General features: G+C 42.5%; 1 protein-coding gene and 1 pseudogene across 1 annotated transcript; one reads left to right on the top strand and one right to left on the bottom strand.

The window, feature by feature from the left end:
* Positions 1-61427: 61427 nt before the first annotated feature.
* Positions 61428-128072, top strand: LOC101036215 (uncharacterized). The gene is made up of 6 exons (XM_074405317.1): positions 61428-62284; positions 84711-84789; positions 118479-118596; positions 120013-120129; positions 121154-121295; positions 123679-128072. The coding sequence occupies exon 1, from the start codon at positions 61428-61430 to the stop codon at positions 62244-62246; it is 819 nt and encodes a 272-aa protein (XP_074261418.1). The 3' UTR covers positions 62247-62284; positions 84711-84789; positions 118479-118596; positions 120013-120129; positions 121154-121295; positions 123679-128072.
* Positions 114156-138033, bottom strand: LOC101035895 (calcium-binding tyrosine phosphorylation-regulated protein-like; annotated as a pseudogene).
* Between the last annotated feature and the right edge of the window lie 6146 nt (positions 138034-144179).

The raw sequence follows: 144179 nt of genomic DNA, 5'->3' as shown, positions 1-144179 counted from the left end.
CTTGGACTACATTGCTCCCTGTCTGGATTGATTGAACCCTGGCTATTTCCTTTTATTTGTTTCAAACTTTGACTAACTGGAGACTAAACGTGGAGCGAAATGGTGACACACCCCAGTTCTTTGGGGAAACCCTGGGTCTGATGACAGCAGCCGTCTGTTGGGCCGTGTGTTTCTCACAGTGGCTTCATATGGCCCTGAAGGCAGAGCGTGAGGGACTGGCATTGTCCAGGTCCCACTGGCACTGCCCCTGCGTGGTCCTTGATGCTGTGCTGACCCACGCAGGTGAGGGTTTGGCATCACCCGTTTCAGGAGCCGTGGAGTCTCACGTGCACTCAGCTCCGATAAGTCCTGCTGTTCCGCCCACCCTAACGAGATGGCTGTCTGTCTCCTTCTAGTCCACGCTCTCCAAATCCTCACAAACTTCCCTGTTCAGGAAGACAAGCAGTTCCTCAGAAAGATACCCCCCATAAAAAAAAAAAACCCTTGGAATTAGTGTGTGCAGCTCACCAGCTGTTGTGGGGTGCTTGAGTTGTGGGGTGTCCTGGCTGGGACCCACATGGGAGGCTGGCCCTGCGGTGCAGAGGGCCTCACCCCTAGGACTTCCCCTGCCCCAGGCCCCCCCAGTCTGTGCAGGGTGGTTGGGACAGGCGGGCAAGGCGCTCACCTGTGCTGCGGTCTTCTCTCCAGCGGTGCCCATAGGCTCTGGAGACTATCAGTTCAACCTCGTGGAGATCCTGTCACAGAACTACAGTGTTGAGGGGGAGTGCGAGGAGCCTTCGAGGTGCTCAGACAAGCCCAAGGAGGAGCTGAAGAAGGACTTCATCTCCCAGGTACTTGGCCGAGGCGATCCTGCCCCTGTGTTGGGTGGAGCCCTCTGGGGTCAGCCTCACAGTTTCTGTGCCGTCAGATTCATGTTGGCAAGTGCTAAATTGTGCGTCTCTCTACAAAGTGCCAGGCACCATCCTAGGAGCTGAATTCAGTGGTGACCGGGTCTTTCATGGGGCTCTCTGGGCAGCACAGTGGCCCGGCATTAAGCTGGCTGCTCTCAAACCCTCTGGTCTCAGAACCCAATTTGTACTCTTAAAAATTATTGAGCGTTCCGAGGCAGTGTAGACTGGGGCAATAAAATTATTGAGAGTTTTGGCCAGGTGTGGTGGCTCACACCTGTGATCTCAGCACTTTGGGAGGCCAAGGTGGGCAGATCACCTGAGGTCAGGAGTTCGAGACCAGCCTTGCCAACATGGTAAAACCCCACCGCTACTAAAAATGCAAAAATTAGCTGGGCATGTGGCACACGCCCATAGTCCCAGCTATTCGGGGGGCTGAGGCTGGAGAATCACTTGAACCTTGGAGGCGGAGGTTGCAGTGAGCTGAGATGGCGCCATTGCACTCCAGCCTGGGTTGACAGAGTGAGACCCTGTCTCAAAAAAAAAAAAAAGTTATTGAGAGTTTTAAGGAGCTTTGTTAATGTGTTTTATCTATTGCTTTTTTACTACGTTAAAAGTTAAAATCGACATGTAGGAATATTTATTTGCCAACTCATTTTAAAATGACATGAATAGGCTGGGTGTGGTGGCTCATGCCTGTAATTCCAGCACTTTGGGAGGCCAAGGCGGGAGAATGACGAGGTCAGAAATTCAAGACCAGCGTGACCAACATTGCAAAACCCTGTCTCTACTAAAAATGAAAAAAAAAAAAAAAAATTTGCGAGGCATGGTGGCGCATGCCTGTAATCCCAGCTACTTGGGAGGCTGAGGCAGGAGAATTGTTTGAACCTGGGAGGCGGAGGTTGCAGTGAACTGAGATTGCACCATTGCACTCCAGCCTGGGTAACAGAGTCAGACTCCATCTCAAAAATTAAAAATAAGGCCAGGCACAGTGGCTCAAGCCTGTAATCCCAGCGCTTTGGGAGGCCGAGGCGGGTGGATCACGAGGTCGAGATCAAGACTATCCTGGCCAATATGGTGAAACCCACTCTCTACTAAAAATACAAAAATTAGCTAAGCATGGTGGCATACGCCTGTAGTCCCAGCTACTTGGGAGGCTGAGGCAGGAGAATTGCTTGAACCCAGGAGGCAGAGGTTGCAGTGAGCCGAGATTGTGCCACTCACTCCAGCTTGGCACCTGCTGACAGAGTGAGACAGTCTCAAAAAAAAAAAAAATATATATATATATATATATAAAATAGCTTGAACAAGTCAGTTACATGTGAATATAAATTTTTTTTGAAAATGAAAGAAAACCTCTGTGTTCCAAAAGAAAAACAATTAGTGAAAAGAATGAATTTTTAGTTTTCGAGATCTCTTTGAATGTAGAAGCATATATGAAAGTCCAGCTTCTTTTTTTTTTTTGACAGAGTCTTGCTCTGTCACCCAGACTGGTGTGCACTGGTGTGATCTCGTCTCACTGCAACCTCCACCTCCTGGATCCAAGCTATTCTCCTGCCTCAGCGTCCTAAATAGCTGGGATTACAAGTGCATGCCACCACTCCTGGCTAATATTTTTTTGTATTTTTAGTAGAGACAGGGTTTCACACCATGTTGGCCAGGATGGTCTCGATCTCCTGACCTCATGATCCACCTGCCTTAGCCTCCCAAAGTGCTGGGATTACAGTCTTGAGCCATTGGGCCTGGCCTAACCTTTTTATTTATTTATTTATTTATTGGTAGAGGTCTTGCTATTTTGCTAGATCTGGTCTTAAACTCTTGACCTCAAGCAATTTTTCTGCCTGGGCCTCCCGAAGTTCTGGGAGTGTAGGTGTGAGGCACCGTACATGACTCAAGTTCTTTCTTTCTTTTTTGTTTTGGGACAGAGTGGGGCCCTTTTGCCCAGGCTGGAGTGCAGTGGCGCATTTTCGGCTCACTGCAACCTCCACCTCCTGGGTTCAAGTGATTGCCCTGCCTCAGCCTTCAGAGTAGCTGGGACTATAGGCTCCCACAACTGTGCCCAGCTAATTTTTGTGTTTTTAGTAGAGATGGAATTTCACCATGTTGGCCAGACTGGTCTTAAACGCCTGACCTCAAAGTGATCCTCCCACCTTGGCCTCTTATGCTTCTGTCTTTTAAGGGAGATGTTAGTCTGTTGTGATAAGGTATTAAGGTTGAAGTACAAATACAGCCTCATACAGATCTGTTGTTGGAAAAGGAAGGCGTATTTAACAGTTTTTCAGATAATGGTGGGTGTTCTTCTTTGATGCCATAGCAAAACTCAGCAAATGGTAGTTTTGTGGAGTGGAGTCTGAGACCGTAACCAGTGAACCTCACGGTTGCAGAGGCAGAGAGGTCCGTGAATGGGTCCCGCAGAGTGGCTTCTGGTGCTGGCTCTCTTCCTGGCTCCCATGTCCTCACGTGGTGGACAGAGAACCCGAGGGTGCTCTCTGGTGTTTTTCTTCAAAGGTTACTAATCCTGCTGAATCAGGGCCCCACCCTCATGGCCTCACTGGACCTTAGTCGCTTCTGGAAATGCCTCATCTCCAGATACAGTCGTGTTGGGGGTTAGGGTTGGCTGTAACAGTTAATGTCACTGCCGGCCTCACCACAGGTTTTGTAAATGTTGGAAATTTGGCAAGTTCATGTTGAGTTCTACGGTTGCAGCAGTTACGGTTGGCTGTTTCTGCTGAAGTAGCAGCCCCCCTTGCCTGCCTGCGAGGCTCCTGTCTGAGCGGCTGTAGTCAGCTAGCACTCTTGAGGTGAAAGAACGGGAAGGCCCCCCCTTGCCTCACCAGCCATTCCACTCGTGCTTCCCTGAAGGAGCCACCTTGGGAAGGGCCCCCTTGCCTCACCACCCATTCCACGTGCGCTTCCTTGAAAGAGTCCCTCAGCCTGGTAGGCAGCAGCCGCTCTGCTTCCCATGCCCTCATACAGAACATGGAGGTGTCTGCTCCGGATGCCACTTCACAGAATGTGCCCACCATCTTCTGAAGTGAAGCTGGGGAGTTTGCTTTTGGTCTGTGAGGGATGAGTGGTGGTGCCCTGGCTGCGGCTTCCACAGGCACTGGGCTGTTGCCGGCTGCCAGTGTGGCACCATCAGTGTGAGTGTCAGTGAGGTCCAGCACAGAAACCACGGCTTAATGCTCTTCAGACAGGGCTTCACCTGGGGCACCCAGGGGCCTTGGGACCACCGTGTCAGCCCTCCCACCCGCATACTCCTGGAGGTCATGGGCATACAGAATCTGTTCTGTCCGTCGGGTCCTGTGAGAACTAAAGGGGGACTCGGTATGGACGTTCCACCTGGGGAAGGGCTGGGAATGGGCTGGGAGGTTCTTTGTGGACTTGAAGCCCCAGGAGGAGTCTGGGCAGGAGCTGGGGTGGAGGGGAGGCCAGTGCTGACATCCTGAGAGAATGATAGGGAGGGTTCAGGAAGGTGGATGCTGAGAGTGACCCCTGGGGCTGGGTGGAGTCTGAGCAGGCAACTGTATCTCAGTGGTGTAGAGGCTCCCATGAGAGGGGCATGGGGATTTGAAAGCAGTGCTGAAGAGGGTGACATCTCTTCCTTCCTGGGAGTTACGTGCCCTATTTCCACTTCCTGGCAGGCTGCACGGGCTCAGCATCAAGCTGTGTGTTCTTCACGGCACTCTTGTTCCTGTTTGTGATGGTGATTTCTCTGGTTACTCATTTTTGACCCAGTGTGAATCGACAGCTTCTCCATTATGTTTATAAGGCCTCCATCTGTGTACTTTCCTTCTTCTTTGTTAATGTTTTGAGACAGAGTCTCGCTGTGTCTCCCAGGCTGGAGTGCAGTGGTGCAGTCTCGGCTCACTGCAACCTCTGCCTCCTGGGTTCAAGTGATTCTCCTGCCTCATCCTCCTGAGTAGCTGGGACAATAGGAGGCACGCAGCTTATTTTTAGTGGAGATGGCGTTTTGCCATGTTGCCCAGGCTGGTCTTGAACTCCTGGCCTCAAGTGATCTGCCCTCCTTGGCCTTCCAAAATGCTGGGATTACAGGTGTGAACCCCTGTGTCTGGCCGGTTTATGTAGTTTCCTGAGGATTTTTTTTTCCAATCAGGAATAAATGTCAGATTTTACCAAATAGTTTTCAAGTTACTTTTTTTCCCTTTGATAAACTGATGTTGAGTTAAAAGACTAGATTGCCAGGTGTCACACCATCCTTGTATTCCTGTCATTCACCCTGTGTGAAGAGAACTGTGGGCAGGGTGGTGCCCTCTTCCCCAGCCAGTGACCCTTGTGTTCCAGTGCCTCTCTGAGGGATTGTGAAGGAGCTCTCTAATGAGGGGCTGGGCCTGGGGTCTGGCTGGGGAGTGCTGCGTGTGGGGAGCTGCTGTGGGTGTGTCAGAGTAGCCCTGGTTGTGGCCAGCAAGGCTCAGGTAAGGGAGAGGGGACAGGAGCCCCTTGAGAGTCCCTCCTGATGGGGTCCTGTTCCCCTCCCTAACTCAGAGCAGCGACATGCCCTTCGATGAGCTCCTTGCACTCTATGGCTATGAGGCCTCAGACCTCATCTCAGAGTAGGAGAGTGAGGGTGGCGACGTGGTTCCCAACCTCCCAGACATGACCCTGGACAAGGTGAGTGAGTGCCCTTCCTGGAACTGGCCCCCAGCAGAGGTGCGGGGACCGGGGCTGCCTCTCAGCAGGGGGTGTTCAGTGAGAGGAGCACAAAGGCCTCCAGAACAAGTCGAATGTGGCCACCTGTACCACTCTGCCAGGGTTGGAATGGCTGTGGGCATGAGGCTGGACCCTGGCCTTAACCGCAGGCCAAGTGTCCTTCTGGTGTGGGCAGGTGGAGGGGCAGTGGGGGCCTATCCTGGAGAAGTACACCTGGGAAGGCAGAGGAACCATGGCCTGGCCACCACCCCAGGACTGGGCTTTCTGACATTAGGTACCCAGAGGTCACCGCTCGAGGGCTGGGCATTTGGAGCAGCGGAAGGCTGCATTGCAGAAGGTTAACACCACATGGACAGCTGAGAAAGAGCCACATGCTCTGGGTGGTGCCCAGTGGCAGCTCTGACTGTTCCCAGCTCTGGTGGCTGGGTATGAGCTCCCCTGCGCTGTGCACCCTTGGGTACCTCCAGCTCCTTATCTGTGTAATGGGAATAGCACCCCACGGGTCCAGTTCCATCCCTGCTCCCCACCGCAACACTGTGCACCCTCGGCCACCTCCATTCCCTTTTCTGCAGAATGGGCATAGGCCCCACGTGAGCCTCAGGGAGCCCCCAGCGTCTTCACTGTTGTTGTTGTTAGTGTTATCCCAAGAGTGCTCAACTGTAAAACATTCTTTACATTTTTGTTAAAAGGAACAAATAGCGAAGGATTTGCTTTCAGGGGAAGAAGAGGAAGAGACGCAGCCATCTGCTGATGACCTCACCCTGTCCGTGACCTCCCACGAGGCCTCTGACCTCTTCCCAAACGGGAGTGGATGTAGGTGACCCTGTTCCATTCCTCTCCGGTGCCTAGGCCCCAGGCCAGGTGGGGGTGATGCTGATGAAGGGCCCTGGGGCTGATGCGGGCCAAGAACTCATCACAGATGAGGGGGTCTGCCTGGTGGGAAGCATTGGTAGCTTCCAATGCCTTGTTCTCCCCGACCCTGGCCAGTGAGCAGGGACTCTCGGAGTGATTCAGTTTAAACAAGGGGGGAATGTGCTGGTTCCGTAGCAGATCTAGAGACCATCCCCATAGCCATCCTCCCCCGCAAGCCTGCGTGCTGGCTTTCCTGGGAGCTGAGAGCTGGGGCCCAGCGGTGCAGCAGCCACTTGGAAGGGAAGGGAAGGGAAGGCCTCTTTCTTCAAAGTGCACCCCAGGTCCTGGGTTCTGTGCCCATCCACGTCCCAGTGTCTGGCCAGGGACGGGGTCACAGCCTGGGGATCAAGTGGATGAAGAGTGGGAGTGGAGGGTCTTTGCCCGGAGAAGGGGCCGTGCAGGCTGCTGGCAGTGGAGACCCTGGGGGACCTGCCTCCATTCTCCCAAAGCTCGTTTCCTGGTTGATGAAGTCAAAGAGCCTGGCTCTTCTGCCTCCTCCGACCCTGAGGAGGACTCCCTTCCTGCCAACAAATGTAAGAAGGTACGTGGCTCTGCTTCTCCCAACCTCGTATTGACCACAGTCACCGCAGCGGTCTGAGCCCTCTCCCTGGCCATGTGCCCCTTCTCAGAGGAGGGACGTGCTGCTCAACCCCAGGGTGGGCCGGGACCAGAGTCCCGGCTCCTGCTGCTGACCCAGAGTGTCTCTCTGACATCCTGTCTGGGCCTGCCAGGCCAGTGTCAGGGCACAGCCTCCCCTCACATACCCAGGCCTCTGCCTCCTGTCCTCAGACCCCAGAACTGGCATCAGCAGGTCTATTGCACACACAGGTCTGGGGTCTGAATGGCGGCCCCTCCGCCCAAGCCGGCCACAGCCAGCCTCCCTCCTGTGCCAGATGCTTCCTCAGAGTCCTGATTCCCAGGCTCTTGTTTACAGGAGATCATGGTGGGACCTCAGTTCCAAGCTGACCTCAGCAGCCTGCACTTGAACCGCCCCTGTGAGAAGAGTGAGTGGGGCCCGGGGCGGGGAACTCACTTCTGCAGGGGAGGGGCCTGGTTGGACTGCAGATCATTGGTCAGTCTGAGGGGCCCAGCCTGGTCAGGTGCCCGCCCTTTGTGGCTTGCTGGGCAGCCGAGCCTGTGGCAGCAGAAAGTGGAGGCTCTCTTAACTGGTGGGCCTGTCGATGCCTGGCCCTGCCCACTCTGCCCAGCTCTGTCCATCTCTTGGGGTCTTCTCCTGTCAACCCATGCAGCCAGACCCTCGGCAGTCCATCCTGCCCTGCCCTTGACTCCAGCCACCTCCCCCCAGCCAGGGCACTGCCTTCTCTGGCTCTCTGCCCTGAGGCACCTCCTCAGGTGCCCCAGGTCAGATGGGTTCTCCGGAGAGACCTGCTGGGTGTCATTCGGCTTCCCCTGCCTGGCTCCCCACCTCTGCAGGGCACTCCCTGTCCTGGACCTGATCTTCATCTCTTTCCCACTAGAGTTCAGAGCCAAGCCACTCTGGCCCCTTCCAGGCATGGACTCACGTGCCAACTGACTTGGGTCTTCTCTTTCCCCGGAGACCTTGGAGGCCCTGGGCCAGTGCTCCTAGCTCAGGAGCCTTCTCCAAGGTGATTCCTGGGTTGGGATGGGCCCGTGTGAGAGGGGGACAGAGGCAGACAGGTGCAGCCAAGCTGGGACATCCAGAAGGCGGGGTCAGAGGGGACATGGGACCCGCACCCAGAAAAGGCACCTGCAGTCACACTCTGGGTGGAGCCCTGGCCTCGGAGCCTGTCGTCAGGGGCCTTTCTAACCCTAACTCACCCCATGAGGGTGCCCTGTCCTCGGCAGCCAGCACCACTTCAGCCACGGGACACCGTTGGCCGCTCCCACTCCGTATGACGTCTGTGCTGTTGGAGTTGTCTGTGTGCTTGTGTCTCGCGTATTGCGCTGTGGTGCTTGGTTTGGGTGCCACGTTTACCCACCCCTCCTGTTGTGGACTGGTGTCACAGTTGGGTCCGTTTGTGGGCCGTGAATGCCCTTGTGCCTGGTTTGTGGATAGAGTGCTCAGTTCTCGATGGACAGCAGGGAGTTGCACGGTAGGCATGTGCTGGGGTCACGCGTGCTGCCCACGTTTCTCACTCATGGTTTGTGGGAGTTGCTCACATTCTTGACGTTTGACCCCGAGGGTGAACTTGCCTGAGTTGGGATGGACTCTTGTCGCGTCGTGTCTTTCACTGGCATTTCCCTGGAGAGTGTGCTCGCCATTTGGATATTCTCTTTGTGTGTGCCCAAAGCTTTCCCCATTTCTGACTTGGGTGGTCTTTCTCTCTGATTTGTGGAGTGACTTACGAGTTCTGGAAGCGAGTCCTCTGTGGGCTTTGCGCATTGCTGCTGTCTGCTCCAGTTCGTGGCTTGCCCGTTGACTCTCTTGGTGGTGTCTTCAGTAAAGTCCAGCTTACCGATCTTCATTTTTTTTTTTTTTTTTTTTGAGACGGAGTTTTGCTCTTGTTACCCAGGCTGGAGTGCAATGGCGAGATCTCGGCTCACCGCAACCTCCGCCCCCTGGGTTCAGGCAATTCTCCTGCCTAAGCCTCCGTAGTAGCTGGGATTACAGGCACGCACCACCATGCCCAGCTACTTTTTTGTATTTTTAGTAGAGATGGGGTTTCACCTTGTTGACCAGGATGGTCTCGATCTCTTGACCTCGTGATCCACCTGTCTCGGCCTCCTAAAGTGCTGGGATTACAGGCGTGAGCCATTGCGCCCGGCCACCGATCTTCATTTTAAAAGTAATGTGTTTGTGTCCTATTTGTAATCTCAGCTACTCAGGAGGCTGAGACAGAAGAATTGCCTGAACCCAGGAGGCGGAGGTTGCGGTGAGCCGAGATCCCGCCATTGCACTCCAGCCTGGGTAACAAGAGCGAAATTCCGTCTCAAAAAAAAAAAAAAAGAAAGAAAAAAAAAAGAGTCTTTGCTTACCTTCAGGCTCTTGAAGGTATTCTTCCACATTTTATTCTAGAAGCTTTATTGTTTTCCTTTCACATTTAAGGCTGTGATCCAACTTAATTTACATTTTGGTGTATGGTGGCCAGGGCTGTCGCTCACTCTGTAATCCCAGCACTTTGGGAGGCTGAGGCAGGTGGATCACCTGAGGTCGGGAGTTTGAGAGCAGCCTGTCCAACATGGCGAAACCCTGTCTCTACTACAAATACAAAAATTAGCCAGGAGTGATGGCAGTTGCCTGTAGTCCCAGATACATGGGAGGCTGAGGCAGGAGAATTGCTTGAACCACAAGGCGGAGGTTGCAGTGAGCTGAGATTGCACCACTGCACTCCAGCCTGGGCCACAGAGTGAGATTCCATCTCAGAAAAATTAAAAAAAAAAAAAAGAATTTTGGTGTATGGCGTTAAATGGTATGAGGTGTGGGTTAGGGAACTGTTTTCCCATATGGATATGCAGTTGCTCCAGCACCACACATTGAAAAGACTGTGGCCAGGCATGGTGGCTCTGTCTCCAAAAGGAAAAAAAAAAGTCCATTCTCTCCCCCACTGAGTTGCACTGATGCCTTTGTGATAAATCAGGTGTCTGCACAGTGTCTCCTTTCTCTCACCCTGAGTCATGCCACACTGTCGCAATTGTTCCACGTTACATGTAAGTCTGAGGTGGTGCAAGTCTTCCAGCTTTGTAAGTTTTCATTGTATGCATATAAGTTTAAGAGTAAAATTATTTTTTCAGCAATGGACAGGTTTTATTATTACTTATTTATTTTAGAGACAGAGTTTTGCTCTTGTTGCCCAGGCTGGAATGCAATGGCGCAATCTCAGCTCACCACGACCTGCACTTCCCGGGTTCAAGTGCTTCTCCTGCCTCAGCCTCACGAGTAGCTGGGATTACAGGCATGTGCCACCATGCCCAGCTAATTTTTTGTATTTTTAGTAGAGACGGGGTTTCACCATGTTGACCAGGATGGTGTCGATCTCTTGACCTCGTGATCCGCCCGCCTCGGCCTCCCAAAGTGCTGGGATTACAGGCTTGAGCCACCGCGCCTGGCCAATTTTTTGTATTTTTAGTAGAGATGGGGTTTCACCATGTTGACCAGGATGGTCTCCATCTCTCGACCTCGTGATCCACCCGCCTCGGCCTCCCAAAGTGCTGGGATTACAGGCTTGAGCCACCGCGCCCGGCCAATTTTTTGTATTTTTAGTAGAGATGGGGTTTCACCATGTTGACCAGGATGGTCTCCATCTCTCGACCTCGTGATCCACCCGCCTCGGCCTCCCAAAGTGCTGGGATTACAGGCTTGAGCCACCGCGCCCAGCCAATTTTTTGTATTTTTAGTAGAGATGGGGTTTCACCATGTTGATCAGGATGGTCTCCATCTCTCGACCTCGTGATCCACCCGCCTTGGCCTCCCAAAGTGCTGGGATTACAGGCTTGACCCACCGCGCCTGACCTTCATTTTTTTTTGAGACAGAGTCTCACACTGTCATCCAGGCTGGAGTGTAGTGGTGCAGTCTTGGCTCACTGCAACCTCTGCCTATCAGGTTCCAGTGATTCTCCTGCCTCAGCCTCCAGAGTGGCTGGCATTACAGGCATGAGCACTGGGTAAATTTTGTATTTTTAGTAGAGATTGGGTTTCACCATGTTGGCCAGGCTGGTCATGACCTTTTGACCTCAGGTAGTCTCCCTATATCAGTCTCCTAAAGTGCTGAGATTACAGGCATGAGCCACTGTACCTGTCATATTTATTTTTATTTTTATTTTTGGAGGTGGAGTCTGACTCTGTTGCCCGGGCTGCAGTGCAGTGATTCCATCTTGGCTCACTGCCTGCAACCTCTGCCTCCTGGGTTCAAGCGATTCTCCTGCCTCAGCCTACCAGGTAGCTGGGACTACAAGCACCCTACCTAATTTTTGTATTTTTAGTAGAGACAGGGTTTCACCATATTGCCCAGGCTGGTCTTGAGCTCCTGAGCTTAGGCAATCTGCCCACCTCAGCCTCCCAAAGTGTAGGGATTACATGTGTGAGCCACTCTACCCGGCCCACAAATGCATGTAATACACCTACCCTACCAAGCATTGGATGTTAGCCCAGCCGACTTCAGGTTGAGAACAAACCAAACAGTACTAAAAGGAGAACAAAACCCACTCACCCTTCCCCACCTTGGATCATGACTTTGACATTTCAGGGGTCCAGCCTTCATGAATGTTTGTAGAAATAGATAATAAACTTGGATAAATGTACCACCTTTAAGTTTACAATTCAGTGGCGTTTGGTAGCTTCACAATATTGTACAACAATCACTACCATCTGTTTCTGTACTTTCTCATCATCCCAAACAGAAATGCTGTCCTTGTGAAGCAATAGTTTACCTACTTTTAAATTTTTATTTACTTATTTATTTATTATGAGACTGAGTCTTTCTCTGTCTCCCAGGCTAGAGTACAATGGTGCAATCTTGGCTCACTGCTACTTCCACCTCCCAGGTTCTAAGCAATTCTCCTGCCTCAGCCTCCGGAGTTGAGATTACAGGTGCATGCTACCACACTCAGCTAATTTTTGTATTTTTTGTAGAGATGGGGTTTCACCATGTTGGTCATGCTGGTCTTGAACTCCTGACCTCATCACGATCCAGCCACCTCAGCCTCCCAAAGTGCTGGGATTACAGGCGTAAGCCAAAATTTTTTATTTTTTAAGAGATGAGGTCCTGCTCTGTTACCCAGGCTGGAGTGCAGTGGCATGATTATAGCTTACTGCAGCCTCAATCTCCTGGGCTCAAGTGATCCCTTTTGCCTCGGCCTCCCAAGTAGATGGGACTACAGGTGCACACAATTTCATGTGGCTAATTTTTATCTTTTCTATAGAGACAGGGTGTCACTATGTTCCCAGGCTGGCCTCAAACTCCTGGGTTCCAGCGATCCTCCCACCTCAGGCTTCTGAAGTACTGGGATTAAGGGTGTGAGCCACTGTGCCTGGCCCTCATGCAATTAATTGAATACTATACTAACAGTGAAAAACAGACAGATTGTATCGGTACTGGAAGCAGAGTTTCTACTGAATGGGATCATTTTTGTGCCATTGTAAAGTCAAAAAGTTGTGTGACCATCTGTACTTGGAACTACTGGTAGGCTTAGACACTTGGATTTTAGATCCAGAAACATCCAAACACCTCCTGCTGGGTGGGAGAAGGTCGTAGGGGTCAGAGCTCTTAGCTGCTAGCGAGAGAAGCCCACTCAGGCTGAGTTTAAAAACTGAGGCCGGGCACTATGGCTTATGCCTGTAATCCCAGCACTTTGGGAGGTCAAGGTGGGTGGATCACCTGAGGTCAGGAGTTTGAGACCAGCCTGTCCAACATGATGAAACCCTATCTTACTAAAAATACAAAAATTAGCCTGGCATGGTGGCACGTGTCTGTAGTCCCAGCTACTTGGGAGGCTGAGGCAGGAAAATTGCTCGAACATGGGAGGCAGAGGTTGCAATGAGCTGAGATCATGCCATTGCACTCTGGGTGACAGAGCAAAACTCCATCTCAAGAAAAAAACAAAAGAAAGAAAAGAAAAAGAATTTGTGAGCAGCTGAGAAGAATCGAGGAGACACAGAGACTAAAGATGACAGGCAGCCAGCTGGACAGCCACAGCCTCATCAAGCCCAAACATGCAGAGGCTGGCCTAGGGGGGTGACACAGAAATGGCCGGGCATGGTGGCTCATGCCTGTAATTCCAGCGTTTTAGGAGGCCTAGGAGAGCAGATCACTTGAGACCAGGAGTTCAAGACCAGCCTGACCAATATGGTGAAACCGTTTCCATTAAAAATACAAAATTAGCCAGGCATGGTTGCAGGTGCCTGTAACTCCAGTTACTTGGGAGGCTGAGGCAGGAGAACTGCTTGAGCCTGTGAGGTGGAGGTTGCAGTGAGCTGAGATCACACCATTGGACTACAGTCTGATCAACAGAATGACTCTTTCTCAAAAAAAAAAAAAGAAAGAAAGAAAGAAAGAAAGAAAGAAAGAAAGAAAGAAAGAAAAAAGACACATAGAGACAATTTCTATGCAGAATTGTGAGTGTCTCTCCTTTTGGGGGCAATGTCAGGGGATTTCCAGGATCTGGGAGTTGGCACCGAGCATGTGGCTGAGAATCCTGGACAGCTGCAACATCCAGATGTACTTAGCAGAGGAATCAGGAATGTGCCTGACTGGGGTATCAAAAAAGCTGTCAATTCCAGCTGGCTGTGGATGTTGATGCTATACATCCTGTATATGAATTCTCCCATCAGCAGCTCTGTCTAGTTAGAAAGGCAAAGAAGAAAGAAAATCATGCTCCCGTTCCCCAAAGGAAAGGGTAAGGAGGCGGGAAGGTGGAAGGGAACTTCCTGGTGCTGTGGCCTGAATCTCCACTTGTGCTGCTGTCTTCCCCACTAGACTCTGTACTTCCAGAAGGGGCTGGAGACGGGCACAATGTGAGCCCCTCCCTTCTCTCCAGAAGTGTTCCGCAACCCTGACATTCACAGTAATTTCTTCTTTCTGTTCGTCTTTTTTTTGAGTCAGGTTCTTGCTCAGTCACCCAGGCTCAAGTCCCAAACTCCTGGGCACAAGCAATCCTCCCTTCTTGGCCTCCCAAAGTGTTTGGTGTTACAGGTGTGAGCCACCACACCTGGCCTCTTTCTGTTTCTTTAGAGTAGAGCCACCCTTGTATGCAGCTCTAGCCCATAACTGTTCCCCAGCATTGTTGTGTCTTTTAAGCCTCTTTCAATCACCCAATTTTGTTGGCTGGGTGAGTCCTCACACCTGTAATCCTGATGTGATAGGATCATTTAAGTTCAGAGGTTTGAAATGAACCTGGACAACACAGGGAGACTTCTGTCTCTACAAAACCTAATTTTCTTCTTTTTTTAAACTCTACCCAGGCTGCAGTGCAGTAGTGTGATCTCACCTCACTGCAACCTTCGCCTCCTGGGTTCAAGTCATTCTTCTGTTTCATCCTCCCAAGTAGCTGAGATTACAGGCACATGGGGCCATGCCCAGCTAATTTTTGTACTTTTAATAGAGCCGGGGTTTCACCATGTTGGCCTGGCTGTCCTCGAACTCCTGACCTCAGGTGATCCGCCCACCTCAGTCTCTCAAAGTGCAAAGATTGGGATCACAGGTCTGAACAACTGTGCTTGGCCAAAAACTAAAATTTTAAAAAAGACAAAATCTACAAGTTTCTCCTCTATTCCTTTTCCTTTTTTGTTTTGTTTTGTTTTGTTTTGTTTTGTTTTGTTTTTGAGACAGAGTCTTGCTCTGTTACCCAAGCCAGAGCGCAATGGCACAATCTCAGTTCACTGCAACCTCCAGCTCCCAGGTTCAAGTGATTCTCTTGCTTCAGCCTCCTGAATAGCTGGAATTACAGGCATGTGCTACCACACCTGGCTAATTTTGGTATTTTTGGTAGAGATGGGGTTTCTCCATGTTGTCTGGCTGGTCTCAAACTCCTGACCTTGTGATCTGCCCACCTTGGCCTCCCAATGTGCTGGGATTACAGGCGTGAGCCTCCTTGCCTGGCCTATCCCTTTTCTTTTCTGTGGATTTTGGAAGACTCCACACTGTTGAGCCTGTAGCATTTCTCAAAGTCTGGATTTCCCTGGTGCAGGTGAACCCATTTTCTGTCTTTTGTATTTGTGGCATATTTGCAGCTGGATTTATGCTCATCCCATTAGATTAGAGTTTGATCATGTTGGCAAGATTCAGTGGGTGATGTGATTGATCTCTTATTAGTGATGAATACTATCCTATTGTCTCTCTTATTTTGTTAGTTTTTTAAATTAGTTTTTTAGAAATAGGGGTCTCATTTTGTCACCCAGTCTGGAGTGCAGTGACTCCACCATAGCTCCCTGAAGCCTCAAATTTCTGGGCTCAAGTGATCTGCACACTGCAGCCTCCTAAGTAGCTGAGACCACACACCACCACACCCAACTTTTTTTCTTTTTTGAGATGAAGTCTTGCTCTGTCACCCAGGCTGGAGTACGGTTGCATGATCTCAGCTCATTGCACACTCCGCCTCCCAGGTTAATGCAATTCTCCTGCCTCAGCACTCTGAGTAGGTGGAATTATAGGCACCTGCCAGCACACCCAGCTAATTTTCATATTTTTAGTAGAGATGGGCTTTCACCATGCAGGTCAGGCTGGTCTGGAACTCCTGACCTCAAGTGATCTGCCTGCCACAACCTCCCCAAGTGCTAGAATTACGGATGTGTGCCATTGCACTGCACCTGGCCAATGCCCAGCACTTTTTTTTTATACTGAGTGTTGTTTTGTCACCCAGGCTGGAGTGCAGTGGCGCAATCTCGGCTCACTGCAATCTCCGCCTCCTGGGTTGAAGCGATTCTGTTGCCTCAGCCTCCAGAGTAGCTGGAAATACAAGCACCCACTACCAGGCCCAGCTAATTTTTGTATTTTTAGTAGAGACGGGGTTTTGCCATATTGGCCAGGCTGGTCTTGAACTGACCTAGTGATCCACCCACCTCAGCCTCCCAAAGTGCTCGGATTCCAGGCGTGAGCCACCACGCCTGGTACCTAATTCCTATTTGCTGGTCCTGGATGGGAGCTATGGAACCTTTCCCCAGAATACATGCTGGCCCCATCAGAACTTCAGGGTTCAGTCTCCTAAGAGATGTTCCTCTGTTTGTGCTACACACCCAAATCATCCATCTCAGTCCACTGTCAGACAACTTCCAGGAATGACAGTGGCTGTAGTCTAGCTGAAGAAACACTGAAGTAGGAGTCAGTAGACCCCAGGACTCTTTTGACTCAGCCGCTAACAACTTAATGTGGCCTTGGAAAAAAAAAAAAAAAAAAAAAGCTGGAGCGACCATGCCTGTAATCCCAGCACCTTGGGAGGTCGATGTGGGAGAATTGCTTGAGCTCAGGAGTTTGAGAGCAGCCTGGGCAACATAGCAAGACCCCATCTCTACAAAAAATTTCAAAAATTTTTCCGTGTGGCAGTGTCCCCCTGTAGTCCCAGCTACTCAGGAGGCTAAAGTGGGAGGATCACTTGAGTCCCAGAGGTCAAGACTGCAGTGAGCCAAGGTCATGCCACTGCACTCAAGCTTGGGCTTCAAAGTGAGACACTGTCTCAGAAAAAAAAAGCTGGAGCTTTTGTTTCACATTTGTAAAAGGTAAATGATATTATCTCCTTTATGGAGTTACTGTGAAGATGGAAATTATTTCTTTTCCCTCTCCTTTTAGAAATACAATGAGATAGGCATAGTGGACAGGTGAGGTGGCTCATGCCTGTAATCCCAGCACTTTGGGAGGCTGAGGCGGGTGGATCACCTGAGGTCAGGAGTTCAAGACCAGCCTGGCCAACATAGTAAAACCTTGACTCCACTAAAACTACAAAAATTAGCCCAGCATGGTGGCATGTGCCTACAATCTCAGCTACTCGGGAAGCTGAGGCAGGAGAATTGCTTGAACCTGGGAGGTGGAGGTTGTAGTGAGCCGAGATCATCCCACTGCACTCCAGCCTGGGAGACAGAGCAAGACTCCATCTCAAAAAACAAACAAAAACCAAAACCCGGTGTGGTGGCTCATCCCTGTAATCTCAGCACTTTGGGAGGGTGAGTTGAATGGATCACCTGAGGTCAGGAGTTCAAGACCAGCCTGACCAACATGCAGAAACCCCACCTCTACTAAAAATACAAAATTAGACAAACATGGTGGCATGTGCCTGTAATTGCAGCTACTTGGGAGGGTGAGGCAGAAGAATTGCTTCAACCTGGGAAGCAGAGGTTGCAGTGAGCTGAGATTCCACTCCAGCATAGACAACGAGAAGGAAACTCCGTCTCCAAAATAATAAAAATAATTAGATAGGCATAGGCCCTGCGCGTTGGTGGGATTCGAACCCCTGCACCTCGGGCGGGGGAGACACTTGGAGAGAAAAGCTGAGTCCCAGGCTTCAGGACTTCAGGAGACCGAAACCTGTCCTGCGGGTTATTGGGCCAGATGGGGGAAGCAGCGCCCCGAGGCCTCCCGCCAGGGTCCCGGAAACAAAGGCCAAGTGTTGGCTCTGTGGCTGAAGGGACAATGGCCCCGCGAATCTGTCACCGCGCGGGGGAGGGGGTGCACTCCTCCTCAGAGCGTTTCCTGGTTCTCTGACCAAGCCCTCTGAACTCAGAAGTAGACCCTCGTTAGGGGGGGCCAGGGGACAGCACGAAGTCACCGTGGGGTGTCTGCCAGCCCTGGGTGCCATGTCCTGAGCAGCTGTGCTGTCAGTTACTTAAACATGTGTGTGGCACTTTCTGGCAGCCAGGCGCTCAGCAGCATGCAGATAACCAAAACGGTTTCCTTAAACGGCCTCTGAGTGAGGGGCAGCCTCACGGAGTCACCTGCTGGAGGCCGCACAGCCGGGAGGTGCCGCCGGGGTGGGGTTGGGTGTGGCTGCTCTGTGCCAGGGGTGGCGGCCAGGCCAAGGGCACCTCCATTCTGGAAGCTGCGGCCCATCACAGTGCAGTCCACAGGTTCCAGACGGGGCTGTGGGGGCAGCGTGAGGGTGGGAAGGCTCCCGGGGGTCAAAGGAAGAGAAGGTGCCATTCCGGGGACCCCAGGGTGAGCTTTCCAAGCAGAGGGAAGCCCGGGGCTGGTTGTCATGGGGGTGTCTGGGTCTTTAGCTGGAGTTACTGGGGCAGGGAGGTTGGAAACGGAGACCAACCGGTGTGAGCCTCCGCCTGCTGAGAGCTGCAGGGAGGGGCTGGTGTCCGCTGTCAGCGGCCTGTGACCCCGACCGTCCACTGCCGGCAATTGCAGGAGCCTCCTCCCTGGTCTCTGCCTTCACTCACAGCGGCGCCAGCCGCCCCTGCGCCCCAGCAGAAGCCGGGCTCTTACAGCGCATCCCGCTCTGCCCCAGCGCTCGCCTCTCCAGGCACCGTGCCACCTCTGGGCCCCTGCACTGCCCGTTCTGTTCTGCATTCCCTCCACCCTGTGAGGCAGGCCTCTGCTGTCTTCAGTGCTTTATTTCCCCAGACTCAGCCAGCATCCAAGGCGTGCTGTGTCCTAGGACCCTTGCAGCTGGCATGCAGGGAGGAGTGTGAAGCTCCCTGTCCCTCCTCAGACTCTCAGAATTCAGAAAAGCCACGCTTTTTTGTCCTTGCCCTGCTGGGCCAAAGACGCCCTGCCTTCATTATTCTCTGGGGTAGATACCCTGCGCTTTTGTTGTGCACCTGCCGCGTGGAACAGGGAGCTGCCCCAGCCCCTGCCCTCTGTAGCTGACTCTGGCTTCCCTGGCCCCTTGGCTCAGCAGGGCCCTGGGATCCCCAGTGCTATGTGACACCTTCCGCAAGTGTGGAATTGAGAAGAATGTGCCTTTCATCCCTGAGTTACCGTGTGGCTGGCATGTGCCCTGGCACGAGGGTCAGTGGCAGGCAGGGGCGAGCATGAAGTCACCTCCGCTGTGCCCCTGCTTTTGCCTTTTCCTGACTTCTTTGGCCAGCTCTTAGGTTGAAATAAGTCCTGCCTTTTTTAACAGATGTTTATTAAACATCTGCCCTGGCCAGGCTCTGAGCAGCCTCCAGGGTCTCTGTCCTGAACACTATAGACTTCTGGTGCTGGCGGGTGGAGGCGGGGAGATTAAGTCCAGTGTCCCACAGGTGACTGCGTAATTCCACATGGGGCAATAGGGAGAAAGAGCAGACCTTCCCTTTTATTTTTATTTATTTACTTATTTATTTTCTTTTAATAAATTGAGACAGAGTCTCGCCCTGTTGCCAGGCAACTTCCATCTTCTGGTTTCAAGCAATTTTTCTGCCTCAGCCTCCCAAGTATCTGGATTACAGGCACATGCCACCATGCACGGCTAAACAGACCTTTCCTCTTGTGAGAGGGACACCGGTGGGGACAGCCGGGAGGGGAGATGAAACTGAGCGGAAGTGAGAGTCACTTTGGTGCCCGGCACGTTGTCTCACACCTGTAATCTCGGCACTTTGGGAGGCTGAGGCTGGGGGGTCGCTCTAGCCTGGGAGTTTGTGACTGGCCTGGTCAGCATCAGACCCCTGTCTCTACTTTTAAAAATAAAAATAAGATATTTTGGGCAGAGAGAAGTACCTGTGCAAAGGCCCAGAGGTGAGTGTTTGCCCGGTTTTTTGTTTCTTTCTTTCTTTTTTTTTTTTTTTTTTTTTTGAGACGGAGTTTTGCTCTAGTTACCCAGGCTGGAGTGCAATGGCAGGTTCTCTGCTCACTGTAACCTCCGCCTCCTGGGTTCAGGCAATTCTCCTGCCTCAGCCTCCTGAGTAGCTGGGATTATAGGCATGCGCCACCACGCTCAGCTTTTTTTTTTTGTATTTTAGTAGAGATGGGGTTTCACCATGTTGACCAGGGTGGTCTCAATCTCTTGACCTCGTGATCCACCCACCTCGGCCTCCCAAAGTGCTGGGATTACAGGCTTGAGCCACCGCGCCCAGCCTTGCTGCGTTTTTTCAAGGAGCAGAGGGAGGGTGTGAGGGGGAGAGGGCCTGGGGAGTTCGTGCTCATCTGAGGGTGATGGGAAAGGAGTGTCGCTTGGGCCTCCCACGTGCTGTGAGAAAACCTCTTCCTTGTTGGTGGGAGCAGGCCTCGAGGCCAAGGCAGGTGTTGGGTCCCCATGGCCCAGCTGGTTTGAGAACCTCACAGCTCCCAGGCCCTTCTCCCCCTCCAGCCTCCCTGTCCTTCGCTGTCCTGTCGCTGGTGAACACCCCGTATAACCGAGAATTTTACTGTGGGGATGACTCCATCTGGTACCCCTATTGTCCAGACACCATCACCCTTGGGCTCTGGCCGGGGTCACCATCACAGCCACCGTCATTCTTGTAAGACAGGAGGAGTTCGGAGGGACAGGGAGGGGGGCAGGATGGGGTACAGCCTAACCCTGAGTTTCTGATGGGGGTAGCCTGGAGGTCTGTGGGAGGCTGGGGGACACAGCATTGCCCCGAGTGGTACTTGTGGGTAATAGGAACCCCCTTTTGTTTTTTGAGACGGAGTTTTGCTCTTGTTGCCCAGTCTGGAGTGCAATGGCAGGATCTCCGCTCACTGTAACCTCCGCCTCCTGGGTTCAACTGATTCTCTTTCCTCAGTCTCCCCAGTAGCTGGGACTACAGGCATGCTAATTTTTGTATTTTTAGTAGAGACAGGTTTCACCATGTTGGTCAGGCTGGTCTTGAACACCTGACCTCAGGTGATCCTCCCGCCTCAGCCTCCCACAGTGCTGGGCTGGCAGGCGCGAGCCACCGAGCCCAGCTAGGGCTCCTTTAGAGTCCCCAGCTCTGCAGCAACCTTGGGGAGGCCCGTGGGGAGGACTGAGGCCCACTAAGGGCCCGTGGGCTGACCAGGACCTCCGCTGGTCGCTGCGGCTGCCCCACATGCAGGTCTAGGTGGGAGAAGCCTACCTGGTGCCCACAAACCAGCTCTATTCCTGCTCTGACTTCAATAATTATGTGGCTGCCGTGTACAAGATGCTGGGGACCTTCCTCTTTGGGGTGGTTGTGAGCCAGTCTCTGACGGAACTGGCCAAGTACACGATCGGCCACCTGCACCCCAACTTCCTGGCCATCTGTGACCCCGAATGGAGCTGGGTCAACTGCTCAGTCTACGTGCAGCTGGAGAGCATGTGCAGGGGAAACACTGCTGACGTCACCGAGGCCAGGTGAGTGTGGACGAGCAGCCTTCACTCTGCGGGCAGTGGGAGCTGAAGAAGCCACAGAAGCCAGATGGTAAGGAGCCAGCAGGCAGGGGGTCAGGCAGGAGCGGGACCTCAGGGCTCCAGGCACCCCGCAGACAGCAGGAGGCCATGGGGAGTGTGCTGTCTCCCTTGAGTCTCAACCCTGCCCTCTTCTGCGCTGTCTTCTTCTTCTTTTTTTTTTAAAGATGGGTTTTCACCATGGTGGCCAGGCTGGTCTTGAATTCCTGACCGCAGGTGATCCACCCACCTTGGCCTCCCAAAGTGCTAGGATTACAGGTGTGAGCCACCGCGCCCAGCCATGCGTTGTCTTCTTACCATTTCTACTTAAACATTTCAACTCATCGTTGTCCTTTTTAAAAAAATCAAAATATTGACTGACAAGCCTAGGGTAATGTCAGACCAAAATAAATAAATAAATAAATAAATAAAAATAAAATTTGTATAAGTCACCATTTCTTCCATTTTAATGTGTACAGTTCATTTTTAGTACATTCACAATGCTGTACAGCCATCTCCTCTACCTAATTCCAGAATATTTTCATCTCATCAGAAGGAAACCCTGCAGCATAGGTAACATGGCAAAACCCCGTCTCTATGACAAATCAAAAAATTAGGCCGAGCTAGGTGGCTCATGCCTATAATCCCCGCATTTTGAGAGGCTGAGGCGGGCAGATTACCTGAGGTTGGGAGTTCGAGATCAGCCTGGCCAACATGGAGAAATCCTGTCTCTACTAAAAATACAAAATTAGCCAGGCATGGTGGCACACGCTTGTAATCCCAGCGAATACCACACCATGAGCAAGAGAACCCTGCAGTGCTCTAGTTCCCATCACAGGAGTGTTGCCAGGACACTATGGGCAAGAGGGTCTTGCAGTGCCCCAGCGGCCAGCAGGGGGCGTGACCCCACTACACCGAGAGTAAGAGTGTCCAGCAGCACAGGCACCACACTGTGAGCAAGAGGATGTAGAACTGCCCTGTTTGCCAGCAGCGGGCATATTGCCACTACACTGAGCAAGAGGGCCCTGCAGTGCTCCAGCTGCCAGCAGGTGATGCCTGTCACCACACTGTCAGAGGGCCCTGCAGTGGACCTAGCCAGAAGGGGGCATGAGCACAGCATCGTGAGCAAAAGGGCCCTGCAGTGCAGGCCCCCAGTAAGGGGCACCCACACCCACCTTTCAGATTCTTGAGGCTCTTCCACCGGTGTGCATCATGTCACACCACCAGCGTGCATTGAGTCACAGCGGTCTGCAGAGTTGCATTCTCCGTATAGAACTGGGGGGCATTGTGAGGGTGGAACTGCATCCTCCTCAGCACAGACCTTGGGGCGGGGTTCTTACTGCAAGAGGAGCTCGCAGTGGCCCCAGCTGCCATCAGGAGGGGTGTGGACACAGGACCATGAGCAAGAGGGCCCCGCACCGCCTGGCCACCAGCAGGGGGCGCCCGAACCTGCCTTTTCAGTTGGCATCACGACGCCGGCGCACGTCGCGTCACGGCAGTCTGTGGAGCTGCATTCTCCACGGCACAGACGTAGCGGGCACAGCCTCAGTTTGGGATAACTCTGGGCCATGTCCACGGTGAGTAAAATCCTTCCTGTTTGCATTCCTGACTGCTTAAGGTCAGAGACTAGTACGAAGAGCTCTGTGTGGGAAACTGGATACGAAAAGCCCCTCTGAACCCTGCACACCTGGGTTCTCCCCACCCAAGGCCAGGCGGCTGCAGTGTGAGGTGCACCCAGCAGCCTCAGAAGACAAATGGAGCGTTCCTGAGGCAGAGATGGCCTCTGAAATACGAATACAATAACCCCAGTGCTCAGATAGAAAACACCTAATGCTAACGCAAGGCCTCAGTCCAAACATGTTACTATAAAATCCGCACCATTCATGCGGCCTTGCCAGTACAGCAGTTTTAATACTCAACATGGACATATCAGTGCAAACGTAGAAACTAACGTACGGTTAGGGTTTAGGGTGAGGATTAGGGCTAGCGGATAGGGTTAGAGTTAAGGGTTACCAGTTAGGGGTTAGGATATAGGGGTTAGAAAAATTTTAGGCCAAATAAATTTAAACTGTTTGAGCAAAGGAATGATTCACGAATCATGCCTGAAGCAGGAGAATGGAAACAAGGGCTTGGGGCTTCGAGGTTTTAGTGGAGGCAGCTGAGTGAGGTTTCTCGTTGGCTCCAGCTGGGTGACCGCCGGTTGTGGGGATGGTTCCCTCAGCGTCCCTAATCATACAGCCAGCTGGCAGCTGGGCTTTTTGTTATTGACTGGTTGGTTGGTTAATGTTTTTAAGTCAGTTTAAATGACTCCAAGTTTGGTTTCCATTTGCTTAGGCAAGAACTCAGGCTAATGGCTTCTTCCTTCTTTGCTTTAATGTATCAGAACCATAATTCATTTTCATTTCACTTTACTGACATTAACAAAAGTAAGGTTTTTTGTTGTTGTTGTTATTGAGAAAGTCGGTTTTATTGGCAACCTACTTCTGATGGTGCATAAAATAATGTTTGTTGATCATTAGCATCTTAGATTAGATGAAATATATTAACTCTATTAAGCTTTGTTATTAAACCATAACAGTTCAGCTGCTTTTTTTTCCTCCTCGGCTTTAACCATTTAAGACACAGTGGTGCATCGCCTAACAATGTGGATACTTTCCGAGAAATGTGTCCTTAGTGATTTCATCTTTGTGCAAACACCATCGAGTGTCCTTATAAAACCTGGATGGTGTAAGTGATATGCTATAGCTTCTTGCTTTCAGGCTACATACCATACCTGTATAGCTCATCTCTGTACTGAATGCTGTAGTCAAATGTCACACCATGGTGATTGTGGATTGTGATCCCTAAATATCTGAGTCAGGTCTCAGTCAAGTAGAAAGCTTATTTTGCCAAGGTTATGGACATACCCATGACACAGCCTCAGGAGGTCCTGACAACATGGGCCCAAGGTGGTCAGGGTAGAGCTTGCTTTTATATATTTTAGAGAGACACGAGACACCAATCAATATGTGCAAGATGTAAAGTCATTTGGTTCAGTGAGGTGGAACAAATGTAAGTAGGAAGGCGGGGTGGGGGGTGGTTCTAGGTCAGAAGTAGATAAAACAAAAGTTGCATTCTTTTGAATTTATTGATCAGCTTTCCACTGAATACAATTTATTCTGGTTCAGTGAATTTGCATTTTTATATATACAGTAGGGCAGAGGAATGGTGTGATCTTGGCCCAGCACACCCACCTCCTCCCTGGTTTAAGCGATTGTCTTGCTGCATCCTCCCCAGTAGCTGGGATTACAGGCATGCACCACCAAGCCTGGGTAATTTTTGCATTTTTAGTAGAGATGGGGTTTCTCCGTGTTTGTCAGGCGGGTCTCGAGCTCCCGACCTCAGGTGATCCACCTGCTTTGGCCCCTCAAAGTGTTGGGATTATAGGCATGAGCCACCGTGCCTGGTCAGGAAGCTTATTTTGATTCTGATATTGTCAACTGTATTACAGGTATAACTTATTTTCCTTGGAGTGTTAAATACTGCCTTGGTATTGTATTACACAAATAAAACACAGATCCTTTTTTATCACATTTATTGCTAGTGATATCGAAAATTAAATTTAGATGCATTCCAGAGTCTGGGCTTCCAGTAATTCTTAGCGATCCTCTAAAGGTAAATTACTTTTTCTCACGAGACACAGTGACATCTAAAGTCGCATTGATTGTCCTGCCACTTTGGTTTCTCTAGTTTCATCGATTTCTTCAAAGCATCTTTGGGGGAATAACTTTATCCCTTTAAACTTTTCCGTATTAGAAAGCATCGTCATGAAACATTGAATAATTGTGGTCACAAATTCCCTTTACAGTCTTTCTTTGAATATTTTTTCCAGTGGCAAATATTTGCTTTTGTTGTATTGTAGCTAAAAGGAATGCTGGGAAACAAAGACAAGCATTCATTATAATAAGTGATTCAGTCACAATCAATTGCTATTTTAATTTTTTTAAAAATAGTTATACTTCTGAAAATGTCCTGCTGTAAATTGAAATAGTCTCCAAAATCTGAATTCTTTCCTTGGTTCTAAGGTGACCAGATTTCCTAGAGAGTGAATCACAGCACAAGAAAAAGATATAATAAATATGTTTACATGGATGTGTTATTTTAATGTAAATCTTGTAAAATAGGCATTTCATTGAAATTATATATGTTTGCATAAATTACTTTGCAGCATCATGAGTGCCCTTGTTTTGAAAAGTAGGAGTAGTTAGTGTCAATTACTACTTATTATTAGTACAAATAAATAAGCAGATATTTGAAAATATTTACAATTTTTAAATAAAGGTTTTATTTTAAATTAGTTTTAGAATCACACTGAAATTGGGAGGAAAATGCAGATTTCCTGTGTAGACCAGAACTAGTTTCCCCTCGTATTAACATATCAACATATATGAGATATGTTATTAACAATTTTTTTTTTGAGATGGAATCTTTCTTGCTCTGTAACCCAGGTTGGAGTGCAATGGCATGATACTGGCTCATTGCACCCTCTACCTCCCATGTTTAGGCGATTCTCCTGCTTCAGCCTCCCAAGCAGCTGGGATTACAGGTGCCCACCAGCACGCGTGGCTAATTTCTTGTATTTTTAGTAGAGACGGGTTTTGCCATGTTGGCCAGGCTGGTCTGGAACTCTGACCTCAGATTATTTACCTGTCTAAGCCTTCGAAAGTCGTGGGATGACAGGCATGAGCCACCATGTCCAGCCTACTATCAGTATATTTGCTTTGGTTAGGTATCTGTTCAGATATTTGCCCAGTTTTAAAATCACGTATGTATTTTGTAAATATCTTCTCGCATCTCTCTTTTCTTTTTGTTCTCTGAATACAGTTTTGCACAGTAGAATACTTAGTTTTATGAAGTCCGTTATCAATATTTTCATGAATTGGCATTTGATGTTTTGTGTTACAAGTCAATACCAAACTCAACGTCATATAGATTTTCTTTTAAATTTTTTATAGTTTTGCATTTGAAATTACAGTCTCTGGACTATTTTGAGTAGGTTTTTGTTTTTCTTAATTTGTGTATATATTCATTTTATTCTACATGGCTTCCAAAGTCTGCCATCACCGTCTTTGGGAAGGAATGGCTAAAGTGGGCTTCATTTTGGTTTGAATTACTAAAATTACTACATCGAGTAAACTCAATATTGAATTTTATAGGTATTTCAGGACAGCCAGGTGCACGTCTGCTGAGAAACTGAGCAAGAGTATCTGTGCTGAGCTCTGGTGCCACCAGAGGGCGCGCGAACCCACCCCTTACCAACTTCCCTCTGAGGTGCCAGAAGCAGTGAGGAGTTTCGACTTCCTCAGGTCAGCACGACGGTGGTGTCAACTAAGTCTTGTTCATTGGTGAGTAAAAAGCTTCCTTTCCACGGCCCTGAGTGCAGAGAAGAGAGTCTTTAGAGTACTCAGCAAAGGAAGAAATTCATCTAGAAAAATGAAATCCCCAAATCCCATCATTACGACTACATCCTGATATCATTGTCAATATCCAGACACAGTGGCTGCTAAGATATGTTCTCACAGTGGCCTCTAATAGAATGATCACACCATGCCCTAACATTACTATGATATCCATACCGTACCCTAACACCAACGTAATATCCACACCAATATAATATTCTAACGCTAATCTGATATCCACACTGTTGCTTCTAATGCTAATGTAATACTATCCATATGGTTCCCTGATGTTAATGTAATATCTGCACTGTTCTCCAACACCAATATAATATGTACACCATGCCCTAACACTAATATCCACACTGTGCAGTAAAACTAATGTGTCCACACAGCAGCCTCTAATACTAATAAGTACAATAATATCTACTAAGTGGAGTTGGTTGACATAGAGGCTTTTATAAGGGTTCACAGCTTTGGATGAAGAGTAGCCTCTCTAGTGGATTTTGGTGTTGTCTCTGCTTTTCTGGCATAGTATTGATATGGTTGTTTTAAAAAGTAATTTACTTTTTAATAATGTCATACTTCTAGGAAACTTCCAGTAGCAGTGCAAAATATAACCTGTTTCTTTTCTTAGAGTCCCCACCAGTTATTGCTGTACCAGATTTGCAACATCCCACAAAATACTCCAGTATATTTTATCCAAAGTGTAGAAACTCTCCTAGGTTACCACCGCATAACCCCTAGATCAAGAAATCAGCATGGTTCCTACATGATAATTCAGTTCACAAACTCATTTAACTTTTACCTCTTGCCCCTCTTGGGAGTATAATATGTTTTTTCATTCTGATCTAGTTTTCCTGACACTGTTTCCAAGACTTTCCTGCATATTTATGATCTTGACACATTTAAAGAGCATGCAAGTTTTTGTTTGAACACCTGTTTTCAGGTCTTTGGGGCATATAGCTAGGAATGGAATCACTGAGTCATACGGTAAATCTACTTGCAACCGTTTGAAGAAACTTCAAATTAGTTCACAGGGCTTATCCCTCACTTCTGTCACATTCACAGAGAAGGCTTCCCTGATGACCTTATCCACCACCACAACCGCACCCCTGCTCATGCTAGTGCGCCTTACACCCACATCTGATTTTCCTTTCCTTTCCTTTCATTTCATTTTCTTTCTTCTTTCCTTTCCTTTCCTTTCTCTGGTGTTTTATTTTATAAGAACACCTTATTTTATAAGGACACTAATCGCATCAGGCCAGGGCCCAACCCTATGACTTCATTTAACTTTACTTACTTCCTTAGAGACCCCATCTCTAAATACAGACACACTGTGGGGTTAGGACTTGGACATATGAATTTGTGGGAGATACCAACATTCTATCTGTAGCACATGAAAACTTTTCAGAAATGTTAAATCTTGGGATTTACCATGAAACTACTGTGTCAGAAACCCTGGGATTTGGGCTCAAATATCTCTTTCAATCAGGATTTTTGGTGTGTCTGAGTTTGAGACCCAGTAAGAGTCAATACAGGAAGTGGATGGAGAGGAGATGAAAGAAGTAGATTGTCAGCAGAACGTGGAGAACTTTGAGGCTCAAGAACGCAAAGGCTGCTCTTAGTCAGTGGGACACCTAGAAGGAGAGGAGCTAAATCATTTATTTTGCCATCTGTTTGTGGAAGGAAGGGGAGGAAAGAAAGGAGGAGAGAAGGAAAAAAAGATGGAATTAAGAGAAAGGGAAGAAAGGAGAAAGAGAGGGAGGGAATGAGAAAGGGACAGAAGAAGGCCTTTTGGAAAACAGTTTCCCAGTTCAGGTGTTTACATTCTAAATACAGTAATGGCAGGAATGGAGAAAAGGGATAAATATGATATATAGTATGAAAATCTATAGCTCATTCCAGGGTCAAGCCAGCAAAGGAGAAAGGGAAATCACGGTTACTTGTAGATCTGTGCAACCTCCCACTGACAAAAATGTGGACGCTCAGATAGGAAGCTGATGTGAGGCACACATTCAGTTTTATTTATTTGTGCTGATGTTAACAGGAGGACATCTAAGTGACTGTGTTTACTAAGATAGAGATATAGTTAAGAGAGCATCAGTTCTGAAACTACGTTCAGAAGGTGATTACTGAATCTTGTGGATTCTCTGCAAGTTTGAGGAAGGGCACACAGTGAGAGAGGATAAATAAAGTCACAGAGAAAGTGACTGTTTCAAGGAAAGCAAAGACCCAGAATGAGGGTGAAGATGAGGGCAGGGTAAATAACAATGACATTTAAAATTTTTGGCCAGTTAGCACCTCAAAAGGCATCTCAGTGTGAGCTCTGCAGAAGGGACGTGTTTGCAACTCATTGTGAGTCCTCTGGGTGAATCACTGACTGTGCCTATGAACAGGACCAACTGGCCAAAACTGTGAATCGTGATGACCACCACTATTGTTAGGCTGAACCCTTGTTAAACAGGATAGTGGTTTTCAGTACCAGCTAAAAGAATTTTAAAATGTTGACCATTTATATTATTTAAGTAATGTGCTACCATTTATAGTCATTTATACTACATTAATATACCATTTATATCACATATGCCATGAAGTAAAATAAAGTCAACATTTATATTACTGAAGCAATGTGCTATAGAAACCCTAAAGGGGTTTTTGTAACATTAAATTGATGGCTCTCTAGTGCAGTCCAGAATCACCTGTAGGGCTTGTTGGGCCACAGATTGCTGGTTTCCACTCAGAGTTTCTTATTCAGTAGGTCTGGGTGGGGTCTGAGAATTTGCATTTATAATAAGTTCTCAGACACAACTGATGCTGCTGGTTCGGGAACCACAATATGAGAACTATGGTTAAGCCTCACACCACAGCATTCCTATAACAAGAGCCACCTTTGCTAATTCAGGGTAACTTGTTGGCTGCAAACTGTAACCATAAGCAACTTCTTTAGCAATATAAACCCCTAGATAAAAGAAACACTCGACAATCATAATAGAAACATATATAGTCAGTGAAATATCTTTTTTCCAAATGGGAACATGTGTCTTACAGTCTCAAAAGAATATTTTCACCTAGACTGCACTAAAATAATAAGATAAATCTGAAACTAAAACTTAAAATGGACTTTATGAACAGAAACACTTTGACACCTCAGGTAAAGGGCTACATATTTCCCTCTATATTTTCATATCTTAGCTTTAAGATGAAATGACATTGTTATTTTACTTATAATAGGAGAACCTATGAATAGGAGAACTTAAATAACATTGTCATTTTACTTAAAATAGGACAACCTAGAAACTTGATTCCCACTTATTAGTGCAAACCAAAGGGGTTATTTCCAAATATTTTCAGTTTAGTTTTTGTTCATGTGTAATATAAATGATTTAAAAGCCAGGTTTCAGGGGAAGCTGTCATAAATGTGTTTAATAGTTGCTGCCTCAGCATCCATTTTCAGACCTAAGTTGTCTGAAGCCCAGTCTCACTGTATCCCCTCCGATCTGGGTAACCCTCCCCCTCCCTGAGTGGTTGTGATGTGGCCCATTTGTTCTTCATCCCACTGAGTCAGAACCCACCCATCACACAGCTGCTGATCATGATAAAACCTAATGGTCAACACCAGAGCCCTGTAAATAAGCCCAGCTCCACGTGTTCTCTTAAATCAGCAAAGCCACACCCTCACGGGAAAGCCCGAGAAGAAAGCTTCAGGCCCTCCCTCTGCTCTCTGGTTCCTCACGGCCTTCAGACTGCCCCTCGGGCTCCAGACGCTCCCCAAACTTCTCCAGGATGTGTAAGTTAGAGATTTCTTCTGTTCCTGTGTTTTGGTGTTGCCTCCTCCTTGTGCCTTACCTGACTGACACCCCAGAGCCTGCCTTTCCTCCTGGCCAGGGCTCTCCTGGAGATGGGCTGGTTTCTGGCCTCCTTTAGAGAGAGACCTCAAGACCAAATTAGAGAGAAACCTAAATAAATAAATCACAACAGAAAGCTTGGTTGTTTACTTACAATCCATATTTATAACATAAAATGTGTTTATGCTAGATTTAGAACACACTAGGCCTGTTCTGGCTCTAAATTGCACTGCTATCTTGTAGTATGCAGTTATTCCTCATTTTATTTTCCACTTGAAGTCATTGTATTTCCTCAGTTTATAAACACCTTGAATTCTTTTTATTTATTTATTTATTTATTTTTATTGCATTTTAGGTTTTGGGGTACATGTGATGAACATGCAAGATTGTTGCATAGGTACACACATGGCAGTGTGCTTTGCTTCCTTCCGTCCCCTCACCTGTATCTGTCATTTCTCCCCATGCTATCTTTTCCCACCTCCCCACCCCCCACCCCTCCCCCATTTCCCCCCAACGGATCCCAGTGTGTAGTGCTCCCCTCCCTGTGTCCATGTGGTCTCATTGTTCAACACCCGCCTATGAGCGAGAATATACGGTGTTTGATTTTCTGCTCTTGTGTCAGTTTGCTGAGAATAATGGTTTCCAGGTTCATCCATGTCCCTACAAAGGACGTGAACTCATCGTTTTTGATGGCTGCATAATATTCCATGGTGTATATGTACCACATTTTCCCTATCCAGTCTATCATCGTTGGGCATTTGGGTTGGTTCCAGGTCTTTGCTATTGTAAACAGTGCTGCAATGAACATTCGTGTGCATGTGTCCTTGTAGTAGAATGATTTATAATCCTTTGGATATATACCCAGTAATGGGATTGCTGGGTCAAATGGGATTTCTATTTTTAGGTCCTTGAGGAATCGCCACACTGTCTTCCACAATGGTTGAATTAATTTACATTCCCACCAACAGTGTAAAAGTGTTCCTATTTCTCCACATCCTCTCCAGCATCTGTTGTTTCCTGATTTTTTAATGATCGCCATTCTAACTGGTGTGAGATGGTATCTCAATGTGGTTTTGATTTGCATTTCTCTGATGACCAGTGATGATGAGCAATGGGGAAAGGATTCCCTGTTTAATAAATGGTGTTGGGAAAACTGGCTAGCCATGTGCAGAAAGCAGAAACAGGACCCCTTCCTGACACCTTACACCAAAATTAACTCCAGTTGGATTAAAAACTTAAACATCAGACCGAATACCATAAAAACCTTAGAAGAAAATCTAGGCAAAACCATTCAGGACATAGGTGTAGGCAAGGACTTCATGACCAAAACGCCAAAAGCAATGGCAACAAAAGCCAAAATAGACAAATGGGACCTAATCAAACTCCACAGCTTCTGCACGGCAAAAGAAACAGTCAGTAGAGTGAATCGGCAACCAACAGAATGGGAAAAAATTTTTTGCAGTCTACCCATCTGACAAGGGGCTGATATCCAGAATTTACAAAGAACTAAAGCAGATCTACAAGAAAAAAACAAACAATCCCATTCAAAAATGGGCAAAGGATATGAACAGATACTTTACAAAAGAAGACATACGGGAGGCCAACAAACTTATGAAAACACCTTGAATTCTTTAGCTGAAAAGACAGGGTAACTTGATAGGGCATCCCCCTTAGGAACCATAACCCCCAATGCAGAACAAATTAAATGTGCAAAACTGTAAGCACCATGTCCTATGTTATTAAAGATAGAATATAATGCTGAAAGGCAAGAAAGTCTTTATGAAGAAGTTTAAAGGAGTAGAAGAATGGACAGATGAACTGGAAATGGAAAAATCAGTTTTCCTTTCCTTTAGGAGTAAGCCCCTTTGGAAACTAGCTGGTAAATGTCACAGTCCCTTTAGATGGCAAGGTTAGTGAACACTAAGACAACACTAGGGTACAAGTGTTCATCACGCAAATCACACCTGTAATATTTCATCTGGTCTCTCCGTGACCCTATAAGAAACAAGAGACATTTTCAGATGAGGAGATTGGGCTTAGCAGAATAAGATGTAATGAAGTCTAACAGAACCCCTCATTATCTGTGTAGATACAGTAGTAACAGAGATGGTGATATCGTTTGAATGTTGGGGCCCTTCAAATCTCATGTTGAAATGTGATCCCCAGTGTTGGAGGTAGGGCCTGCTGGGAGGGAGGTGTTGGCTCATCAGGCAGATCCTTCATGAATGGCTTGGTGCCCTCCTCACGGTAATGGCTGAATTCCTGCTCCCTTCACTCACTGAGATCTGGTTGTCAAACTGTGATACTGCCCCCGTCTCTCTCTTGCTTCCTCTCTCACTATGTTAGGTGCCAGCTCCCCTTTGCCTTCTGCCATGGTTGTAAGCTCCCTGAGGTCTCACAAGAAGCAGATGCTGGTGCCATGCTTCTTGGACAGTCTGCACAACCATGAGTCTAATCACCCTCATTTCCCTATAAATTTCCCATCCTCAGGCATCCCTTTATTACAGCAATGCAAATTGGACTAATACAGATGAAGAGGTAAAGTATTAATTTAGAAGATGTTTATATACATATACACATATATACATATATATATAAATATATATATACATATACATATACATATATATGTATATATGTTTAACATTCTCACTGAGACTGGGAGGTGTTAGAGATACATAATTGAAAATGAAATCTCCTCCCAACCAAGAAAACTTCTCCACGAAGGTAGAAGAGAAAGAAATACTATTATTACACTTTAATTTCCGGGGTACATGTGCAGAACGTGCAGGTTTCTTACATAGGTATCCACATGTCTTGGTGCTTTGCTGCATCTGATCCTCCCATCAACTACACTAGGTATTTCTCGTGTTATCCCTTCCCAATCCCCCCACCCCTGCCTTTTCATCCCCACCCCTCCAACACCTCCCACAAGCCCCAGTGTGTGATGTTCCCCTCCCTATGTCCATGTGGTCTCATTGTTCACCATCCACTTATATTTTAGGAAAAAATATTATGTATTAAGTTCTGCAATACATGTGCAGATCATGTAGGCTTGTTCAATAGGTATACACATGCCATGGTGGTTGTTACTTCATCCATTGCCCCGTCATCTACATTAGGTATTTCTCCTAATGCTATCCCTCCCCAATTCACCCACCCACTGCTATTCCTCCCCTAACCCCTCAGCCCCTGGGCCCCAGTGTGTGATGTTCCCCCACCTGCGTCTGTGTGTTCTCATTATTCAACACCCACTTATGAGTGAGAACATGCAATGTTGGGTTTTCTGTTCTTGTGTCAGTTTGCTGAGAATGATGGTTTTCAGCTTCATCCATGTTCCAGTAAAGGACATGAAGTTATTTTTTATGGCTGCACAGTATTCCATGGTGTATATGTGACATATTTTCCTTGTCCAGTCTATCTATGGTGGGCATTTGGGTTAGTTCGAAGTCTTTGCTATTGTAAACAGTGCCATAATAAACATACGTGTACACGTGTCTTTATAATTGAAAGTGTTATAATCCTTTGGGTACATATCTAATAATGGGATTCCTGGGTCCAACAATATTTCTATGTCTAGATCCTGAAGGAATCACCACACTGTCTTCCACAATGGTTGAACAATTTACACTCTCAACAGCAGTGTAAAAGCATTCCTGTTTCTCCACATTGTCTCCAGCATCTGTTGTCTCCAGATTTTTTAATGATTGCCATTTTAATTGGCAGGAGATGGTACCTCAAAGTGGTTTTGATATGCATTTCTCTAGTTATCAGTGATGATGAGCTTTATTTCATGTTTGTTGGCTGCATGAATGTCTTCTTTTGAAAAGTGTCTCTTCATCTCTGTCACAAAATTTTTTGCCCATTCTTTTGGTTGCCAGTTCACTCTAATGCTAATTTCTTTTGCTGTGCAGAAGTTCTTAAGTTTAGATCTCATTTGTCTGTTTTGGCTTCTGTTGCCATTGCTTTTGCTGTTTTAGTCATGAAGTCCTTGCCTATGCTTATGTCCAGAATGGTACTGCCTTGGTTTTTTACGGTGTTAGGTCTTATGTTTAAATCTTGAATCCATCTGGAGTTGATTTTTACATAAGGTGCAAGGAAGGGATCCAGTTTCAGCTTTCTGCATGTGGCTAGCCAGTTTTCCAACACCATTTGTTACCTAGGGTATCCTTTCCCCATGGCTTGTATTTGTCAGGTTTGTCAAAGATCAGACAGTTGTAGCTGTGTGGTGTTACTTTCGAGGCCTCTGTTCTCTCCCGTTGGTCTACATATCTGTTTTGGTACCAGTACCACGGTGTTTTTATTACTGTGGCCTTGTAGTACAGTTTGAAGTCAGGTAGTATGATGTCTCCATAATTGTGTGCTTAGGATTGTCTTGGCTATGTAGGTTCTCTTTTGGTTCCGTATAAAGCTTAAGGTGTTTATTTTCCAATTCTGTGAAGAAAGTCATTGGTAGCTTATGGGGATAGCATTGGCTATGTAAATTATTTTGGGCAGTATGGCCATTTTCACAATATCGATTCCTCCTAACCACGAGCATGAAATGTTTTTATATCTGTTTCTGTACTCTCTTATTTTCTGAAGCAGTGGTTTGTCCTTCTTTTTGAAGAGGTCCTTCACATGTTTTGTTAGTTGTATTTCTAGGTATTTTATTCTCTTTGTAGCAACTGTGAATGGGAGGTCACTCATGATTTGGCTCTCTGTGTTACATCTAGTCTAGATGTACAGTGTGCAGAGACCTGTACATCTAGTCTAGATGTACAGTGTGCAGAGACCTGTACATCTAGTCTAGATGTACAGTGTACATCTAGTCTACATGTACAGTGTACATCTAGTCTAGATGTACAGTGTGCAGAGACCTGTACATCTAGTCTAGATGTACAGTGTGCAGAGACCTGTACATCTAGTCTACATGTACAGTGTACATCTAGTCTACATGTACAGTGTGCAGAGACCTGTACATCTAGTCTAGATGTACAGTGTACATCTAGTCTAGATGTACAGTGTACATCTACTGTAGATGTACAGTGTGCAGAGACCTGTACATCTAGTCTAGATGTACAGTGTGCAGAGACCTGTACATCTAGTCAAGATGTACAGTATACATCTAGTCTAGATGTACAGTGTGCAGAGACCTGTACATCTAGTCTAGATGTACAGTGTACATCTGGACTAGATGCACAGGTACATCTGGACTAGATGCACACTGTACATCTGGACTAGATGCACAGGTCTCTGCACACTGCACATCTAGACTAGATGCACACTGTACATCTGGACTAGATGCACAGGTCTCTGCACACTGCACATCTAGACTAGATACACACTGTACATCTGGACTAGATGCACAGATCTCTGCACACTGCACATCTAGACTAGATGCACACTGTACATCTGGACTAGATGCACAGGTCTCTGCACACTGCACATCTAGACTAGATGCACACTGTACACCTGGATTAGATGCACAGGTCTCTGCACACTGCACATCTAGACTAGATGCACACTGTACCTCTGGACTAGATGCACAGGTCTCTGCACACTGCACATCTAGACTAGATGCACACTGTACACCTGGACTAGATGCACAGGTCTCTGCACACTGCACATCTAGACTAGATGCACACTGTACATCTGGACTAGATGCACAGGTCTCTGCACACTGCACATCTAGACTAGATGCACACTGCACATCTGGACTAGATGCACAGGTCTCTGCACACTGCACATCTAGACTAGATGCACACTGTACATCTGGAGTAGATGCACAGGTCTCTGCACACTGCACATCTAGACTAGATGCACACTGCACATCTAGACTAGATGCACACTGTACATCCGGACTAGATGCACAGGTCTCTGCACACTGCACATCTAGACTAGATGCACACTGTACATCCGGACTAGATGCACAGGTCTCTGCACACTGCACATCTAGACTAGATGCACACTGTACATCCGGACTAGATGCACAGGTCTCTGCACACTGCACATCTAGACTAGATGCACACTGTACATCCGGACTAGATGCACAGGTCTCTGCACACTGCACATCTAGACTAGATGCACACTGTACATCTGGACTAGATGCACAGGTCTCTGCACACTGCACATCTACACTAGATGCACACTGTACCTCTGGACTAGATGCACAGGTCTCTGCACACTGCACATCTAGACTAGATGCACACTGTACATCCGGACTAGATGCACAGGTCTCTGCACACTGCACATCTAGACTAGATGCACACTGTACATCTGGACTAGATGCACAGGTCTCTGCACACTGCACATCTAGACTAGATGCACACTGCACATCTGGACTAGATGCACAGGTCTCTGCACACTGCACATCTAGACTAGATGCACACTGTACATCTGGAGTAGATGCACAGGTCTCTGCACACTGCACATCTAGACTAGATGCACACTGCACATCTAGACTAGATGCACACTGTACATCCGGACTAGATGCACAGGTCTCTGCACACTGCACATCTAGACTAGATGCACACTGTACATCCGGACTAGATGCACAGGTCTCTGCACACTGCACATCTAGACTAGATGCACACTGTACATCCGGACTAGATGCACAGGTCTCTGCACACTGCACATCTAGACTAGATGCACACTGTACATCCGGACTAGATGCACAGGTCTCTGCACACTGCACATCTAGACTAGATGCACACTGTACATCTGGACTAGATGCACAGGTCTCTGCACACTGCACATCTACACTAGATGCACACTGTACCTCTGGACTAGATGCACAGGTCTCTGCACACTGCACATCTAGACTAGATGCACACTGTACATCCGGACTAGATGCACAGGTCTCTGCACACTGCACATCTAGACTAGATGCACACTGTACATCCGGACTAGATGCACAGGTCTCTGCACACTGCACATCTAGACTAGATGCACACTGTACTTCTGGACTAGATGCACAGGTCTCTGCACACTGCACATCTAGACTAGATGCACACTGTACATCTGGACCAGATGCACAGGTCTCTGCACACTGTACATCTAGACTAGATGCACACTGTACATCTGGACCAGATGCACAGGTCTCTGCACACTGCACATCTAGACCAGATGCACACTGTATATCTGGACTAGATGCACAGGTCTCTGCACACTGCACATCTAGACCAGATGCACACTGTACATCTGGACTAGATGCACAGGTCTCTGCACACTGCACATCTAGACCAGATGCACACTGTAAATCTGGACTAGATGCACAGGTCTCTGCACACTGTACATCTAGACCAGATGCACACTGTACATCTGGACTAGATGCACAGGTCTCTGCACACTGCACATCTAGACTAGATGCACACTGTACATCTGGACTAGAGGCACAGGTCTCTGCACACTGCACATCTAGACTAGATGCACACTGTACATCTGGACTAGATGCACAGGTCTCTGCACACTGTACATCTAGACTAGATGCACACTGTACATCTGGACTAGATGCACACTGTACATCTAGACTAGATGTACAAGTCTCTGCACACTGTACATCTAGACTAGATGCACACTGTACATCTAGACTAGATGCACACTGTACATCTAGACTAGATGCACACTGTACATCTAGACTAGATGCACACTGTACATCTAGACTAGATGCACACTGTACATCTAGACTAGATGCACACTGTACATCTAGACTAGATGCACACTGTACATCTAGACTAGATGCACACTGTACATCTAGACTAGATGTACAGGTCTCTGCACACTGTACATCTAGACTAGATGCACACTGTACATCTAGACTAGATGCACACTGTACACCTAGACTAGATGTACAGGTCTCTGCACACTGTACATCTAGACTAGACGTACACTGTACGTCTAGACTAGACGTACACTGTACGTCTAGACTAGATGTACAGGTCTCTGCACACTGTACGTCTAGACTAGATGTACACTGTACGTCTAGACTAGATGTACAGGTCTCTGCACGCTGTACCTCTAGACTAGATGTACGCTGTACCTCTAGACTAGATGTACGCTGTACCTCTAGACTAGATGTACGCTGTACCTCTAGACTAGATGTACAGGTCTCTGCACGCTGTACATCTAGACTAGATGTACAGGTCTCTGCACGCTGTACATCTAGACTAGATGTACAGGTCTCTACACGCTGTACATCTAGACCGGATGTACGCTGTACATCTAGACCGGATGTACAGGCCTCTGCACACTGTACATCTAGACCGGATGTACAGGCCTCTGCACGCTGTACATCTAGACCGGATGTACGCTGTACATCTAGACCAGATGTACTGGCCTCTGCACGCTGTACATCTAGACCGGATGTACGCTGTACATCTAGACCGGATGTACAGGCCTCTGCACGCTGTACATCTAGACCGGATGTACGCTGTACATCTAGACCGGATGTACAGGCCTCTGCACGCTGTACATCTAGACCGGATGTACGCTGTACATCTAGACCGGATGTACAGGCCTCTGCACGCTGTACATCTAGACCGGATGTACGCTGTACATCTAGACTGGATGTACAGGCCTCTGCACGCTGTACATCTAGACTGGATGTACGCTGTACATCTAGACTGGATGTACGCTGTACATCTAGACTGGATGTACAGGTCTCTGCACGCTGTACATCTAGACTAGATGTACATCTCTGTACGCTGTACATCTAGACTAGATGTACATCTCTGTACGCTGTACATGTAGACTAGATGTACGCTGTACATGTAGACTAGATGTACATCTCTGTACGCTGCACATCTAGACTAGATGTACATCTCTGTACGTTGTACATCTAGACTAGATGTACAACTCTGTACGCTGTACATCTAGTCTAGGTTTACGCTGTATATCAGACTAGCGGTACGCTGTACATCTAGACTAGATGTACGCTGTATATCCAGACTAGATGTACATCTCTGTACACTGTACATCTAGACTAGATGTACATATCTATACGCTGTACATCTAGACAAGATGTACATCTCTGTACGCTGTACATCTAGACTAGATGTACGCTGTGCATCTGGACTAGATGTACATCTCTGTACGCTGTACATCTAGACTAGATGTACATCTCTGTACGCTGTACATCTAGACTAGATGTACATCTCTGTACGCTGTACATGTAGACTAGATGTACGCTGTACATGTAGACTAGATGTACATCTCTGTACGCTGCACATCTAGACTAGATGTACATCTCTGTACGCTGTACATCTAGACTAGATGTACAACTCTGTACGCTGTACATCTAGTCTAGGTTTACGCTGTATATCTAGACTAGCGGTACGCTGTACATCTAGACTAGATGTACGCTGTATATCCAGACTAGATGTACATCTCTGTACGCTGTACATCTAGACTAGATGTACATATCTATATGCTGTACATCTAGACAAGATGTACATCTCTGTACGCTGTATATCTAGACTAGATGTACGCTGTGCATCTGGACTAGATGTACATCTGTACGCTGTACATCTAGACTAGATGTACATCTCTGTACGCAGTACATCTAGACTAGATGTACATCTCTGTACGCAGTACATCTAGACTAGATGTACACTGTACATCTAGTCTAGATGTACATCTCTGTACACTGTACATCTAGACTAGATGTACATCTCTGTACGTTGCACATCTAGACTAGATGTACACTGCACATCTAGACTATATGTACATCTCTGTACGCTGTACATCTAGACTAGATGTACGCTGTACATCTAGACTAGATGTACCTCTCTGTACGCTGTACATCTAGACTAGCTGTACGCTGTACATCTAGACTAGATGTACGTCTCTGTACGCTGTACATCTAGACTAGCTGTACGCTGTACATCTAGACTAGATGTACGTCTCTGTACGCTGTACATCTAGACTAGCTGTACGCTGTACATCTAGACTAGATGTACGTCTCTGTACGCTGTATATCTAGACTAGATGTACGTCTCTGTACGCTGTATATCTAGACTAGATGTACGCTGTACATCTAGACTAGATGTACATCTCTGTATGCTGCACATCTAGATTAGATGTACATCTCTGTACGCTGTACATCTAGACTAGATGTACAACTCTGTACGCTGTACATCTAGTCTAGGTTTACGCTGTACATCTAGACTAGAGGTACGCTGTACATCTAAACTAGATGTACTTCGCTGTACGCTGTACACCTAGACTAGATGTACGCTGTACTTCTAGACTGGATGTACATCTCTGTACGATGTACATCTAGACTAGATGTACATCTCTGTATGCTGTACATCTAGACTAGATGTACATCTCTGTACTCAGTATATCTAGACTTGATGTTCATCTCTGTACACTGTATATCTAGACTAGATTTGCACTGTACATCTAGACTAGATTTACATCTCTGTACGCTGTACATCTAGACTAGATATACACTGCACATCTAGACTAGATGTACATCTTTGTACGCTGTACGTCTAGACTAGATGTACATCTCTGTACGCTCTACATCTAGACTAGATGTACATCTCTGTACACTGTACATCTAGACTGGATGTACGCTGTACATCTAGACTGGATGTACATCTCTGTACGCTGTACATCTAGACTAGATGTACATCTCTGTACGCTGTACATCTAGACTAGCTGTACGCTGTACATCTAGACTAGATGTACATCTCTGTACGCTGTACATCTAGACTAGATGTACAACTCTGTACGCTGTACATCTAGACTAGATTTACGCTGTACATCTAGACTAGAGGTACGCTGTACATCTACACTAGAGGTACGCTGTACATCTAGACTTGATGTACATCTCTGTAGGCTGTACATCTAGACTAGATGTACATCTCTTTACGCTGTACATCTAGATTAGATGTACGCTGTACATCTAGACTAGATGTACATCTCTGTACGCTGTACATCTAGAATAGATGTACAACTCTGTACGCTGTACATCTATACTATATGTACATCTGTACGCTGTACATGTACACTAGGTGTATGCTGTACATCTAGACTAGATGTACATCTCTGTACCCTGTACATCTAGACTAGATGTACGCTGTACATCTAGACTAGATGTACATCTCTGTACGCTCTACTTCTAGACTAGATGTACATCTCTGTATGCTGTACATCTAGACTAGATGTACGCTGTACTTCTAGACTAGATGTACGCTGTTCTTCTAGACTAGATGTACATCTCTGTACGCTGTACATCTAGAATAGATGTACAACTCTGTACGCTGTACATCTAGACTATATGTACATCTCTGTACGCTGTACATGTACACTAGGTGTATGCTGTACATGTAGACTAGATGTACATCTCTGTACGCTGTACATCTAGACGAGATGTACATCTCTGTACGCTGTACATCTAGACGAGTTGTACATCTCTGTACGCTGTACATCTAGGCGAGATGTACATCTCTGTACGCTGTACATCTAGGCGAGATGTACATCTCTGTACGCTGTACATCTAGGCGAGATGTACATCTCTGTACGCTGCACATCTAGCCGAGATGTACATCTCTGTACGCTGTACATCTAGGCGAGATGTACGCTGTACATCTAGACGAGATGTACATCTCTGTTCGCTGTACATCTAGACGAGATGTACATCTCTGTACGCTGTATATCTAGACGAGGTGTACGCTGTATATCTAGACGAGATATATATCTCTGTACGTTGTACATCTAGACTAGTTGTATAGATTTTCTATAAGACAGGTCTTATTGATTTCATATCTATAAGACATAAGTCTTATAGATTTTCTATAAGACATAGGTCTTATAGATTTCATATTTATAAGAAATATGTCTTATAGATTTTCTATAAGAAAAGTCTTATAGATTTCATATCTATAAGACATATGTCTTATAGATTTTCTATAAGACAGGTGTTATATATTTCATATCTATAAGACCGATGTCTTACTGATTTTCTATAAGACAGGTCTTATAGATTTCATATCTATAAGACATCCGTCTTATAGATTTCATATCTATAAGACATCCGTCTTATAGATTTCATATCTATAAGACATCCGTCTTATAGATTTCATTTTCTATAAGACATCCGTCTTATAGATTTCATTTTCTATAAGACATCCGTCTTATAGATTTTCTATAAGACATCGGTCTTATAGATTTCATATCTATAAGACAGGTCTTATTGCTTTCATATCTATAAGACCGCTGTCTTATAGATTTTCTATAAGACAGGTCTTATAGATTTCATATCTATAAGACCGATGTCTTATAGATTTTCTATAAGACAGGTCTTTTAGATTTCATATCTATAAGACATCGGTCTTATAGATTTTCTATAAGACAGGTCTTATAGATTTCATATCTATAAGACATAGGTCTTATAGATTTTCTATAAGACATAGGTCTTATATGTCTTATAGATTTCATATCTATAAGACCTATGTCTTATAGATTTTCTATAACACAGGTCTTATAGATTTCATATCTATAAGACATATGTCTTAGACATATAAAATCTATAAGACAGGTCTTATAGATTTCATATCTATAAGGCATATGTCTTACAGATTTTCTATAAGACAGGTCTCACAGATTTCGTATCATCTATCGGACATGTGTCTGATAGATTTCCTATCACCTGTAAGACAGGTCTTATAGATTTCGTATCATCTATCAGACATGTATCTGATAGGTTTCCTATCAGCTCTAAGACAGGTCTTATAGATTTAGTATCATCTATCAGACATGTGTCTGATAGATTTCCTATCACCTGTAAGACAGGTCTTATAGATTTTGTATCATCTATCAGACGTGTGTCTGATAGATTTCCTATCACCTGTAAGACAGGTCTTATAGATTTCCTATCATCTATCAGACGTGTGTCTGATAGATTTCCTATCACCTGTAAGACAGGTCTTATAGATTTCGTATCATCTATCAGACGTGTGTCTGATAGATTTCCTATCACCTATAAGACAGGTCTTATAGATTTCGTATCATCTATCAGACGTGTGTCTGATAGATTTCGTATCACCTGTAAGACAGGTCTTATAGATTTCGTATCATCTATCAGACGTGTGTCTGATAGATTTCATATCACCTGTAAGACAGGTCTTATAGATTTCGTATCATCTATCAGACGTGTGTCTGATAGATTTCATATCACCTATAAGACAGGCCTTATAGATTTCATATCATCTATGAGACATATGTCTGATAGATTTCATATCTTTATGACAGGTCTTAGAGATTTCATATCATCTTCGAGACATATGTCTTATAGATTTCATATCTATAAGACAGGTCTTATAGATTCCATATCATCTATGAGACATAGGTCTTATAGATTATCTATAAGACTTATAGATTTCATATCTACAAGACATATGTCTTGTAGACTTCATATCTGTAAGACAGGTCTTATACATTTCATATCTACAAGACAGGTCTTATAGATTATAAGACAGGTCTTATAGATTTCGTATCGTCTATAAGACAGGTCTTATAGATTTCATATCCATAAGCCATATGTCTGATAGATTTCGTATCGTCTATAAGACAGGTCTTATGGATTTCATATCCATAAGACATATGTCTGATAGATTTCGTATCATCTATAAGACAGGTCTTATGGATTTCATATCCATAAGACATATGTCTGGTAGATTTCGTATCATCTGTGAAAGACAGGTCTTATGGATTTCATATCCATAAGACATACATCTGATAGATTTCGTATCGTCTATGAAAGACAGGTCTTACGGATTTCATATCCATAAGACATACGTCTGATAGATTTCGTATCGTCTATGAAAGACAGGTCTTATGGATTTCAAATCCATAAGACATACGTCTGATAGATTTCGTATCGTCTATGAAAGACAGGTCTTATGGATTTCATATCCATAAGACATACGTCTGATAGATTTCGTATCGTCTATGAAAGACAGGTCTTATGGATTTCATATCCATAAGACATACGTCTGATAGATTTCGTATCGTCTATGAAAGACAGGTCTTATGGATTTCATATCCATAAGGCATACGTCTGATAGATTTCGTATCGTCTATGAAAGACAGGTCTTATGGATTTCATATCCATAAGGCATACGTCTGATAGATTTCGTATCGTCTATGAAAGACAGGTCTTATGGATTTCATATCCATAAGGCATACGTCTGATAGATTTCGTATCGTCTATGAAAGACAGGTCTTATGGATTTCATATCCATAAGGCATACGTCTGATAGATTTCGTATCGTCTATGAAAGACAGGTCTTATGGATTTCATATCCATAAGACATACGTCTGATAGATTTCGTATCGTCTATGAAAGACAGGTCTTATTACGTCTGATAGATTTCGTATCGTCTATGAAAGACAGGTCTTATGGATTTCATACCTATAAGACATATGTCTTATAGATTTCGTATCGTCTATGAAAGACAGGTCTTATGGATTTCATATCTATAAGACATATGTCTTATAGATTTCGTATATCAAAGACAGGTCTTATAGATTTCATATCTATAAGACTTATGTCTTATAGATTTCATAGCAAAGACAGGTCTTATAGTTTTCATATCTACAAGACATATGTCTTATAGATTTCATATCAAAGACAGGTCTTATAGATTTCATATCTATAAGACAGGTCTTATAGATTACATATCTATAAGACAGGGTCTTATAGATTTCATATCTATAAGACATACGTCTTATAGATTTCGTATCGTCTATAAGACAGGTCTTATAGATTTCATTTCTATAAGACATATGTCTTATAGATTTCGTATCGTCTATAAGACAGGTCTTATAGATTTAATATCTATAAGACATATGTCTTATAGATTTCGTATCGTCTATAAGACAGGTCTTATAGATTTCATATCTATAATACATATGTCTTATGGATTTCATATCGTCTGTAAGACAGGTGTTATAGATTTCGTATCGTCTATAAGACAGGTCTTATAGATTTCATATCTATAAGACATATGTCTTATAGATTTCGTATCATCTATAAGACAAGTCTTATAGATTTCATGTCTATAAGACATATGTCTTATAGATTTCGTATCATCTATAAAAGGCAGGTCTTATAGATTTCATATCTATAAGACATATGTCTTATGGATTTGGTATATCAAAGACAGGTCTTATAGATTTCATATCTATAAGACATGTCTTTTAGATTTCATATCAAAGACAGGTCTTATAGATTTCATATCTATAAGACATATGTCTTATAGATTTCATATCATCTATAAGAGAGGTCTTATAGATTTCACATCTATAAGACATATGTCTTATAGATTTCATATCAAAGACAGGTCTTATAGATTTCATATCTATAAGACATATGTCTTATAGAATTCATATCAAAGACAGGTCTTATAGATTTCATATCTGTAAGACATATATCTTATAGATTTCCTATCAAAGACAGGTCTTATAGATTTCATATCTATAAGACATATATCTTATAGATTTCATATCATCTATAAGACAGGTCTTATAGATTTCATATCTATAAGACATGTCTTGTAAGACAGGTCTTATAGATTTCATATCTATAAGACATATGTCTTATAGATGATCATCTGTAAGACAGGTCTTATAGATTTCATACCTATAAAAGACATATGTCTCATAGATGATCACCATCTGTAAGACAGGTCTTATAGATTTCATACCTATAAAAGACATATGTCTCATAGATGATCACCATCTGTAAGACTGGTCTTATAGATTTCATACCTATAAAAGATATATGTCTCATAGATGATCACCATCTGTAAGACAGGTCTTATAGATTTCATACCTATAAAAGACATATGTCTCATAGATGATCACCATCTGTAAGACAGGTCTTGTAGATTTCATACCTATAAAAGACATATGTCTCATAGATGATCACCATCTGTAAGACAGGTCTTGTAGATTTCATACCTATAAAAGACATATGTCTCTTAGATGATCATCATCTGTAAGACAGGTCTTATTGATTTCATACCTATAAAAGACATATGTCTCATAGATGATCATCATCTGTAAGACAGGTCTTATAGATTTCATACCTATAAAAGACATATGTCTCATAGATGACCATCATCTGTTAGACAGGTCTTATAGATCTCATACCTATAAAAGACATATGTCTCATAGATGATCATCATCTGTAAGACAGGTCTTATAGATCTTATGTCTATAAAAGACATATGTCTCATAGATGATCATCATCTGTAAGACAGGTCTTATAGATCTCAAATCTATAAGACTTATGTCTTATAGATGATCAGCTATAAGACAGGTCTTATAGATTTCATATAGATTATCTTATAGATTATCTGTCTTATAGATTATCTGTAAGACATGTGTTATAGATTGTCTATAAGGCATGTCTTATATATTTCATATCTATTTCTTATCTATAAGACATTTCTTATATATTTCATATCTATTTCATATCTATAAGACATGTCTTATGTATTTCATATCCATAAGACATGTCTTCTGTATTTCGTATCCATAAGACATGTCTTCTCTGTATTTCATATCCATAAGACAGGTCTTCTGTATTTCGTATCCATAAGACTTGTCTTCTTCTGTATTTCGTATCCATAAGACAGGTCTTCTGTATTTCGTATCCATAAGACATGTCTTCTTCTGTATTTCATATCCATAAGACAGGTCTTCTGTATTTCGTATCCATAAGACATGTCTTCTTCTGTATTTCATATCCATAAGACAGGTCTTCTGTATTTCGTATCCATAAGACATGTCTTCTTCTTTATTTCATATCCATAAGACAGGTCTTCTGTATTTCGTATCCATAAGACATGTCTTCTTCTGTATTTCATATCCATAAGACAGGTCTTCTGTATTTCGTATCCATAAGACATGTCTTCTTCTGTATTTCATATCCATAAGACAGGTCTTCTGTATTTCGTATCCATAAGACATGTCTTCCTCTGTATTTCATATCCATAAGACAGGTCTTCTGTATTTCGTATCCATAAGACATGTCTTCTGTATTTCCTATCCATAAGACAGGACTTCTGTATTTCGTATCCATAAGACAGGTCTTCTGTATTTCATATCCATAAGACAAGTCTTCTGTATTTCGTATCCATAAGACATGTCTTCTGTATTTCCTATCCATAAGACAGGTCTTCTGTATTTCGTATCCATAAGACATGTCTTCTGTATTTCATATCCATAAGACAGGTCTTCTGTATTTCGTATCCATAAGACATGTCTTCTTCTGTATTTCCTATCCATAAGACAGGACTTCTGTATTTCGTATCCATAAGACATGTCTTCTGTATTTCATATCCATAAGACAGGTCTTCTGTATTTCGTATCCATAAGACATGTCTTCTGTATTTCCTATCCATAAGACAGGTCTTCTGTATTTGGTATCCATAAGACATGTCTTCTGTATTTCCTATCCATAAGACAGGTCTTCTGTATTTCGTATCCATAAGACATGTCTTCTGTATTTCCTATCCATAAGACAGGTCTTCTGTATTTCGTATCCATAAGACATGTCTTCTGTATTTCCTATCCATAAGACAGGTCTTCTATATTTCGTATCCATAAGGCATGTCTTCTATATTTCCTATCTATAAGACAGGTCTTCGGTTTTTTTTTTTTTTTTTTACTTTTCCTTACTTAATGCCTTTTAAATTTTTTAAGCATTTTATTGTAGAGATTTTAAATTATACTCAAAAGCAGACAGAATAGACATATAAATCCTAATCAGCCAATTTAAATAATTATTAGTATTTTGACAATCTTGTTTTACCTTTCTCCAGCAATTGTTTTGGGGAAGATGAATAGAATATTTTAAAGCCATCTCACATTTTGTATCATTTCATCCACAAATACTTGGTATCATTTTCCCGTCCAATAAGTACAATTTTAAAGATAACCAGAGTACAATCATCTAATTTACCAAAATGAACAATTCCTCAATGTCATTTAATACTCAGTTTGGATTTACAGTCTCATGTTTGACTTAAAACATCGTATAGGTATTGAAATCAGGATGCAAATAAGTTTCATATGTTGCATTTGGTTGATAAGTCTCTAAGGTGTTTTCATTTCTTTTTTTTTATTTTTTTTTATTGCATTTTAGGTTTTGGGGTACATGTGATGAACATGCAAGATTGTTGCATAGGTACACACATGGCAGTGTGCTTTGCTGCCTTCCGTCCCCTCACCTGTATCTGTCATTTCTCCCCATGATATCTCTTCCCACCTCCCCACCCCCCCACCCCTCCCCCATTTCCCCCCAACGGACCCCAGTGTGTAGTGCTCCCCTCCCTGTGTCCATGTGTTCTCATTGTTCAACACCCGCCTATGAGCGAGAATATACGGTGTTTGATTTTCTGCTCTTGTGTCAGTTTGCTGAGAATGATGGTTTCCAGGTTCATCCATGTCCCTACGAAGGACGTGAACTCATCGTTTTTGATGGCTGCATAATATTCCATGGTGTATATGTACCACATTTTCCCTATCCAGTCTCTCATCGTTGGGCATTTGGGTTGGTTCCAGGTCTTTGCTATTGTAAACAGTGCTGCAATGAACATTCGTGTGCACGTGTCCTTGTAGTAGAATGATTTATAATCCTTTGGATATATACCCAGTAATGGGATTGCTGGGTCAAATGGGATTTCTATTTTTAGGTCCTTGAGGAATCGCCACACTGTCTTCCACAATGGTTGAATTAATTTACATTCCCACCAACAGTGTAAAAGTGTTCCTATTTCTCCACATCCTCTCCAGCATCTGTTGTTTCCCGATTTTTTAATGATCGCCATTCTAACTGGTGTGAGATGGTATCTCAATGTGGTTTTGATTTGCATTTCTCTGATGACCAGTGATGATGAGCATTTTTTCATATGTTTGTTGGCCTCCTGTATGTCTTCTTTTGTAAAGTATCTGTTCATATCCTTCGCCCATTTTTGAATGGGCTTGTTTGTTTTTTTCTTGTAGATCTGCTTTAGTTCTTTGTAAATTCTGGATATCAGCCCCTTGTCAGATGGGTAGACTGCAAAAATTTTTTCCCATTCTGTTGGTTGCCGATTCACTCTACTGACTGTTTCTTTTGCCGTGCAGAAGCTGTGGAGTTTGATTAGGTCCCATTTGTCTATATTGGCTTTTGTTGCCATTGCTTTTGGCGTTTTGGTCATGAAGTCCTTGCCTACACCTATGTCCTGAATGGTTTTGCCTAGATTTTCTTCTCAGGTTTTTATGGTATTAGGTCTGATGTTTAAGTCTTTAATCCATCTGGAGTTAATTTTGGTGTAAGGTGTCGGGAAGGGGTCCAGTTTCTGCTTTCTGCACATGGCTAGCCAGTTTTCCCAACACCATTTATTAAACAGGGAGTCCTTTCCCCATTGCTTGTTTTTGTCAGGTTTGTCGAAGATTAGATGGTTGTGGGTATGTTGTATTTCCTCTGAGGCCTCTGTTCTGTTCCATTGGTCTGTATCTCTGTTTTGGTACCAGTACCATGCTGTTTTGATTACTGTAGCCTTGTAGTATAGTTTGAAGTCCGGTAGTGTGATGCCTCCTGCTTTGTTCTTTTTGCTTAGAATTGACTTGGCTATGCGGGCTCTCTTTTGGTTCCATATGAAGTTTAAGGTGTTTTTTTCCAGTTCTGTGAAGAAGGTCATTGGTAGCTTGATGGGAATAGCATTGAATCTGTAAATTACTTTGGGCAGTATGGCCATTTTCACGATGTTGATTCTTCCTAACCATGAACATGGAATGTTTCTCCATCTGTTTGTATCCTCTCTTATTTCGTTGAGCAATGGCTTGTAGTTCTCCTTGAAGAGGTCCTTTACGTTCCTTGTTAGTTGTATTCCTAGGTACTTTGTTCTCTTTGTAGCAATTGTGAATAGCAGTTCGTTCTTGATTTGGCTCTCTTGAAGTCTGTTACTGGTGTATAGGAATGCTTGTGATTTTTGCACGTTGATTTTGTATCCTGAGACTTTGCTGAAGTTGTTTATCAGTTTCAGGAGATTTTGGGCTGAGATGATGGGGTCTTCCAGATATACAATCATGTCATCTGCAAATAGAGACAATTTGATTTCCTCCTTTCCAATTTGGATACCCTTTATTTCTTTTTCTTGCCTGATTGCTCTGGCTAGAACTTCCAGTACTATATTGAATAGGAGTGGTGAGAGAGGACATCCTTGTCTAGTGCCAGATTTCAAAGGGAATGCTTCCAGTTTTTGCCCATTCAGTATGATATTGGCTGTTGGTTTGTCGTAAATAGCTTTTATTGTTTTGAGATACGTTCCATCAATACCTAGTTTATTGAGGGTTTTTAGCATAAAGGGTTGTTGAATTTTGTCAAAAGCCTTCTCTGCATCAATCAAGATAATCATGTGGTTTTTGTCTTTGGTTCTGTTTATGTGGTGAATTACGTTTATGGAATTGTGTATGTTGAACCAGCCTTGCATCCCCGGGATGAATCCTACTTGATCATGGTGGATGAGCTTTTTGATATGCTGTTGCAATCGGTTTGCCAGTATTTTATTGAAGATTTTTGCATCTATGTTCATCATGGATATTGGCCTGAAATTTTCTTTTCTTGTTGAGTCTCTGCCGGGTTTTGGTATCAGGATGATGTTTGTCTCGTAAAATGATTTGGGAAGGATTCCCTCTTTTTGGATTGTCTGGAATAGTTTCAGAAGGAATGGTATCAGCTCCTCCTTGTATGTCTGGTAGAATTCAGCTGTGAACCCATCTGGACCTGGGCTTTTTTTGGGTGGTAGGCTCTTTATTGCTGCCTCGACTTCAGACCATGTTATTGGTCTATTCAGGGTTTCGGCTTCTTCCAGGTTTAGGCTTGGGAGGTTGCAGGTGTCCAGGAATTTATCCATTTCTTCCAGGTTTACTAGTTTATGTGCATAGAGTTGTTTGTAATAATCTCTGATGATGGTTTGGATTTCTGTGGAATCTGTGGTGATATCCCCTTTATCGTTTTTTATTGCATCAATTTGGTTATTCTCTCTTTTCTTTTTTATTAATTTGGCTAGTGGTCTGTCTATTTTGTTGATCTTTTCAAAAAACCAGCTCCTGGATTTATTGATTTTTTGAAGAGTTTTTTGTGTCTCTATTTCCTTCAGTTCTGCTCTGATCTTAGTTATTTCCTGTCTTCTGCTAGGTTTTGAGTTTTTTTTGATCTTGCTCCTCTAGCTCTTTCAATTTTGATGATAGGGTGTCAATTTTTGATCTCTCCTTTCTTCTCATGTGGGCACTCATTGCTATATATTTTCCTCTAGAGACTGCTTTAAATGTGTCCCAGAGGTTCTGGTATGTTGTGTCTTCGTTCTCATTGGTTTCGAAGAACATCTTTATTTCTGCCTTCATTTCATTGTTTATCCAGTCAACATTCAAGAGCAAGTTGTTCAGTTTCCATGAAGCTGTGCGGTTCTGAGTTAGTTTCTGCATTCTGAGTTCTAACTCGATTGCACTGTGGTCTGAGAGACTGTTTGTTATGATTTCTGTTCTTTTGCATTTGCTGAGGAGTGATTTATTGCCAATTATGTGGTCAATTTTAGAGTAGGTGTGATGTGGTGCTGAGAAGAATGTATATTCTGTGGATTTGGGGTGGAGAGTTCTGTAAATGTCTATTAGGTTTGCTTGTTCCAGGTCTGTATTCAGGTCCTGGATATCCTTGTTGATTTTCTGTCTGGTTGATCTGTCTAATATTGACAATGGGGTGTTAAAGTCTCCCACTATTATTGTGTGGGAGTCTAAGTATCTTTGTAAGTCATTAAGAACTTGCCTTATGTATCTGGGTGCTCCTGTATTGGGTGCATATATATTTAGGATCATTAGCTCTTCTTGTTGCAGTGATCCTTTTACCATTATGTAATGTCCTTCTTTGTCTCTTTTGATCTTTGTTGCTTTAAAGTCTATTTTATCAGAGATGAGAATTGCATCTCCTGCCTTTTTTTGCTCTCCATTTGCTTGGTAGATCTTCCTCCATCCCTTTATTTTGAGCCTTTGTGTATCCTTGCATGTAAGATGGGTTTCCTGGATACAGCACACTGATGGGTTTTGGCTTTTTATCCAATTTGCCAGTCTGTTTCTTTTGATTGGGGCATTTAGTCCATTGACATTTAGGGATAGTATTGTTATGTGTGAATTTGATGCTGTCATTTTGATGCTACCTGGCTGTTTTGTTGGTTAGTTGATGCAGATTCTTGATTGTGTTGATGCTTTTTTACCATTTGGTGTGTTTTTGGAGTGGCTGGTACTGGTTGTTCCTTTATACGTGTAGAGCCTCTTTCAGGAGTTCTTGTAGAGCAGGTTTGGTGGTGATGAAATCTCTGAGTGCTTGCTTGTTCACAAAGGATTTTATTTTTCTTTCACTTATGAAGCTTAGTTTGGCTGGATAGGAGAAGACAGGTCTTCTATATTTCCTATCTATAAGACAGGTCTTATATATTATCTATAAGACATGTCTTATATATTTCCTATCTATAAGACAGGTCTTATATATTATCTATAAGACATGTCTTATATATTTCCTATCTATAAGACAGGTCTTATATATTATCTATAAGACATGTCATATATTTCTTATCTATGAGACAGGTCTTATATATTATCTATAAGACAGGTCTTATATATTTCCTATCTATAAGACAGGTCTTATATATTTCCTATCTATAAGACATGTCTTATATATTTCTTAATATATTTCATATCTATAAGACATGTCTTATATATTTCATATCTATAAGACACGTCTTATATATTATCTATAAGACATGTCTTATATATTTCATATCTATAAGACATGTCTTCTATATTATCTATAAGACGTGTCTTATATATTTCATATCTATAAGACGTGTCTTATATATTTCTTAATATATTTCATATCTGTAAGACGTGTCCTGTATATTCCATATCGTCTGTAAGACGTGTCCTGTATATTTCGCATCTGTAGGACGTGTCCTGTATATTCCATATCGTCTGTAAGACGTGTCCTGTATATTTCGCATCTGTACGACGTGTCCTGTATATTCCATATCGTCTGTAAGACGTGTCCTGTATATTTCACATCTGTAGGACGTGTCCTGTATATTCCATATCGTCTGTAAGACGTGTCCTGTATATTTCGCATCTGTACGACGTGTCCTGTATATTCCATATCGTCTGTAAGACGTGTCCTGTATATTTCGCATCTGTACGACGTGTCCTGTATATTCCATGTCGTCTGTAAGACGTGTCCTGTATATTTCGCATCTGTACGACGTGTCCTGTATATTCCATGTCGTCTGTAAGACGTGTCCTGTATATTTCGCATCTGTACGACGTGTCCTGTATATTCCATGTCGTCTGTAAGACGTGTCCTGTATATTTCGCATCTGTACGACGTGTCCTGTATATTCCATGTCGTCTGTAAGACGTGTCCTGTATATTTCGCATCTGTACGACGTGTCCTGTATATTCCATGTCGTCTGTAAGACGTGTCTTATATATTTCGCATCTATAAGACACATCTTATATATTTCATATCATCTATAAGACGTGTCTTATATATTTCATATCTATAAGACGTGTCGTATATATTTCATATCATCTATAAGACGTGTCTTATATATTTCATATCTATAAGACGTGTCGTATATATTTCATATCTATAAGACGTGTCCTATATATTTCATATCGTCTATAGGACGTGTCCTATATATTTCATATCTATAAGACATGTCCTATATATTTCATATCGTCTATAAGACATGTCTTATATATTTCATGTCTATAAGACATGTCTTATATATTTCATATCATCTATAAGACATGTCTTATATATTTCATATCATCTATAAGACATGTCTTATATATTTCATATCATCTATAAGACATGTCTTATATATTTCATATCATCTATAAGACATGTCTTATATATTTCATATCTATAAGACATGTCTTATATATTTCATATCATCTATAAGACATGTCTTATATATTTCATATCTATAAGACATGTCTTATATATTTCATATCTATAAGACATGTCTTATATATTTCATATCATCTATAAGACATGTCTTACATATTTCATATCTATAAGACATGTCTTATATATTTCATATAATCTATAAGACATGTCTTATATATTTCATATCTATAAGACATGTCTTATATATTTCATATCATCTATAAGACATGTCTTATATATTTCATATCTATAAGACATGTCTTATATATTTCATATCATCTATAAGTCATGTCTTATATATTTCATATCATCTGTAAGACATGTCTTATATATTTCATATCTATAAGACATGTCTTATATATTTCATATCATCTATAAGTCATGTCTTATATATTTCATATCATCTGTAAGACATGTCTTATATATTTCATATCTATAAGACATGTCTTATATATTTCATATCATCTATAAGACATGTCTTATATATTTCATATCTGTAAGACATGTCTTATATATTTCATATTTCATATATATAATAATACATGTTATATATATATTTAAGATGAAGTCTCACTCTGTTGCCTAGGCTGGAGTGCAGTGGCATGATCTTGGCTTGCTGCAACCTCTGCCTCCAGGGTTCAATCTATTCTCCTGCCTCAGCCTCCTGAGCAGTTGGGATTACAGAGGTGTGCCACTACACCTGGCTAGTTTTTGTACGTTTAGTAGCGATGGGGTTTCACCATGTTGGCCGGGCTGGTCTCAAATTTCTGACCTCAGGTGATCCTCCCACCTCAGCCTTCCAAAATGCTGGGATTACAGGCGTGGGCCACCTGTAGGCATTGGCACTACTTTATATTTTTATACATTCTGAAGAAAATCTGTACTTCTTCCTCATGCTGCATTAACTATAGTGAACATGTATTGTTTGTATTAGAAACAGCTTAATCATCTCTATATGATGCAACTAGTCATTTAACTGCACAGATTTTCCTTTAGCTGGAAATTTCAATATACTGTTGACAAGTAAATATGTGAACAGAAAGACCTGCTGACTTTAATCAATATCTGAAAATAAATTGTGTAGGTTCAAATAATAACTTGGTGTTAGAGATTAACAAAGCATTTTTCACATGCCCACTGTCTCATTTAAGTCTCAGTCCTGCCTTGAAGATAGACTGTCTTCATATTATAAATGGAGAAATTGATGCTGAAAGAGGCAAAATAAAATTGCCCCAAGTCACAAAGTCAGTGCATTGCAGGACCAGAGTCATGACCCATGATTTAGACTCCTCATAGCTTAATCTCCTTTCTCCTATGAGTGCAACTCATCCCCTCTATAGCTCGCCCTTACCGTTCAGTTTACAAACAGGTCATGAACACCTACTACATGCTCTTGAACATCCAAGGGAATCTGAGTACACTTTAAGATCTGGAAACAAATCCACTCTGAGAAGCAAATGCCATTGCTGCTGCTGCTGCTTTCACCCAAAATAGATTCATATGCTTTGTTAGATGAATCAAAAGGTATCTCCTCCTTCCTCCTGCAGTCAGGGGAGAAACCTACTGATTGGAGAGAAGAGCTCACATGTGCCATTGGCCCTCTGTTTATGCAGGAAAGGATTAATAATACCTTAGCATAAGGCCAGGATTTTTAGTAGGAAATAAGGTAAAGTTACATGAATAGAAGGAAAGTACCTTTCTTGTTTAGATAAAAATGGGGAATCCAGATAGATATTATTTATAGCACTCTTGGTGGGAGTGTAAATTAGTCTAACCATTGTGGGGAAGGCAGTGTGGCCATTCCTCAAAGAACTAGAAACAGAATTCCCATTAAACCGAGAAATAACATTATTGGATATATAACCAGGGAAATATAAATTGTTCTATCATAAAGGCACATATACACAATTCTTTGTAAAGACACATGTACACAGTAGTTCGACTGCAGCACTATTCACAGTAACAAAGACATGGAATCAAACTAAATGCTTATCAACCATAGACTGCATAAAGAAAATGTGGTACATATACACCGCAGAATACTATGCAGCCATGAAGAAAGAATAAGATCATGTCCTTTTCAGGGACATGGATAGAGCTGGATGCCATCATTCTTAGCAAACTCGCACAGGAGCAGAAAACCAAACACCACATGTTCTCACTTATAAGTGAGAGCTAAATGATGAGAACGTATGCACACAAAGAGGGGAACCACAGACACTGGGGTCTACTTGAGGGTAGAGGGTGGGAGAAGGGAGAGGATCAGAAACAATAACTATTGGGCAGTAGGCTTAGTACCTGGGTGATGAAATAATCTGTACAACAAACCCCCATGACATGAGTTTACCTATATAACAAACCTGCACATGTACCTCCAAATCTAAAATAAAAGTTAAAGTATTGGAAAGATTTATTTGGTTTTAAGCACTCCAGAGAAAACCCACCAGGGCACTGAATGAAACCTGCTGTATCGTTTGACACTTCCCTTATCCATGGGTCTGGAGTTCATCTACTTTCCTCTCTAGGGACTCAGTAGATGCATGTCTTGAAACCAGAGACAGCCTCTCACTCTACAGAGGAAGATAGTAGACGGAAAAGACAAGTAATGGACATTCACCAGAGGCCGCAAAATGGGCAACTCATGAGAAGGGACTAAGGAAGAGGAAAATTGAGTAATTTATGCAAGGAAGAAGAAGGGATAGTAGATCAAGGAAACAGGGAATATCAATGAAAAGGAAGTAGATGGGTTGAAGGAAGGCATAATGGGGAGAGAGAATAAAACTGTCTGAAGGCCAACAGAGGACCTGCAGTCACACTGAAAGACACATCCCAATCAAGGACTACTGCAGAAGAGATCACTGCTTAAGCTTCCGAGGGGAGTAAACCCATGGACTGGAGACAAATGCCTTCTTCCCCAGTTTTGTCCCCGAATCTCTATAGCAGCAGAACAGTGATCTCTAGTAAACACCTGCTTAAACTCTTACTACACTCCAGTGGCTATTTGGTTTATGGAAAGGCAGATGAGGAGGCATCCAGCCCAAAGGGTGATGGTTTACTACCCCATGGTAACTGCTGTGGTTTCCCAGGGCAGCCATGAATGTCCTCTCAGCGACACACATCCAACTACAAAAACAGCCCTGTGAACCCCACCGGCCCACCACTATGTTCCACTCCTTAAAGGCAAGTTAGTGATCTACCTGTGAGCAGAAAAGGAAGGAACCTGCTGTATGGTTTGTTAAAAGAAAGACTTTAGATAAATTAACACCGAGTTTAATTGAACAAAGAACAATTGGAGAATTGGGCAACCCTACTATCAGAACAGGTTCAGAGCAACTGGCGGTGTCATGCATCAGAGAGGATTTATGGACAGAAGAAGGTAAGTGACATAGAGAAAACAGAAGTGAGATACAGAAACAGATTGGTTACAGCTCAGGGTTGGCCATGTTTTGAACAGTTGGCTGCTGTGATTGGCTGAAACTTGGCTACTTGTTATAAGAGTTCATTACAGTCTGTTTATGCATCCAGTTAGACTACAGTTCACTATATTTGGAGAAATCTTTAGGCTAAAATCTGTAAGGAGGCAGCTTTAGGCTAAACAATTTAATAGGTTTTACATAGCAACTCTTTTTTTTTTTTTTTTTTTTTTTTTTTGAGATGGAGTTTCGCTCTTGTTACCCAGGCTGGAGTGCAATGGCGTGATCTCAGCTCACCGCAACCTCCGCCTCCCAGGTTCAGGCAATTCTCCTGCCTCAGCCTCCTGAGTAGCTGGGATTACAGGCACGCACCACCATGCCCAGCTGATTTTTTTTAATTTTTAGTAGAGACGGGGTTTCACCATGTTGACCAGGATGGTCTCGATCTCTTGACCTCGTGATCCACCCGCCTCGGCCTCCCAAAGTGCTGGGATTACAGGCTTGAGCCACCGCGCCCAGCCCTACATAGCAACTCTTAACCTGATTTGCCTTCTATTTAAAAGTAATTAATTAAATCTTACTTCACCTTCAGTAGATGAGCTGAATGGGTAAAGCTAGCACAACATAAAAACAGTGACATGAATTTCTCTGCTGTCTTTCTTCTTAGAATTCCAGACATTTTGGGAACCTGTATTTATTTCAACAGATAGTATGGATTTACAAAAAGATCCATGAAGGCATGACTGTTAGCATCACCAAAAAATTGTAATATACCCCGAATACACACAGTAAGGTTTTCTTGTGGTACTTTATTCTTTGAATGCATTTAAAATATAATTCCCAGCCAGGCATGGATGGCCGATGCCTGAATCCCACCACTCTTAAGAGGCCGAGGTGGGTGGATCACCTGAGCTCAGGAGTTTGAGACCAGCCTGGGCAACATAGCCAGACACCTTCTCTACAAAACATGAAAATTAGCTGGGCACGTGACTGTAGTTCCAGCTACTCAGGAGGCTGAGGTGGGGGGAATCACTTGAGCCTGGGAGGTCAAGGCTGCCGTGAGTCATGATCTCACCCCTTCATTCCAGCCTGGGTAATAGAGCAAGACCCTGTCTCAAGAAAAACAAAAAACAAAAATGAATGTAATTCCAAAAACTCAAAATGTGTTCAGAAAGGCAAAGATAGGGTATGTTTGTTGATTGTCTCTCTCATATCCATTCCCTACCTGTCTTTTCCTAATACAGCTGGAATTTTCCTGCTAGGTAGTCTGGGTAAAATAGGTTCTACCCGTCCAGGTCCTGGAGCAGACTCTGACTGGCTTAATCCAATTAGAGTGATCTGACTCTCCTAGTTTATTAATTGGTAAAGATGGGCACCTGACTGCAATCTTGCCAATAAAAGCCAGTGAGATCCAATTAGGATATTTTGGTTAAGCTGCTATAGAAGCAGTGCCTCTCTGCTGAATGTATCCAGCAAATATGTAGTTCTAGGAGCTTCCAGAAGCCTTTTGGGACCAGGAGAGGCAGCCTTGTCTGAAAATAGAGCCATTAAACACCAAAGTAGCAAAGCCAAGAGGTGAAGAGGAGAAACTGGGATGTAGTTAGTGCTGAAGCCAGGGATGCAGCCTCATTTTGTAAAATCGCTCTATATCAATCAATAAATTTGCTTTTCTGAGCCAGTTTGGGTCAGGTTTTCTGTCATTTGCAACACCTTATTTTTAAAAATCTACCTCATAAAAGGTAGCACACGTGTCTAAAACTTCTTTTACTGATCATTTGAAATTGAACTTTCATTTTCATAACGAAATCACATGAAGAACCACAAAATACTGGCAACACTCACTGCAGAAAGAAAGTGGGTTATTTTCCCCACTCGCTAGCTTTTCTTTTCTTTTCTCCTTTCTTTCCACTCTGTCTCTCAACGCCAAAGGAAACATCTGGGTAAATCTTATTTGGCTGAAGTCAAGTGCACTGAAGACTGCATTCGTTTTGCAGGACGGTGCTGAGACTCTCACGATGTCAAATGTGTGGTGCCCTGGAGTGTTAGTAATCTAGATTTTCCTTCCTTTTGTAGGTGATTTGCACCATGACTTCTTATATCTCTTTCTCTGACTTTACAATCTACTATTTCTATCAAGTGAAGAAAACACAGCCTTAATTCTTCCTTGCAAGGTGAACCCTGGGCGGGTGTCAATGCCAGCTACAGCTGCCACAGCATTACGAGTCCACATGTTCTCTTCATTCAGGATTTGGGGGCTCATTTTGAAACTTTTTGTATCCCTCACCACAGGCATTTTTTTTTTTTTTTTTTTCTTTTTGAGACGGAGTTTCGGAGTTTCACTCTTGTTACCCAGGCTGGAGTGCAATGGCCCGATCTCGGCTCACCGCAACCTCCGCCTCCTGGGTTCAGGCAGTTCTCCTGCCTCAGCCTCCTGAGTAGCTGGGATTACAGGCACGCGCCACCATGCCCAGCTAATTTTTTGTATTTTTAGTAGAGACGGGGTTTCACCATGTTGACCAGGATGGTCTCGATCTCTCGACCTCGTGATCCACCCGCCTCGGCCTCCTAAAGTGCTGGGATTACAGGCTTGAGCCACCGCGCCCAGCTAGGCAAATATTTTTAAATGTCCCTTCATGATGATGATGCTAATATTTTCTGTTGGTACCTGATTAAATCCAAGTTTGCATATATCTGGTGTATATTACATGGTAGAGTTACCCCTCTATTCATGCTACTCCCCCCCCTCCGCCTATTGTGGGGTGCTAGGCAGTTGCATTGGACCTTGCCTTAGTTGTTCAACAATTACATTTCCTTCACGGCAAAATGGACTGTATGAGGTTCTTGAGACAGAGCCCCACAAAGAGTGCTCTGACTTTGCTCACCCCACCCCCCATCCTCAGCTGTGGGGCCTCAACTACAACTCATATACAATGTCCATAGTGTCATCAATTACTTGAAATTCTTTTTTTTCTTCCCAGTAATACGGACCTACAGGACTGTGCTTGGCTGTCTTTCCCAGTTGGGGGAGTGCAGGCTATCTCCTACGTCTGATATTTTGCTCTTGGCTTCTCTCCCTTATTGACTAGACTGCTTCAGGGATCTGGTGAATGGTTCCACAGATCCAAAATTCCAGCAGCCTGTAAGTGCATGTTGTCAGGGGACATCTGGCAGTGTGTGGACAGGGCGCCCGGCATCATGAGTTATTTCTAAACCTGAGGATCACTTTCATTTTAAAAAGCAATTGTTATAAATGCTTCAGCAAAATTTCTCCAAGTTGAAATTAATAAACTACAGTCTAAGAACAACAGAGACTCAAGGAGGGTTGTCTAACTTGGCATTAAGAACATAATCTTGATTGCAACACTGTATTAAGGAATTTTGCTAGAGAAAAAAATTATGGAAAATCATAAAAATGACTTATGAATTGCTTGTCTCTAGAATATTAGGCATCCAGATATCACCAGTCCATTATTAGAATAGTGAGACTTCGGAGATGATTACATTCAGTCACCTCTGATGTTTTGTGATATGTGGTCATGTGAAAGCCAAAGCTTTGCAAGAATAATTGGCAGTGTGAGAACAGAACACTCTTTGGCAACTTAATTTGTAACTTTTAAATATTTGGGCATATGGCATATAGGCCTCCATTTCTCCCCCTGCCTCACTGCGCAACTGTTGGTGGCAGGCTGGAGTGGGTGGTACCCGGACCCAGGGGCTCTCCCTGGCAGTTCCAGGTGCGCGACCATGGGGAGCGCTCTAGCAGGTGTCAGAGGCCCCGCCCCCGCCGCCCACCTCCTCAGGAATTGGCTGCCCGGCTCCTAGGGGGCTGTCCCAGGGTCGGAAGGAAGTCGCGGGTCGCGGGCGCGGGCTGCGCAGGGTTTCAGTCACTCGTGGACGAAGCGCACTGCGCTCGCGTTGCGGCCCCGGGCGGAGTTTCCCGTCCCCTTCCCTTTCCTTCCACACCCGCACGCGCGCCCTTCCTTCGTGGCTTGCCCTCCCCCCGACTCCCGGGTCCGGCCCCTTCGGGGAGGTGTGGGGCACTCCGGTCTCGGGGCTCGCGTGTGTCCCAGCAGCCCCCGGCGGTGGGCGAGGGCGCGGCCTGGGGACCCCGGAGGGGAAGGGGCCGGGGCGCGAGGGCTGCCGGAAGCAAAGACGGTTCGTCCCTCCGCTACCCTTCCCTCCTCTTCCCTACCCTCCCCGCCCCTGACCTCCCGCCTCTTTCCTCCTCTTCCCGCCCCCGCCTCTTCCCTCCTCTTCCCGCCCCCGCCTCTTCCCGCCCCCGCCTCTTCCGGCTCCATTCGGCTCCAGCAGGTAGAGGCCTCTCTGGACGGGGCCGCAGCAGCTGCTCCCGACCTCGCTTCGGCCCAGCGCAGGGCTTCGCGCGCCCGTGGCTGGCTCTGCAGGACGCGGAGCTGACCGTGGCCGGCATCAACATGCTGCTCGACTAGGGCTTCAGGGAGTCGCACCAGCTTTTCCAACAGTACAGGTGACCCGCGCGCCCCGGCCTCCCCAACCTGGCCCTTTCCCTCCCGGGACCCGCCCCGCGCCCGCAGTCTTGCCTCACTTTCTCCCAGCCTCGCCCTCCCAGAGTTGTGCCGGGCGCCGTGGGCTTCTCCGGGCGGGACAGCTGGCCTTGGGACCGGGTGTGATGTGAGACGGCAGCGGCCTGGGACCCGGGCCCGCCGTGACTGTGGCTCGGAGCCCGCCAGCTGCCTGCTCCTGGCGGCTCTGCATCCTTGTGGTTCCAGACGCTCTTACTGTTCCAAACAGACACACAATTGCTTTGCTGTGCAGGAATTTAAGAACGTCAGCCCAACTCTGCCCACTCATCTCTCTGCCTTGAGAATGGTGGGAAAGCATGTGTGTTCAGTTAATTTTTTGTTTTGTCTTGAAAGCGAAAGAACTGAAACCTGGTAGATTCCTGTGGGGGTGGAGGGAACCTTCATTTCGTTGGCGACCTGGAGTGTCTGTTCTCGAGTCGAGGAGGCCAATTTGCAATTAGCAGTTTGATTGATGACAAGCCGTAAGGGTGTTGATGAGCATCTTTCCCACTTTGGAGACGCTGTGGTTTGGTTGGAATGAGAAGACCAATGTGCAGCTGTGATGGAGAGGCCGAGTTTGTAAAAATGAGAGGGAGTGAGACCTCAAACAATGGCGGTTTCTACCCAGCAGATCTTCCACCTTCTTAATGGCAAAGCAAATACCTCACAACTATGGACTTTTCACTGAAGCCCTTTTACTTTTAAATCGGCGATTTTCCCTACTTTGGTCAGAAAAACAACTTCTCTTTACTTAGAACATGTTTTTAAAGCACCAGTCTGGTTTCAAGATGGAGTTTGATTAGAGGATGTTGATGGAGGATTTAAAAGGTTTACTTGTCACACAATTTCTCTTTTGTGGTTTTTAAGCTCTCAGGAAAAAAGGTCTGAATATTGTGCTGTTTTTTTTTTCCTTTTAGACTACTAGTTTGTGTTGCATGACAAAAGGCAACATATCAATAGGGCTGTAAACACTTGATGACATCTTTGAAAGAAGGAATAAATGATGCAGGAATTGTGAATTAAGAGTATTGCACATAAAAGGGAGAAAAAGATTGATATTTTAAGACATGGGGAGAAGATCAAACATAAAAGCTGAGTAAAAAAAGTCGAGATAGACTGGGAAAAATATTAACTCTAAGACAGTGAGAAGAAAGTTATGTTATGGGAGCTGTTTTGAATTGAACTGAGCAGCTAAACATAGGCAGAAATTGAAATTGTGTATTGGAGCCACAAAGGAAAACACCTAGGTTAGTTGTGCATACACCAGTGTGTGATCTTGAAATAAAGGTCCTGGATCCAAGCCACAGATGATCCCGAAATTTATAGATTTTTGCTGTTTTCCACAAAATGTATTTAGCAAGTTAACATGTATCTCATTCATTCTTTATAACCCTGAGATAGGTATTATGCTGTGGTCAATGTTTTGCAAAGGCACAGTTGTGATAGGGAAAGGTTAAATAATATACCCAAGGCTCCCACAGCTGAGAGTGGGGGAAAGTAGGATAGGAACCCACGAGCTGCTCTTTGAGTTGTTGCTCTTAACCAGGCGTCCCCAAACTACGGCCTGCGGGCCGCATGAGGCCATTTATCCGGCCCCCCGCCGCACTTCAGGAAGGGACACCTCTTTCATTGGTGGTCAGTGAGAGGAGCACAGTATGTGGCGGCCCTCCAGCGGTCTGAGGGACAGTGAACTGGCCCCCTGTGTAAAAAGTTTGGGGATGCCTGCTCTTAACCTTTAGAAAGATCTCTGGAATAAAAAGGAGTTAAGGGTCTTGACTTCTCACTACTTGAGATGAATTTTTGAGAACACTGTGGGAGGAGAGAGATGAGTGGAAATACCTCAAAAATGTGTGTGATCCTCCAGGAAAACTAGTGCTTCCATCAGTGAGTCTCAGCAGGTAGGAAAGAAGCCGCACCGTCTGAGTGGGTACGGATTCTCCAGGTGTCAGGAGAGACGGCCTTGAACTTTCTTCATTATGAGGCTGGATAGGTACAACCCCGACTGTGGTCAGGAGGCAGGCTGCCACTTCATGTCGGGGCATGATGGCATCAAGACTAGACTGATATTCAGTGGTTGGAGCTCTGTGGGGAAAAAAGAAAAAAATCCAGCAACCCGTTTAAAATATAGCCAAAAGTCAGTCATACCCTTAAATGTTCCAGAGAGTATCGGTACCTAGATTAAACTGCTGAATTCAATCATTTCTGCATCATCCAGCTTTATAACCAAAGTTTATAGGTTTTACATACTGGGACAGTCTGGCAACCACAGAAAGAAAATTTCTTTCCAACATGTTATTTGCTTGAAAGGGCCTTATCCCCCAAGGGTTTATGCTAGGCACGCATAGACAATACAGTAAATAGAAATGGAGACCCTGGGCACTAAGTTGTACTCAGTTACTAATACGCAGCTTTGCAGTAAGGTACTCAGTTGCATTTTTTTACATTATTTATAATTGGACTCATTGCTTTCATTTTAAAGGGTCTTCTAGAATAAATATCTGTAAAAAGCATAATTGAAAATGTAACTAAGATACCTTTAAAATAAGTCTATGTTTTCCAATTTTTTACATACCCTGACATATATATAGTAAGTACTCAGTAAATGGTAACTGTTATGCTTTCGACATCCAACTTTTTAAAACATCAGTTTTTGGTTTATTTCCTGAAATACTTTATGCTACTCTAGCGAAATACCTTTGCTCCCCAAGTCGCTAGATGGAAGTGTATCATGCTGGACACCAAGGAGTGAGGCTGGGTTTCTAAGGCTTTGTCTCAATGAACAGGCTTGTCTCTAGGGTGGAACTTTCTGCCCCTAGGCAGTAGAATGAAGACAGAAGTGAAAAAAGGGAGGAATCCTTGCCGATGATTGTATCAGACCCTGTGGTCTCTTTACTTCTAATATAATCAGTAGTACAGGCTCTGAAATGGTAGGGTTTGAAGTTGACATGGCAGAAAAAGAGAAGGTTGTGTGGATTTGCATGGCTGTTTTATGCAAATGTGCATGTGTTTGCTTGATTTACTTGGCATTCCAGCTTATCTGCCTTCTTCAGGGAGCATGATCCTCTGGGGGAGTATCCTCCCTCGTCTGTATGGTTCTAATGAAGCTGGAGAAGCAATACCCTCTCGTCGTAAAGAGCACATGGCTGTGAGCTGGATTCATATCCAGGTGTCAGTACTTACTGTGTGAGCTTGGGCAACTTAACCTCCTTGCGCATCAGGATCTTCACTTTAAAATGGAGATAATACAGTACCTTCCTTATTGGGTCATTTGTTTCACCTGGGTTTCCCCCGAAGAGCCTAAAATAAGGGACTGGGTGCAGGTGGTTTGCACTGCAAAGGGATCTCAAGGAGTGGAAGCAGGTGAAACAGGGAGGAAGGAAAACCTAATCCAAGGTTTTGTTCTGAGCTGTTCATGGCCGTGGACACTGGGGCTTGGCCCTGTTTCAGGTTTTTTAAGGACTGTGTAGACTGTATTATAGAATTGTCTCCAAGGGATTAAGGAGGGGAGGAGTATTTACATAAAACCTCCCATTCTTGGTTGGCCTATAAAAGTGTTCCCCCTGTTGCATATGTCGGTTTGCACATGTGTATCAGAATATTTCCATAAGAGACTCTTCCAGCTGTGATACACAAGCCCAGGACAGAAGCTGCTGGGAGAGACAAGATGTTGTCATACCAGATAGCTGCCACCAACTGGCTGGAGTAAAAGAAAGAGAACTTGGAGATTGAACAGGAGATACTGCTAAAGGATTAAGTGAAAAAAAAAAGTGTGCAAAAGTTACAGACCATTGTCTGGCTCAAGAGTATGTACTCAATTCATGTTAACCAGGCATACATACTTTTCTGGGCAGATACATACATACGTATAAATAAATTTATATAATTATGTTTTTACATTTCCTTCTGTTATATCATGCACATATTATGTCTTAGGATAAAATTGTCAAAGCTTCACTTGACCATGTAACAGGAACAGTACTGACAGTCTATCACTCCTATGTCTTTGCAGAAAAAGGGAGAATTAATTGTAACTTGACCAATTTCCAGAGATTTTCTAGATTGCAAGCAAGAATATCCAGGTAACAGAACAGTTAACGAATTCCTGATGATCCAAAGTTACCAATCAGTACATGTGTCTAAACAGTATGTCTTCCTATCCTCAATACGCAGGCGACTCATACACACAAATGAGTGCACACACACTGAGTTGAGCTAATAGCAAGTTTCATTATGAGTTGTTTCTCAGAAAAGTTTTATGACTGCTTCAACCCACAAGCAAGGCAAGCAACTTTGACAAATATTTACACCTACTTCTTTTTTTTTTTTTTTTTTTTTTTTTGAGACGGAGTTTCGCTCTTGTTACCCAGGCTGGAGTGAAATGGCGCAATCTCGGCTCACCACAACCTCCGCCTCCTGGGTTCAGGCAATTCTCCTGCCTCAGCCTCCTGAGTAGCTGGGATTACAGGCACGTGCCACCATGCCCAGCTAATTTTTTTGCACTTTTAGTAGAGACGGGGTTTCACCATGTTGACCAGGATGGTCTCGATCTCTCGACCTCGTGATCCACCCGCCTCGGCCTCCCAAAGTGCTGGGATTACAGGGTTGAGCCACCGCGCCCGGCGCAGACCTACTTCTTTTCTTGATTTCCAGTTGCTTCACTGGGAACACTGAACTTTTCCTAATCATTGTGGACAGTGAATTAGTAAGCTTAGTTTTAGGTCATTCATGGTTTCATAATCCAAAATTGAAAAAGTATCTCCTTTTTGTCTTTGTTTTTCCTTTGATGCTTCCTCATATTTAAATTTTTATTTCTTATGCTGATAAAACATCTAGAAACATATAGGCAGAGTCTTCAGCAAGATATCTGTAAGGGAGGACTTTTTTAAAGTCTACCTTTCTTACAGAAGACCAAGGAATTGGATGTATCATCTGAGGAATTAAGGAAGCATAAGGAAAATAAAATTTTTAATAAAAGCAGAAATGTAAATAACCATATCCTTTTTATGCTCCCCACATTTTATAGGTGGTCAGAAGGTCATTTTAAGCATTTTAAATTTATTTTTAGTTTTCTAGGTTATGTGTACTTTTCTGGACTGTCTAGTAAGTGTTAAAAACATGCTTTACAATATTATCAAAAGCTAAACTATTGATAGGCTTTTCAACAGATCCTTTTTGGTTTGCTAAATCAAACATTTTGACTCTTGTGTGTGATCTTGAAAATCATATAATTGGTTCTGTTTTTGGAAACCTCAAATATAATGGGAGTGGTCGGTCCCCAACAGAAGTGGTGCGTAAGAAATAATTAAGCTTGTCAAGTCATTTTATGACGGATGCAGTAAGGGGGAGCTGGGTAGGAGGACTACTCAGAGCGGATTAAAATCCGCAGCAGCATCTGATAAGGCAGTTCTAATGAACCTGTTTGTGGTTTTATGCTAAATGCTAAAAGAGATCAGGTGTGTACTTCATAATGGATTTACCTTGGCTCCTCACAGCATTTTTAACTATAGCAGTGACAATGGTCACAAATCTAAGCCTAAGTGTAAAACTTGGGAAGTTTGGGTCTGATGTTAAGAGTGACTTACTGTAAATAAGGACTGGCTACCCTTGCACATTTTTAGAGCACGTATGAATCTGGTGGTAAAACCAGCAAAATTCATTGCCCATTTTTCCTTTACAAGTGGAAAAATTTAGAGTATCTCTCTTGGGTCTCTTGAGCTATGTGGAGATGCACAAATCTCAGTTTTAGTGAGAGCCATACACTGACTTTATTAGTCTTCTGGGAACCAGAATCTGCTTCATTGGGAGATTGGCTCATTTTAGAAAAGTACATGGACTTTTGTATTTAGGATATACTATATTGTCTTAATTGTAACTCTTTTAACGTATCTATTGCTTAATTTATGGGAGTTTCTTTGCTGTTTTTATCTTCTTAACTCAGTTGGATTTGAAAATACAGCAATTAGGTCAAGATGACTGACCTTCCCCAAGGTGAGTGAAGAAAATCAGTGCCATCCAGTGAAATATTTGCTTTTTGTTAAGACAATGATCTAGATTATTTAAAATAGCAACAATAATAACTAATATATCTCATTTTAAATAACATGGTATTTTCTAATAGATTTTATACACTAACATATTTGTTAGTTATTTATATTTATTACATGAATATCATAGGCAAGATTATGAGAAAAAAAGCAAGTAGAGACATTGCCTTAAAGATATTTATAGTCTGATGTGGCCAATGAGACAATTTAAAAATAGCTGCATGCCCAAAGGAAATGCATATATATGTTCACCAAATGCCATGAATTAAAATACTCACAGCAGTCCTATTCATGATAGTCACAAACTAGAATTACTCACACATCCATCAACATAGAATGAATTACTAACCTGTGGCATTGTTGCATGATAGACTACATTATGGCCATAAGAATAAATAAATTGCAGCCATACCCAATAACATGGAGGAATTTCATATGTGTTACGTTGAGTGGAAGAAGCCAGATACCAAACAGCATAAACTGTATGATTGTATTTATGCCAAGAAGAGAGTAAAACATATCTGTGCTGCTGGCAGTCAGTACAGAGTTAGTGTTGAGAGGTGCAGCAACTCCGAGAGGGAAAGAAGGGGCGCTCTGGCTTGCTGACCATGTTCTCTTTCTTTGAATGGTGTTTTCTGTGTTTATGAAAATTTATTAACTTTGCCTGTATGATTTGTGCATTTCTCTGAATAATATACTTCATTGGATTTTTAAAATGTACAGTATCATTAAGCAGAATAAGAAAAGACTTCTGTGGATAAAGTCTTCTGTAAGAAACTGGGCTGTATCTATCATGTGCTACTACCTTAATTTTCTTTTGGTAATTTTTTTTTTTTTTTTTTGAGACGGAGTTTCACTCTTGTTACCCAGGCTGGAGTGCAATGGCACGATCTCGGCTTACCGCAACCTCCGCCTCCCGGGTTCAGGCAATTCTCCTGCCTCAGCCTCCTGAGTAGCTGGGATTACAGGCACGCGCCACCATGCCTAGCTAATTTTTTGTGTTTTTAGTAGAGACAGGGTTTCACCACGTTGACCAGGATGGTCTCGATCTCTTGACCTCGTGATCCACCTGCCTTGGCCTCCCAAAGTGCTGGGATTACAGGCTTGAGCCACTGTGCCCGGCCCAATTTTTTTTTTTTTTTTAATTAAAATTTCCACTTGCTTTAGTTTTCTGGCAGAAACGGGAGGATTTGAAGATCTGGAAATAGAGACAGTCCTGGAAGAAGAAAGGATACAAACCAAAGTAGAAGGGTGGGAAAGTATTATTGGGTAACAGACAGAATGGACTTGCAAGTACTTGGAAAGCAGTTGGAAAACTACAAAGAGGAAAGTATTGTATTAGGCTTGAGCCAGACAATAGAATGTTTTAAACTATTGTGGTTTCTATTTTTTTCTGTAGATGATGGAAATCAATGAAAAATTTTGTGCTATGGAGTGGCGTCATTAAGATGTTTTAATATCTGGCAAATGAGCTTTAGGGTATAGATTGAAAGGCAGAGAGACTGAAGGAGAAAAGATTTCACCGTCTTTTCTCTGCAGTATTAACAGAGGATTGTCATGTGGGTCTGCAGTGGGTGATGGCAATGGGACAGTGACTGGTGCCTGAAGTGTGCTCAGTAAATACATACTAAATGAATAATGTGAAGCAATAAACAAAATAAGAGAATTTTGCATTTGACTCTGTAAATTAGCATTCTTAAGGAATGAGTTTGCTTTTTCAAGTAGTTGATCATACTAAAGCAGAATCTTCGTTTTGTTTTTGTAAGGTAATGCCACTTAAAATTGGGACTGCAGTCTTTCATAATCGGTACGTGATATTCAGATAATTGAATCTTAACTATTTGGAATCCAGATTGTATATAGGATTCAGTAACAGCCCAGGTTGTACTGTTTTTCTGCTAATTCCTTCACCAGGCATTCTGAAGTAAAATATAAACTTTCCTCAGGCAGAATATTGTACCTCTTTCTTGATTATTATCCTGGATAGATCAACAGTTATTGCATACTTCTGAGTGCTTTGGTTAAAAACTATTGACATTATAATTCTTCAGTAGTGCTTTTACTAAAAGTCAGTAATTCCAGCTCTTTTAGAAATAAGAATAATGGTAGTAACGAATATTCTCTTTGAAAAATTGTATTTTATTATGCCACTTCCCTACTGAAAAATTTGATAGAACCATTTGGGAGGCATTAACCACTTTAACTGGCATTTAGTAAGTTTGTTGAATCAACACTAAGAAAAATCTATCACTAATGGCAAGCTCAAAAATAATATGACCCTGAAAAGATTTTAGCTTAATTTTGTTTTGTTTTGCTGATTATATTTTAAACTATCCACTCTATGTCAAGATCTTCAGTAGTGCTAACGAATTAGTTATCTCTGAAACACATCCTGGAGTTAATTGTAAATAAATACTAGTGCAATTTAAATATGGATTCAGGAATAAGTGATGGAGATTACAAAATCTATTTTTAAAAATAATGCCATTCTTTTTGTTTCTTTATGGAGAAAAAAAGCTTTTTGAGGCCGGGCGCGGTGGCTCAAGCCTGTAATCCCAGCACTTTGGGAGGCCGAGGTGGGTGGATCACGAGGTCAAGAGATCGAGACCATCCTGGTCAACATGGTGAAACCCCGTCTCTACTAAAAATACAAAAAATTAGCTGGGCATGGTGGCGCTTGCCTGTAATCCCAGCTACTCAGGAGGCTGAGGCAGGAGAGTTGCTTGAACCCAGGAGGCGGAGGTTGCGGTGAGCCGAGATTGCGCCATTGCACTCCAGCCTGGGTAACAAGAGCGAAACTCTGTCTCAAAAAAAAAAAAAAAAAAAAAAAAAAATTTGGTGTATTTTGTCAGGTGCACAGACCCGTGTAACTAAATCCCATCAAGATGTGGAATATTTCCATCACTCCAGGAAGTTCCCTCTGACTGCCTTTCAGTCAGTCCCCAACTCTCCGTAGACAGCCGCTGTTCTGATTTCTGTTGCTATGGATTAGTCTTATCTTGAACTATAAGTGAATCATAGAACGTGGACTCTTTGTGGCTTTAGTCACGCAGCACCCTGTCTTGACTTTCATTCCTGTTGTATATATCATTGCTCATTCCTTTTTATTGGTGAGTGCTATGCTAGTTTGGCTTATTTATACTCCTGTTAATGCAATTTGGGTTTTTTCCAGTTTGGAGTTGCGAACACAAAAGCTTTCATAAATGTTCTTCTAGATACCTTTCTGCAGACATGTTTTCATTGTCTTCACTACATATGAGTAGAATTCCTAGGTCGTAGGAGAGATGTATGTTTACCTTTGTAAGATGTTACTGTACTGTTTCCAGAATATGTACCATTTTGCACTGCAGTCAGCAATACATGAGAATTTCAGTTGCTTCACATCCTCACCAACATTTAGTGTTTTGTAGGTATAACATGGTGTCTTGCTGTGTGGTTTTAATTTATATTTTCTTACTCATTTTGAATGCTTGTCCATATTTTTATTAGCCATTGTTTTTGTGAAGTGTCTGGGAGTTTTGTCCATTTTAAATTTGTATGTCCTTGTATTATTGATTTGTAGTAATTCTTTATATATTCTGGATACTAATCTTCTATGAAATACATATATCATGAGTATTTTCTCTTACTTGGTAGCTTGTCCTTTCATTTCCTAAATAATGAACAGAAGTCTTTAATTTCTTCCTCCTTTGAACACAGCCTTTAATTTTAATGAAGTCCACTTTGTAATTTTTCTGTTATGTTAGTGCTGTCTTGGGGGTTCTAAGTAATTGTTGCCAACTTCAAAACTTTTAGCCATTGCCCTGGTGCTCTTTGCTATCACCAATGGTGTGTTCTTGAAGTTAATTTCATCAGTGTCTTTTGAAGAGAATGACAGAAGAATGGAAGGAATTTAGAGTGCATCAGAAGTTCTGTGATGCAGCATTTTAAGTTCTCAGAGTAAACAATAGCCTTTTGTTGTTGATACTATGGAATAATTGTTTCTTATTGTAAATGTGTGTGGGACAGTTTACACATTCTAGATCCCTAATTAATAGAAAACTATCTGGCATAAAGTTAATAAATGTGTGCTTAAGTACCTCTATTACAGGTTCTGTGCCATTCACTGTGGGTTCAACAGAGCTGGGAATCTAATGGTAGTAAGAGTTTAAGTAAGTAAATCTGCTGCAGCAGCTTTACATGTTCTCAAAAAAGTGGTGGTAGGTGAATAGCAGTGTTTGTGGGAACTCTGTCTTTCAAATGGAGAGAATGTGTTGGATTCTCTGTGGTTCTTTATGCTCCAACCAAGGCAAATAAGGAATTCACAATTCCTCTCTAGGAATGGTAAATTTCTAACAATGGAATTTGGTACTTTTCAAATGAATTGTAAGTCAGAATATATTTATTTAGTGGTGAGATTGCAAGGCTTTTCTGCCCATTGTTTCCTTTTCAACCATTGTTTAAAGAATAGATTTGTGAGCTGTATCCCAGGTGAACTATGTAAGGATTTTTTTTCAAGCAAGATTATACATCATTTGTGAAAATGAAGTAAGACTTATTACTACAGTAATTTACTCTGAAATAATTTTAAAATCTAATTACTTTTGTGAAGTTAAGTTTATTTTACAGTTTATCCCTAATGACTTCCTAATTTGGAAGACTGCTTTGCTTTGTGTTTAGTAGACATTAGCAGGGTAATAGAAATTAAAGATACAAGCTGTGTCATTAAATCATGTTTAAATTGGGACTTGTAGGCAGGGTGCAGTGGCTCACACCTGTAATCCCAGCACTTTGGGAGGCTGAGAGAGATGGATTGCTTGAAGACAGGAGTTTGAGACTAGCCTCGGTATCATGGCAAAACAAAAATCAGGCAGTGTTGTGACACACGCTTGAAGTGCCAGGTACTCTGGAGTCTCAGGCTCAAGAATCACTTAAATCCAGGAGGCAGAGGTTGCAGTGAGCCAAGATTGTGCCACTGCATTCCAGCCTGGGTGACAGAAGGAAGGATTTGGAGGAAAGGAGAAGAAATCTGATAGTTGAGAAGAGATTGTAAGTATCTAACAGCTGAAAATAGTTATACACACACACGTGCAAAACACATAACAATATACGTGTATACATACAGATTGTCAGTGTTGTAGTTACAGATATGTTGAAATCTGTTTCTCTGTGAAATAGTTTTCTTAGATTTCTAGTTCATTCTTTAATGTTGAATCAGAGGTAAGAATTAAGTTGTTTCTCACTTTTCTAAATATCCTGATCAATATTCTGCTACCTCAAATTATGATTCCTACATAATAACAAATACTTGTTAAGTGCAAGTGAAAATTTGTGTTAAAGAAGTTGGTTTTGAAAATATTCTTTTAAGAAGTGGCATAAGAGGCTGGGTGTGGGTGGTTTATGCCTCTAATCCCAACACTTTTGGAGGCCAAGGCAGGCGGATTACATGAAGTCAGGCGTTCAAGACCAGCCTAGTTAACATGGTGAAACCCTGTTTCTACTAAAAATACAAAAATTAGCCATGCGTGATGGTGGGTGCCTGTAATCACAGCTACTTGGCAGGCTGAGGCAGGAGAATCCCTTGAACCTGGGAGGCGGAGGTTTCAGTGAGTCCAGATGGCGCCACTGCACTCCAGCCTGGGTCGCAGAGTGAGACAGAAAATGATAGTTATGTTCTTCATACATCATTGCTTAGGTATTCATATCAGTTTTCACCATTTTTCTGTTCTTTAGCTCCATCATAACTTGAGACATTAGGTAAAATCATTTATTTTAAAACTTTGAGCGCCTGTCATATGCAAAATATTCTATACCTTGGAGGACACAGAGGAGAATAAGACACAGTCCCTTCCCTCAGAGTCTCGGAGGAGAGTGGTATTACACTGTATGAGTGGCAGATATTTAAAAAGTAGCAGAGGGAATGAATGAAGATAGGGAAAATAAAGAATTGTGAAATTTAAGCTGAGCATCAACTAGCCAATTTCATTGTTCTAAATTAGAACCTTGGATTTGCTTTTAAAATCCCATGGCTGAAGACATGGGTAAGTTTGAGATCATTCCCCAAGGCTGAGTGCAGAAGAGAAGTCTTCTGCCAGAGATGGGTTGGGAGAGGACATACCCTGAGATCTAGAAAGGAATGAGTTTTACTACCATCTAATCATGTCAGTGGCATGCTTAAGGTGCAGTAAAATTAAGTTTGGGATGTGTTATTATGTTTTTTCGCCATTTCAATTGAACGAAAAATGTTACTTGGACAGAATTATCCCAGCACTTTCACTCCGGTCATAGGACATTAAAACAAAGAATATCACTGAATTATTATATGGCACAAAAGAAAGGGGCATTTCTAAGTCAGAATCCCCCTTGAGTTGCTTCATATGTCTTAACCACAGTCTTTACTTAAAGATTGCTTGTTTAATATTCTGCAGTCTCCTAACCAGAAGTTCTTGGAAGGAATAGTTCATTAATTTGAAAAATGTCTTCCATTCGTACCCTTGTCTGGTCCCAGGCGAGAGCCATTGGCTGGCATTCACCATCCAGATAGAAAGCCTTCCGTCCAGTCATGGTAGCTCATGCCTGTAATCCCAGCACTTTGGGAGGCCAAGGTGGGAGGAACACCTGAGGTCAGGAGTTTGAGACCAGCCTGGCCAATATGGTGAAACCCCATCTCTACAAAAAATACAAAAATGTCCCTGGGTGCGGTGGTGCATGCCTGCAGTCCCAGCTCCTCTAGAGGCTGAGGCTGGAGAATTGCTTGAACCTGGGAGGAAGAAGTTGCACTGAGCCGTGACTGGGCCACTGCACTCCAGCCTGGGAGACAGAGTGAGACTCTGTCTCAGAAAACAACAAAAAGGCTTCCTAGGGGAAAAGAGCACAAGTGGTGGAAACTATTTCATTTTCTGCTTTTCTACAGGGCAATAGAAACAACGACATTCCTGTTTCTCTGTGAAAACCTTAATATAGTTATGAAAATTGTTCAATAAGTAACCATTTTTAGATCATCTTTTGAAATTGTAATTAGTACATTTTTTTGTCCAAAAAGTAATAGTATTTTTAAATCTTTCACAACACAGGAAGATGAAACAGTTTTCCCTGAAATTATTTATAATAACAATAATAATAATCTCCACTTCATGTTGAAGGGTTTCTACCTACCAGGCACTGAGCTGAATGTTTTATATCACTGACCAATATCCATATTTAAAATAAAATTATATTTGACCACATAATGCACACATATGGGGTATGTGTCTGTTGTTGGGATAGAATTTTCATTAACAATACCTACCCTTGACAAATATATTTGATTTCATTTTTTAAAATGCTGATTATATTACCATTAAATCTTCATAACTAATCTCATTTAGGAATGAGACCTAAAGTTTTTAAAACACTCTCTGTATGCATTATTTCATGGGAACTCCACCATGGCCATATGAAACACTGGTATTGTCATTTTCTAAGAAAAACCGAGGTTTGGAATAGGTTTGTTACATGTTCAAGTTCACCCAGTCAGTAAGTGGCAGAGTTCTGAAAGCCAGGAGCAACAGCTGTGGAGTTAAAGAATCCGGTTCTACTAATTCAGTTTGTGACCATGGACAAGTTGTTTAATAAGAGTGCTTAATAAGATTACTTTGAGGATTACATGAAGTGATGCACATTAAGTGATTAACACAGTCTAACATGGAGTAAACTCTCACTAAATGTTAGCCATTAGCATTCAACAACTTCATCTTGGTGGAACTCTTTAAAGATAGCCTGGGGATATTTTGATGTCATAGCATTTGTAAAAGTGTTGCTTTTTAAAAAACGTCAGGACTTTTTCTTCTGTCTTCTCGGAAATACACAAATTAATGTTCTAGGGTCTTTTGAATTGAGATAGAAGCTGGAATGAAGCCAAAGAAAAATATAGACTACTAAGATTCCTGGAATGTGAGTAAGAGAAGTGTAGGAGAGAGAGCTCCTCTGTCTTAGAAGAAAGGGAGTAGGGCCACTTCACAGGCCCTGTTTGTGAAAGGCATAGAGGACAGGAGAATATTAGAGTCACAAGTGGCCGAAATGAGCAAACAAGGACACACCTAGTAGACAAGGAAAAACAAAGTAAAATAGCCATGTAGCATCACTACATCAGTCAGACCCCAAACCTAAAAGGCAAGAACACCTTTTAGACCCAAAACCTAAAAGGCAGGAACGAGTTAACACTTAACTCGTGCTGATGGGAAGAAGAGAGTGCTCATAGTCCACTGGTGAGATAGGAAATTGTTAAAACCTTCTCCAAAAGTAGTCTGGCTGCATCTATGGATATGTGAAGTAGATACACTTCTTGACCCAGCAGTCTTAACTCTAGTGCTCTGCCCCATTAAAGTGAAGGCATCAGATTTAAATAAGAATACATCATATATTGAAATGTATTTTTGCATTGTTTCTTTAGGCAAAAGAATGAAATGGTGAATGCCTTTCATGGAGAATGACAAAATGTATTTTGATACATAGTATCTTATGGAATATAATCCAATCCTTGAAATAATTAGTATACCCTTTGACATCAACAAATTTGCCTACAGTATTGAAAAACAGACCATAGAGAAGTGTGTATAATTAGTACCCTACTTTGGAATATTAAGGGCAGCACACCCCTTGGTGTGTGCATAGATGCGTGCTCTGTGTGTGGCTCTTCGGCAACATGTAGAAAAGCACAGAAAAATAGATGCCAGCTTCTTAATGGATTATATAGTATGATAGAGTGGTGGCAGAGATTGGGGAGGGAGGTGGCAGGTAAGAAGAACAAAGGGGGAAAGACTGCCTTAAAAATAAAACCAGCATGCATGATATGCTACCTACATACGTGTACATGTGCCTAAAGGTATCAGAGAGGTGTATCTGTGTCTGTCAACTTGAAGGGGAGTGTTCTTGATATTTTGTGAAAAAGCAATGTGATGTATAGGGTAATATTTCAATTTAAAAAATGCATGTTCCTATATACCCTTGTTTGTATGAAGAGAGGGATGTGGAATGGAGCATTTGTGCTGTTACTGTTGGTATTGGAGGGTACAGAAGGAGAGGTTTCGCTTGTGCTTTATCTGTAGATTGTTTTCGTTTGTTATATAAAGTAATATTTTTTGGCCAGGCACAGAGGCTCATGCCTGTAATCCCAGCACTTTGGGAGGCCGAGGAGGGTGGATCACCTGAGGTCAGAAATTCAAGACCAGCCTGGCTAACATGGTGAAACCCCATCTCTACAAAAAATACAAAATTAGCCTGGCATGATGGCAATGCCTGTAATTGCAGCTACTCAGAAAGCTGAGGCAGGAGAATCACTTGAGCCCAGGTGACAGAGGTTGCAGTGGGCCGGGATTGTGCCATTGCTCTCCATTGTGGGCAAAAAGAGTGACACTCTGTCTGTAAAGAAATAGTATTTTTTAAATTTGAAAAATAACCACATACTCAATCCCTGCCCCCCAAAATAGTTGTATTTACTACCATTTGGTATATGCCTGAGAAGATTGTTTTAATTATACGTGTTTTGGTTTTGACATAGAACCTGAATTCCTAAACATTTAAGGTCCAGATTACCAAACACTGTGAATTAAGAAATTTATCCTTTTTTTCTGGAATATCTGTTAATAATGAATTGTTTTTGTCTTGTCGGTTGGGAAAATACCAAACATTGTGAGTTAAGAAATTTACCTTTTTTTCTGGAATACCTGTAAATAATGAATGGTTTTTATCTGTAATACACAAAGAGCTCTTACATAGTGAGAAGATAATTTAGTGGACAGATGACATCACCACTGACAATGAGTGCTTTTATCTTAGTATGTTTGTACTATATAAAAATAACAAATAATTAAAAAATTTCTTTAAAACTGACATGTAGGTAAGAAGTTGAACCTTCATTTCCAAGAGGCTTTAATTGTCCTAGGCATTTTTCTTAGTGCAGATCTAGCTGCCAGGAGAAGGTGAACTATACAGCTGTGTAGCTTTGACTTGGAAGATTTGCCCCACGTTACGCAGCTGGACGGTGGCACGAGTGTGTGCTGTGGCTCTGGCTTCCATCCCACGGTTCTTGTATATCCTCCATGGAAGAAATGACACCTCCCCCACCTCCTGCCAAGTATATCTCGGTAAAAATATGCATGTGCATACACAAGATCCAGAAGAGCTCATGTGTGTCTCATAAAAATCAGGCGGCAAACGTGGAAAGCATGAAACACATGGCAGCCAATTCCAGGTGAAGCTTAGTTTTGCCTACCTTGGTTTTTATTATCTTTTTTTGTCTTTTCAGAGAGCCTCTGTGAGCAAACAGTGTTGAGTGTTTAACCTAGAAATCCATGGAACAGAGGCAGGAGGTGGGCTTGGTGTCCAGCAGGTAGATAAGGGAGATCTGTGCAGTTAGGTGAATTTGCGAGGCTCAACTTCCAAATAACATATAACTCCCTCCCTCCCTCCTTCCCTCTTTTCCTCCTTCCCTCTCTCTCTCTCTCTTTCTTTTCTTTTCTTTCTTTTCTTTCTTCTTTTTCATTTTAAATGAAATCTTGCTCTGTTGCTCAGGTTGGAGTGCAGTGGTGCAGTCTCAGCTCACTGCAACCTCTGCCTCTTGGATTCATGTGATTCTCCTGCCTCAGCCTCCCGAGTAGTTGGGACTACAGACATGTGCCACCACACCTGGCTAATTTTTGTATTTTTAGTAGAGACAGGGTTTCACCACGTTGGTCAGGCAAGTCTTGACCTCCTGACCTCAAGTGATCCATCCTCCTCGGTCTGCCAAAGTACTAGGATTACAAGCATGAGCCACTGTTCCTGGCCCAAATAACACGTAATTTCTGCCATCCAAATAACATTTAAAGATTTTGGGGATCGTGATCTCCTGACCTTGTACAACTTTTCAGAACAAGGGCGATTCAAGCACAGCATTTGTTAGTCAACACTTCTTAAATTAATTCGGTTCTTTGGGGTCTGTCTACAATGCTTTAATTGATTTGTAGCAGGGAAATAATGGTGTGTCAGCAAGCAAAGCCACTGTGAGACTTTTCATTTAAAAACCAGTTACTATGCTGTTGTCTAGGTATCCGTAACATCATCTGTATGGTTGAAAATAGAACCAGGGCCGGGCGCGGTGGCTCAACCCTGTAATCCCAGCACTTTGGGAGGCCGAGGCGGGTGGATCACGAGGTCGAGAGATCGAGACCATCCTGGTCAACATGGTGAAACCCTGTCTCTACTAAAAAAAAAAAAAAAAAACTAGCTGGGCGTGGTGGCACGTGCCGGAGGCCGAGGCAGGAGAATTGCCTGAGCCCGGGAGGCGGAGGTTGCGGTGAGCCGAGATTGCGCCATTGCACTCCAGCCTGGGTAACAAGAGCGAAACTCCGTCTCAAAAAAAAAAAAAAAAAAAAAAAAAAAAAAAAAAAAAATAGAACCAGGACATATCACTGCTAGTCCCTGGTACAGGGTGTGTTCTCTCTGTATGCAAAGAAAAAGAAAGCATAAAATGCAGAATAATGACACTCAGATAAACTCCACAGAATCACTGAGCTGTGCTTTCAGCCTGAAAATTCTAATTGCTGTTTTCATCTGTTCTTTCTTCTGCCTGGAATAACACTGCCATCCAGCATCATTAGGGAATTCTTTCTCTCTTCTCTTTTCCTTGGCAGAGGGAGTGAAATTTTTAAATATGGAAACAGCCTTTTTAACACAAATTATTATTTTTTAACTGAATCTATACCTATTTTTTTTTTTTTTTTTTTTTTTTTGAGACGGAGTTTCGCTCTTGTCACCCAGGCTGGAGTGCAATGGCGCGATCTCGGCTCACCGCAACCTCCGCCTCCCGGGTTCAGGCAATTCTCTGCCTCAGCCTCCTGAGTAGCTGGGATTACAGGCACGCGCCACCATGCCCAGCTCATTTTTTTGTATTTTTAGTAGAGACGGGGTTTCACCATTTTGACAAGGATGGTCTCGATCTCTTGACCTCGTGATCCACCCGCCTCGGCCTCCCAAAGTGCTGGGATTACAGGCGTGAGCCACCGCGCCCGGCCTATACCTATTTTTTTTAATTGCTCTACTCTCTCTGCTTCTTCAAATAATGCTGCAGAAGATTTAGCATTTTCTTGATAAGACTGTGGACTGTTTTTGTCTGTTCTTGACTTGAGACTTGTAAAATTGGGCAGATTTTTGCTCCCTGCCCTTTTCTTGAAACAATACAACCATTTTGTTTTCAGAAGTAACCACAGAAGATCCATTCCATCCAGTACAGTAGCCACTAGCCACGTGTGGCTTTTAGAAACTTGAAATCTGGCTACTATGCCTGAAAAACTGATTTTTTACTTAATTTTAATTAACGTAAGTTAAATTGTAAGATGAAGCAGGAAATGTACTTCTGTTAAACACAACTTTAAGAGTAGATTTTATGTTAACTGTTAATTTAGTAGCTTAATTGAGATATGCTACAAAAGTATAGGATACACACTAGATTTTGAAGACAGTATGGAAAAAAGTATAAAATACCATTTTTGTATGTATTATATGTTGAAATGCTAATATTTTGGATATATTGGGTTAAATAAATTACTAAAATTAGTTTGACTTTTTAAAATGTAGCTACTACAAAATTTGAGATTGTGCATGAAACTCTCACTGTATTCCTTTGGCTGGATTTTTCGGCCCTGGCACTGTTGCCATTGGGGGTGGGTAATTCTTTGTCGTCGAGCCTGTCTTATTTCCGGCAGGACATTTAGCAGCGTCTTCAGTTGAGCCGGGTGCCTTTCTGTGCCCTGACTGGTGGAATCCTGCAGGCTCTGTCTGAAACCCTTCCTTAAGAAACCTTGGCTCATCTCCAATTTTTAGAATTAATTGTGAGACAGGTCTTTATATTAGCCACCCTAATATAAGCATTTACCTGCAGTAATAGTCCTTCTCTCTTGAGTAGCACAGAAAAAAACAAATTCTTTGCAAAAGAGGTAATGTCTAATGGGTCTTATACATTCCAAAGCTCCTTCCACAAATACTTAAACTCCCACTCGGTGCTAGCCATTGTCATAGGCAATACGGCTACAGCAGTAGACAGAACCTGAGTTCTCATGGAATTTACATACTGTATGGGGGTGGGATGTCAACAGATCAGCAAGAGAGTGTACTTTATGTCACGTTGATCAGTGCTGTGGAAGAGGAAAATGAAGTAGGCTGAGGTGTGTAGCAGCTGGGGGAGCTGGGGGCATGGATGCTATTACTCCTGTCATCCCAGGGCCTGCTCTCCAATATTCCAAGACCTCCCTCATGCCCACTATTTCCCAGGCCCCCAGCTTTTGTTTAGCTTCTCACATCCCTCAGCACTGCTTGTAAGAAATGTTCTCCAGACACCTTTGCCTCGCCTTGTATCAGTTCTCCTGTGCAGAAATGTTCCAGTTTCTTTTAAAAGTGGCACCTGGGGCTAGGTGCGGTGGCTCACACCTGTAAACCCAGCACTGCGGGGGGCCGAGGTGGGTGGATCACCTGAGGTAAGGAGTTCGAGATCATCCTGGCCAACGTGGTGAAACCCCGTCTCTACTAAAGATATAAAAATTAGCCAGGTGGCAGTGGCAGGTGCCTGTAGTCCCAGCTACTGGAGAGGTTGAGGCAGAAAATTCGCTTGAACCCGGGAGGTGGAGGTTGCAGTGAGCAGACATCACACCACTGCGATCTCGGCTCACCACAACCTCCGCCTCCTGGGTTCAGGCAATTCTCCTGCCTCAGCTCCTGAGTAGCTGGGATTACAGGCACGTGCCACCATGCCCAGCTAATTTTTTTGCACTTTTAGTAGAGACGGGGTTTCACCATGTTGACCAGGATGGTCTCGATCTCTCGACCTCGTGATCCACCCGCCTCGGCCTCCCAAAGTGCTGGGATTACAGGCTTGAGCCACCGCACCCAGCCCCGATTGCATGTGTTTTTCTTGGCATCTTGGCAGCCTCATCATGCTGTGAATTTAGACTGTGGTCAACAACTGAGAGGTCATTTACTAAGCCATGGCTTGTGTGTGGTGTAGGCGTCTTGTGGGCCAGTGTTTCTCGTGCTGCTTCCCATCAGTTTACTGCACAAAGTGGTTTCAGTGAGGCTAGGCACTCAACTATGCATGTCCTATACAAGAAAATGACCTGAGCTCTGTGACAGCTGTTGACCTTTCAAAACCTCTTCCCCACTGCTTTCTGGTTATGTTCAGAATAGGTAATGAATATTGCAGAGAATCTGACCTCCTAATGAATAATGATTACATTCTCATAAAATCACAGAAAGTTTTATGCATAGAAATGAGTATAGGATATTCCCAGGTGGGACTCCTTGCCGGCAATCCTCTGACAATTTTGAAACCAAGAATAATTATAAAGCTTGAATGTCTCTCATCATCTGCCTCCAAGAGATTTGTGGTGTTCTTGCCTTTCTGCTGTTCTTGCCTTTAATCAGAATGGTAGCACACATCTATACATTTATTGGCAGTGTTTTTTGGGGGTGAATGACAGCCCTCATTCCCTCTTCACAAGCTTCTTTCAAGCTCATAAATCTCTAGGTATGCTACACTTTGGATAGACTTTTTCAAGACAGTAGATGGAAAATTTGGCTGGGCATGGTGACGCATGCCTTTTAATCCCAGCAATTTGGGAGTCCGAGGTGGGTGGATCAACTGAGTTCAAGAGTTCAAGACCAACCTGGCCAACATGGTAAAACCCTGTCTCTAATCAGCCAGGCGTGGTGGCCAGCACCTGTAATCCCAGCTACTCAGGAGGCTGAGGCAGGAGAATCACTTGAACCCAAGAGGCAGAGCTTGCAGTCAGCTGAGATCACACCACTGCATTCCAGCCTGGGCAACAAGAGTGAAACTCCATCTCAAAAAAAAAGTAAGATGGAAAATTTAGTTTATATACATCTCTAAAACTCTTTTATACATGCAAAGGATAGAGAATGGCAGGGATTCTTATTCCATTGTTCCTGTCACAGAGATTGATAGCCTTGGATAGCGGGGAATGTGATTTAAATACTATCTGTGGCCACTTATCCAGCAGAGTGGTTAGATAGCAGATCTGCCAAATGAATAGTGTGCATTCCTGCAAAAGAAAAAGAAACTAGAAGAATTTCACCATTGATTATTGACTTAAAAATGTAAATTGTATTGATTTCTATAATCCGAATTAATTGGTTTAATTTTAGAGGTTCTTTTAGAAGATAATATTTAAAATAATTTTTTTAGCCATGTGGATATATTTCAGAAGTCAACTGAAACTTTTTATTGTTTTATTAATTTTTATTTTTTGAGACAGAATCTTGCTCTGTCACCCAGGCTGGAATGCAGTGGCACGATCTTTGCTCACTGCAACTTCCGCCTCCCAGGTTTAAGCAATTTTCTTGCCTCAGCCTCCTGAGTAGGTGGAATAACAGGCGTGCACCACCACGCATGGCAGATTTTTGTATTTTTAGTAGAGATGGGTTTCACCATATTGCCCAGGCTCGTCTTAAACTCCCGAGTTAAGTCATCTGCCCACCTCAACCTCCTGAAATGTTGGGATTACACGTGTGACCGACCGTGCCTGAATGGCAACTGGAAAACTTTAATAACAGAGTTCTAGAAAGCTGGCCTGGGCACCTATTGCATATCCCCATTCCTGATGGTGCTGCCATTCTGATCTGTGGAAATTGGGGGGCTCTCTTCCCAATGGCCTGGCTCTGACGTGCTGCTTATCCAAGCGACAGACCTTCTGCCCCAGGCAGCCGCCATCCCTCTGGCTACTTTCAAACACCTTCAGAGGCTCGAAGATGCTCTGTAGAGGGTAATTTGTTTTCCAGTTGCTAAATTTTGTTGAGTGTTAGTCTCCTTGGGGAGGTACTGATGTATGCTGCAGGGCCTAAGTTTTAAATACTTTGGCTTTTCTATTTTCTGTTCCATTTCTTAAAAACCTCTATCTAGGCTTTGTGGTGGCATTTTGTTTATATCATTTAGCAACTAGAGAATGAAAATATATTAAGTATCAGAACATGGGAAGTATGCCATGAATCCAGCAACAGGGTCAGACATGAAAGGATAGTGAGCCTCTGAGGTGGTCCAAACAGCTGGGCCCCAAGTACTGGGAGGACTGAGTTGAGATCAGAGCAATGCTGTGAAGACAGAGGGCCAGTTGATTTGGTACAGAATGTTTCAGGGGCTGAAGTAAGTAGTCATAAACAGGTGCAACCCTAGATCAGCCCTGGTTAGCCCTGTCTGTAATGAATTGCATATTTAAAGTGTCTCTCTGTGCCTGCAGCTCTCATGTGAATAACAGTAGTTTTTCTCTCCTAATGACAATGGCATTAGAATAAACTTAATGGGTTTTTTTCCTTCTGTTTTCAGAACAAGTTTGCCTTCTCCTGTGTTTTCCAGAAATAATGACTTCAGTATCTGGAGCATCCTCAGAAAATGTATTAGAATGGTAAGTTAACAGTTTTGTCATATGGTATTAGCAGATATGTTTAATCACATATTCTTTAGAAAGAAATCTAAAAGTTTACATTAAAGTGGTGCACAACAATGTTTATGGAAATGTATGAGAATCATAAATTGTGAAAAGTCATAGGTGAATTTTTTTCTGGCAAGAATTTGAGTCACTCTAATGGCTTTAATAAGGTTTTTGAGGTAAAAAAAAAACAAAAAACAAAAAACCCAGAAACAGAAACTGCTCTTTTTCTGTTGTCTCAGCACATTTGTATTGCCCTATAGACTTACCTAGAAACTCTGAGAAAGAACAGACACTTCCACAGTAGAAAACAGAATTTCACTTACACTTCTGTGCAAAGAGCAAGTTGTTGCATTTGGAGTTTTTATGTGTGGTATATTAAATACTTGCAATATGTATCTGCTTAGTTATCTGTGGAGATGGATCTGATTTGTGGGGAGGGAGGTAGAGGAGATGGCAGCATTTCCTTTTATAGGAATCCTTGGATTCCATTGAAGGTACTAGTCAACACTGCCTGATACTACTTGGGCTAGGATTCTGGGTCAAGTGCTCTTACATTTTCCTACTGTGACCTTGGACCACTGAGAATGATGAAACTTAAACATGTAAGTCATGTGGCACAAAAGAATCCGCTTGGACATTACCTTTTAACACTTTGCAATTGTGTGTGTAACGTGGGAGCACTCCCAGAATTTTCCATTTCACCTCATACACACTTCATTCTGCGGCTTGAAATCTTATCCACTGCAGAGGTGCCCACTTTGGCATTTTTCTTTTTCTGAGGCAGGGACTCATATTATCCAGACTGGAGTGAAGTGGTGCTATCATGGCTCACTGCAGCCTCAACCTCCCAGGCTCAGTTGATTTGCTCACCTCAGCCTCCTGAGTAGCTGGGACCACGGACGTGTACCGCCACATCAGGGTAATTTTTTGTACTTTTAGTAGAGAAGGAGTTTTGCTGTTTTCCAGGCTGGTCTCGAACTCTTGGGCTCAAACATTCCTCCCACCTCAGCTTCCCAAAGTGTTGGGATTACAGGCGTGAGCCACTGCGCCTGGCCTCTGGCATTTTTCCAGTGTCTCTTTTCTCTGAGTGGATAATGAAATTTGAAACTTCCTAAATGTAAGTTCCAAGGAACGAATTCCATAAACATTAATTTTAAACAGATATTTTTTGACTCCTGCATAGAGAGTAATTGATCTAAATTTTGTAGCCTGATAATGTAGGATCTAATTCCCGCTCTTCCACTTGCTGGCTGTGAGACCCCGAGCAAGTTGCAGTTCCTGAGTAGCATTCCATCCAGTGTAAAACTAAGACCGTAATTTGTATCTTAGAGGTGTACTGAGAGAGAAATAATTTATATAAAATGCCTGGAACAATCCCTGGTTTAACATTGTACTCAATAAATAATAGTTCTTATTATCATTAATCACAGCTGAGAATGAGACTTGAGCTCTAATTTTATTTCAATTAGGATTCAACAGGACAAAGCAAATGTATATAGACAGTAAGATGACAGTTACACACGTTTGTCTCTTTGGAAATGAAAATTTCAAGATAAAAATTAGTATTTATTTGCATTCTGCAGAGTCAATATTTTTCAAACCCTTGATTAAATATGCTTACCTTTGTAATCCAGTATGCTTGTGTGTGTGTGTGTGTGTGTGTGTGTGTGTGTGTGTCCTGAAAATTAAAATCTGTTTCACAAAAGAATACACATCATTACTACAAATTGTATTTTCCATTATATTAAAGTAATGCTGATTTCAGCTCATTAAATTTATTTTACAACTTGTTAATGAACCAAACCCACTGTTTGAAAAACACTGCTCTAAGTTACTATAGAATTTGCACTGCATCTTTGTAAGGTTTGTTTGTATAAACATTTCATATGTGGTTTGGTTTTTTTGGCCATCATGGAATATGCAGTTTTCTGTATTTCTGCTGCCTGATTTCTTTTTCCTGCTCTCTCCTGTTTAACTGGGTGTCAGCCTTAGGGTTGGTGTTATGAATTTGTTCATGTAGGTTTCCAGCAGTCTCTCTAGTTTGTCTTAATCGAGACTTATGTTGGATTGTACCTGCCATGCTCTCAAAGACACTCTCTCTAGAATGCCATTTTACTTTTATGTTTAGGCACAGAACTACTTGTAAAAGTAAATGCTTATGCTGAATCATAATAAAATACAGCAAGCACAGAGCTGTTTGGGTTGAAAAGGTTCCATAGAATATTCTGAATCATATTAGTAGAACTTATTGATTCAATGCATAGAGAGAGCTTCAGGGGAAGTTGTGTTTTTGGAAACTTCTTTCTGCTGAGGTTCATAGGAGACGAATGTTCTGGAAGAATATTTTTATTAATGTGGATTGAAAGGAAATCACCTAGCTTTTGGAAATGCTATTCTTTGGGCACTTCTGTTGTAGGACCTTCTTTCTTAGGCAGCAGACACAATCGAGGTATAAGCACTCAGGAGAGATTAAAAATGAGGAGACTTGAGAGCAAAATACAACTATTACCACTATATATATATATTGAGTTGGAGTCTCACTCTGTCACCCAGGCTGGGATGCAGTGATGTGATCTTGGCTCACTGCAGCCTCTGCCTCCACTTCCTGGGTTCAAGCAATTCTCTTACCTCAGCCTCCCGAGTTGCTTAGATTATAGGCACCCACCACCACAAGCAGCTAAGTTTTGTATTTTTAGGAGAGATGGGGTTTCACCATGTTGGCCAGGCTGGTCTTGAATTCCTGACCTCAGGTGATCCACCAGTATCAGCTTTTTAAAGTGCTGGGATTACAGGCATGAGCTACTGTGCCTGGCTCATATTTTTAAGGTAAATTTTAGTATCAAACAGTTTCCAGTATCTTCCTATTTCCATATCCCAAAAGAAAACAGGTCCAAAGCTAGAAAATAGTGGTATCCATAGGTCTTAATACACTGACTTAAAAATCCCCCATTTCATATTTCTGAGGTTTTTTTTTTGAGACAGGGTCTCGCTCTCTAGTCCAGGCTGGGGTGGGGAGGGCAGTGTACAGTGGTGTGATCTCAGCTCTCTGCAACCTCTGCCTCCTGGTTTCAAGTAATTCTCCTGCCTCAGACCCCCAGTAGCTTGGACTACAGGTGTGCGCCACCACACCCAGTTGATACTTGCATTTTTAGTAGAGATGGGATTTTACCATGTTTTCCAGGCTTGTCTTGAACTCGTGACCTCAGGCGCTCCACCTCCCTGGCTTCCCAAAGTTCTAGGGTAACAGGTGTGAGCCACCATGCCTGGCCTGCATGTTTCTGATTCTATCACATTAATCCAAATACTTCACTTTGTGTCCTTTTTGTGGGGGTGAAACTCAGATCCAGAAGACATGTCCATACCTTCAGCTATCATCTCTCTTTCCTTACCTCCATTTACCCAGTTTCTTAATTTGTTAATAGGAAGTCTTAAAAGTTGAAGAGGAAATTTGATACTGAGCCATAGTTCTTCTGCTCTCTGTTGTTGGGAGGAATGTGCCAGGGCAGAGTGCAGGGTGTGAGCATCCTGCGGGTGACAGCCCCACAATTCCACATTCAACTAGGGTCCCCAGCTCATCTTTTTCTAAAAAATGAATGCAGCAGATTTATATGCTATGATGATATCATTTTAGGGTGTAATGCTATTAGTATTCAAAATATGTGGCTTTTATAAATTCACAGTACACATGCTTATCTGCCAGATACGGTCTAGGTCTCACTTTGTCTTAGGAAGGAAAGTGAGAGTTTCTTCTTCAGGCATTTATCATCTTGGCCCCTGGTGCCCACAGCCCCATCCCCAGCTGGGCTTACTCTGCCCCATCTCCCCCAGTCCCGCGCATCTGCACGTTGTACTTTACCTTTTCCAAATAGCATTTAACCACTTCGGTTTCCGATGACATTCTTCTTTTCTTCTCCCAGTCTGTTTCGGGCAGGATCAAAATGTTGGATTATACCACATGAAATGAGTACTTTACATAACTGGAATTCAACCCTAAATATCTTTATGGCTAAAGCTTTTACCAAACAAACAAATCTCCAGCTCCTGAGAACTAATCCTGATACTGCTTAGTCATTTGAAGCCTTTGCTTATTTCTTTCTGCTCGTTGCCCCTTGGTCACAGGACTCTGTAATCCCAAAGCCTCGCCTCATGTCCTTTGTATACCCTTTTTCTGTCGTCGTCTTCTCCTCCATCCCTTCACTCCGGTGGCTTTCTCAGCAGGGCTCAGCCAGAGGTTAATTTGTGGGTGTTCACACTCAGTGATTTAGGCAACCAGCCCCAGGAACTCGGCACAAAATTTGAGGAGGTACTTGAGCTCAAGGCCATGCACATGCCAATGTTGTGTGTGTTCAAATGTCTTGCAGAAATAGAATAGTCCTGGATTATTGCAAGAGGTGACAAAGATCTGGTATATCATGAATACCAACTATTTAAAGTGAAAGTAAAGTGTCGTATCATTCTTTAAAGGTTGCTAGTGGAATCCACATACCATCAAGTTTTGACTGCCACTATCATTCTGTTAAATAAATACATGAGCAGGCTGTTCTTTAGTAATTGAAAAGCTTATACTTCCATGTCTCGTTTAACTTGTATTTCCATTTTATTCTTCCTATAGAATATTAATTCAATTTTTTAAATCTCTGAGTCTTACCTATTATACTTCATTATTGCAGAAATGTTTAAAAATTAAAATTTAAAAAGCTATATCCAGTAAGACTTCAGTACTAAAGATTTCATTGCATTGTTGTTATAAATATTAGTCTTTGAAAGATTAAAATTGTAGACATTATAAAATTTATGAAAATATTAACGAAAGGTAAAATGGTATTAGTGAAAAGAATTGTTTTCAATTGGGTTTGGATATCTGAGATGAATATCACTTGCTGCTAGAATGAGACAGGATTTTTAGTAACAATTATGTTGTTGTTTTTGAATAGATGCAAGGATTTAGAGCTTTGCTCATATTAATAGACAGATGGGAGTAGGAGTTTTTTGGGTTTAAAAAAAAAATCCAGTAATGTCATCACTGGATATTTAAATAGCAGAATGAATGAGCTCAATCTTCAGGCTGAGCCCTGCTGAGAAAGCCACTGGAGTGAAAGGATGGAGAAGAGGAGGATAGAAACGGGGTACATAGGACACCAGGGTCAAAGAGTAGTTCTTTGACCCCCTTCTCGACTGTGTGCCAAAAGTCAGATTCTATTACAAAAAAAATTTTTGTCTGTGATTTATAAGCCAACAATTAGGACTTCCTTCAGTGTTACTAAAAAGCCAACTTTGAAAAACTCTAACTTGCACAGGTTTTGTTGCCTTCCATTAGACATTGGCTACTTGTCCTCTGGAAAATACACTAGAGAAGCTTTTCTCAAGTGCTCCCATCTCAATTCATTGAACGGTTTTTATCACTCAGTTGTACCTTGCAATACTGAGAAAGGGTTTAGAAAATTGAAATATTTTTCACTGAAGTAAATCTTTGCCAAAAGGTTTTTGATAAAATGCTTTATCTCACCATGAAACCTAAGATGTTTGCCACAAACTAAAGATTTAGCTCATTCATTCCAGTACAGAATATCTGCCACATAACCTTGGGTCCAAACCTCCTTCCCAGTCATATCCCCGCGTCAGAGTAACTGTCAGAAGGGATGTGATGTTATTTCTGGACTCACGTGATACTGTATATGCCACCATGACAACTGTGTTGTTCTTGCATTCCAACTCTAAGATAGATGGGGAGCTAGATAAGATTTGGAGCTTTGCCAAATCTGGCATGTTATAAATACCGACTAGAGAGAGGACAGAAGTAGCAAAATAGTTCAACAAAATTTGGTATCTCCACCCCTACTCTTAGAGTGGTCTAAAATCAGAATCTTTCAGCCTGGGAAGAAATGCTTGAAGATCCTATTTCTCATATTGTGTCTTTCCTTTAATTGAAACAGGCAGTCAAGGAGCCCTAACGTAGGTTAATGGTTCCTGAGTAAAAGAGGCTTTGCTAATAACAGTACTGTTTCTAAACTGCCCTGTGTGATGCCATGGAGGTTTTCACATTTCCAGGTATGAATACTATGCTATGATTCGGGATGGTAGGAGCATGAGCAAAGAGGATCAGCCTGGTCCCTCCAGTCCAGGTGCCGTCTTAGGCTTGCTCATTTTTTTTCCCTTGGTTTTTCAGTTACGGCAAAATATACATAACATAAAATGCACCACCGTTACCATTTTTAAGTATACAGTTCAGTGGCATCAGTACACTCACATTGCTCTGCTATCATCACTGCCGTTTTGCAGGAGGCATGGCTGTATCCAAGGGACGGCCAACTGCCGCCGGCCACCAGCTGTCAGTGAAGAAAGAGGCCTGGGACCTACCAGGGCTTGGTCACACATTCGAGGGAGCACCCTGCCCACAAGATGCTATCCGGACAACAGAGCAGACACACTTAGCCTGGCACCTGAGGGGATTTTCTCTCTATAACCCCAGATCTTAAGTAGTTGTACTTCTATCCTGTTACAGTGGTAGGCTTTACATTTATACAATATTTTCAATTTCAGTTGAGCTCAAACTTGGCCTTGCTCTCAGGTTTTTCTAGTGCTCAAGTGACGAAGCAGCCTTCTCGCCTTCTCAGTTTGTCAGCGGATGAGCAGCTGCTATTAGGAGTTTCTGCAGTTTCATCATTGGTTGCTATTAATTTGATGGATACATTTAAACTGCTTTCAGCTGGGTCATAGGTTGAAACTGCTTGACAGAAATGTTTAACTTTTCCAGCTGCCTGAAGCTCTGAACGATAGAAGTATTCTAGGCAGTGCTTCTTGCTGAAGCCTGATCTTAATAATGTGAATTGTTGCTTTCTTTATTATTGGAATATACACACATATTTGTTGTGTACAATATCTAGAGAATGCAACACCAGACTTCATTCAACTGGAAGTGAAAATGGTGTGTCAGTGAATTTCCAAAAGGTCTAAGAGGGAAGGAAACAAAATATACTTGGTGACATTGAGTTTTTACTACCTCCCTACAGCACTGTAGGTTTTAGCAATGGAAATAATTGTAACATTATTTAAAAATAATTACAGATGATGAAGGCAATACAATTTGCATTTAAGTTGCTGTGCTTTAAATAGCATGTTACACTCTTCCAAGGTCCATGTTGTTTTTATGGCAGTCTGGGTTTTGCCTGGAATTCCCTCTGTTAATTGACCCGCCCATGTGCCTTTCCATTTTCTTGAATGCCTTCATTCTGAGTTACTAAAAGAAATGGAAAGCCATTTAAATTATTATAGATTACAACGTTTTACTCGAAGAGCTTTTTTGAATTTTAGAAGCTTTTCAAATGATTAAAAAATAAATCTACTTACTGAATTAATGATAAACCTACATCCTTGGTGCCTTGGTCTCCAGAGTTCACACCACCCTCTGTCATTGGCTTTGAACTCCTGGAAAGGCTGAGTGGCTGGTGTTGAGCAGCCCGTGGCTGTGGACACCTGCTTGCCCCATCCTGCTCTGCTGTATTTTCCCACGGAGCTGTATGTGGAGAAATGGCAATGCAAGCAACATTGCTTTAGAGTTGAAAGATTACATCCCTAGGCCAGTATTCCTGAGAAAAGAAAGCAAAATCTCTTTGAGGGAAGCATTCCTAGCTCATAAATACTAAAATGTCATTCCCGGTCCATCTGTTCCTTCTTCACTAAATACGTGATTCCTTAGAGTGTTTTTCAGGAAAAAAAAAGATTCAAAATCAGACTTACAGGTAAAGCTCTTCATCTCTTTCATGAATAAACTTTTTAAATGCCTTTATGATTAATCCCACCCTGCTGCTGAGCACAGCAAAGGGAAATGTAGAAAACAGGAAGAGGGATGAGCCAGAAATGGCATAGTCTGTGTCACCGACTATCACTGGTTGCCGCTACAGTGAACCCCTACCATGCTAGTGTTTGGATACCTCTTGGTTCAGGATTCAGGAGGGGCAGCACCCTGTCTCTCACTACCTCACCTTTTAAGCTCAGATCCCTATGCCAAGCTGCTGTGTGTGTAGCTTCTCTGCAGCTCGCCTCCCCCTGGGTCAGGGCAAAGTATCCCAACCATTGAGGCATACTTGCTTTCCTGCAACCTTGGAGGGCTTGGAGATCTTGTATGAATGATTAATAATAGTGATAATAGCTAGCAGTTATTGCTCACTTAACGTATGCTTGGCACTATTTTAAGTGTTGGATATGAATGAATTCATCTCATCTTTACAAGTCTGGTGTATGTAATGAAATTGTCCCCACTATGGGAGAGGTTAGTGACTTGCTGACTGCCACACAAGCAGTAGGTGGTACAACTAGGATTTCAATGCAGGAAGTTTGATCTCAGAGCTCATTTTTTTCCCTTGATTTTTCAATTATGGCAAAATATACATAACATAAAATGCACCACCGTTACCATTTTTAAGTATACAGTTCAGTGGCATCAGTACACTCACATTGCTGTGCTATCATCACTGCCATCCATCCACAGAACTCTCTTCAGTTCAGCTTACAAAACTGAAACTGTCCCCACAAAATACCAATTTTCCCACTTCCCCTCTCCCATTCTACTCTGTTCAGAGCCCTTTCTTATTTATCTATCTGTCTGTCTATCCGTCTGTCTATCTATCTATCTATCTATCTATCTATCTATCTTTCTTTCTTTCTTTCTTTCTTTCGCAACCTTGCCCAAGAAGTAACAGCCTGTTGTTTTGTTTGGTCTTGTTTGAGACCGAGTCTCACTCTGTTGCCCAGGCTGGAGTGCAATGGCACAATCTCACTGCAACCTCTGCCTCCCAGGTTCAAGCAATTCTCCTGTCTTAGCCTCTCCAGTAGCTGGTATTACAGGAACCTGCCACCATGCCCTGCTAATGTTTGTATAAAAATACTAAAAAGTAGAGATGGGTTTCACCATGTTGGCCAGGTTGATCTTGAATTCCTGACCTCATGATCCTCCTGCCTTGGCCTCTCAAAGTGCTGGGATTACAGGCGTGAGCCACCACACCTGGCCTATTGTTAGGTTTTAAAGTAACATCTCATTTTACCCTTGTTTAGAAGAGCAGTGCATGTTCATTTTAGGAACTTTGGAAAATACAGAAAAGAATAAGGAGGGTTATTAGGATTCCTTATATCCCCAACTCCTAGAGATACCTACTGTTAACTTTTTGATGTTACTATCTTTTAGCATTTGTTTCTATGTCTATAAAAACATTTAACAAGATTAGAATATTTTTGAACATGTTGCTTAATAACCTGTTTCTTCCAGATTTTAACATATTTATTTAGAATGAGGAAAAATCACAAGTGTTGAAGTGTAAATATCACTAGTACCACAGTTATGTTTCTAGTAACACAATATAAACCAAAAATCATTAAAAACTTTTATTAATTAGTTGCCTTAACATTCTTTACTTTTTTTGTCATTCTGTTTTGGCTTTCATTCTCTTTTATTACATGGCTGTGACTGATATTTTCTGTAGCAGGACTAGAAAGATAATTTGATCTTTCCTACAGTATGATTGATTAAAATTAGTTTTCTTAAAATTTTATTTTATTTTATTTTATTTTTTTTGAGACGGAGTTTCGCTCTTGTTACCCAGGCTGGAGTGCAATGGCGCGATCTTGGCTCACCGCAACCTCCGCCTCCTGGGCTCAGGCAATTCTCCTGCCTCAGCCTCCTGAGTAGCTGGGATTACAGGCACGTGCCACCATGCCCAGCTAGTTTTTTGTATTTTTAGTAGAGACGGGGTTTCACCATGTTGACCAGGATGGTCTCCATCTCTCGACCTTGTGATCCACCCACCTTGGCCTCCCAAAGTGCTGGGATTACAGGCTTGAGCCACCGCGCCCGGCCTAAAATTTATTTTTTAAGACAAGGTCATGTTCTGTCACCCAGGCTGGAATGCAGTGGCACAAACATGACTCACTGATCTCCTGAGCCTCAAGCAAGCCTTCTGTCTTGGCCTTCTAAGTAGCTGGGATTACAGAGGTATGTCCCCATGCTTGGCTAGTTTTCTGATTTTTTTTCTTTTCTTTTCTTTTTAGAGACAGGATCTTACTTTGCTGCCCAGGCTGGTCTCAAATTCCTGGGCTCAAGCGATCCTCCTGCTTTGGTCTCCCAAAGTGGTGAGACTGCAAGTGTGAGCCACCATGCTTGGCCTAATTTTATTTTTTAATGGACTTTTATAAAGCAGTTTTCAGTTCGCAGCAAAGTTGAGAGGAAGGTACAATTTTTTGAGATGGAGTCTCAAAAATTTCCCTGGCCTCACGTGTGCATAGTCTCCTCATTGTCAGCATCTCTCATCGGGGGGGCCCATTTGTTAGAACTGGTGAGCCACAAGTTTATAGTTTACACCAGGGCTCACACTTGGTGTTCCATGTTCATGTAATGACATGTATCCAGCATTATAGTACCACACAGAGTGTTTTCAGTGCCATAAAAATCGCCTTTGTACTACCTGTTCATCCCTCCCCCTCCCCTGGGCCACCGCTGACCTTTTTACTGTCTCCATAGTTTTGTCTTATCCAGAATGTCATATTTTCCCCCTTAGTAATGGGCGTCTAAGTTTCCTTCATGTCTTTTCATGACTTGATAGCTCATTTCTTTTTAGCACTGAATAATATTCCGAAAGGAACTTACTTTTTACTCAGCATTTAGCTGTGTTAACCATCATGCATTATTAAGCAAGACCTCTGTCTTCAAAGAGGAAGGAGGTGGAAAGTGTGTGACAAATGCCTGAAAAGGGAAAACTCAAGGGGCAGTGAGAATGCAGGGTACTTCTGGGGTGGGACACACTGCAGTGTTCCCCTCTCTCCATGAGGTGCTGGGGGGGATGTAGATGGAGTATAATATAGTATCTCTTTCTCAGAGAATTATATCACTATATATGTAGCAAGATAAGCTGGTTACCACCCATACCATAACACTAGGTAATAGAATCTAATCTATGATCCAGTGCTCAGCTGTGAGCAGTACATTTTGCTACTCTAGCAGTTGGAAGGAGTGGAAAATCAGTGAGTGCTATAGTCCTTGAGTAGGTGCTCAGTTAAATATGAGTTTAATGAAAGCATGAACATGACAAGGAACAGATTGAAAGTAATACACCTCTTTTAGCATCAGAGATGTTGACTATTACGTAGCATTGGTGCAAGTATAAATTGATAAAGCTGTTTTGAAAAGCATTCAGCTTGGTATTATCTGTAAAAAAAGAAAAAATTAGCATGCTTTTTACTAGAAACTCTACTTAGAGAGAAAGCCTGTTTTCTTATGATTAAATAGTTTATGGTGTGTCCATATATGGACTTTGTTTTCAATTTAACAGACACATATATAGCATTACTAATGTGCCCAGACTATGCTTTATGAGATTTACTGTTATATTAGTACTTAGTACTTATTGATGAGGAAGCTGGCACAGAGTTTAACTTGGTCAAAGGTACACAGCTAGTAAATGGTGAACCCAGCAGTGGAAGTCAATCTGGTTCAGTGGTCTTACCATCACACTATCCTGTGATTACAAAGAACTTGAAAGACTCAGCCGGGCGTGGTGGCTCACGCCTATAATCCCAGCACTTTGGGAGGCTGAGGTGGGTGGATCACGAGGTCAAGAGATGGAGACCATCCTGGACAACAAGGTGAAACCCCGTCTCTACTAAAAATACAAAAATTAGCTGGGCATGGTGGCATGTGCCTGTAGTCCCAGCTACTTGGGAGGCTGAGGTAGGAGAATTGCTTGAACCCAGGAGGCGGAGGTTGCGGTGACCCGAGATCACGCCATTGCACTCCAGCCTGGGTAACAAGAGTGAAACTCCATCTCAAAAAAAAAAAAAAATTAAAAAAGAACTCGGAAGACTCAATGTATGGACCTTACATGTGTATAATACTCCCCCAAAAGATCCCCCAAACACGGTGAAAGTGTAATGAGTCAATACATAGAGCTGATGCCATGCATTAAACAAGTCTTGACTGGGAGTGGTGGGCTCATGCCTGTAATTCCAGCACTTTGGCAGACTGATCACCTGAGGTCAGGAGTTCGAGACCAGCCCGGCCAACATGGTGAAACCCCATTTCTACTAAAAATAGAAAAAATTAGCTGAGCGTGGTGCCACTCACCTGTAGTTCCAGCTACTCAGGAAACTGAGGTGTGAGAATCACTTGAACCTGGGAGGTGGAGTTTGCAGTGAGCTGAGATCACGTCATCGCACTCTAGCCTGGGCAACAAGAGCGAAATGCCATCTCAAAGAAAAAAAAAAATCTGTGTGTGAATGTAAATCAGGAGTATGTATGCATTTCTGTGTAAATACATACGTATGTATTGCAGAGTGTTGCTGTTGTTTTATCTCTGGAGAGAGGAGTGCAGAACGGAAGTAAAGAGACATTTTCATGTTTTTATTTCAATATTATTATATTTTATACTAAGTTATATATTTCCCAGTTAGGTTTTTTAATAGCAAAAAATAAAGATCATTTTTATTGAAAAATAGAAGCACAGGTTCTATGACTCTCACTTGTAATCTCAGCACTTTGGGAGGCCGAAGTGGGAGGATTGGATCCCTTGAGGTCAGGAGTTCGAAACCAGTCTGGCCAACATGGTGAAACCCTGTCTCTACTAAAAAAAATATATATATACAAAAAAAAAAAATCGTCCAGGTCTGGTGGTGCACATCTGTAATTCCAGCTAATCCTGAGGCTGAGATAGGAGAATTGGGTGAACCTGGGAGGCAGAGGTTACAGTAAGCCAAGATCGTGCCACTGCACTCCAGCCAGTCACCTGCAGATGGTGAGCTCCCTGAAGCCAAGGAGAATGTTTGAGCAGTCTTTTTATTTCCTCCTTCGAGGACTAGAAGTATAGACTCCATGATATTAGGTGCTCTGGAACGATTTTGTGAAATTGAACCAACGCTGATGAAATTTCACGGTTTGTTAGTTTCTGTTCTGTCCTTTCCAGCACGATGTTATGTAAAGATAAAAATAGGTTTGTTTATTATGTATATTGGACATAACAGTTTCAATTTTCTGCTTAAATAGGAACTATACAAGATCACAATACCAGTGATCATATTTAATGAGCCTCTGAGCTTCCTACAGCACCTAACTGAATACATGGAACATACTAACCTCATCCACAAGGCCAGTTTACTCTGATTCTGTAGAAAGGATGCAGGTATGAGGCAAGTGAGGAAAAGGTCTAAGTGTTAAAGACCTTGCTATCAACCCAGCCCCAAACACACACATTCACACAACTACTGTTAAATTCAGTGTGAGATTGGGAAATGTTACCAAAAGCTCAGTCTACATGTCTGGATTGTCCCCTCGTCAGGATGACACCATCGTGCAAAGACCAATGAGTATTTACAGGAGAAGTGGGAGGCGGCCCATAAGTAAACCTGGATATTAGAGGGCTTTTCTAAATCTTTAGGTTAGAAAGTAGTGTTGTGTTAGAGGAATTCAACCTTTCTTCTTTCAGACTTTCTCAGGGTATTTCCAAGAAGTTAACACATACACAAACAAAAGAAAAAAAAAAGAAAAATATGTTTGTGCTTGCATGTGTATATAAATATATATACACTGCTATATGTTAAAAGCAAGGAATTGCACTTTTTAATTTTTTAGATGGAAGATGTTTATGTGTTGTACATGGATGGCCTAGATAGAGGCAGAGTACAGTAGACATGTTGTTCTTCAACAAAGCAATAGCATTCTAAACTGAGTCTTTCTGTTCTTTCATTTATATAAATCAGCATTTTCCAGCCACATTGGACTTAACACCAGTTAGGTGTGGAGTTTTATATCTCTTTCCCAAATCCTGGAATGTCATACTTTTTAAAAAATTTAAATGAATTAAAAGTAATTTTGGACTTGAGGGTTTTTTGGTTTTTTTTTTTCTAAAGTCCTTGAGAGAATCTGTAGCACTGTTAGAGGGTGATGAAAACCATGACTGGGAATAACACTATAGGAAGTGACTCAAAGTATTTTCATTCTGAATATCCAAGTTTCCATATCCTGCTAGAGCCATATTAAAATTCCAGAATAATTGAACTTCTCAAAATAATTCTGTAAATTACTGTCTTTGGCAAAATTTCAGTTCCTGAAAGAATGTGGAGCAAGCTCAGCTATTTTTGACTTGTTCTCATGCTCTGTCTCACAGTGTGTAGCTATGTTTGCTGTTATCTGCTATTGCTTCTCAGTGGGAGTGGACTAGAAAGCCTTTCAACCCACTGCTGGGAGAGACTTATGAATTGGTGCGGTGAGGTCTTTCACTTGCATGCTTTATATAGCCTTGCAGATGAAGAAGAGAAATACATACATATTGGTCATCACCAATAACAATTATATATGACAAGAGCAAGTTAACAATTTTGATGTTTGTTTCTAGGATAGCTATTATTTTCTAGACTGTCAAAAATGCTGAAACATACATAAAAGGTACCATTATAAGAAATAATTGCAAGGATTTTGGTATTCTTGATCCCATGGGATTAATCACTCTCCTTTTCTCTTTAGGTAGATGGTAAAACAGGATTGAGTTTTTAAAAATAATCATTTACGATATTAGCCAGTTATGGTGGCACATGCCGGTAGTCCCAACTACTTGAGAGGCTGAGGCAGCAGGATCTCTTGAGCCCAGGAGCCCTGGTCTGTAGTGCACTATGCTGGTCAGGTGCACTAAGTTTGGCATGAATATGGTGACCTCCCAGGAGAGGGAGGTCAGAAATGGAGCAAGTCAAAATTTCAGTGCTGGTCAATAGCGGGAGTGGACCTGTCATAAGCCACTGTGCTCCAGCCTGGGCAACAGTGAGACCCTCTTATAAAAATCTCTCTTTATAAAAAATAGAAGTAAAATAAAATATATTAGCATAAGTATATGTTGTTTGCATAAAGCCAGTGACTGCATTTATAAGTGCAGTTCTCTTTACTTGAGCTAGCCAGTGTCTTGTTTATACATGATTAAGGGATTTTATTTGGCTTTTGTTTTTCTACGTGTTGTTCTTTTCTGCACAAGTTTAGATCTCATTTATTCCCTAGATGTTTGAAAGTGGACATACTAGATTTCTCTATTTTAATGTAAAAGGAATGATATGTTTTAAATTTATATAACTAATACTGTTTTTTCATGTAAGCATTCAAGTTCATGTGGGTGTTCTTTATTTTAATTTGTTCAAGTAGCTAGCATTACAACATTGGATTTGGTGGTTTGGGTTGTGTTTGTATAATTTCTCATAGGTTCAATTATTTTACTGTAATGAGAATAAAGAATGGTTGGCCAGATGTGTTGGCTTACGCCTTTAATCCCAGCACTTTGAGAGGTGAGGCAGGTGGATTACAAGGTTGAGACCAGCTTGACCAACATGTTGAAACCCTGTCTCTACTAAAAACACAAAAATTAGCCGGGTGTGGTGGCACATGCCTGTCATCCCAGCTTCTCTGGAGGCTGAGGGAGGAGAATCACTTGAACCCAGAAGGCGGAGGTCATAACCAAGATTGTGCCACTGCACTCGATCTCAAAAAAAAAAAAAGAAAGAGAAAGAAAAGAATTGTTTACTTGGAAAGGGCAATTAGATACATGTTTAATGCTAGAGTTAATTATAATGTTGCTTTAAAAAAAAAATCTTAAGAGATGACCTTGGATTTAGACTCATCTCTGAACAGGCTGGCCATCATCACCCACCAATCAGTACAGTTCATGCTGAAGGATTAAACAATGACTTCATCTTTCATGGCTCAGTCTATCTATCTCAAACTAAAATTCCATGGGAAGAGTATAGAAGCAGAACTCAAAGGAACCATCACCTTGGAGTTCCTTGAGTGAGTTCTAATCAAACCATTAAACCGTTTTCATATATACCTACCTGTAAGTGTAGACATGTACACTCAGCTGAACTTACTGTTCAAAATCTGGAGAAAATGAAACAGCTTTCATGCAATGCAAACTATCTACCTCTATGTAAAAGAATTTGAGAAACATGGCCATAGCCATTGCTAATTAATCTGGGTATGTTTAAATAGTTTACCTTAATGTTTGACTATGGTGTTTGGATCTGTTTTAAGATTGATGGAATTAATTGCTTTATTACAGTTCTTATGAAACATGGTTTTTTATGTCCTTGTGCCAAGGTTTTGTTTAAAGGTCTTTTAAAATGAATTCACTTCGAGAAATAATGAAATGACAATTAGGTGGCACATGTTAGATGTTAGATAAATTGGGACTTCTTTTGTAAGATTAGCTTTAAATCCACAATTAATTCAAGTTAGGCTAGAATAAGTATATGATACCCTATCTCTTTAACACTGATTACAGCTAGAAACTCCAGAGAGAAGACATAAAGCAACAACCTGAGGACCCTGAAAAGTAAATAGTAGCAGGCAGACTGGGAAGAGAAATCAAAATCTGTAGGCCAGTATGGCAGAGAGTTTACTAGTTTTATATATTTCTCCTAAATCTCCTGGCTGAGAATCAGAGCAGCAAATTACAGAACTGGGAATTAGGGGCAGACAGAAAAAGTTCTAAAAGTAACTCTCTGTTTCTAATAAAAGGACCTAGATAGATACCCTTGCCCCAAAGCAAGCCGTAAGGTCTGTAGCTACACTCCGGCATCGATGGTGGCTATGGCAATCACACACATACCTTAAACTCAGAAAGAGTTCTTCTCTTTGGCCAGAAGAACTGAGTAAAGGAATCCCTGGGATCCAAAGAGTGTGAGAGAATCCCTGTTACTTGCTTATTTTCTTTTACTGCTTTGCCCCAGAGGAAGACCCAGTTGTGGGAGATGCAAGACAGAGCAGAGAGGCTCAAACCCCAGCTTGTCAGCCAGAGGGCAGAGGAAGGTACCCCTGGTGTCTAAGAGTGTTGGAGAAACCACAAAGAGGAGGGGAGCTCAAGAAAGGGATCCCCTAAAGCTGTGTATGAGGTCCTGAGCTCATCCCTACACGCATGAATTGAAAGGACCGAAAAGGGTACACTGGGGCCTCAGGATCTGAAATACTGTGTGGCCTGAGATCCAGGTCCCTGGATGGCTGTTGAGGGGCACATCTGAGCAGCACTTATAGAGGCTTTGAAAATTAAACTGACACTAGAATCAAAGCCCACAGTAGGAGAGTTAGGACTTCTGGCCTGAAACTCTGTTAACTGCCTACTAAAACAAAATTTTTAACAATCAGCATTCTCGGGCGGGCGCGGTGGCTCAAGCCTGTAATCCCAGCACTTTGGGAGGCCAAGGCGGGTGGATCACGAGGTCAAGAGATCGAGACCATCCTGGTCAACATGGTGAAACCCCGTCTCTACTAAAAATACAAAAAAAAAAAAAAAATTAGCTGGGCATGGTGGCACATGCCTGTAATCCCACCTACTCAGGAGGCTGAGGCAGGAGAATTGCCTCAACCCAGGAGGCGGAGGTTGCGGTGAGCCAAGATCGTGCCATTGCACTCCAGCCTGGGTAACAAGAGCAAAACTCCGTCTCAAAAAAAAAACAAAAAAAAAAAAACAACAAAACAATCAGCATTCTCCAGAAGAGGTTAAGAGGACAGAGTCTCATAATATTCAGGTGTCCAGAATACAATCCAAAATCATTCAGCATACTAAGAAAACCTCAACAAACTAAAACAGAAAAGGCAGTCAGGAGACTCCAACCCAAAGCTAACCGAGGTACTGTCACTTGTGTCTAAGACATAAGCTCCACAAGAGAAAGGTGGACACTCTCAAATGAGCAGGGAGACATTCTAGCCAAAAAGTAAAAATAAAAAGTATTTTTGGAAATTTTAGTACTGAAAATATAGTAATAGAAATATAACTGGGATATATACAATGGCAGAATGCAAATGTTAAAATATGTATAGGATATGTATGTTGAAAACATACTGTTGATAGTAATCAAGGATTACCTGAGTAACGTAAAGATACACTGTGTCTCGATATATTTGGAAGTCTCAATTATAGTTAAGATGTCGGTTCTCCCCTCACTGATCTATAAGCAGTCTGTGTGAAAACAATCCAAATCAAAATCCCAAGGTAATTTTTAATAGATATAGAGAAGTTGATTCTAAGTTTGTATGAATAGGCAAATGAAAGAACAGCCAAAATAATTTTGAAAAGGAAGAACAGAGTTGATAGACTCCCACTACCCAATTTCAAGACTTAACTCTAAAGCTAATGTAATCAAGACAGTGCGGTGGTGGCCAAGGTATAGACTGCATGGATTAATGCAACAGGGAAGAATATCCAGAAACTGACTTGCAGAAATGTGTTCAGTTGATTTGTGACAAAGGTGCAAAGGCAATAAAGCTAAGAATAGTCCTTTCCACAGACAACTGTCTGGGCCATGTAGACAGTTGGACATCTATATGTTAAAAAATGAACTTCAAACTAGACTTCACACCCTTGACAAAAATCAACTCAAAATAGAGCATAGACTAAAATAAAATGTAAAACTAAGGCTTTTGGAGGAAAACATAGGAGAAAATCTTATAACATTGGATTAGGCAGAGAACTCTCATGGAAACAATACTAAAATTGCAATGCATAAAACACAAATTGATAAATTAGATTTTATTAAAATTAAAAACTTTCATAAGATACTGTTCAGAGACTGAAAAGATAAGCTATATAATAGTAAGAATTATTTGCAAATCATATAGCCAACAAAGGACTTGTAGCCAGAATATATAAAGAATTCTTAAAACTCAACAATAAGAAATGATAAGGCAGGTGCCGTGACTCCTGCCTGTAATCCCAGCACTCTGGGAACCTGAGGTGGGAGGATCATTTGAGCCTAGGAGTTTGAGACCAGCCTGGGCAACATAATGAGTTCTCATGTCTATTAAAACATTTTTAAAATAGCCAGGTGTGGTGACATGCGCCTATATTCCCAGTTACTTGGGAGGCTGATATAAGAGGATCTTTCAAGTCCAGGAGTCCAAGGCTGCAGTGAGCCATGATTGTACCACTGCACTCCTGCCTGGGTGACAGAGTGAGACCCTCTGTCTCTGGACACCCCCCGCCAAAAAAAAGGACCCAATAAAAAATTGGGCAAAGAATGTGAACAGATACCAAAAAAAATATATATCTATGTATGTATATATTTGTGTGTGTGTGTGTGTGTGTGTGTGTGTGTGTGTGTGGCAAATAAGCACATGAAAAGATGCTGTCAGCTGATTGCAGTAGCTCACATCTATAACTGTAATTACTAAGGAGGCTGAGGCAGGAGTATTGCTTGAGGCCAGGAGTTCAGGACCAGCCTGGGCAACATAGTGAGAATCTGCCTCTAAAAAAATAAAATAAAATTTAGCCAGGCATGGGGGGCACATGCCTGTAGTCACAGCTACTTGGGAAGCTAAGGCAGGGGAGGGTCACTTAAGCCAAGGAGTTCGAGGCTGCAGTAAGCTATGATCCACCACTGCACTCCATCCTAGATGGTAAAGTAAGACCTTATTTCTAAAATAGAAAAATAAAAATTAAAAAAGATGTTCAACAGCATCAGTTATTAGAGAACTATAAAGTTAAAACCACAGTGAGATATCCATATACATATTAAAATGTCCAAAATTAAAATAATTGTAAAAATTGATAATACAAAGTGCTGGCAAGGATGTGAAACAACTAGAAATCTCTAGCAGGTAGAGTATCCCTTTTCTTTTTTTTTTTTGTTTATTTTTTAATTTTTTAAATTTTTTTATTGCATTTGAGGTTTTGGGGTACATGTGAAGAACATGCAAAATTGTTGCATAGGTATACACTTGGCAATGTGATTTGCTGCCTTCCTCCCCCTCACCTATATCTGACATTTCTCTCCATGCCATCCCCCCAACTCCTCACCCCCTATTGTCCCTCCCCTATTTCCCCTCAACAGACCCCAGTGTGCAGTGCTCCCCTCCCTGTGTCCATGTGTTCTCATTGTTCAACACCCGCCTGTGAGTGAGAACATGCGGTGTTTGATTTTGTGCTCCTGTGTCAGTTTGCTGAGAATGATGGTTTCCAGGTTCATTCATGTCCCTACAAAGGACGTGAACTCATCGTTTTTGATGGCTGCATAATATTCCATGGTGTATATGTGCCACATTTTCCCTGTCCAGTCTATCAGTGATGGGCATTTGGGTTGGTTCCAGGTCTTTGCTATTGAAAACTGTGCTGCAATGAACATTCGTGTGCATGTGTCCTTATAGTAGAATGACTTATAATCCTTTGGATATATACCCAGTAATGGGATTGCTGGGTCAAATGGAATTGCTATTTCTAGGTCTTTGAGGAATCGCCACACTGTCTTCCACAATGGTTGAACTAATTTACACTCCCACCAACAGTGTAAAAGCGTTCCTATTTCTCCACATCCTCTCCAGCATCTGTCGTCTCCAGATTTTTTAATGATCGCCATTCTAACTGGTGTGAGATGGTATCTCAATGTAGGTTTGATTTTCATTTCTCTGGTGATGAGCATTTTTTCATGGTATCCCAATGCAGTTTTGATTTGCATTTCTCTGATGACCAGTGATGATGAGCATTTTTTTATATGTTTGTTGGCCTCATGTATGTCTTCTTTTGTAAAGTGTCTGTTCATATCCTTCGTCCACTTTTGAATGGTTTTTGTTTTTTTCTTGTAAATCTGTTTTAGTTCTTTGTAAATTCTGGGTATCAGCCCTTTGTCAGATGGGTAAACTGCAAAAATTTTTTCCCATTCTGTTGGTTGCCGATTCACTCTATAACAACTATTTATTTTGCTGTGCAGAAGCTGTGGAATTTGATTAGGTCCCATTTGTCTATTTTGGCTTTCGTTGCCAATGCTTTTGGTGTTGTGGTCATGAAGTCCTTGCCTCCGCCTATGTCCAGAATGGTTTTGCCTAGATTTTCTTCTAGGGTTTTTATGGTGTTAGGCCTTACGTTTAAGTCTTTAATCCATCTGGAGTTAATTTTAGTGTAAGGTGTCAGGAAGGGGTCCAGTTTCTGCTTTCTGCACATGGCTACCCAGTTTTCTCAACACCATTTATTAAACAGGGAATCCATTCCCCATTGCTTTTGTCAGGTCTGTCAAAGATCAGATGGTTGTAGATATGTTGTGTTGCCTCTGAGGCCTCTGTTCTGTTCCATTGGTCTTTATCTCTGTTTTGGTACGAGTACCATGCTGTTTTGATTACTGTGGCCTTGTAGTATAGTTTGAAGTCCGGTAGTGTGATGCCTCCTGCTTTGTTCTTTTTGCTTAGAATTGACTTGGGTATGCGGGCTCTCTTTTGGTTCCATATGAAGTTTAAGGTGTTTTTTTTTCCAGTTCTGTGCAGAAGGTCATTGGTAGCTTCATGGGGCTAGCGTTGAATCTGTAAATTACTTTGGGCAGTATGGCCATTTTCACGATATTGATTCTTCCTAACCATGAACATGAAATGTTTCTCCATCTGTTTGTGTCCTCTCTTATTTCCTTGAACAGTGGTTTGTAATTCTCCTTGAAGAGGTCCTTTATGTTCCTTGTTAGTTGTATTCGTAGGTATTATTCTCTTTGTAGCAATTGTGAATGGCAATTCATTCTAGATTTGGCTCTCTTTAAGTCTGCTATTGGTATATAGGAATGCTTGTGATTTTTGCACATTGATTTTGTATCCTGAGACTTTGCTGAAGTTGCTTATCAGTTTCAGGAGACTTTGGGCTGAGACAATGGGGTCTTGTAGATATACAATCATGTCATCTGCAAATAGAGACAATTTGACTTCCTCCTTTCCTATTTGAATACTCTCTATTTCTTTTTCTTGCCTGATTGCTCTGGCTAGAACTTACAGTACTATATTGAATAGGAGTGGTGAGAGAGGGCATCCTTGTCTAGTGCCAGATTTCAAAGGCAATGCTTCCAGTTTTTGCCCATTTAGTATGATATTGGCTGCTGGTTTCTCATAAATAGCTTTTATTATTTTGAGATATGTTCTGTCAATACCTAGTTTATTGAGGGTTTTTAGCATAAAGGGCTGTTGAATTTTGTCAAAGGCCTTCTCTACATCAGTTTAGATAGGTGGTTTTTGTCTTTGGTTCTGTTTATGTGGTGAATTACGTTTATGGACTTGCGTATGTTGAACCAGCCTTGCATCCCTGGGATGAATCCTACTTGATCATGGTGGATAAGCTTTTTGATGTGCTGTTGCAATCGGCTTGCCAGTATTTTGTTGAAGATTTTTGCATCTATGACTGAAGTTTTCTTTTCTTGTTGAGTCTCTGCCGGGTTTTGGTATCAGGATAATGTTGATCTCATAAAATGATTTGCGAAGGATTCCCTCTTTTTGGATTATTTGGAATAGTTTCAGAAGGAATGATACCAGCTCCTCTTTGTATGTCTGGTATAATTCAGCTGTGAACCCATCTGGACCTGGGCTTTTTTTGGGTGGTAGGCTCTTAATTGCTACCCCAACTTCAGACCTTGTTACTGGTCTATTCAGGGTTTCAACTTCTTCCTGGTTTGGACTTGGGAGGAGGCGAGTGTCCAGGAATTTATCCGTTTCTTGCAGGTTTACTAGTTTATGTGCATAGAGTTGTTTGTAATCTCTGATGATTTGAATCTGTGGTGATATCACCATTTTTTATAGCATCAATTTGGTTATTCTTTCTTTTTTATTCATCTGGCTAATGGTCTGTCTATTTTGTTGATCTTTCAGGAAAACCAGCTCCTGGATTTACTGATTTTTTTTGAAGGGTTTTTTTGTGTCTCTATCTCCTTCAGTTCTGCTCTGATCTTAGTTATTAAATTAAATAACTTAGCAAATTAAAACCACAAGGAGATAACCATCTCATACCAGTTAGAATGGTGATCATTTAAAAAATCAAGAGAAACGCTGGGCACGGTGGCTCAAGCCTGTAATACCCAGCACTTTGGGAGGCCAAAGCGGGTGGATCATGAGGTCCAGAGATTGAGACCATCCTGGTCAACATGGTGAAACCCCATCTCTTTAAAAATACAAAAAATCAGCCGGGCATGGTGCTGCGTGCCTGTAATCCCAGCTACTCAGGAGGCTGAGGCAGGAGAATTGCCTGAACCCAGGAGGCGGAGGTTGTGGTGAGCTGAGATCGTGCCATTGCACTACAGCTTGGGTAACAAGCAAAACTCTGTCTCAAATAATAATAATAATAATAATAATAATAATAATAATAATTTAGTTATCTCAAGCAGTCTGGCTTGTTATCCTGAGTAATGGCATTTGGCCTTATCTATTGCCTTCTGTTACAGCGCCTACAAGGCAGGAGTCCAGCCTGCCTGGTTATTTCTTATGACCTTCTCTGTGTTACAGAAACTTACTGTTATCAGCTATAGAGAACTAGAAGATAAGAATTTATAAACTTATAAAACTTGAAAAGCAGAATAAAATTCCATGGGAGGGGGAAAGACTCAGGGAAGTTTGCTTAGAAAAATTTCTCCTTCTCTTTCCTGTATTAATTTTTTTTTTATATTATGGTGTTTTATCAATTTTTCTTTGCCCTCTTCATGCCCCCCTTTGGTGGATTTTTTATAAGTAATACTTTTGCTAGAATGCACGACTATCCTGGCCTCCTCTGTGAAGATAGTACTAAATTATATGTAGGAGAGAGTACTTGGGTAGGACAGATGTTTTAACTGCCTTTTATGTAAGTTGCACCTTGATTCTTTACTCCAAAGTTTTACTTTCTTTTACTTTGGGATGACTAAGCACACTTTGGGTCTGCTCTGCTTTAGGACCTCCAGTCAGGCATAGCATCAGGGCCTTTTTCTTGCCTTGGCGTTTATGCACCTCTGCACCTGTGCCTGTCTTAGGTTGTTCCTTTCTTGAGGAATCCTACTCATCACTGGCTAGCCAGCCATTTTCTGGGGCTAGAGAGGATGCCATGGTGGTCCTGACAAGGAGGTTTAGATATAATTTCTTGACACTGATTGCAGGCCTTTGAGAGCTTTGCCTTGATACACTTGAATTACCTTGATAGAGGATGTAGCCTTTTGTATTTACTGAGGTGCTGCTAAATTAACTTAATCTGTTTTACTCATTCACTCTGGTTCTTTTTTTGGTTTACTTAAGGAAAAAATTTAAGTAAGTTCGATGAGCTCATTGCTTCCAGGCAACTCATGGCCGGGTGGTGATAGTTCCTGGGGGACAGGTTGATAATTAGTTAAGGCCATTATTTGGGTGCTGGTATGCCTAGCTACTACTGCTTTTATGGTTGACTGTATGCTTGCAAACAAGAGAGGCAAGAGACATGGGAGGATTAAGCACCTACCTAGAATAATCACAAACCCTCCTATTAGTGTTTTAAATCTTCCAAAAAATGAGAGCCAACCTCCAAAGAGGGAATGTGGTGACCATCCAGGCTTCCAAATTTGAACTGGGACATGGGCCAACTTTCACATTTTTGCATGTATTTTCATGACAGCTTTTCCATTATCATCAATTTCTAAGCAACAGTTAGTTAAACTTTCCACATACACCTCCTTCCTGGGACAGGAGATAATATAAAGCTAATCTGTTTTGGTAAATAGCATTTCTCATTTTTGTGGATAGTACAGCTAACAGCTCTAAAGCTTGTGCAGTTCCACTGGTTGTGATTTCAAGCACTGCTTTGTAATCTTATAATGCAATTAAGCAAATAAATGGGAGTACCATATCCCCATGACCCATTTTGTGCTAAAGTAGCTAGCCCATAATATTGAATAATTCTTTCAGGTGGCCAATCAGTGTCTTTCCAGTCTCCTATTTTTATACTTCCTCTGATGTTTTCACTTCTTTTACTTCTGTTTTTCACTTCATCATAAACAGGGTATGCTGGAGTTTCTCCTAGCTGTAAAGGGAATAAGAAGGATGGTCTGATTGTCCCTGGTATGCAGGCTCCTGTCCAGTTAGCTGGTAATTGCTGATATGCTAACTGCCCGCAAATCCAATAAAGGCCAGGGGGTGCCTGCCATCTATCGGGTGCTTCAGGTTGATACCAGGAGTGGTTTAAAGCTGGGAAGCAAGAAAATGGGTTGTAGAGTCACAATCTGGAGGTAGTTTTACCTTGTTTATTCTTGCCCTGCCACAAAGTTTTTCCCACTGTTTGGTTATAATATTTTTGCCTTAAACAAGCCAATTCTCCTCCTGGGTTAACAAAAGTGTACCCCCCAGCAGGCAATACAGTACCTCCTGACAATGGAAATTTTTAAGAGCCAGATGCTTGAGCACTTGGGTGCTGGTCTGGGAGAGGTAGGGTTAAGTAACATTTTCTCGAGGCGTTACTTGTCTTGCTTCCCGTGGCCACTGCATTCCACCGCAAGAGGAAACACCTAGATTATGAGCTATACTTTTAGCCAGTTGAGCAAACAGATTACTGGCTACTGGAGGGGGTTCAAGAACCTCTTGGTTAGTTTTTTTATAGTTTCCATAAAGTGACTTGAAAACTCAGAAATGGTGTTGAGCTGGAAGGTTCCGAGCCTTTAATAATAACATAAGGTGACTGTTTTTTTTTTTTTTTTTTTAACTTAAATGCATTGTGATACAGTAGCGTGTGTTCCACATGGACGTGTCTGGCTCGAGGACTGTAAGGGTTACAGGATGGCAGCTGTTTGCCTTTCAGTTTGGTTTTGTTAGTATTTTCATAAATATGATTTCCTTTGGTGGTAGTTTTTTGCAGTTGGGATATGTGTCTGTGTGTGGCAGTATCAGCAGTAGGTTTCTAAGCAAGTAGGATTGTGGACAATCAGGATTGGGTCTGTAACAATGAATGCCACATCCTGTGTTATACCTTATTGGGCCAAGCTGTCTATGTGAATGTTGTCTGACAGAAATTAAAGTATAGATTTATGTTCTTCTCAGGGGTAAGGGAGACTTGGGTCTGATTTGGTAGGTACCCGTCTATTGACTTATCTAGGACCTCTAACCAAGTTCCACACTCTTAACTTGGGATCATAATGCATATACGGCTGATCATTCCCTGTGTTACAAACTGAATAAGTTGATTGTAAGTAGAAGTCCCTGAGTCCCTGCACACTTACTATGTTTGATACAGCAAGGTTTTAACTACCATATTCCTAATTTAATTACTTTGCCGGCAGTAAGTACATTCGTCTACTGGTTGCCCTTCCTTTTGTACTGATATTGAAGTTAACAATAATAAAGTAAAAATTAACATTTCTATACCACTTCACAGGGACCAAATCAATCTTTCCTTGGACACAGGGGTTGGCAAAGATGACAGCATAGTAACAGAATAGTTACCGACACTAAGATAGCAGTTAAGCTTAAGATTTTCATCCATATTTACTTTTGATGAGTTCTTAAGCTTCGGCCCTGTATGGACTAGTCGGCCTCTGGTTGTGTGACTAGAGCAGGGCTGTTGCTCCTGCTGGCAGGTTGGTCTCATTGCAGGATCAGTGTGGTTGGGTGCTCTGGATCCTGCTTACTGGTCCACTTTACTTGGGCTGTTGCTGGCTTTAACCGGCTGTGGTGTATCCATGGTCTGAAGGCTCCAAGTTTAACAGCAGTTGGGGTGGACAACATTACAACAGGGGGTTCATCCCGTGTTGGCCCCATTGTGGTTGGGTTCCACTTCTTGACCCAGACTGAATCCCTGGGTTTCAAGGAATGCACAGGATCTGTTAGACTGATAGGTAATTTTTCTGAAACCTAACCCTAAATTTTCTGCATAGTTATTCCTAAGGCCTCTACCTGCTTTCTCAGGGTTAATTCTCCTAGCTCTCTGATGTCCCCTTTAATTTGGGTTATGATTGGGGGTTGCTGGCCAAACAGAATTTCATTAGGTGAATATCCAGTTTGTTTGGTGGGGGTACACCTGACTCAGAGGAGGACCACGGGTAAGACCTTATCCCACCGCAGATGGGTTTCCTGGCAGTTTAATAGCTGTTTGAGCATTCGATTCATACGCTCAACTTTTCCTGAGCTCTGTGGGTGATAGGCAGTGTGCAGTTTCCAGTTTATTTTTAACAGCCATTTTAGGTTTTGGACAATTCTGGCTACAAATCCTGGGCCACTGTCTGATCCTATAGTTGAAGGTAGCCTAAATCTGAGGATAATGTCTTTTAGCAATATTTTAGTTACATCTCATGCCTTTTCTGTCCTTGTAGGGAAAGCCTCTACCCAACCTGAGTAGGTACAGACAAACATTAACATATAGTGATAGCCTCTTGCCAGGGGCAGCTCTAAAAAATCTCCAAGCAAATTCTCACAAGGTATTGCCCCTATTTCCTGAATTCCTGGAGGCCAAGTTAGCCCCTGCCGAGGGTTGTTGTGGGCACAGGTTAAGCATTGTTCACAAACGACTTGGGAGATGACAGTGAGTCATGGCAGACAGAAGTGGCGTCCTAACAGTTTTTCTAATGCTATCCTTTCCATATGAATTCCTTGGTTGAAGTGTTTTACAAATTTAGGGGATATTACTTTGGGAATGGCTAACTTCCTATCTGCAAACTTCTACCACCCTCCTTTAGTAAAGCTCCCAGTTTCCTGAGCAAACCAGGCCTTTTCATTTGGAGAGTAATTTGGAATCCCTGAACACAGTGCCTCCAGGAGGAGGGTCATGGCTCAGGCAGCCTTCATAGCCTCTGTGTGGGAGGCTGGGACCCACCTAGGGCTGCCCGCTTAGCCTCCCCGTCTGCTTTTCTATTTCCTTTAGCTTCTGGTGTTGCTTGCTTTAGCAGCATGGCTGTGGCGGCTAACAACTTAAGACGGGGGCCATCCTTGTGCCACTACATATAGTTGCTTGGATAAGTAGGCTATCTGGTGCTACCAAGATCTTAGGACTTGGCTTAAGACTCCAATAGCCATTCCTTTCCACTGGTGTATGTATAGGAAGAAAGGCTTGGCCATTTCTGGTAGTCCCAAAGCAGGGGCCTCAGTTAAGTCCTGCTTAATTTGGTTAAATATCTTCTCCTGTTCAGTTCCCTAAAGGAAGAGTTCCTTCCCCTGCTCTAGTGGCTTCGTATGAGGGCTTTGCTATGAGTGAGAAGTCTGGAATCCAGATACAGAAGAACCCTAAAAATTCTTTTGTGTGTTGCCTGCAGGTTGGGGTTAGAAGGCTACAGATGCCTTTATCCAGGGTAACCCTAATTTTTGCTTCCCTTGGCCTAGGTGAAACCCCAGGTAGCTAACTTTCCTTAAACAAACTTGGGCCGTTTTTCTTGACACTTTATATTCCACCTTCCATCACAGGTAATCTTTTTGTCCCTAAGTGGCAGTCTTCTAGGGTAGGGGCTGCTAGCAAAAGATCATCTGCATACTGCAATAGGTCACACTCCTTGTTGGGAGGAGTGTAAGCTTTAAGGTCCATTGCTAATGCTTCCCTAAAGATTGTAGGAGAGTTCTTAAACCCTTGCAGAAGTCTGGTCCAAGTGAGCTAAAAATTGCCACACTAGAAGGCAAATAATGGTTGACTTACTGGTGCCAGGTGGAGGCAGAGAAAGGCCTCCTTTAGATCTAGGACTGTAAGCCAGGCTGTGCCTGCCGTAGTAATAGTTATTAACGTATCAGGGTTTGGCACTACTGGGTGAATAGGGACTGTGGCCCCATTTACGGCTCACAATTCTTGCACTGCTCTATAGTTGTATACTCCTCCAGTCGGTGTTGGCTTCCACACCGGTAGAAGCAGAGTATTCCAGGGCGATTGACATGGTACTAGTATACCATGCTTTTGGAGTCTACTAGTATACATGCTATGTGCTCCCATACCCCTGTATCAGCTTCTTGAGGCAAAGGGTATTGATGAAGCCAGACAGAGGTGGCAGCTTGTTTCAGCTTTACTATCACTGGGGAATGGTTTACAGCCAGCCCACGTAGGTTATTTTCAGCCTAGACTTACGGAAATTTGTTATGTCTGACTAGTATAGTTTCTTCTTCTGGGGTTAAGGGATGGTCCAGCCCTTGTGTTCCCCCAGTATGCAGCCTATACTCCTCAGCCTGTGACACAGTTAGAGCTAGTATCATTGCTGCTGGCCAGGTGAGATCTAAAGTTACATTCCCTTCTGGTCTGAAGGAAATTTGAGCCTGCTGCTTTTGGAGTAGCTCTCCGCCTAGCAGGGGAACTTGACAATTTGGGAGGCATAAGAACTCATGCCAGACTTCTCGTCCTCCTGTAACACACCTCTCTGACCAGCAAAAGGCTCTTTTCTTTGCCACTTCTGTGGTTCTGATGAGAGTAGCAAACGTGTTGGTTAATGGTCCAAATGCTTGAGTTACTACTGAGTATTCAGCACCTGTGTCTACCGTAAAATTTATTTCTTGGCTCCTTGCTTCTATCTTGACTATAGGCTCCTGGGGGCCTAGAGAAATGGAGCCCAGTTTGTCTTAGTTCTCATAGCATTCGGCCCCTGCCAGGCCAGTTAGGTCAGCTTTTGAGCCCTTCTTTGACTTTCATTATTAACTGCATCTCTTTCTGAGAACTTATTTTTCCAGTGTCCTTTTTTTTTTTTTTTTTTTTTTTTTGGCATATTGCACACTGGTTTCTCTCTAGTCTAGGTCAGTTTTCAAAGTTCTTTGGGGTTTAACCTCTCCCTCACTCATGAGTTCGCCCATGTCTTCTTGCTGCATTTGCCCCTCTTTCTAGAGAGCTGTGGCCAGCATATCTGCTTTCTTTTCAAGCTTCTCATCTGCTTCTCTCGTGGCCTCCCATTTAGCCTCCTCCTCACGGTTAATGAACACTTTATGGGCCACCTGTATGAGCCGAGTGGCAGTCATGCCTTTAGACCCTTCTAGCTTTTGGATTTTCCTGCTGATACCACTCTGCGCCTAACAAAGGCTGTGTTCACCATACGATGATTTCCTGCGGCTTCTGGGTCCAATGGGATGTAGAGTTGATATGCCTCACAGAGCCTCTCATAAAACTCAACTGGGCTCTTATCTGCCTTCTGACTGACCTCTGAAATTTTCCCCATATTCAGGGCCTTCTTCCCTTCTGCCATGATTCCATTTAGAAGTGCCTCCCGAAATGCCTACAGGCATTGTTACCCCTCTGCCTCATTAGGGTCCCCATTAGGGATCTGTCAGTGGGTAGTGTTCCTCCGCATATTGGCAGACATCAACTGTGCCTGCTGGGGCATTTCTCTCCAGATATTGGAGAGTTGCCTGGATTACTCTATGCCACTCCTCTGTATTAAGCAGTGTTAACAGGAGCTCCTGGTAGTCTGCCCTTGTGGGGTTGTGGGTTGAGAAAATGGATCGTATTAAATCTGTGATGACTTGGGGGTTTCTCCATGTAGGAGGGAGTATGTTGTTTCCAATGTAGGAGGTCAGTGGTGAACAGCTGGTGGGTAAAGAGCCTTTCTCCCCATCTGACTTGGCCCTCAACGTCATTGTAAATTTGGGACCTAGTCTCCTGGAGAGACGCTTGTAAGGCTTGGGTGCAGCTAAACGAGCTGGCTAGGGGAATTGTCCCTTTCCTTTTCCCTGACTTCATGGACATGCCTTTTCATCCCTTGCTAAGGGATGACACTGGAATATCACTTCTGTCTGAATCTGATTCTCCAGCTGCTTCCCCTATCACCTTGCCTTAGGTTAGCCAAGGATGGATGTATTGACACAGGTGGGTGGGCATTCTCTCTCCTCTGGAGGGGCCTGTAGGATGGGCTTTTGTTTTATCAGCTCTCCCCCGCCTACTTTGTGGGTGAGGAGCACTGTGGTTTCCTTTACTACCTTTGGCTCTGTTCCAGCAACTAAAGTTTTATAGTATACTGCCTGGCAGGGCTGCAGCCACTTGGGATTTTATTGGACTACATTTAGCCAGGAGTTAATGTATGGGTATTGATCAGGAGGTCCAGGTTGTCCTCTGACCCCAGTTACTACTCTATACCCACAGCCAGCCACCTCACAAGCTACTGTCCCTTTAGCAGGCCACATGACACTGAAAGAAGGCCAGTCTAGTTCATACAGAGTTCTTAACCTTTGAGAAGTCAGTTTGACACCGTAATCTCCTCCAAAACCCTTCTTTAAGTTCCTTAACATGAATTCCAATGGTGTAGGTTTTGACACCTTTCCTCCCGTCTCCTCCCTTACAATGCACAATCACTTTCACTTCAGACCAGTTAAGCCACCACCCTGATCTGAGTAGGAGCTGGTATTTCAGATGCCCCTCTAGCTAGGAGAGTACCTTATTCCCCTACAAGTGCTGCAGTTGTAGAGCAGCTCCTGTTAGCCATACACAGGATTGCCCCTGACTGCAGCTGGCCCACTCACTTGGAGCGGACAGGCCACACTAAGGGACTTGCAGCTCCTGCACGTCACTCCCTATTTTGGCTCCACCTGGAGCTGTCTCTTTCATGTACTTTCACACACCTCCCCTTCTCAGTTTTCCACTTCTGCTACTTGGCTTCCTTATCAAGTTGGCCTAGCAAGCCACTCTTGCTTCCAGTGTTGATGGGTATGTGATTTTCCTTTGAATCGGTGAGTCACTCTTGCTTTCCCAAGCCCTACTGGTTTGGATTAGTAATCACTTCCTTGGAACTGATCAGCTTCTAGTTAGGTGAGTTTCACTTGAATCAGCTAGCTGCTCCTGTTTCCCCTAGCCCGGCTAGATTGGGTTAGTCACATCCCCAGAAGGCAACTGGAGCTGTGGACTTCCTTTCCCTTTTTCCTTCCCCTTCTTCAAGCCTCAAATGTCTCACTGTGGTTCTTGAAGTGCTCTGATCGTAGAGTTGTCTTGTAGCCTTTTCCCTGTTTCATTGTGCTATTTGGGGAGGGCACCAGGGCTCAGGAGAGCCAATCTTCTTGGGAGAAGTCTCCTAGTAGTGCCTGGGGTCTCAGGTATCCCTTGGCCCAGGGCCCTGGCCCCCTAAAGGCAAAGGAGACAGCAAGCCTATTGTCTCCAATCCCAGATGAGTCCCAGAAATGATGCAGAATTTTAGAGACTGGAGAGACCACTGTGTCAGGGACAGTTGGGACAGCACATTTGCCGGGGATCTCTCAACCTGCAAAATAGAGAGTGCGTGGAAGAAAAGAGAGACAGACAGACAGGGTCTAAAGAACTAAATAAGCAGTGCCCAAACAGCAAGTTTAGTTTTGTCCAAGGTCTCATTATATATCTTAACATCAAAGTAAATGGCATCATCCTCACAGTATGCGAAGAACAATAAAATGGGACAAAAAGTGACAAAATCAAAAAGTCACAAGTACATTTTGTTGTGCAGGGGGTTTATGATCACAGCTCATAAAAGTAACCGGGTAGTGTGTTTTATCTATTTTTCCAAAAAGCGTCTCTGTTTAGATAACAATATCAAAAAATCACAAGCTAAGTCGTTAAACCATTATCTAAGGTACAAGGCAGTCATGCAAGTAAAGAAAAAGTTAAAGCTATTCTTAAAGAGTCATGAAAGTTAAAAGCAGAAACTGGTTGCTAGTATAGAGTCACTCAGTCTAGCAGAACCGCACAGTTTAAGCTGAAACATCATCATAGTTAATAGTAAAAACTAATCATCCATCTTTCAGTTCCTTCTTTCCCATAGCTCAACTGCCTCCAGCAAGAAACTGTGTTTAGGACCAAGCTCACCATATAGTGAGACCCACGCTTTTTAGGGGTCTCAAAAGAAAACGTTCCCTACACCACTGAGGTTGCAAAAGGAGGTTATCTTAGTTTGTACACTGGCCCAGCTTAGATTTGGATCCAAAAGGGCTGAGACCTTAAGAAAAACAGGGCTTGACTTTTTATACATGAAGTACACAGTGGCACTCAAACAAGTTTGCTAATGTAAAACAAAGGCAATTTATCAAGCAACATCAGAAACCTAACTTGGGCTTATGTATGATTTTTGCTGTGCAACCCAGATGTTTGCTATCTGTAGAGCTCAAGGATTCTAGCACTGGCCTTATCGATTGCCTTCTCTTACAATGCTGATGAAGGTGGGAGTACAGCCTGCTTGGGCATTTATGACCTTCGCTGTATTACAGAAACTTAGTTATCAGCTCTAGAGAACTAGAATACAAGAATTCGTAAACTTAAACTTGCAAAGCAGGATGCAATTCTATGGGAGCGGGAAGGACTCAGGGAAGGTTGCTTATAAAAGAAAAATTTCTGCTGCCTTTTCTGGCAGTTTTTAAAATTTTTTAAAAAATTTTTTATTTTCTTCTCCCTCTTCACTGTGGCAGATAGCCCCATGGCCTCAAAATTCTGCCCAGGTGAGACAGGGCTTGCTGCCTGTGGGCTCACTGTCTGTGTTAGGCATTGTGATGGTCTTTCCTGGCATGTGCAGGGCCAGCCCAGGCAGCATGGAGACAGGCAGGTTGGCATTCTGAGTCCCCACGGGCTCCCAGGTGCTTCCTTCTTGCCTGAGCTCAGGGCATTGTGAGTGCATCATGCTGTCTATCCCTCTGGCATCTGGCTGGGAGGATGTGTTGTGGGCTTCTTAAATAACTCGCCATAAAATTGGTCCTTGTTAAATATAAGCTGGTGCAACCTAGTCAGTACCAGCCCTCCAGACCCAGCAAGGAAAGATTTTAATGAAGATAAAAGAATGTTGGTTTTTGCTTAGAGCTCTAATTAAAGTGGATCATGATAGAGGATACTTATTCTGCAAAGCTTGCTTTGAGATTTTTTTTGAGACAGATACCCACAGATGGTGCAGATTTTGGTGAAAAATATTTAGATATGTATGATCTCAGAAAGACTGACCATTGTTACCACAAAAGGTAGGGGGTCATCGTCAAATCAACTCTCTTCTACTTACAGGGCTTTCCATTTTGCATTATGCCTTTTCCTTCTTTTCAGATGTATAATTTTACTAGTTTTGCAACGGTTTTGAATGAAGTAGACAAAGACAGGGAGAGTGATTCCCAAGACAGACTGCAGGTTATGGCCTGACACGGGAGCCATGGAAAATAGAGAGGTAACTAGCATCCACCAAAGCTACCAGTGAACTCATTTCTTGGGGGAGGATGCTTTGTTGTATTACTGGTGATTGTTAGAATCAATGGGGTACCAGAATTTTTAGTCTCAGAGATTGTTTGAATTAACATTCACTTTAAATTCAGTAACTGTAAAATTTGGAAATCCGTGCAGACATTATTAGCTCATATTATTGCAGTAATATTCCCCTGAGAATTTAATATACTGGAGATGGCCAGAGGCATATTTTAATTATGTCACTGTCTACTTCAGAATTTACAGAGCACCTTGTCATCCTCACAGAGTGTGTGGCCTCCCCTTGATTAATTATAACTTAAATGTTTTTGTGTGTGGGTGTAAGTAGGTACATATACTTAAGGACTATGTGGGATATTTTTGATACAGGTATACAATACAGATATACAATGACATCAGGGTAAATGAGGTATCAGTTACAACATTCGTTTTTGATACAGAGTCCCTCTGTCTCCCAGGCTGGCAAAGGTTGCAGTGGCGCAGTCACAGCTCACTGCAACCTTTGCCTCTTGGGTTCAAGCTATTCTCGTACCTCAGCCTCCTAACTGGGACTACAGGTACAAGCTACCACCTGCCGAGTAATTTTTGTATTTTTAGTAGAAATAGTGTTTCACCATGTTGGCCAGGCTGGTCTTAGACCTACTGACCTCAGGTGATCCACCCGTCTCAGCCTCTGAAAATGCTGGGATTACAGGCACAAGGTACTGCACCCAGCCCATTTTTATCTTAAAGTGTTAAATTTATTCCAACTCAGCGATTCCCAAAAGCGGGGGGCATTTCCCCCACAAAGAGACATGTAGCAAAGTCTGAAGACTTTGGTTGTCACTTCTTGGGAGAGACTACTGGCGTCTGCAAGCCAAGGATGCAGCTCAACATCCTCTCCCGCACCAGGCAGCCTCTTATGATGTCATCACAGCCAACATGTCATAGTGCCACAGTGGACAAAAAGTGAGATAGAGCAACAGTGTTTTAAAAAACTGTTTCAATTTCTTAAGAATGGAATCTGAAAGAGCTCTAGGAGGTCTAAGAACTTAGAACAATTTCACATTTATTTAGTTTTTACACCCAATTTTTCATTGAAGGATTTTAACACAGTTGTTTTGGCCTTAAGAATAAGTAGATTGTTTTTGGTAAAGGCAAGGTTGTTGAGAGCATAGGCTGTCAAAGAGATGCTGCATCTACAATACCAGCTCTGCCTCTTACTAGACCGGGTAATCTGTTACAATTTTTGCTTCATATTTGACTCTGGGATTTGTGTTCTGATAAAAGGGAGATGATGCCGATACATGTAGATGGTTCTCCTGTGAAGTTACTGTGCTTAATACTGTGCCTGGCATCCTCTGCATAGTGTTAATGGTTTGTATTGATGTTCTTATTTTAGATCAACATAGTGTAGGAAAAACAAAGAGCAGCCTGCAAAAACAGGTCCAAGTCAGAAGAGGACTGGAAGACAAAGTACATGGTTGAGCCCTCGGGCAGGCTATTGTGTGCTGATGAGGTAGGGATGCCAGACACTGTGACCCTGCGGAGTTATTCCAGGCCTGGAAAAAAACTTATTTCCACTGACTTTCATCCATTGATGGACACAGGTTGATTCTATGTCTTTGTTATTGTGAATCATGCTGTCATAAACATGGGGATGCAGGTATCCCTTTGATACACTGATTTCCTTTCCTTTGCATACTCAGTAGTGGGAGTGCAGGACTGTATGGTAGTTAAGTTTTTTTAAGAAATCTCCATACTGTTTTCCATAATGGCTTTTCTAATTTATTCTCACCACCAGTATATGAGCTTGCTTTTTACTCCATCCTCGCCAGCCTATTATTTTTTCTTTTTAATAATAGCCATTCTAACTGGTACAGGATGGTATCTTGTGGTTTTTATTCACATTTCCCTCATAATTACTGATGTTGAGAATTTTCTCATATCCTGTTGGCTATTTCTGTGTCTTATTTTGAGAAATGTCTATTCATGTCTTTTGAATTATATGTAGCATGGTATATTAGAAAAATCATGGTCTTGAACATTAAACCTGAAATTTGCCATCAGTTACTAGGTTGGGCAAGTTATTTAACTGCTTAGACATTCAGCTTCTCATATAAAATTGACCTTTAAGAGTTTGAGGGGCATTTACTTTGAACCAGGTCCCTTACATACTGCTGTGGGTATGCTGTAAATGTTAATTTCCTTATCCTAATTTATTCCTTACTATTTAAAAGAATGCTTTCTTGTAGAAAACAAGAGCCTGGCTAGAGGATAAACAGGTTAGACAAATTGTTTCAAACCACCCTATTATAAGACCCTGCTTCTGTCTACGAGCTTGCTAGATGCTGGTGGGAAATCTGTATCCTTTTACCCCTTTTGGAATATTATTCTACAGACCTGTTCCCTAAGCAAAAAAACAGCATCACTTTAGCATCTCTTTGGAAATACCTCACTCACAGAATGACTTGCTGGAATAGAAAAATACTGCAAGCTAGTGAAGAAACAGCCTGTGATTTCTGTCTTGTCCTTTTTAACAGGTGATTCCATCAAGGAGGTCCTAATCCCTGCAATGGAGCACAGGACTGGATTTACTCTGGCAGCTACTGGGACAGAAAGTACTTCAATTTGTCTGCCATTTAGTAAAGTGCATACAGGTCAGGGTGTTTGGCTGATCTCTAAGTAAGTCTTAAACCAATGTTTTTAAATTTTTTTTCCCCTTGGTTTCTACTTTGTTTTGAGATGGAGTTTTGCTGTATCACCCAGGCTGGAGTGCAGTGGTGCAATCTCTGCTCACTACAACCTCTGCCTCCTGGGTTAAAGTAATTCTCCTGCCTCAGCCTCCCAAGTAGTTGGGACTATAGGCATGTGCTGCCATGCCCAGCCACTTTTTGTAGTTTTAGTAGAGACGGGGTTTCACCATGTTGGCCAGGGTGGTCTCCATATCCTGACCTCGTGATCTGCCTGCCTCGCCCTCTGACATTCAGTGCTGGGATTACAGGCATAAACCACTGTACTCAGCCTCTATTTATATTTAAAAAAAGAAAAAACACTCATGATCACTGCATTTCACCCAACAAAAGTAGGGTGTAAGGTGATATTGGTAATGAAAGTCTTTTGCTACAAAATGTACTTATTTGCAATACTATTTTATATAGAAGTAAAACTGCTAGGGAATATTTTTATGGTGTCATGTTTGAATGTTTTAGATTTAACCTTTGACATATTTAGAACTCTCGTCCTATATAATGTTTATGTGTTCTAAGGTAGAGGTCTTTTGTGAAGATGGCTTTCATTCATAGTAATCTTCCCAATTTTACCCCTTCCAACAAGTAAAAAGCCTGAATATTCAGAATAGGTTTTTCTGATTTGAAAATTCTAGAGAATTAAACTGGAAAAGTATTTCATTTACTTAGTGTTCTGAATTTACTTTTCTGCAATCAGTATCATGAAAATGTTTTACATTTGAACTGAAAATATGTATAAAATCTAGCAAGTCACAAAAATGCCCTAGAAATAGAAATTTTAACAACCATTGCATAAATGACAAACCTTGTTCAATGCTTCCACTTCCAGTGGCAAATACCTCGAGAGAAATCAAGTTACACTCATTTATCTAACTACCAAATTATATAAAAAATTGTCAAAGGAGGTCTTATGCATTTCAAGTCTGCGAGGCACCTGTGTACTTATATAAAATATGTGTGGAGACCTGTACAGTAGAGCTTTGTCCCTTTGGTGTACATTACAGTATTTATCCACCCAAACCCCAGACAAACATATTGCTCCCAGGGGCCTTAGGTAGCTGCCAGTACATGATTTTAATTGCTCTCTTGAAGTTAACAACTGGTATAATGAAATAATCTACCTGATGCTAAATAAAGACTTTATAAAGTATTTAAGAAACAAGTCCCTGTGGTACCATAGCCACCAGAGCCAAGGACATAACCAGTTACCTGGTGTAGCACCAGTCTCACACACTCCACTCCCAGAGCTGTCCTCTGCCTTTCCTGCTGTGCAGAATCCCTGTCACACTGCCAGACAAAACGTGATCTTTTCTGAACACCTGCTTTGCTAACACTTTTTGAATGATTCTGGCTTGGTTAAGAGTCAGGGTTGAGACAATTTCTGCACAAGGAATGGGGTGATTGGCTCATGCATGTCCCTTTTATCCCTAGAAAGAGAAGGGCCCCTACAGTTATCCATGAGGCAGGGAGTGAGCAGTCCAAATGCCATAATTAGATCGAGATGAATGTCACATCATGTCTGTGTCACAGGAAAACGTGGTGGTAATTCAGCAGCCAAGAAAGCACCTTTTTGGCACTTGTCAGGGAGAGAGAACTGATCAAAGGAAGCCAATTATGCGAACTGCATCTATTGCTGTTCAAGTGCCGGGCTATCCATTCTGCCGCTGATACCTCCCTGGTCCCCTGACCTTTCCCCTCTCCATCTAGCTATGAAGTTGCTCCCTCCGCTGCAAGAAGTTCCCAGGCAGAAAATAAACACATGGGCCAGCACCCCAAACCTGGTTACAGAGCTCTCCTGACTCAGTGCGAAAGCCGTCAAACACACTACCATTTTTCACTTTTAAAAATGTCATAGCCTATGTAAATGCACTGCTGTAGTTTTAGATTCACAAGAGGAAAATTTCAAACCAACACCCCTTAATTACAGTTTTGCAATCAGCATATTCAGATTACATGAATATATTTTGTACCTGACAACAGGCTATAATGTTGTTGATTATGTAATATGTCCAAAAGAATAACACTAAAATGCTACATGACCAAACTTTGAGGCCAGGCTTTGGGGACATCACTTTAAAATCATTCCTCTCATTGTAGTAGAATCTCAAATACAACAAAGCCTTTAAATAGCAATGGCATTTTAAAAATATATTGAAAATAAAGACGGACCAGTCTGCAGGGAGCCTTCATAGATGGCTACCTGAAATACAGATGTCACATGAAATGCAATTTGTAATGGAAATATCGGATTGTCTTACCTGGCTTCATCAAACCTTATTCAGCGGTTGCTTCCCCTTCTGCTTAAATTTCTGGTGCAGGTGGAAGAGGCCACTAGACGACTTTACAGATGTATCCGAGTACACTGCTGCAGCTTCCCCAGAGGGCACAGGTCTGCCTTCGACGTCCTTGCATGCAGTTTTCCCAGACTCCACCTGCCCAGGATTGTCAGAGACTATTGAAGCGATCTCCACTTCAAGGTGCAGAGATTTTTCAGAGCCTATAGTGATAGTGCCCTCTGCATCCAGCAGTTGTGTAGGTGTCTCGGGATGACCTTTCACAGATGTGTCAGAGAGCAGAGCTATTCCTTCTGCCTTCATCTATACTAGGAATATTTTGCATTCTCCTCCAACTGTGCAAGTTTTACAGACTATACCGATTGAGACTAACTGGTGGTGACTGCTCATTTTAAGAAGCAATTTGATCAGTAAAAAGGTTAACTATTTGTTCTGGCAGTTGTTCAATATAAATAACTCCTTCAGTCACAGGCACATCATTATAGAGAGATGATAAATGAACAGTTGACATAACCCCAGTTATCCACCTGCAAAAGGACTGCAGGAGCTTGATCATAAGCAGGAGGTTCTTGTTCATCCTGCAAAGAGACTGAGGAAGCTGTTGATGGCCCAGCCTCATTTTCTTTAGGTATAACCCAAATCTACATGGACAGACTTTTGGCTCACAACCTGCACTTCTAGCACCTTTCCAGAACACAAGAGCAGCAGCCACCATGACACCTTCAGCAGCCTCTGAGGTCAGCACCTCCTTGATAACAATAGGCATACTGGTTGCCACATCCACCATTAAAACATCAGATTGATCAGAATGAATACAGGAAACGTGACCTAATATCTGAGCAGCAAACTGAGCTGGGACATAGGCAAACTCGGGTGAGACAGCGGTTGGAGGTGGTGACAAGGGTGGGGTAGTAGTCTCAGGGGTGGCTGGTTTGGAAGAAGGATCACAAACTGCTTCAGTTTGCTCAGCACCTACCTCTATATAAATTGATGGAGACTGGATAGTTTTGTCACAATATCCTGTTCCGGTTACATTGGCCTTGTCTGTAGATTATTCCATCCGTCGGTACTTTAGATTGTACAAGATGCTTTTTTTCTGGTTCTTTTAAACATTCTTGTTTCCTTTTTGGTGTCATTCCCTCTGACGGCTTCTCTGCTAAAACACAACAACCAGATGGGTTAATTAACATCCATGCCCCTGAAAAACATTTTTAAAGAAGGCAGTAATAGGGGTGTGGTAGCTCATGCCTATAGTTCCAGCACTTTAGAAGGCTGAGGTGGGAGGATCACTTGAGCCCAGGAGTCAAGACCAGCCTGGGCAACAGTGAGACTCCATTTCTAACCTCTCCTGCTCCCCCCTCCCCCGGCCCAAAAAAGCAATAATTGGTTGAGCATTCAGATGTCAATATAGACACAAATACACAAGAGTTTTCAGCTTTGTTTTCCAGCAGCTGTAATTTAGTGTGGGTAATAAAACATTCCTGCCCTTATCTACTCCATGACCCTCAGTTCATTTACTTGGAAATACATGACTCTAAATAGCACAATGGGAAAACTTAATAAATCAGATACCATCCAAAGCAGGTCATTCTTAGGAGGAGAGATGTGCCTAGAATTAAGGAAGCTGAAAATCTCTATGGAAAAAGCTCCCAATTAAACTCTCACACAAAACTGGGAGGAGAGGTTGAGTCAGGGAGAGACCAACTTGGGCAATAAATTATTTCATCTTTGTTGTTGTAGTAACTTAGTAATGACATAGATGCTGCATATTAATAAAGACATTTCTCATTTATGAAAAGTTGTATATTAAGTTTAACTTAATGATCAGCTAGAGGACTACATGATTTTTCTTTTTTACGTTAGGAAAGTCACATATTCTAACCTAAAAATGGTAGCACCCAGTAGTGATGTATGATCATGCAGCCAAAGTCAGACTGACCCAGCCAAGAGGAAAATAAAGATGTCTCTGGATCCGAAAGTGTGGACTTAAGTGAATCCTCAGGCATGAGGAAAATTCTCATGGGTTGGAAGGTCACAACAGCTAATGACATATACAAAGTCCTAGAGTTGGAAAACTGCCGTGATATTTTATGTGTGTCATACACACACCTAACTACCTTAGTCGTTACTCATCAAGAGTTTTCACATCTGCTTGCTGCGAATTTTTCTTTGGGAATCATTTCTCTAATGACATTTATAGGAAAAGCAGAATTTGCTTTACAAGAATGTATTTGGCTCAGGTCAAAACTTGTTTGAGACATGTATTCAATAGGTTCAGCTGCATTCCGAAAAGCAGGCTTCTGCAGTGTCTTGACATTGGCTGTTGATGTTTTATAAATTGAATTAAGATTTCTAATTCTAGACATGGATATTGTACCAAATGCTCACATACAGAGAAAGATTCAAAAAGAGAGAAAGCTACATCTATTGTTATCTCCCTCCACTTAGAACAATAACCTCATTTTCCTAACTATTCACCTCTTCAGGACTTTCCCATCCACTTCTTGGGAAAGCCCTTTTACCCACCAACACAACTGAGTACTTGTACTACATATAAGACTGTTCCAGGCACTGCTGAGGATAGCAAGGCTATTAACATGAGACCTCATCTAGCTTGCATTTAATAGGGAAAATGAGATAGACAAATACAGGTTAAAAAGTACAAGTGCCTAATTGGAACTAATAAAGATCTTGGGAGTTCAGAGGAGGAGAAAAATATTTTTTAAGCCTGTCCTTGGGAGAGTTACTCTGATGCTTAGGATAGAGAAAGCTACAGAAAACATTGACCCCATCATAACAGGAAAAAGCCAGAGAGATAAGCCACAAAATCATACCTTTTCTTGAGTCCAGCAGAGAGCTGAAGTCAAAAGTTAACCAAGTAATCTGATTTCAAAAGAGGAACCAGTCCCTCCAAGGAGAAAAGGGACACAAGAACAGTCTCAGGTGTAGCAGGGCCCGGACAGAACAGACTGCCATCACACCAGCTGTTAGGAAGGTACCAGCTATAATCTTAATGTACTGATAAAGGCCAAAGGTGCACAAGCTATCAGTCTGGAATTGCCTGAGACTTCAGACCCAAGGAGAGTTCACACTCCTAAGCAAACACTTTTCCACAGGCCTCACATGAAAGATGGAGGTACGGTTGAAGGACAGAGAGAGGTCTCCTACCATCAGAGCACAGACAGGAAACACTGGCCCAGGACTCACCACAGGTAGAAGGCAGAGTTTGGCTACCACATGGACGGAGGGCAGGAACACTGAGAAAGCCCCTTGTCCAAAGCCCAGGTGCACAGGTCCAGCCTCGGCCTAAGACAGGCCCAGAAAAACAGGGAATCTCCTGCCCTGCCAACCAGCCCAGTGCTGAGAAACAAGAGACAGCAGGCTGCCACCAGGGGAGGGGGCGAGAGCTTGGAGAGTGATGCCCTTTGTGGGGTACACTGGCAAAGAAAGCTGAAAGCTGAGGGGGAAGCACAGATGCTGGGAAATACCCTCTGGCACCCCAGCCCCACCCTCAGAAAAAGGTCTTGCAACCCTCTCCTAGAAGAATCTGAAGCCTGTAGTACAGTGAAGGTAATGAAAGCAACAACAAAATCCAAGCCCAACTCCTAACCAGATTGACCTCCCCATACCCACAGCAATTCAAGGCTTCTCTATTTACCCCCATAAGGTCTTAAATTCCCCAATCACTGATTTACTTATCCTGAGCATTTTCAACAATGCAGCCAATCTAGGGATTGGATTTCCACAATCCCTAGACTGCCTGCATGGGACCTATCTGACAGGTTGCTTGTGGCATGATTTAGGCACCTCTGGAAAAGACCACTTGCTCTTTTAATTAAAAGTGTTGGACTTCTGGGAAAATGGCCAAATAGGAACAACTCCAGTGTGCAGCTCCCAGCGAGAGTGACACAGAAGGCAGATGATCTCTGCAGACAGACCTGAGGTACCTGGTTCATCTCACTGGGACTGATTACACATTGGGTGCAGCCCAAGGAGGGCTAGCCAAAGCAGGGTGGGGTGTCGCCTCAAGTGGGAAGCAAAGGTCCTGAGAACTTCCTCTTCTAGGCAAGGGAAGCCACTGGGGACTTTTCCTGGCACTCTGGCACTCTGACTCAGATACTGCCCTTTCCCCACGGTCTTCGCAAGCTGGAGACCAGTAGATTACCTCGGGTGCCTACAACCCCAGCGCTTCAGGTTTCCAGCACAAAACTGGATGGCTGTTTGGGAAGAAACCAAGCTAGCTGCAGCAGTTTTTTGTTGTTTGTTTGTTTCCTTCATTTTTCTTTTCTTCATGCTCTAGTGGCACCTGGAATGCCAGCGAGACAGAACTACTAATTCACCTGAAAAACGGGGCTGAAGCCAGGGAGCCAAGTGATTTGGCTTGGCGGGTCCCATCCCCGTGAGGACCAGCAAACTAACATACACTGGCTTAAAATTCTCACAGCCAGCACAGCAGTCTGAGCCCAACCTGGGACATTCGAGCCCAGTGGCGGGAGGGACATCCACCATTGCTGATGCTCACGTAGGCAGCTTTAATCTTGCCTGTGTAAACAAAGTCACCAGGAAGTTTACACAGCAACTGGGCAGAGCCCATGGCAGCTCAGCAAGGCCACTGAAGAGAGACTATGTCACTAGACTCCCTCCTTACTGGCCAGGGCATCTCTGGAAAAAAGCAGCAGCCCAACAGACACTTATAAATAAAGCCCCCAACTTCCTGAGACAGAGCACTTGGGAAAAGGGGCAGTTGTGGGCACAGCTTCAGCCGACTTAAATGTCCCTGCCAGCAGTTCTGAAGGGAGGAATATATCTCCCAGCAATGTGCTCAAACCCTGACAAGGGACAGACTGCCTCCTCAAGTGGCTCCCTGACCCCCATGTATCCCGACTGGAAGACATGTCCCAGCAGGAGCTGACAGACACCTCATACAAGAGAGCTCTGGCTGGCATCTGGCGGGTACCCTTCTGAGAAAGTGACCAGAGGAAGAAACAGGTAGCAGTCTTTGATCAGTCTACCTGAAAATGACAGGGAGAATGAAACCAAGTTTGAAAATACTTTTCAGAATATAATCCAGAAGAACTTCCCCAACCTAGCAAGGCAGGCCAACTTTCAAATTCAGGAAATACAGGGACCACCACAAAGATATTTCTCGAGAAGAGAAGCCCCAAGACACGTAATCATTAGATTCACCAAGGTTGAAGTAAAAAATGCTAAAGGCAGCCAGAGAGAAAGGCTGGGTTACTCACAAAGGGAAGCCCATCAGACTCACAGCAGATCTCCTGGCAGAAACCCTTCAAGCCAAAATAGAGTGTGGGCCAATATTCAACATTTTTAAAGAAAACAATTTTCGACCCAAAATTTCATATCCAGCCAAACTACGTTTCATAAGCGAAGGAGAAATAAAATCCTTTACGAACAAACAAATGCTGCAAGATTTTGTCACCAACCGGCCTGCCCTACAACAGCTCCTGAAAGAAGTACTAAACATGGAAAGAACTGGTGCTAGCCACTGCAAAAACATATCCAATTTTAAAGAACATCAACACTATGAAGAAACTGCGTCAAGTAATAACCAGCTAGCATTATAATAGTAGGATCAAATTCACACATAACAATATTAACCTTAAATGTAGATGAGCTAAATGTACCTATTAAAAGAGACTGGCAAACTGGCTAAGAGTCAAGACCCATTGGTGTGTTTTCAGGAGACCCATCTCACGTGCAAAGACACACAGAGGCTTAAAATAAAGGGATGGTGGAAGATTTACCAAGCAAATGCAAAGAAAAAAGCGGGGTTGCAGTCCTAGTCTCTGATAAAACAGACTTGAAACCAACAATTATCAAAAGAGACAAAGGCATTACATAATGGTAAAGGGATCAATACAATGAGAATGGCTAACTATCCTAGATATGTATGCACCCAGTGCAGGAACACCCAGGTACATAAAACAAGTTCTTAATGACCTACAAAGAGACTTAAAGTCTCCCACTATTGTGGGAGACTTGACAGAAAATTAACAAAGATATCCAGGACCTGAACTCAGATCTGGACCAAGTGGAACTAATAGACATCCATAGAACCCTCCACCCCAAATCCACAGAATATACATTCTTCTCAGCACCACATCACACCTATTCTAAAACTGACCACATAATTGGAAGCAAAACCCTCCTTGGCAAATGCAAAAGAATGGAAATCATAATAGTTTCTCAGACTATAGTGTAATCAAATTAGAATTCAGGATTAAGACACTCAAAACCACACAACTACATGGAAACTGAACAACCTGCTCCTGAATGACTACTGGATAAATAACGAAATGAGGGAAGAAATAAAGATGTTCTTTGAAATCAATGAAAATGAAGACACAACATGCCAGTCTCTGGGACACATTTAAAACAGTGTGTAGAGGTAAATTTATAGCACTAAGTGCCCAAAAGAGAAAGCAAGCAGGAAAGATCTAAAATAGACACCCTAATAACACAATTAAAAGAACTAGAGGAGCAAGAACAAATTCAAAATCCAGCGTTAAGACAAGAAATAACTAAGATCAGAGCAAAACTAGACATCAAAAAAAAACTCTTGGAAAAAAAATCAATGAATCCAGGAGCTGCTTTTTTGAAAAGATGAACAAAAAAGATAGACTGCTAGCTAGATTAATAAAGAAGAAAAGAGAGAAGAATCAAATAGATGCATTAAAAAATGATAAAGGTGATATGACCACTCATCCCATAGAAATACAAACTACCTTCAGAGAATACTATAAACACCTCTATGCAAATAAAACAGAAAATCTAGAAGGGCAAATTCCTGGACACTTACACCCTTCTAAGACTAAACCAGGAAGAAGTCAAATCCCTGAATAAACCAGTAACAAGGTCTGAAAATTGAGGCAGAAAATAATAGCCTACCAACCAAAAAAAAGTCCAGGACCAGATGGTTTCACAGCTGAATTCTACCAGAGGTACAAAGAGGAGCTGGTACCATTCCTTCTGAAAGTATTCCGAACAATACAAAAAGAGGGAATCCTCCCTAACTCATTTTATGAGGCCACCATCATCCTGATACCAAAACCTGGCAGAAACCCAACTTAATAAGAAAATTACAGGCCAATATCCCTGATGAATATCAATGCAAAAATCCTCAGTAAAATACTGACAACCCGAATTCAACAACACATCAAAAAAAGTCAGCTTCATCCCTGGGATGCACAGATGGTTCAACATACCCAAATAACTGGAATTCATCACAAAACAGAACCAAATACAAAAACCAAACAATTTTCTCAATAGATGCAAAGCCTTCTACAAAATTCAACAACCTTTCATGCTAAAAACTCAGTAAACTAGGTATTGATGGAATGTATCTCAAAATAATAAGGGCTGTTTATGTCAAACCCACAGCCAATGTCAAAATTGAATTGGCAAAAACTAGAAGCATTCCCTTTGAAAACTGGCACAAGACAAGGTTGCCCTCTCTCACTGCTCCTATTCAACATAGTATTAGAAGTTTCTGGCCAGAGTAATCAGGCAAGAGTAGAAATAAAGTGTATTCAAATAGGTAAAGAGGAAGCCAAATTGTCTCTATTTGCAGACAACATGATCATATATTTCAAAGACCTCATCGTCTCAGCCCAAAATCTCCTTAAGCTGATAAGCAACTTCAGCAGTTTCAAGACACTAAATCAATGTGCAGAAATCACAAGCATTCCTATACATCAATAATAGAGAGTCAAATTATGAGTAAACTCCCATTCACAATTGCTACAAATAAAATTGAATACCTAGGAATAAAACCTTAAAGGGATGTGAAGGACCTCTCCGAGGAGAACTACAAACCATGGCTAAAGGAAGTAAGAGAGGACACAAAAACAAATGGAAAATCATTCCATGCTTCTGGTTAGAATCAGTATCATGAAAATGGCCATACTGACCAAAGTAATCTATATATTCAGTTCTATACCCATCAAGCTACAGTGACTTTCTTCACCAAACGGGGGGTGGGGGGGGGGAAACACCTTAAATTTCATCTGAAACCAAAAAAGAGCCCACATAGCCAAGACAATTCTAAGAAAAACAACAACAACAACAACAACAAAAACCTGGAGGCATAACATTACCTGACTTCTAAATATACTATAAGGCTACATTAACCAGAACAAACATATAGACTAATGAAACGGAGCAGAGGCCTCAGAAAGAATGCCACACACTTACAACCATCTGATTGTTGACAGACCTGGCAAAAACAAGCAATGGGGAAAGGATTCCCTATTTAATAAATGGTGTTGGGAAAACTGGCTTGCCATATGCAGAAAGCTGAAACTGGATCCCTTCCTTACACCTTATACAAAAATTAGCTCAAGAAGGATTGAAGATTTAAACCTAAGACCTAAAATCCTAAAAACCCTAGAAGAAAACTCTAGCAGTACCATTCAGGACATAGGTGTGGGCAAAGACTTTATCACTAAAACACCAAAAACAATGGCAACAAAAGTTAAAATAGACAAATGGGATCTAATTAAAGAGCTTCTGCACAGCAAAACAAACTGTCAACAGAGTGTACAGGCAACCTACAGAATCAGAAAACATGTTTGCAGTCTACCCATCTCACAAAGGGCTAATCTCCATTCAAAAGTGGGCAAAGGATATGAACAGATACTTTACAAAAGAAGACATACATGAGGCCATAAAACATGAAAAAATGCTCATCATCACTGGTCATTAGAGAAATGCAAATCAAAACTACATTGAGATACCATCTCACGCCAGTTAGAATGGCTATCATTAAAAAATCCGGAGATGACAGATGCTGGAGAGGATGTGGAGAAATAGGAACACTTTTACACTGTTGGTGGGAGTGTAAATTAGTTCAACCATTGTGGAAGACAGTGTGGCAATTCCTCAAGGACCTAGAAATAGAAATTCCATTTGACCCAGCAATCCCATTACTGGGTATACATCCAAAGGATTATAAATCATTCTACTATAAGGACACATGCACAAGAATGTTCATTCCAGCACTGTTTATAACAGCAAAGACCTGGAACCAACCCAAATGCCCATCAATGATAGACTGGACAGGGAAAATGTGGCACATATACATCATGGAATATTATGCAGCCATCAAAAACGATGAGTTCGTGTCCTTTGTAGGAACATGGATGAACCTGGAAACCATCATTCTCAGCATACTGACACAGGAGCAGAAAATCAAACACTGCATGTTCTCACTCACAGGCGAGTGTTGAACAATGAGAACACAAGGACACAGGGAGGGGAGCACCACACACTGAGGTCTCTTGGGGGGAAATAGGGGAGGGACAGCAGGGGGTGGGGAGTTGAGGAGAGAGAGCATGGTGAGAAATGCCAGATATAGGTGATGGGGAGGAAGGCAGCAAATCACACTGCCAGTGTGTACCTAACCTATGCAACAGTCCTGCATGTTCTTCACATGTACCCCAAAACCTAAAATGCAATAAAATAAATTTTTTAAAAATAATAAAAAATTTTAAAAAGTCAGGAGACAACGGATGCTGGAGAGGATGCAGAGAAACAGGAACACTTTCACACTGTTGGTTGTAGTGTAAATTAGTTCAAGCATTGTGGAATACAGTGTGGTGATTTTTCAAGGATCTAGAACTAGAAATACCATTTGACCCAGCAATCCCATTACTAGGTATATACCCAAAGAATTATAAATTGTTCTATTATAAAGACACTTGCACATGTATGTTTATGGCAGCGCTGTTCATAATAGCAAAGACTTGAAACCAACCCAAATGTTCATCAATGATAGACTGGATAAAGAAAATGTGGCACATATACACCATGGAATACTATGCAGCCATATAAAACAATGCGTTCGTGTCCTTTGCAGGGACATGAAGCTGGAAATCATCATTCTCAGCAAACTAACACAAGAACAGAAAACCAAACACCGCATGTTCTCACTTGTAAGTGGAAGTTGAACAATGAGAAGACATGGACACAGGGAGGGGAACATCACATACTGGTGATTGTGGGGGATAGGGGCCAACAGAGCATGTAGGGTATTATAGGTAACAACATTCTTGTTTAAAACTGGAATCCACAAAAGCAAGTTCTATTTAACAAAAGAGAAGATACCACCTGTTATACCTACATTTTTATTGTGGAGAACTGACCAACGATGCAACGAAATTTACCCAGTGCTCCTCCTACAGGAATAGCATTTCGGGAATTAAACCAGTGGGAGGGTGTCACTCAAGGGAGGAAATGCTCTACAAAGTAGGATCCTTGCCTGTATATTCCTAGATAGTACCTCTTTAGCCCAGAGTAATGCTTTCCTGGATGTAGGTGAACTCGCACAGTCTGTGACAGAACTGAAGTTAATGGATTATATTTGTTCAGTAAGAAACCATTTGAGATGGCAATGAAACGCAAACAGACTAATGAGCCAAACTGGTATTAGAAGGTAGCACTGAACTCTGTGTTTACTGATCATACCGTTCTTTCCTAGTAAACTAGAACAAACAATGTTCATTTCTACTCTACTGCCTAAAGAGTAATCTACTTCTACAACTATATTATGAATTTGCTTTCAGGATTATTTGTATGCTATGCCAACCTTACTGATATCTTTGATTATTTGGAGGAGAAAACCAGCAGTATCTCCTTCATCTCCATTAAAGGATGGCTGCTCCATTAATTTTGTTAGGCTGTTAATTTTGGAATCCTGAGATTCAAAGATGTTAACCTACCTAGACCAGAATTTACATTTGTTTAGTTCACTTGCTAAGCTTAATGGTGGATAAATACTTCCGTAAACAAATTAAATTCAAAAGCAACCAGTTAATTACATTCCACCATCAAGATTCACTGACTTTATCACCATTCTCAAACAGCAAGCCTGCACCCTCCCAATACTTTCAAATAGCCCCTGGTATAGAGAATACAAGTACATAGAGAGTAATAACCCTGACTAACAGGGAAACCAGGCTCATGGCCAGGGAAAGGATGGTACATCCTTTGCACTTATCTGTGTATCCTGCTGATGGTAAGCAAGTCCCAGACCTGTTTCCTGTGTGAAATGAGAATGCCATCAGGTCCTGCAGGAAAGCAGCCTGACTAGATGAGAAAATATTCCTGAACCATGATGCTTCGTTCTCCTGCCCTTTCAAATGCTGACCCTTGCTCTTCAGGATCTTGGATATCTCACTGCTGGCCCAAAGCCTCATGATTTGCACATTTTTCTAGTTCCTACTCCTCATTTCTCTCTACCTTCGTTATCTATTAACATCACCAAAGTGACAGTATAGAAGTAGCTGACACTCACTGAATCCTTCTTTCTCTATGATCGTTCCAAAATGTTGGCCAGCCAATTGTGGTAAGAATTCATTATTTCCCACACTAGCGAGAGTCTCCATATGCCTTCTTCACAAAATTCTGTGAAAAGCTTTTTCTTGCCATTTTTTTAGATGTGTACATCTGTATGTGAGAATTGACCATTATATCCTCTTCTATTTATAGTCATCTTCCCAAATTTTCACTATGTGAACTTTGCCTTTTATTTCTCCCTGACTTTTTCATTACTTCTCTGTTAACTGAGTTTCATACTGTTATGTTTGCATTAGATATTAGAGATTTACATATATACACACACAATATAAATTTCTTCTAAGCAAATTTACACCACTATGTCACAGTGTCTGAGATGTGCTGGGGGCAACCACTATCTATGAAAAACTTCTCTCTTATAGAGACACTATTAGAGCAGGAAGTGTGGTCAGAGATATCTAACTATCTCCTGTCCTCCATCCTGGACTGCAGTTACACCATTTGGGGGCAAATGAGTGGTTAACCTTTGCTTTAAATAAAAATCTGGGCCGGGTTCAGTGGCTCATGCCTGTAATCCCAGCACTTTGTGAGGCTGAGGCGGGTGGGTCACCTAAGGTCAAGAGTTCAAGGCCAGCCTGCCAAACATGTTGAAACCCTGTCTCTAGTAAAAATACAAAAATTAGCCAGGCATGGTGGCAGGTACGTGTAAGTCCCAGCTACTTGGGAGGCTGAGACAGGAGAATTGCTTGAACTTGCGAGGTGGAGATTGCAGTAAGCCAGAGATCAACATTGCACCACTGCACTTCAGCCTCGGTGACGAAGCAATATTCTGCCAGAAGGAAGGGAGGGAGGGAAGAGGGGAGGGAAGAAATCTGGCTGGGAGCAGGGGTTCATTCCTGTAATCCCAGCACTTTGGGAGGCCCACATGGGCAGATTAGTTAAAGCTAGGAGTTCAAGACAGCCTGGCCAAATGCTGAAATGCTGTCTCTCCTAAAAATACAAAAATTAGCCTGGTATGGTGGTGCACTCCTGGAGTCCCAGCTACTCGGGAGGTTGAGGTGGGAGAATCACTTGAACCCGGGAGACAGAGGTTGCAGTGAGCCGAGATTGTGCCACTGTAATCCAGCCTGGGCAACAGAGCAAGACTCAAAAAAAAAAAACAAAACTCCAAAAAAAGTATTTATACAGCTTATCTAAGGATTTATTACTATGAAATCCAATTCTCCTCAATCCTGCTATTTCAGCACTTTGGGAGGCTGCAGCGGGAGGATCACTTGCATCCCAGAGTTCCAGTCCAGCCTGGACAACACAGCAAGACCCCATTGCTATCAAAATTTTTTTAAAAAGTAGTTGAACATTGTGACACACAATTACAGTCCCAGCTACTTGGGAGGCTAAGACAGGTCCTTGAGCCCAGGCTGCAGTGACCTATGATGGCACCACTGCACTTCAGCCTGGATGACAGAGCATGTCTCTAAAAAAATATATACTTTTTTTTTTAAAAGACCAATGTGATTAAACATAAAATAATTTATAGGTATCATTCTTAAGTTTGAATGTATGCTAGCAATGATGCAATAATTTATAAACATTATTATTAAAACCATTGCTACTCGTGGTACTTACCTTTAATTTGATGAAACTGTTTAACCAGATCTTTTATATCCAGAGAAGTATTCCCTAGAAGAATAAATATAATAAATCAAATACAGATAAATAAAATTCCCAACTTGTTTTCTTTTTCAAAGCAACAAATACGTAAAAAAAAAAATAAAGCAAACCTTTTCTATATGTAAGTTCTTTAAAAAAAACTTCTACAAACTGGGTGATGTTTAATGGATTGGTTTTGAGAATGGCTCTGCTAATTCCCCCAAGCAGAGTCTTGAGGACAGAGGGTATGACAAGTCTGGGCTTTGAAGAAAATAATTTTAGCATGGTGTCTGTAACTCAACAAGAATGAAGAGAAGCAAAGTCTTACAAATAATGAGCTTACATTATTATTAGCTACAGTTTCCAAGAATAAACTATCTCCTATTAAAATTATTAGCTTTAATATTTAGAATTAACTATTTTATTAGAATTCTGATGGTAGTTTTTAAAAAAAACCACACACACGACCCTCCTACCAGTAGGTTACTATGTGCAGATGAGCAATCTAGTACCATTATGGAAATACACAGGAAAAGCCCCGCCAAGACCCTAAAGACATTAAAAACAAGGAACAAAACTGGCTTCTGTAAAATTCAGTGAATATTTTGTGCAGTTAACATTTCATGTATGTTTCTAAATAAGTCCTTCCAAATCACACAGGCAGTGGCCTTTCTGTACATATATTCATCAAATAGTTACAAGATAGGTTTTTTTTCTGTAAGAAAACGTCATTTTTTCCTTATTTTTCTAAATATATCTTCAGACATGTTGCTCATTTTTAAGTGTGCATTTTTTAGCTTCAAATTTCTGGGGTTTTTCCAGCCTGCTTCATACCTGCAGGAATAACTTTGTTTTTAACATTAATCAGAATGGGTATAATTTGTTTGTGGTATTATACCACCCACTGTCGTTTGGACGTAACAATATTGGTCCAACACTGGCAGAATTTAAACCCTCCCCCGCCCACTATACTCGTCCACGCCCACTACCACAAGGGTATAACGCGTTAATCAAGAAACACGCGGCCTTTCAGGATACGATTCAGAGCCACAGGTGGCAGAAACCGCACTCCCCGACCCCTCCCTAAACATCCTCCGGTGTGTCAGTGCTGGTTTTGTGCTCGGTTTGGTCTGTTTGGGAGCGAGGGGAGTGAAATGCAGTAGGCTGGGCGTGCTCATTTCGCCCGGACTTGTTCAGGAGAGGCGGGCGAGGGACGCGCCGAGGCCCCAGATTCGGGAGCAGCACCACTCTGGTCGCCGCACTCCCCGGCGTGGGACGCCCCACAGGAGCCCCACTCCGAAGACCAGACCCTCCGCCTTCTCCGATACTTGAGGCTCCCCACGACCTCTCGCGCTGCGAGAGACGCCCTGAGGCCTGTCTCCGCGGCTGCAGGGCACGCTTTTTCCCCAGACTCTCCCCACCTTTTTTCCCGGCTGTACTCTCAAGGGCGTCCTCCTTCCCCTCTGGCTGGCGGCTCCTAGGCAGCCCGGAGCGGTACAGGCCCTTTTATATCCCAGGAGGCGTCAGGGCGTGCGTCACAAAGGAGCGAGGAGGCAGGGCCGCAGCGGCCGCAGCCAATGGGGAGCCCGAAGCGACCAAGGCGGTCATTTGGCCAGCGAGGAAGGCTTATTTCCCCTTTGCTGGCTCTAGCTGAAGGGATTTAGGTAAATTCATTTCCAAACAAACGGCCAGGAGTAGCTCAAAGCGACTGCCTGTCTTTGGTCGTTGGGCCTAAAATTAAAGCTGGTTTGGAAAGAAAGAGATTTATGGCAGTGCTGTCTTGCTGTCACAGCTTCGCCATTCCACACACTGCTTGTGGCCCCCCATAAGCTATAGCTCTCTTCCATCACCTGCAGGAAGAATAATTTCTGCCACGGTGCCGACACGAAGAGTGAAGAATTTTATACAGTACAACAGAACACTTTTTCTTTTGTGAGACTCGCCTGTGGAATGGGACTTTAGCATGAATCCCGAAACTTCCTGTTTCTCCGTAATTGACATCAGACACAACTATCCTCCCCCAAAATACACTGTCAGCAACAGGTTGCAAGTCAAAGAGTTAACTGTGTAACTTCAGTTTTACCAAACTAAAGAATGTTGCTTCATTTAAAAACGATCACTCTCTGCTCTTTCACTTATTTAGGTTGAAGTATTTAGGATGCGCTCCAAATAACACCATAAGCATGACTATCATCAGAGTACATGCAGCCTTAATTTTGATCCATTTAAAAATGTTTAAAAAGCAACTAGTTGAAACCAAAAAGCATTGCCGGGGCAGTTATCTGAAAACCAAACCAAACCAAAACAAACAAACAAAAAAAAACCCTATTCTTTAATTCAGAAAAAAATGAGGGATTCCAGAGCAATTTGCAATAAAAGGCAATGTTAAGGCCTCAGTCAGCATTAGCTGGGCCATTCATTAATCCATCTAACAATTATTAGTGAGTGCCAGGCAAGGTCCCTTTTCTCCAGGAGATTACACACTTAAACAGAAAAAAAAAAGGGGGGGCTTCCAGAGCACTTCGAAATTAAAGGCAGTGTTAAGGCTTCAGTCAGCATTAGCTGGGGCCATTCATTATGGTTGTAAAAACTAACCTTGGCGGTCATTTAGAACATCTATTAGGTGTAAGGTATTATGCAGAAATACCTGTAACTCAGAAAACAAGATTTTACTCTTTCCTCATTTCTTCAGTGACTGTTTTGGCTGAGTCACTCTGAAATGCAAATTGTTACAATGAAAACATCTAACCAAGAATTTTCAAACTATTGCTCATGTGCTGCTTTGATTTGTTGAACTCTTAATGATTTGATGTGCTTTCACAATCTTGACCTTATGTTCAACTCCCTTTCAGTCACCAGTATTTTATTTTTTGGTCCCCAGTGATTTAAAATGGAAATCTACCTTCTTTTCTACTGCCCCCTCCCACACCGCAAAGTCCATGGTTCTGGATGAGGCCTCTGCATTCCTGTCCTCTTTCATCTCTCACTATGTGATTTCCACTTGACCCTCCAGAGTCTTGAACACATATGCCGTTTGTCACCTCTGTGCTTTTGCTCATCAGGTCCAAGGCCTTAGATCAGGCGTCCCCAAACTATGGCCCGTGGGCAGCATGCGGCCCCCTGAGGCCATTTATCCGGCCCCCCGCCACACTTCAGGAAGGGGCACCTCTTTCATTGGTGGTCAGTGAGAGGAGCACAGTATGTGGCGGCCCTCCAATGGTCTGAGGGACAGTGAACTGGCCCCCTGTGTAAAAAGTTTGGGGACGCCTGCCTTAGATGCTTCTCCAGCAAGTGTTTTCACCTGACTGCATCCTGCTTATGCTTTAAAACTCATCTCAGAAATCTCCTACTTTAGAAAGCCAGTGAGCTAGAAGCATTTTCTCAGTGGCCTCATGATGGATGCTCTATGATTTAACCTTGCTATATTATTCCTTATAATTGTGCTTGTGTTTGACTTTTCTCCAAGATTTATTAAGTACTTAACCGAAGATGAATAGGGCAATGTTTCTCTAATCCACAACACCTGCATAAGAAAGCGTCCCAGGAGCTTGTTAAAAATACCTTTCCAAGCCCTACCTAGAACCTTTCAAATCAGAATCCCTAGGTACAACACGGAAACTGACAACCCCTGACCTCTAGGAGGAGGAGGAATTAAGCATTACATAGAGGTCACCTGGGTTTCAAGTGTGTTGCTTCTATTTCATACCGAAGTCAACTAGGTGATAGAGCTCAGCCCCCTTGCCAGTTTTCACTAGAAAGTCAGTCAAATTGTGCTCTTGGTGATTTTGGTATCCAGTACTTTACTGAAGAAGAGGCTTATCTGTTATGGACTAACATTTTCTCTTGCTCCCCTTATCCTTATCTCTTTCTGCATTTCCTCTTCTAGCTTCTAAAGTAGCTGCCTCAACTACGAATCGTCTTGATCTTGATTTAACAATTTTCTTTCTACAAAATATACCATCCACAGAAACCAAAACAGTACATTATGACTTTGTGAATGTGTATCTTCATGGTGTAAAGCCATATTTGAATACTTGCCACCACAATTTGCTTAAGGAAGAAATTCAGTGATAAAGTTTACACAGCAAAGGAAGTGCATGCACACGTGTGTGTGTGTGTGTGTGTGCATCGTGCACATTGCTGATTTTCAAAATCAGATATGACTTGTCCTTTAACTTCAGTTGACACAGACAGAAAAGTGAAAATTTGGTAAATAATTGACTTACACAGTATTTGACAATAAACATTCTAATTTTCTGTGACATCTGAATGTTATAATTCTTTACTCAGTAGAAGACAGTTATCAGGTGCTAAAATAAAAAAGGTACCTCACCCAATAAAGGTAAAATCTCTTATATTAACCAGCAAGGTACATATTACATCATTACCAGACCATGCCTCCAATGTGTCAAATTATGAAAATGTGTTCATCTGTTCAGCATACATAAAATATACACTAGAGATTTCTCTCATCGTAGGCAATCTAATACAAAAATACATTTGACATTTATAAATTAGGAGATCCATTGAGAGCCTCCAAAATAGGAAAGGGGAAGGAGCGATGACAACATAAAAAAAAAAGCAGCACACTATTTTATCAGCAAAGGATTGAGAGCAGTTTACACCAAACCAAGTTACCAGGCAGTCAGTCAGTTCACAGGTTGGATGAGTCACAGCACGCAGGCCAGAAAATGTACTCATACCTCAGTCAACCTAATGGAACAGTGTACTCACACTGTGATTTTGTTATTTTGGAGTCTAGAAGCTCCATCTACCCACTCTCCATGGTATACCACCATGTTAACACACATGTACCAAAGGGCCATCTGTTCCAAGCCTAGGAAAGGCTCTAAAAAAAAAAGGCATGCCTGGGCACGGTGGCTCACGCTTGTAATCCCAGCACCACTTTGGAGGCTGAGGCAGGTGACTCACAAGGTCAGGAGTTCAAGACCAGCCTGGCAAGATGGTGAAACCCCTTCTCTACTAAAACTACAAAAATTAGCCAGGCGTGGTGGCAGGCACCTGTAATCCCAGCTACTCGGGAGACTGAAGCAGGAGAATACCTGGAACCCAGGAGACAGAGGTTTCAGTGAGGCAAGATCATACCACTGCACTCCAGCCTGGGCAACAGTCAGACTTCATCTCAAAATAAACAAATAAATAAAAAATTTTTAAAAAGACCCACACTTTGTCTAGTAAAGAAAACCTAGAAGATGGTGTTGCAAAATGCAAAGTTGTCTATCCAGTTTATGAGCTGAACACAAACTAATTTGAAGTCTTGAACTCTCTATGGGGAAATAAAAGTTGTTTTATAAGCAGGCAGAAATAAGTCTTTTGAAAAAGATTCAATTATGTAATCTTTGAATATGGAATAATAGTGCAAACGCTATTTTGAACTGACAATTCGAAAATGAACTCTGAAACAAGAATGCCATTATTCAGAATGCTCCACGATCACGACAGAAAAGCTTGTCACCTGTGCTGCACATTAAGAAGAGAACAAAGTGTCAACAGTCGTTTTCTAAAGATTCATATTGTAGGCCAGGTGCAGTGGCTCAAACCTGTAATCCCAGCACTTTGGGAGGCCGAGGTGGGTGGATCACGAGGTCAAGAGATCGAGACCATCCTGGTCGACATGGTGAAACCCCGTCTCTACTAAAAATACAAAAAATTAGCTGGGCATGGTGGCGCATGCCTGTAGTCCCAGCTACTCAGGAGGCTGAGGCAGGAGAATTGCCTGAATCCAAGAGGCGGAGGTTATGGTGAGCCAAGATGGCGCCATTGCACTCCAGCCTGGGTAACAAGAGCGAAACTCTGTCTCAAAAAAAAAAAAAAAAAGATTCATATTGTTCGTCCCTTCAGTCTAGATAAAATTTAAAATTTCTAGTGAAACCTCCTCTCTGACAAAAAAAAAAAAAAAAAAAAAAAGCAAAAACATAGGTGTGGTAGCACATGCCTGAGTCCCAGTTAAGCTGGGAGGGCTAGTTGAGAGGATCTGTGGAGTTTGAGGTTGCAGTGAGCCATGATTGCACCACTGCACTCCAGCCTGAGCAAAAGAGCAAGATCCTGTTTCAAAAACAGTAACATCAACAAGAAAGTTTATAGCTGTATAACTGACTGACTTCAGATAAATAAAACCTTTTGTTAATCATTACTTTTACAGTTGTCTAGATTTTCATGTAAGATATTGTATCTTAGAGATTGCATTTTATAGACTAAGAAAAATTATCAAGTCATTATATATCAAGTAATGTCCTTATATAAACAAATAAACATCTTTATATTAAAACAATATTGGGTCTGGTAACAGTGGCTCACACCTGTAATCCTAGCACTTTGGGAGGCCAAGGTGGGTGGATCACTCGAGCTTTGAGACCATCCTGGCCAACATAGCAAAACCCCGTTTCTAATAAAAATACAAAAATTAGCTAAGCATAGTGGCAGACGCATGTAACTCCAGCTACTCAGGATTGCTTGAACATGGGAGGCGGAGGTTGCAGTGAGCCAAGACTGTGCCACTGCACACCACACTCCAGCCTGGAAGATATAGTGAAACTCTGACTCAAAAAAAAAAAAAAAAAGGAATATTGGAGTCATTATACTTGAATGAACAGTTGACTCAGTGCTATATCTACTGTGAATTGTTTTAATTAACATAAACTCCTATTATATCATTTTCTGCCTGTGTATGTAAACACATTTCAAGGGATAATGTGTTTTTCTTATAGACTGTAGGAAGAGTCAGAATTCTTCTACTTCAAACAAAGAAAAATATTCTGAATCTACCTTTCTCCAGTGGCCCTTATCCCATAGAGTGTACGCCTGAGTCTGAATTCAAGAAAACTTGTGCAGTGATGTTCTGGTTGGTAATATTTCTGGAAAGGAAAAATGTTATCCAGTTGTATCAGTGAGCTCTTGAGTTCTAAGGGAAATTACAAGATCTTAACAAACTCCTGTGAAATTGTTCATCCTGCTTTAGAAACACTCTTAGTGTCTGGGTGGGAAGATAACTTTTGATTTTATAACTATGTCCTTGAATTAAGAATGTCCAATAGTAACTTACATTAAGCACAATGTAAGACTACTTTTTCAATAACAACACGAGGAAAATTGTCCAAAGAGAATATTATTGATATTCAGTTGGTATTTTAAAAAATGAATACAAAGTCTGAGGTTTGAGTAATATGAAAATCAAGTGGAGAGAAAGCCTTTACTGGGAGTGTAGAGATTTTACTTTGGGAAGTACAAAATTGAGTGTGCTTTATACCACAGTACCTCGTGCAAGCTTGGCTAAGAGAGTGCATAAATATCTTTCCTTGCTCTTACAGGAGGATTTCTCTGGCTACAACTTTGAAAACAGATTGCATGTCCACATCCATGCTGCTCCGGCCTGAGGGAATTGGTTCCTCAGTGACAGACCTGGAACACCCACTCTATCCCCTCCCCACCCAGGGTCCACACTTAAAAGCAGAGGACGAAACTCTTGTGAAGATGGGCTTTTCTTCTGAAAACCACCTGTACCAGGGATACACTTTCCCAGTTAAGCTGACATATTAAAA

This window comes from Saimiri boliviensis, chromosome 8, assembly GCF_048565385.1.
Source record: "Saimiri boliviensis isolate mSaiBol1 chromosome 8, mSaiBol1.pri, whole genome shotgun sequence".
Taxonomy (NCBI): Eukaryota; Metazoa; Chordata; class Mammalia; order Primates; family Cebidae; genus Saimiri; species Saimiri boliviensis.
Note: the sequence above shows the minus strand (reverse complement) of the source record. Positions and strands in the feature narration are given on the sequence as shown.

Coding starts and splice junctions, on each gene's coding strand:
- LOC101036215 (XM_074405317.1), top strand. CDS start 61,428: ATGGCATATAGGCCTCCATTTCTCCCCCTGCCTCACTGCGCAACTGTT.